General features: G+C 37.1%; 12 protein-coding genes and 1 non-coding gene across 15 annotated transcripts; 4 read left to right on the top strand and 9 right to left on the bottom strand.

Annotated features, from left to right (window-relative positions):
* Positions 1–23,440: 23,440 nt before the first annotated feature.
* LOC137708270 (ATPase 9, plasma membrane-type-like) lies at positions 23,441–28,172 on the top strand. The gene is made up of 14 exons (XM_068447311.1): positions 23,441–23,636; positions 24,200–24,319; positions 24,393–24,491; positions 24,572–24,709; positions 24,788–25,102; positions 25,206–25,532; positions 25,680–25,799; positions 25,919–26,146; positions 26,240–26,549; positions 26,642–27,156; positions 27,245–27,418; positions 27,522–27,704; positions 27,789–27,967; positions 28,076–28,172. The coding sequence occupies exons 1-14, from the start codon at positions 23,580–23,582 to the stop codon at positions 28,170–28,172; spliced, it is 2,862 nt and encodes a 953-aa protein (XP_068303412.1). The 5' UTR covers positions 23,441–23,579.
* Positions 28,173–28,898: 726 nt separating this feature from the next.
* Positions 28,899–30,715, bottom strand: LOC137749187 (ribonuclease 3-like protein 1). Its single transcript, XM_068489304.1, has 4 exons — positions 30,509–30,715; positions 30,190–30,419; positions 29,546–29,660; positions 28,899–29,313 (listed from the first exon to the last, which is right to left on the bottom strand). Coding segments are annotated over exons 1-4 (507 nt in total). The 5' UTR covers positions 30,511–30,715; the 3' UTR covers positions 28,899–29,153.
* Positions 30,716–48,021: 17,306 nt separating this feature from the next.
* Positions 48,022–52,329, bottom strand: LOC137708775 (probable receptor-like protein kinase At1g80640). Its single transcript, XM_068447925.1, has 10 exons — positions 51,806–52,329; positions 50,710–50,883; positions 50,352–50,602; positions 50,126–50,258; positions 49,956–50,019; positions 49,753–49,849; positions 49,574–49,676; positions 48,911–49,029; positions 48,742–48,831; positions 48,022–48,650 (listed from the first exon to the last, which is right to left on the bottom strand). Exons 1-10 carry the CDS (start codon positions 51,981–51,983, stop codon positions 48,507–48,509), a joined length of 1,353 nt encoding a protein of 450 aa, XP_068304026.1. The 5' UTR covers positions 51,984–52,329; the 3' UTR covers positions 48,022–48,506.
* Positions 52,330–61,430: 9,101 nt separating this feature from the next.
* Positions 61,431–62,720, top strand: LOC137708933 (vegetative cell wall protein gp1-like). Its single transcript, XM_068448091.1, has one exon. It carries the CDS (start codon positions 61,431–61,433, stop codon positions 62,718–62,720), a length of 1,290 nt encoding a protein of 429 aa, XP_068304192.1.
* Positions 62,721–63,120: 400 nt separating this feature from the next.
* On the bottom strand, positions 63,121–63,968 carry LOC137708934 (patatin-like protein 5). Its single transcript, XM_068448092.1, has 2 exons — positions 63,612–63,968; positions 63,121–63,141 (listed from the first exon to the last, which is right to left on the bottom strand). Exons 1-2 carry the CDS (start codon positions 63,966–63,968, stop codon positions 63,121–63,123), a joined length of 378 nt encoding a protein of 125 aa, XP_068304193.1.
* Positions 63,969–68,884: 4,916 nt separating this feature from the next.
* LOC137708935 (F-box/LRR-repeat protein 3) lies at positions 68,885–70,642 on the top strand. The gene has a single exon (XM_068448093.1). It carries the CDS (start codon positions 68,885–68,887, stop codon positions 70,640–70,642), a length of 1,758 nt encoding a protein of 585 aa, XP_068304194.1.
* Positions 70,643–70,956: 314 nt separating this feature from the next.
* Positions 70,957–75,826, bottom strand: LOC137707887 (uncharacterized). Of its 2 annotated transcripts, none has more exons than XM_068446822.1 (5): positions 74,777–75,826; positions 73,928–74,010; positions 73,470–73,581; positions 72,032–72,084; positions 70,957–71,312 (listed from the first exon to the last, which is right to left on the bottom strand). In XM_068446822.1, the coding sequence occupies exons 1-5, from the start codon at positions 75,747–75,749 to the stop codon at positions 71,133–71,135; spliced, it is 1,401 nt and encodes a 466-aa protein (XP_068302923.1). In that variant the 5' UTR covers positions 75,750–75,826; the 3' UTR covers positions 70,957–71,132. The 2 variants fall into 2 exon arrangements, with proteins under 2 accessions (XP_068302923.1, XP_068302922.1); XM_068446821.1 differs by having other exon boundaries at positions 73,928–74,013.
* Positions 75,827–77,269: 1,443 nt separating this feature from the next.
* On the top strand, positions 77,270–81,541 carry LOC137708753 (uncharacterized). Of its 2 annotated transcripts, none has more exons than XM_068447905.1 (5): positions 77,270–77,840; positions 79,533–79,583; positions 79,996–80,058; positions 80,148–80,216; positions 81,076–81,541. In XM_068447905.1, the coding sequence occupies exons 1-5, from the start codon at positions 77,472–77,474 to the stop codon at positions 81,355–81,357; spliced, it is 834 nt and encodes a 277-aa protein (XP_068304006.1). In that variant the 5' UTR covers positions 77,270–77,471; the 3' UTR covers positions 81,358–81,541. The 2 variants fall into 2 exon arrangements, with proteins under 2 accessions (XP_068304006.1, XP_068304007.1); XM_068447906.1 differs by having other exon boundaries at positions 80,148–80,251; positions 81,076–81,224.
* Positions 81,542–90,452: 8,911 nt separating this feature from the next.
* On the bottom strand, positions 90,453–93,833 carry LOC137708936 (beta-amyrin 28-monooxygenase-like). Its single transcript, XM_068448095.1, has 3 exons — positions 93,298–93,833; positions 92,387–92,805; positions 90,453–90,943 (listed from the first exon to the last, which is right to left on the bottom strand). Exons 1-3 carry the CDS (start codon positions 93,831–93,833, stop codon positions 90,453–90,455), a joined length of 1,446 nt encoding a protein of 481 aa, XP_068304196.1.
* Positions 93,834–98,760: 4,927 nt separating this feature from the next.
* Positions 98,761–102,555, bottom strand: LOC137707733 (uncharacterized). The gene is made up of 5 exons (XM_068446643.1): positions 102,410–102,555; positions 101,747–102,326; positions 100,699–100,854; positions 100,140–100,506; positions 98,761–99,090 (listed from the first exon to the last, which is right to left on the bottom strand). Exons 2-4 carry the CDS (start codon positions 102,299–102,301, stop codon positions 100,156–100,158), a joined length of 1,062 nt encoding a protein of 353 aa, XP_068302744.1. The 5' UTR covers positions 102,302–102,326; positions 102,410–102,555; the 3' UTR covers positions 98,761–99,090; positions 100,140–100,155.
* A 3,423-nt stretch (positions 102,556–105,978) lies between these two features.
* LOC137708937 (cytochrome P450 71D445-like) lies at positions 105,979–106,708 on the bottom strand. The gene is made up of 3 exons (XM_068448096.1): positions 106,511–106,708; positions 106,336–106,437; positions 105,979–106,254 (listed from the first exon to the last, which is right to left on the bottom strand). Exons 1-3 carry the CDS (start codon positions 106,706–106,708, stop codon positions 105,979–105,981), a joined length of 576 nt encoding a protein of 191 aa, XP_068304197.1.
* An 18,527-nt stretch (positions 106,709–125,235) lies between these two features.
* On the bottom strand, positions 125,236–126,054 carry LOC137707436 (ethylene-responsive transcription factor ERF084). The gene has a single exon (XM_068446301.1). It carries the CDS (start codon positions 126,052–126,054, stop codon positions 125,236–125,238), a length of 819 nt encoding a protein of 272 aa, XP_068302402.1.
* A 5,068-nt stretch (positions 126,055–131,122) lies between these two features.
* Positions 131,123–131,221, bottom strand: LOC137709590 (U6 spliceosomal RNA). Its single transcript, XR_011064882.1, has one exon. It is a non-coding gene; the product is annotated as a U6 spliceosomal RNA (small nuclear RNA).
* Between the last annotated feature and the right edge of the window lie 5,729 nt (positions 131,222–136,950).

The following is a 136,950-nucleotide window of genomic DNA, read 5'->3' on the forward strand; positions in this document are numbered from 1 at the left end:
ATCACCTCTAGAATGCGTATAGTCCCCCATTGCGGATATACCAAGCAAGACCATCCATGTACCACAACTACGTGGTACAATCTCATCATCACACATTAACATAATTATACGCATACCTGCTATTGATTCCAGATAGGAGCATATTTAGGCGACTTAGTTAGCTTGTTTTCTTACATTTATGTTGTTAGTTCATAGTTATTTTAGTATTTTAAGCTATTTTCGTGTGTTTGTAGGTCCATATGGCTAAAGTAGCAAGAAGGTGCATTTTGGAGCCTTTTGGAGCAAAATTGGACTTGGAATGGATAACATATGCTTGGAGCAAAAGGAATGGACGAAATTGAAGACCAAAAGATGTTAGGATTCCTAATCAAAGAATGATTCCTAATCAAAGAAGGATTCCTAGTCAAAGAAGGATTCCTACTTGAAGTAGGAAAGTTAAGCCAAGGTTTCCTATTTTGGTTTGACCTTTCCTAATCCTAAAAGCCTTAAGTTCCAGCAACATTGAAGGTCTCTTATGCATTTTAGGACACAAACTAAACCTTTTGCGTCATTCTAACCCTTGCCGTGGTTCACCTTACCCTTTCCTTTCCTTGCCGTGCAAGAGGATTGCTTATTCCCTATTTTGTGTCCCAAGATCACATTCCTTTTTAACCATAGTCAATGCCGCACCCTACATTCCTATTCTATTCTAAATCCTTGCCTAATTTCAGCCTTAAATCACATTCCCTTTCATATTCTTCCTTGCCGCAAGTTCCTTTCTTTTTCCCTTTGAATTATGACTTTAAGTCTCTTTTTCCTTGTGGATTTGGGGTCTAATTCTTTCCTAAACCATTTAATAAAAGTTAAGATCCTTTCCCTCAAATAAATAACCCTTTGCCACATTCATAGAAGACCCTATTTAGTCATATACACAATCCGCCATCCTTGATTCAAACACCACCCTTTGCCGCAGCCTTCATTCATTCTCCACCATTCTCATACTTTCATACCTTCAACCACACATCCATACACCATTCCTCTACTTTGTCGCACTCCCTTACCAACCCAAATCCACTCCTAACCTAGAAACACATCCAAAATCATCCCTAAAACCTTTGTGCCGCCGCATAGCAAGGAAGAAGAAGAGAAGAAGAAGCCTTGGACGTTTTTGCATTCAAGTTGGATTGTTGGAATGTTTTAAGGTGTAATCTATCTTTTGTTTTCAATGTTTAATTCAAGTTTTCTTTGTTTTGTTGTGAACATAAGAGGGTAAACCCGTTTTAGCTAGGGGAGGCTTTGAAACCATGATTATGTTTGTGATATGAATTGATTAATTCCAGTTGTGATTTCATAAATTGTGAATGCAATTTACTTAACCATTTGATTGAGAACTTATTCTTGTATGTTGATTAGGGAGGCCTACTTAGTTTGCAAGCTTGAATTTGGTGCTAGAATATAAGGGAGTTTCACATAATCGTTACAAACTTATATTCACAAGTAGTTAAGATTGTTTTCACAATCATGTTAAGTTAAATTCCTAGCATGAGTATCATGATGTCATAGTTACGAATGCTTTGTCAATACTTATGATTTTCATAGAACGTAATGATCTTTGATTGTATCTCTATTATGGTGTCATGTAGGGAACTTTTGAAGAATGCTTTGGGTTGTCGAATGATGTCATCCAATCCAATAACTAAAAGAGAATATGAGGGTTAATTAGTGATGTCACGGTTAATCTGGGGTGTTAAGGTTCATGGTTCATTGAAAAAGCAACTAGAAATCAATTTGTGTTCGAATGTATCATGTGTGGAAAAGAATCCTCTAGCTAGGTAATCATCCATAGTTTTTCCCAAATTCGTCCAAACTTTGCTTAAGTCTTTTAGTTACTTGTTTTTATCTTAAATTCGTAAAAAACCCAATCCCCTTTACTTTGTTGTGTCAAATCTGTCCTATTGTGTGTTTTAAAGTGTTTTGAGTCAAAACCAATTCTATGTTCGTCCAAATTAAGTCCTAGAGTCTAGTTTCGGTCTATTTGATTGTTTTGTGTTGTTTTGAGTCTTTTGAGTTTGTTTTGAGTCATATAAGTTCAGTTAAGAGTCTTTGAGTTTGTATAAGTGTTTTTAAGTATATTTTTGTATCTTTAAGTCAGTTTTCACTAGATTAGCAATCCCTCCTAATCTCTGGCTTAAAACGATCCATACTTACATCTTTACTACAATTGTCAATAAAAGGGTTTAATTTGAGTGCTATCATTTATCACATCAAATTTTTGGCGCCATTGCCGGGGATTAGTAACTTTGCTAATCCCCCATTGTTTCTTTTTCATATATTTTATTTTAGTTGCTGGCCTTGTTTTCTTTTCTTGTTAGTAGGTACTTGTTTATGACTCGTAACTCTCAACCTGTTCGTGCAAACATCTTGGACTTTGACGATGACTTTGAGCGCACTTTGAGATGGAAGAGGAAGGAAACAGAACTTAACCCACCAAGTTCTAGCTCGGAATTTGATTTTGAGGAGGAAGAACAACCCCCCGGCAAGGGAGGAAGAAGAAGTACAAGTCATGGCAGTGGACAATCGAACAATCAAGGAGCTTTCTGCCTCGGGAATGGACAATGCAGCACCATTATGCATCCAATACCCTAGGGCAGCTCAAGATAAGATTGATGAGTTTGAATTGAAGTCTAGTTTATTGCCCCCACATCCCAAAGTTCCATGGGCTATCCATGGAGGATCCAAATAAGCATTTAAAAGAGTTCGAGATGGTGTGTTCAAGCATGACTCCAATTAATGTTGATAGCAATATTTTGAAGATGAAAGCCTTTCCATTCTCTTTATTGGAAAAGGCTAAAGATTGGTTATACGAATTAGCACCTGGGACTGTCACTTCTTAGGAGAGCATAAAGATAGCGTTTCTAGAGAAATTCTTCCCTACTTCAAGAGTCATTCTCTCGAGGAAGAAAATTAGCGGAATCCAACAAAGCCAAAGAGAGTCTTTTCCAGCGTACTATGAACGTTTTAAAGCCCTTGTCGCATCATGTCCTTAACACCAAATGAAGGAGGAACTTCTACTTCAATATTTCTATGAATGCCTTCTTCCTCGATGCTTCAGCGGGAGGTGCAGTGGTGAACAAAACTCCTATGGCAGCCAAGACCCTAATTGTAAATCGCACTTTAAATGCACAACAATACGAAGAAATTGGGCAAAGAGACCCCTCACGGTAGCAAGTACATGAGGTAAGTTCCACATTCGACATTAAATCTCAATTAGCTAATCTTACTTCTATTGTGTCTCAGATGGCCGAAGGAATGAGGATACAAGGACCAAGTGTATGTGGCGTATGTTCTATCCAATGACACCCTTCTGAAAAGTGCCCTCAATTGATTGAGAATGGGGGATGGGAGAATGCAAATGCTATTAGATTTCCAAGCCAAAATCAGCCACGGAATGATCCATATTCCAACACATACAATCCAGGTTGGAGAGATCACCCAAATTTCAAATAGAGAGAGCCTCAACAACCTCAACAACAAGGAGGATTTAGGCAACAACCCTCGGGCTTCTATACCAAATTAAGCCCAAACACAACTTGCCCAAACCAATCCAGGTACGTCCTTGGATAATGATACACTTATTAAGTTACTTACCAATTGTCTCAGGGGCAAGAGAATCAAAACAAAGCAATGCAAAATCAAGACAAAAGGGTCAACCATTTAGAGAAACAAATTGGGCAGATAGCAGAGTTTGTAGGACAATTTTGAGACCAAGGCAAACTCCCTAGTTCAACCATTGTCAATCTAAAAGGAGGATTCGAATCTGCCAAAGCAATCACATTGAGAAGTGGAAAAGAAGTTGGCACTAATCCAAAACCATCCAAATCAAGCCCAAACGAAGATGAAAAGCTGCAATTGGAAGAAAAGGGACAAAGCCAAGCCACGGCAAGGGTAGAAGCACCATTGCCGTAGCCACTTAGGGACCCCAATTCATCCAATTCATCTAATTCGGCCAATATAGGTAAGTTGGGTTCAAATTCCATTAATTCTAACCTTATTCCACCTAATGTTCCTTTCCCTTATAGATTTATGCAAGCCAAGAAAGAAGAGAATGACAAAGACATACTTGAGACGTTTAGGAAGGTACAAGTCAACATTCCACTCTTGATGCCATCAAGCAAGTTCCCAAATATGCCAAATTCTTGAAGGAGCTTTGCACCACAAGGAAGAAGGTTTCGAATAAAGAGGTAGTAAGGGTAAGTGAAAACGTTTCTGCTGTTTTACAAAGAAAGTTACCTCCAAAATGCAAAGATCCAGGTAGCTTTACAATCCCTTGCATTATTGGCCAAACTAAGTTTGAACATGCTATGTTAGACTTAGAAGCTTCAATTAATGTCATGCCATATTCTATTTATGCATCCATGAACCTTGGAGAATTGAAAAATGATGGTGTGATTATTCAATTGGCCGATCGATCTAATGCCTATCCAAAGGGAGTTTTGGAAGATGTTTTAGTGCAGGTTAATAACTTGATCTTCCCGGCGGATTTCTATGTTCTTAAGATGGAAGAGACCACCCATTCCACATCCTTGCCACTCATTCTTGGGAGGCCATTCATGAAGACAGCCCGCACCAAGATCGATGTGTTTAAAGGGACTTTAACGATGGAATTTGATGGGGAAGTTATTGATTTTAATATTTCTGAAACCATGAGATTTCCTAATGATGATCATTCATGCTTCTCTATTGATATCTTTAATTCATTAGCGTAGGAACATCTTGAACAATTGCATGAAGATGCACTTGAAACGGTCATTACAAGTGGAATAGAATTAAAAAATCAAATGATAGCACCAATTGTACCCCATGGCACCAATCTAGAATTCCATGCCGTGCCCCTTTGTGATGATGTAATTGAAGTGGTGGCTGCCCTAGAGTCATTGCCACGGCTCAATTGTAAGTCCTTAATCCCCAATTCAATTCCAATTTCAACTAACAAGTTATTTCCTTCCATAGTATAGCCACCTACCATTGAGCTTAAACTGTTACCAAACCACTTGAAGTATGTTTTCTTGGGCGAACAAGAGACATTACATGTCATAGTGGCTTCCTCACTCACGGCACAAGAAGAGGACAAGTTGGTGAAGGTTCTAAAGGAGCACAAAACAGCCATTGGTTGGACTTTGGCCGATATCAAGGGAATAAGCCCTACTACATGCATGCACCGTATACTCATGGAGGAGGGGGCTAAACCATCTAGAGAAGCTCAACGCCGACTCAACCCTCCAATGATGGAAGTCATAAAGAAGGAGATTATCAAACTCCTTGATTGTGGCGTTATCTATCCCATCTCGGATAGTTGTTGGGTTTCACCGGTCCAAGTAGTTCCAACGAAGTCCGGAGTCACAGTGTTGAAGAATGAAGAGAATGGGCTTGTGCCTACACGCATCCAAACAGGTTGGAGAGTTTGCATTGATTATAGGAAGTTAAACACCACCACAAGGAAAGATCACTTCCCTTTGCCATTCATTGATCAAATGCTTGAAAGGTTAGCCAGTCATTCTTTTTATTGTTTTCTTGATGGTTATTCAGGATATAATCAAATTTTCATAGCTCCAGATGATCAAGAAAATACCACTTTTACTTGTCCATTTGGTAATTTTACTTATTGTCGTATGCCATTTAGGTTGTGCAATACACCAACCACCTTTCAAAGATGCATGGTAAGTATATTTTCTGATTATGTTGAGAAGATTATTGAGGTATTCATGGATGATTTTAGTGTGTATGGTGACTCATTTGATGATTGTTTGCATAATCTCACTTTAATCTTGAAAAGATGCATGGAAACTAACCTTGTTTTGAATTGGGAAAAATGTCATTTCATGGTAAAACAAGGCATAGTTTTGGGTCATATCATCTCTGAAAAAGGAATTGAAGTTGATAAATCAAAGATAGATCTTGTATGTTACTTACCCTCTCCTACTTCGGTGAGAGAGGTTCATTCTTTTCTTGGACATGCAGGATTCTATAGGCGATTTATCAAGGATTTTTCCAAGATTGCACAACCCATTTGCCGTCTCCTACAAAAGGAAGTGTCATTTGAGTTCAACGAGGAGTGTGAGAAGGCATTCAAGCACCTCAAGGAAAGGCTTACCACGACACTAATCATAGTCCCACCAGATTGGAGCATGCATGTTAAGCTAATGTGTGATGAATCCAATTATGCAATAGAAGCTATTTTAGGCCAAAGGAAGAACAAGCAACCACATGTCATCTATTATGCATCCTGGACCTTGAATGATGCTCAATTGAACTACTCTACCACTGAAAAAGAACTTCTTGCTATTGTGTTTGCTTTAGATAAGTTTCGTTCATATTTACTTGGCACTAAAGTTGTTGTATATTCTGACCATGCAGCTTTGAAGTACTTATTCACCAAAAAGGAGGCCAAACCAAGGCTACTTTGTTGGATGCTTCTCCTCCAAGAGTTTGATTTTGAAATTAGAGACAAGAAGGGGAGTGAAAACGTGATGGCTGACCATTTAAGTCATTTGGTGTGCAATGAGGAGTCTTTACCCATCCAAGAGACATTCCCTGATGAGCAATTGCTGTCCATTAAGGTAAGTGAACCTTGGTATGCCGATTTGGTGAATTATTTGGTGTCAAAACGAGTTCTAAACACCATAACCAAACACCAACGTGATAAACTCAAGAAAGAGGCACAGTTTTATGTGTGGGATGACCCATATTTGTGGAAATATTGTGCGGATCAAATTCTTCGTAGATGTGTGCATGATTGTGAGTTTAATTCAATTTTAACTTTTTGTCACACTTATGCATGTGGATAACACTTTGGCACACAACGCACAGCCCTTAAGGTGTTAGAATGTGGATTTTATTGGCTTACAATCTTTAAAGATGCTAGAACTTTCTGTTTAACTTGTGATCGTTGTCAAAGAATGGGTAATATAGGTCCAAGGGATCAAATGCCGCAAACCCCTATATTCAATGTTGAAATTTTTGATATTGGGGCATTGATTTCATGGGTCCTTTTCCTTCTTCATATGGTTTCACTTATATTTTACTTGCGGTTGATTATGTTTCCAAATGGGTGGAAGCAAAAGCCACCCGTACTAATGATTCTAGAGTGGTTGCAGATTTCCTCAAAACTAACATCTTTTCTAGATTTGGGATGCCTAGAGTGCTCATTAGTGATGGAGGGTTTCATTTTTGTAATCGCACCATTGAAGCGTTGCTCAAGAAATATCATGTCACACATAAGGTTTCAACACCTTATCATCCTCAAACCAATGGCTAAGCCAAGGTAATAGAGAAATCAAGCAAATTTTGGAGAAGATCGTTGGGCTAACAAGAAAGGATTGGAGTTTGCCTTTGGAGGATGCATTGTGGGCATATCGTATGGCCTACAAACACCCATTGAGATGTCCCCCTTTTGGCTTGTCTATGGCAAACCATGCCATCTTCACGTGGAGTTAGAACACAAGGCATATTGGGCTATCAAAACATTCAACATGAATATAGATACGGCTGGAATTCATAAGAAGCTTCAATTGAATGAACTTGAAGAGATTAGGCTTGAAGCTTATGAGAATGTATACATTTACAAGGAGAAGACCAATACTTTCCATGACAAGATGATTTGTAGCAAAACTTTCTCCATAGGGCAGAAAGTGTTACTTTTTAATTCTTGCCTTTGTTTGTTTCCCGGTAAGTTACGTTCTAAATGGATTGGCCCCTTTGTTATTACTAATGTTTTTCCATATGGTGCAGTTCAAATCCAAAGCTTAAGGAATGGCCAAGAATTCAAGGTGAATGGGCATCCTTTGAAGCCATATTATGAAAGTGTTGAAGGGCAGATTGTGGAGGATGTAACCCTCCTTGCCGTGGGTTCCAATTGAGCCTAAGAAGAAGTTTCATCCGGCTGCAAGACGTTAAAGCAAGTTCTTCTTGAGAGGCAACCCATGCATTCAAATAAAGAAGCCTTAGGCAGCCCAACAATTCATTCAAATAAATCAAATTTGCGTTCCTAAACTCTTCTCTTTTGTGCTTTTACTTTGCCATGCTAGTTATGTTTGTTCGTTTATGTTGTTTATTTGGTTGTGAGTCTTTGTTTGAAACATTGAGGACAATGTTTGATTTAAGTGTGTGTGTGTGTGGGGGGGGGGGGGGGGGGGGTAAACAAGCTGCTTTTTGCATGATTTTCGTGGGATTTTATCACCGATCACTTCTAATGTTGTTTCTCACTGTTTTTAAGTGTTTTTAGTGTGTTTTGAAGTGTTTTTATGTGTTTTAAAGAGAAAATACGAAAATTTGAACAAAAATATTGAAAACAGTTTTGAAAAACCCAAAAGAGTTGTTTTAGAATTGTTTTTGTGTGTTTGTTTGTGTCTTAGGGTACCTTCCAACACAATGATGAGGATTTGGTTTTTGATTGCATGACTATTAAAGAAAGTTACAAACATGGATGGAAGTTTGATTTACTCTTTGGTTTATGCTTGGTTATCGTTATAGTTTACAAATTCACATGTAATCACATGAAAAAAAAATTAGTTTTTGTAACATGCTTGAAGGAAGGAACTCAAACTAACGCTACATCCCTGAGAGACTTGAGCCTAAAACGTTCTTTGGAGAGCATAAATTTGTGATTTCTTGTTTTCTAAAGTCGTTGCATGATCTCATTATTCTTTGCTTGGTTGCTACTTAGAATGCGTTTTCATCATTATAGTTCCAAATACTAGAACTCATGCCCATTTCATTCAAAGCATGATATTGATTGCATAACATACAAAAAGATGAAGTTGTTAGTTAAACCAAAGCCAAAAAGCCTTATCCCTTTGCCTTTGTATTGTAGGTTTAACCCTTTTGAGCCTTATTTAGCCTATTTTCTTTGTTAACCACATTATCCTCACCTAGCCTAGATTAGGACTTTCCATACCCTTGTTCTTAAAGGATAGTGAAGCATGACTTAGAATGAATTCCTTTTGATCAACATATTGCAGAAAACAAGTATGGGGGAGTATAAAAGGGCACGGCAAAGAAAAAAAATGAGAAAAGTTGTAAAAAGAAAGAAAAAGAGTTGAGAAATAAGTGAGAATGAACTCACAAGTATTGGTTGTTGAAGAAAGGGTCCAAAAGTTTGAATTTGACCCTAGGTTTTGTGTAAATCTTCCCTTTGTGTTTAAAAGTTGATTTCTGCCATCAAAAGTGAATTTAAATGTCAATTCATTACTTTGCTTCCTATTGCTTTAAGAACCTTTATTTATCCTTTACCTTTCTTTGTTAGCCAACACCTTAGCCTCATTACAACCCTCAATTTCTATCTTGATGTTATGTGTTCAATATGTGGAGTTTGAAATTGGTATGAGCATATGGAATCCCTGGTTCTCATTCTAAGTAGTAGCATTCCATTCATGAGATCATATATATGTCATTGTCATAATTCCAGAAAATGCTTTCTTTGTTATAACATATGTGAGTGCTAGTCTACATGTTTACATCAATCTTCTCACATACACCTAGTGTAGGGAGTGTAGTCAGAAAATCTGTGTGAAAATAGAGAGTATTCTAGTGGGGAATTGAGGAAATTCTCTAAGGCATGTTACTACATTCAAAATGTTGTTTTAATTGATTAAATGTGAACTAGTAAGTGGTAACTATGGTTAAGTGTTTGCTCAAGTGTAAAGAGAGCTAAAAACCGTGAGAGTAGTGTTCTTTAATGTGTCATGTTCATTGGAAATCCCTGAGGTAAATGTTGGAAGGTCTAGAGTGTGTTTTGTTTTATTTCTTTTGTTTTGTTTTGCTAGAGGACTAGCAAAAGCTAAGTGTGGGGGAATTTGATAAGAGCATATTTAGGCGACTTAGTTAGCTTGTTTTCTTACATTTATGTTGTTAGTTCATAGTTATTTTAGTATTTTAAGCTATTTTCGTGTTTTGTAGGTCCATATAGCAAAAAGGTGCATTTTGGAGCCTTTTGGAGCAAAATTGGACTTGGAATGGATAGCATATGCTTGGAGCAAAAGGAATGGACGAAATTAAAGACCTAAAGATGTTAGGATTCCTAATCAAAGAAGGATTCCTAATCAAAGAAGGATTCCTACTTGAAGTAGGAAAGTTAAGCCAAGATTTCCTATTTTGGTTTGACCTTTCCTAATCCTAAAAGCCTTAGGTTCCAGCAACATTGAAGGTCTCTTATGCATTTTAGGACACAAACTAAACCTTCCTTGCATCATTCTAACCCTTGCCATGGCTCACCTTACCCTTTCCTTTCTTTGCCGTGCAAGGGGATTGCTTATTCCCTATTTTGTGTCCCAAGATCACATTTCTTTTTAACCATAGTCAATGCCACACCCTATATTCCTATTCTATTCTAAATCCTTGCCTAATTTCAGCCTTAAATCACATTCCCTTTCATATTCTTCCTTGCCGCAAGTTCCTTTCTTTTTCCCTTTGAATTCTGACTTTAAGTCTCATTTTCCTTGTGGATTTGGGGTTTAATTCTTTCCTAAACCATTTAATAAAAGTTAAGATCCTTTCCCTCAAATAAATAACCATTTGCCGCATTCATAGAGGACCCTATTCAGTCATATACACAATCAGCCATCCTTGATTCAAACACCACCCTTTGCCGCAGCCTTCATTCATTCTCCACCATTCCCATACTTTCATAACTTCAACCACACATCCATACACCATTCCTCTACTTTACCGCACTCCCTTACCAACCCAAATCCACTCCTAACCTAGAAACACATCCAAAATCATCCTTAAAACCTTTGTGCCATAGCATCGCAAGGAAGAAGAAGAGAAGAAGAAGCCTTAGACGTTTTTGCATTCAAGTTGGATTGTTGGAACGTTTTTAGGTGTAATCTATCTTTTGTTTTCAATGTTTAATTTAATTTTTCTTTGTTTTGTTGTGAACATGAGAGGCTAAACCCGTTTTAGTTAGGGGAGGCTTTGAAACCATGATTATGTTTGTGATATAAATTGATTAATTCCAGTTGTGATTTCATAAATTGTGAATGTAATTTACTTAACCGTTTGATTGAGAACTTAGTCTTGTATGTTGATTAGGGAGGCCTACTTAGTTTGCATGCTTGAATTTGGTGCTAGAATATAAGGGAGTTTCACATAATCGTTACAAACTTATATTCACAAGTAGTTAAGATTGTTTTCACAATCATGTTAAGTTAAATTCCTAGCATGAGTATCATGATGTCATAGTTACGAATGCTTTGTCAATACTTATGATTTTCATAGAACGTAATGATCTTTGATTGTATCTCTATTATGATATCATGTAGGGAACTTTTGAAGAATGCTTTGGGTTGTCGAATGATGTCATCCAATCCAATAACTAAAGAAGAATCTGAGGGTTAATTAGTGATGTCACAGTTAATCTGGGGTGTTGAGGTTCATGGTTCATTGAAAAAGCAACTGGAAATCAATTTCTGTTTGAATGTATCATGTGTGGAAAAGAATCCTCTAGCTAGCTAATCATCCATAGTTTTTCCCAAATTCGTCCAAACTTTGCTTAAGTCTTTTAGTTACTTGTTTTTATCTTAAATTCGTTAAAAACCCAATCCCCTTTACTTTGTTGTGTCAAATTTGTCCTATTGTGTGTTTTTAAGTGTTTTGAGTCAAAACCAATTCTATTTTCGTCCAAATTAAGTCCTAGAGTCTAGTTTGAGTCTATTTGATTGTTTTGTGTTGTTTTGAGTCTTTTGAGTTTGTTTTGAGTCATATAAGTTTAGTTAAGAATCTTTGAGTTTGTTTAAGTGTTTTTAAGTATATTTTTGTATCTTTGAGACAGTTTTCATTAGATTAGCAATCCCTCCTAATCCTTGGCTTAGAACGATCCCTACTTACATCTTTACTACAATTGTCAATAAGAGGGTTTAATTTGAGTGCTATTATTTATCACATCAATTCCACATATCAACCAGCATCTAACTATATGGAGCACAACACAAGGAATTCCCTTAATTACTAATTCTACTAAAAATCTAATAAAGTACCCAACTCATCTACTGACTTCCATCTTCATCTCATGCTAGGTAGTAATGCCAAGTTCACATAGGTATTCAGTTGGCAAGCATACCCAAATAATTATCAAACAATATTTAGATCCCATAATTGTCATAACATTCATTAGAATTATCATTCACATTATTAAAAATTTAATCACACACACGCGCGCACACACACACACACACACACACACATATATATATACACATCACAACATCAATACACAAGCCAAATCATAGTTAATTAGCATAGGTCTATGGCTAAATATATAAAATTCACATTTCAATAGAAATCATAATTATAATACCAATTCATATTCGCAAATGATACCAATATAAGAAATTAAGATAATAACCATATCACCTATGTTAAAGTTTGGTGACGTTCCAACGGTCGAATCGTCGATTCACACTTTTACCAATTAACATATCGTAGAGAATTTTGGTTCCAACCATCTACTTATATCATACAATTACCAAAAATGAGCTCAAGGCATCTAATTTAGCCTAAGAATGACATCGACGGCCCCCTGGCCACGCGCCGCCGTGGGTGGCGTCGGCCGCCCCAACTCGCCGGAAAAATCTAACTATTTCCAAAAATTACCAAAATTTACAGGAATGAAGATCTCAATGAGTAGAGTAAACTTTATACCTACGACCAAGGCCAATTTGGCCGGAAAACACCCCAAACTGGCCACAAACCGCCGAAACCCTAAGGTGGGTGTGCTTCAAATTTGGCTTCCAATCGACTCCGACGCCTCCAACACCGCTTGGGATTTGTTCCTGGGGTTGAGGGGACTCTTTTGGTGGTGGTCATGGACGGTGAAACTTGCCGGAGCCACCAGGAAAAGGGATAAAGCCGCTGGAACACCTGTGGGTTTGTGGCTTCGAACTGGAAAAATGGGAAAGAAATTGGGAAATCTAACACTACAAATATGTATGGCTCATCAAGGGCTTTCCATGGACACCAAGATAACCCAAAACGGAGTTCGGATGAAGGAGATATGACCGGGTCAAAAGGACCCAACTCGGGTCTCTCTCCTTCCCCCTCCTTGCCCTTCTCTGATTGGGCTGTTTTCCCTTCCTTAAAAATTTGACTGGTTCCCTTTTTATTAAACTAACTTAACCTTTAACCCACACGCGGGAATTAAATAGTTCCCACAGTCTATAGTTCACAATTTCAAACATCCGTAACTATATCGTTATAATTCGGACTTGCAAACGACTTTCGCCTATGCGTTCGCGGGTTCGAGATCTATTCGAAAACGTTACTTGTGACTTCAAAAGGTCCACGAGGAAATAATAATTTTCCAAAGTTCACTCTTCGTAACTAGTTTAATTGAAGTCTAGTTTCAAATAAATTAGTACACTTTCTCGAAAAATAATATAAAATCTTAATAATACAAATACGTAGATTGTAACAGTGTAATCTGGGAACGGGATTTCAGAGCCCTTTCGTGCCCTCCTGTTTGTGTGATCACGGTTAAGCCACGTTAACATTTTATATTACTATTCATTTTTGTCTTATTATCTCTATAAAAAAATATAAAATGTTGACGTGGCTTAACCGTGACCATACAAAACAAGAGGGCACGGGAGTGCACCAGAAGTGGGAGGGCAGACAATCCTTGTCTGAAGATGGATGGGTATAAGTGGTAGGGAGTAGGGCCCACTGTGTTTTGTAAGCTTTTATTTTTATTTTTATTTTTTAAGTTATTTAAATATTAAAAAAAAAAATTTCTTTGTGGCCTACTAATACTTAATTTGCTTTAGCCCGTCACCTCCTCAAACCCAAATTTAAGGGTACATTTGTTGTACTGGATTATCTTGGAGTGGACTAGTTTCAAGATTTAAGCTGGACTGGTTTAGTATAGACAAAGCTGAATTGGCTTCAAATAAACTAAGCTGAACTAACTTAGTAAAACATTTGTTACAGTTGGACTAAAAAAAAGGATAATGAAAACAATACAAAATAGACCATATTTAAGCAATCACAATAAATCATTTCTTAGAATCCACACATTACCAAGATTTACATACCCAATTAAAATCAAACCAAACAATTTCTCAAAATTCACACATCCCAATAAATTTCCCACAAATCCAAAAGAAAAAAAAATTGGGGTAAAAAAAAAAGAGAAGAGAATTAAATTTCCTCTATCTGGGTATTAAGTTGCAGCCGCGATCTTGAACGAAGCAAATCAAACCTCCCATCTTCTCCCTAGTAGCCCATACCACACCCTTTTGTAAACCTTATGTGGTTATATAATTAAAACACAAACCAGGAGTTAGCTGACTTGATCGTAAAGCGATAGGCATTGAATACGAAGTGGAATGATGTAAGATGCGGCAACACCAAAGTCTTCTATAAAGCACCTAGCCGAATACAACTACTTTATGGGAAGCGTTTGTTGTGTATCTAGTGTTTGCAGGGACCTTAGTATTTATATTGGCTAAGGTATTAAGTTTCTGTCCATAAAGGAATCCCAAATCCCACTTTTTTAGCCTATCAGTTAGGTATCATAATCACATAAAATCAAGGACTCCATCAATTTTACTTGTATTCCAAGACACCTAATATAAGATCGATATCTTTAGGAAATCAAATCACAATATCTACCTTAATCTCCAATATTACATTCCTATTATATGTTGTAGACTATTTAAGGTTGATTTACATCGGAATAAATCCAACATTCTCCCACTGGTCTACACATATAATATATATGTTTATACTTGAAATTGGAAATTAATGTCACTTTAATGGCCATGTAGTTGTGATAACATCCTATCCTTGATACAAATTTCTATCAAATAAGTCTTTGAACATGGAACTAACAAGGTTGTAAGGTTGACACAACCCAAAACCTTCATAATTACACATGCTAAAATCCTCATTCACATGAAACACCGTCAAATTATGATTGCAGAGATGAACTTTAATTACCTTAATGCGTCTCAACTTTTATCATCTCAGGTCCTCTTTAATGCAAACTTCTACTGCAGTTGCAAACAAAACTTCATAAAACATAATTAATTCAACACCTACGAGAAAGATGAATTAACATGTTTTTGACACTGGTTCATATACCATATCAATTACTTTCGTGAGAAAATTTTCAACACTTATGAGCAAGATGAAAAAACCCTCACAACTAATACAACATATAAATTATGTCATGCCATTTTAAGTCGAACCAAAAGAATTAATCCACACTTACGAGTAAGAAGATTAACCATTCCTTTATGATTTAAAATGTAATTTGCTTAACTAGATATCAGATATATCGTCATCTGATAATTGACCAACACATAAACATGTGACTGAATGAATCCAACCAGAGATTAAATTGAATACATGGATTCAAAAAACCATATATACCTTATAGGTCATCTGCAAATGTAAGCATTACTAACATGAAACTCAAGCTCCCACTGATATGCAACATTGTCACTTAATTTGCAAATCCATATTAAATCATACCTTTTGAAATATGCTTGTGGGAACACCCTTACTTAGTCAATGAATGCATATCACTACAAAATTGTCTTTCTTTAACCTTTCCTTAACACCTTAAATAGCATAATCTCAATGAAAGGTAAAACTAAGACATTCACCGCTGTTTATACAAAATCATGCATCCCACAACCATCTTATTTGCATTAATAATTCCATATTTGTGCTAAGTCCCCATGACCCTCAAAATTCTTTCTAAAGATTAACAAATAATCAATCAAGGCATCCAAATGATTGAAAGTAAAAATATACACATACACCCAATACTCATTTTGCAACTTAAACATATTATTGTCATTCGAGTCATAGCATAATTCTAATTTCATCAACCAAAACACATATTCATGGAAGATGGAATAACACTTAGATTTATGCAAGTCCACTTAATGCTCAAAAGTTTAGAACAACTCCCACTAAACTTTTAGAGTTTATACACTTATTGCAAATAAGTTAATGAGTGTGAAGCCCAATTTTTTTTCACTAATTATCCCACTTGGGCAAACACTCATTCATATATTCTTTCAAGGATGTACCTAAACAAAATTGCTTCATATTTTAGACATAATTAAATAGACATCACAACCAACATAAAGTTATCAAACGTAATTTCAGCAATGAGTTACATTTACTTTAGAATTTATCACAATTAATTTATAAGCTTAATTGCTACCAAAATTTTACAGATCAAAATAGACATACTAATCTTCATAAAATAAAAATATAGAGCCGTTTTAGATCAAAATAATTGTCTAAAGTGACGTCTCACAAGACAAAAACAATCTGCCAGCAAAACTGTTTGTACGAGCATGGGTTACTAGTAAATTCACCATACTTAGACTACATGGCAAAAATTTACGAAAATTTTCAAACACATATTAGACATATATATGTTGAACATATCAAAAAGTCAGGTCATTTGATGACCATTAGACGTGTCATTCACCTGATTTAAATCAAGACATGCAATCTGCCAGAAACAATTATGTGCATCTATCATGAATTTATACACCCATAACAAATTCAATTTCATATCATTTCAATTTCGATGTCCAAAGGAAACTCTAGTAGTCAAATTTCATCCTCTAAACCGACATCATAGTTCAAATGAACATAAAGGAATCCCAAATCCCACTTTTTTAGCCTATCAGTTAGGTATCATAATCACAGAAAATCAAGAACTCCATCAATCTTACTTGTATTACAAGACTCCTAATATAAGATTGATATCTTTAGGAAATCAAATCACAATATCTACATTAATCTCCAATATCACATTCCTATTATATGTTGTAGACCATTTAAGGTTGATTTATATCGGAATAAATCCAACACCTTTCCCCTTCTCCACCTACCTCCATTCAATTGTAGACCTCAGTCACCCAAATTCGTCTCTCCGTCGACTCCACTATCGTCTCCTTCTGCAACCTCTCTTCTTTAATACCCACCCCCATCCCCTCATCCAATCGACGTGAATGGCCATGCCGCTGGCGGTGGAGAGCTTCATGTGGCAGAAGCACGGAGTCAAGAACTTGTAGATCTTATCGACGATCATCGTCGTCGCCGTTGGTGGGGTTGTTTGGCGAGGTCGGTCGAGTAAACCAAGATATATGGGCGACTGGACAAGGACGCGAGGATGAAGAAGACGCAAACGGTCTTAGCAGTCGACTTCTCATTGGGGGTTCTTGCTAAGAACTCCTAACGAAGGACTTAGTCGAAGCGTATCCAGCCTAATCCCATTAACTCTATTCCTATTAGTAACAAACGCGGTATTTGACTAGTAGCTACTCCAGGGTTGCATCTGACAATTTCGGACTAAACTATTTTGAGAGACTAAATTAAACTGATTTAATAAAGTATTTAGTGTAGTATCGAACTAAAAACTAGAATAATAAAAATAATAATATTTAGTTCTATCTTTTACATGTTTTTTCTTGTTCTTTTTTCTTTTATTTTTCTAGAACACTCCTTCGCTGTCCAAGTCCTGAATGCTCTTCATTTTTTTTCTCCTTCACATCCAACTCCCTCTCTGTCTCTCTTTACTTTCTCCCTCATCACCAAATTCCAATTTTTTTGGCCACTTTCTCCATCATCACTAAATTCAGTTCTTCATTCAATCTTAGAAAAAGCTTCTGGATTTGTCATGTGGGGTTTTTTTTTTTTTTGGATTTTTCACAAGCTTCTGAATTTCATTTGGGTTTTGGCAGATCCGATATTGGGGTTTTTGTCTTCTGGGTTTTGGCAGGTGTTTGATGACAATGTCACAATGGATAAAGGCGATGGGCGAGCGGAGATCAAGATTGGGAGTCAAGGAAACCGAGAATCTGAGTAGAGGAGAAGCGCTGCCTTTGACAGCGAGCTCGGCATAAACTTGAGATGTGCGCAGGGAAAGTGGATTTAAGGTCTTGTGATTTTGGGTTCAGAGCGAGGAAAGAAGAAGAGAGTAGGACAGAGTGAAAGAGAGAGTGGAGATAGGCAGTTCTCAGCTAGTCCCATGGTTTTTGGGGACTGCCACTAATATTCTTTAGGTCCCGTTTGATAAATAGTTGTCGGATAGTACTGATTAATTTAATTGATCGTTTGGTGTAATATCGGACCAGTGATCGTATTATTTAATTTGTGTTTGGTATAATACGGATATATCATTGTATTAAAATAAAAATAAAAATAATGTTATTATATCTAAAAAAAACCCAAATATTTCTCAAATATTATCTTCAAAATATAGACATCGCCACCGCTTACCAGAAACGTAAAATTAGATATTGAATAAAAAGCAGCAACCATGGAGGTTCGACCCAATCTGATAGCCGACAACTTGTTGGCCATGCAGAAGCAGCCTCAGCGCCACCCTCAACTACTCAGAAAATTTCGAACAAAACCTAATTTCAAATGAACATTGCCCAGACGAAATATTTCCTAATCTTCAAACCCTTTCATCGATTCCCAGTCAACATTCTAAAACCCATTTGAAAAATACCCAAATCACAAAAAGCTAACCTAAATCCCACTTAAGTTCAAATACCCAGATGATCAAATCTCCCAAATATCACTAACTAATGACTCGAATGTTGTGAGACGAGAGAGAAGCAATGGTCCATGCAACTGGTCTTTCTGTCTTTGTGGGCGTCTCCAATTATTAGACAAAGAGCAAGGATGAAGAGAGAATAGAGCCGGCGAGAGAAGAAAACAAGGAGAATGGTGAGGAAATGAGAGAGAGATACAAATTTGCACGAGAGAGAGCAAAAGGAACCCGACTAATAATTCGGGCCTTTTGGACGGTTTTATTACGTGGGTGTATGGCGTAAAAAACAAGCGGATTGTATTAATTAATCTAGTACAATTTAATACAGGATGGTGCCAAACGACTGAGTTGTATTATTAGTCCTCTCCGGTCACTTATACGACCTGTCAAACGAGGTCTTAGTGATGCATTTAGTCTAGACGAGTTCAGGCTAGTCTTACTAACATTAGTCCCGCATGATAACAAATAGGGTCCAGTCTAATCCAGTGACACTTAATGATGGCAAACAACCCCTTAAAGGTTTAACAATAGTTTCCAAGGGCAAGCTCCATGAAAGTCCAATCTCTTAACACTTTGTGTAAAACTCAGAAAATGACCAAGAAAGCTCGAAGAAGATGAAGCTTGAAGAAAACACTAAAAATACCTTAGTGTTTTTCATTAAATGTTTCTCAACAAATATAACAACATAACAGAAAACACAATAAGGGAAAACTATTTATACTTTTCAATTACATTGACTTAGAGAGTAAGCTACTATTGTATGGGTGGCACTATTGACATGTGCCATGGCACGTCACCTACATACTTATCCAATAGCCTCCCTCGATCTTAAGTGGGATATCCTAGTTTAAGATTGAAGCACTGTCAAGGAAATTCATGTCCATGTAGTCCCTTGGTTGATACATCTGCTACTTGATCCTTGGCGTATAAGTACTGAACTGATAAGTCTTCTTTTTGAACCCTCCATGAACAAAATGAAAATCAATTTCTAAGTGTTTGATCCGAGAGTGTTGAACAAGATTCAAACTCAATGCAATTGCATATTGATTATCACAATAATGCATTAGAGGAGAATGCAAATACTCATGTAAATCTTTAAGAATTAACCTGATCCAAGCAACTGCAATGGTATGAACTAACGCTCTATATTCAGCCTCTGTAGAGCTTTTAGAAACTGAGGATTGTTTCTTTGATTTCCAAGATATAAGGAGTATCCCCTAAATATACCACATAACCAGTAATTGACCTCCTGGTATTCAAATCTGCAACCCAATTAGCGTCACTATATGCATTCAAGTTTGGTTCTTTTTAATGCCTTGCCTATTAAGGACTTTAATTGTTTCTCGAAACTACCATAAACCACTAAGATGAGGTTGGATATAAACTGGCTATACTCACACACACCGCTTTAGTCATTCACACCAAAAGTAAAGACAATAAGTAACAACAATAGTAAGTACAAAACTGAAACTGATATTAATAGATTGAGTATCACAAGATAAGTAAAGTACATAAATGAGCTCAAAATAATCGATAAAACTCTTACATGATTGAATTCATGGATGTTGGATTGGGTTAAAGATGCTTCCTTATAAAGAGTTTCAATGAAAGAGACAATACTTAATGGTTGGTAACTCGATGCTATGTACGCAAAGAGATGGTAGCAGCGCAAATTGTTATTTGTCTAAGAGTCTATAGGAAATGATTCCTAGAGTTCTAAAGTCTCGGTTTCAAGTGGTCTTTTGGCAAGGAAAAATGAATGAAACAAGTAAAGGTAGAGAACTTTGGTTTTGTTGAATGATTTGAGTATCCTTTATTCAGAGCCTTTAATTTGTATTTGTCGACCTTTTACTTCCTCCTTCAATGCTTCTCATGTCTTCATTTGAAGCCGGCATAGAATTACTTGTCAGAAAGTAATGCATCAACAGTAAACTAATCCAAAATATGTGGGCGGTGAATCTAGATAAAGCCTAACTAAGATGGTGATTTTGCTTAAATCTATGATCATAAAATTTCCCTCCAAAAATACCTAAGTGCTTTTCATTCAATGCTTCCAGCAGTCTAGATGGAAAACTGGGACTTTGCATCTTTGACAAATAAAAAGTAGGGTAAAGTACAAAAAACTACCTCAACTATTGGTGTCACAACACTTTCATACCTCATCTTTTAAAATTGACAATGTCATACCTCATCTTACGAATTTGTGCCAATGTCAGACATCTATCAGTTTTTCTGTTAATTTCTCTGTTAAATGCTGACGTGGCCTGACACGTGTCCCACTCACTAATCCAACTGGATTAAAAAATAATTAAATATTCAAAAATTAAAAAATATATATATTAAATCTCTCTCTCCTCTCTCTCCCTTCCTTTCTTGCCTCTCTCTTCTCTGCATCCCAGAAAACCCAAAACCCGTTCCCACCCGACCTCCCTGGACCCCTTCCCACCCGTCCTCCACCACCCTTTCTTTCCCCTCTCTCTCACCTCTCCCTCTCCTCTCCACCGTAGTCTCCTTCCTCCTCACTTCTCTCTCTCGCCGTGCCCAAAACTGCCCAAACCCACTTGGGTTTTTTCATCCGCCAAACTCTTGCCCATTGACCCGTCCCCCCAAACTCTTGCCCATTGACCCGTGTCCCCCCCCCCCCCACTACCCCACAGACTCGGATTTCGTCGCAAATTAGACCAGTTCCCAGTCCGAGTTCAGGTCGACGCCATCGTTTTGGGCGTCCAGGTGCATATCGAGGGTGGCAGAGTGAGGGAGGCTGAGTAGTCGAGGAAGATGATGTCGTGGAACGGCGTCATTACGATCTCCAGATCGAGGGTGGCTGAGTAGTAGAGTAATATTGGGTTCTTCGTTTTGAGGTTTTCGAATTGCAGCAACAATTGCTGCAATGGGAAGGTGGGTTTTGTTCCTCTGGGGTTTGGGTCTTCTGGGATGCAGAGAAGAGAGAGAGGCGAGAAAGGGGCGAGAGAGAGAGGGTGGTGGAGGACAGGTGGGAAAGGGTCATGGGTTGCAAAGAAGAGAGAGATGCGAGAAAGAGGGAGAGAGAGAGGAAAGAGTGAGAAAGATTTTATATATATATATATATATATTTTTTAATTTTTGAATGTTTAATTATTAAAAATATTTTTTATTATTTTTTAATCCAATTGGATTAGTGAGTAGGACACGTGTCGAGCCACGTCAGCATTTAATAAAGAAATTAACAGAAAAACTGACAGAGGTTTGACATTGGCACAAATTCGTAAGATGAGATATGATATTGTCAATTTTAAAAGATGAGATATGAAAGTGTCGTGACACCAATAGTTAAGGTAGTTTTTTATACTTTACCCTAAAAAGTAATATGGGCTATGTATTGTTTATTTAAAATAAATTGAAGGCTTAAACTCTACATTCCTTTGTGAATCATCTTATCATGTCAAAACCACACATTTGTAACCGTTCTAAAAAGTGAAGTTTGACCAGCAAAAAACCTGTACTTCCGAATCTTTCAAAAGAGGGAGATTTAACAAAACATTCCTGATATTGTTCACTTTTAACGAAAAATACATTTCTCTGGTACTATTCACTATACCTTTAAAAACGGTTTTTCATTAAAAAGGAATTTTTTTTAGACTTTTCGTTAGTTTTTCTTTCAAAAGATAAAAGACCACTTAAAACAACTCTAAAAATTGTTCATCCATATTGTAACAATCCTTAATTGGTACCTCCAAACACAACTCGAGAAAGCAGTTTATACATTCATCAACTTCAAGGGACTTATAACCACATTTTACACGAATTAGGAGTCTTTAATGGTTGACTTAAGAAAATATTAGAGGGTAATGCTTTGCAAACTAAAAGATATGGAAGTTGGTAATTGAATTATTATTTAAACATTGATTAACGTGGTTATTTCTTATTAGTGACACATCATTTAGTTTGCAAAATTTATTCTACAAATTTTGTCTCTCTAATATTATCCAAACACTAAATTGCAGTAATCGTCTCGTCATTGCCCATTTAGTCACATTTTGTTCTTGTAGTTTCGTTGTGGTAGCGGTAGCGTCATCGATCTTTTCTTGACCCTTTCCATTGAGATAAAATTTGTTTCAAATTGTGTTCTTAATTAGATGAGAAGACGTGCACAAAAATGAAAGAAAACGTTAATTTAGTTGTTGAATTAAACTAAAATCTAGGTAAACTAAAATCTAGGTAAACTACGACAACTATTAGTACAATTTGGCCTAAGAAAATTACCAGTTTATCTCCTTCTAACAAAGCCGCGTAATTAGATAACAAAAATTCTACATTTACTACATTTGTATCACCCATTTAAATAGAGAAGAGACCTATATATGTTGGTGAACCTACCTCTACCAAAGAGATGATACAAATATAATAAAAAAAATGTTATGAATGTAACATTACTCTTAGAAAATTATTAGGCAATTCAAGTGGTGTCGTGTAACGCTGGAACTAGATAAGAGAAAAAAGAAAGAAGGAAGGGATTAGTTATGACGTAAATCATATGATAATAATCTATAAAACTGCCACTGAGTGCGAAGACGTAGAAGGCGATTGGGCCATGCAGTTAAGACAATAATGAAGAAGCGCAGTAAGCGTAAGGAAGCTGGTTGTAAGTTTTAACTGGCCTTTTGACCGGGGCTAAACTCTAGAAACAAGGCCGAAACTCCCGCTTCTTCATCCAATTTTTCATTTTCCATAAAAACCTATGCCCTTTTCCATTATAAAAAGAAACTACCAGTCCTAGTCCTCTACAAAGACGATTATTCCTCCATCAGAGACATCAACCTAGTGTGTGAATGTACCCCATATTGATTGAGGACTTGGCCCACTGAGATAAAAGAAACTGGGTTCTAACTTGCTGGGCATTGAGAGTTTGTAAAAGTGCCAACCCTAGAGACGGATATATAAATATATGTGTGTGTGTTTGTTTTCTGTATGAGTGGATGAGTGTCTAGACCACCTTTGTTCTGGGTTTGGTTTTTGTTGAAATAAAACAAAAGAGAAAATGGCGGCAGCCAAAGGCATTAGCTTGGAGGAAATCAAGAAGGAAAATGTCGACCTGGTAAGTTTTTCTTGATCGTGTTTTTGCGGTACATTTTGTACGTGTTCATGTTGTCACCATGCAGATTCTGATTCTTTACTTATATAGCAACACTTTAATTTGGGTTTTTTTTTCTCTCTATCGTTTTCTTAGTTTCGATCTTTGTTTTTTGTTTTCAGATTTAATCCTAAATGTTTGTCTTAATCCATTCTATGTCATTTCTCAGAATTCATTTTGCGTGAAGGGATAATTTAGTTGATAAATTGAGACAGCTCTTAGGTTCAAATCTATTATTTTTTTTTTTAATGCATGCATGCATGAGTGCAAGTTTTTATTTGCACCTTGGGTTTCATGGCAGATCCAGTTGATGAATCGTTGGATGATTGTTTTTTGTAATCCTGGAATAATAACTATAAATATTGAGGATTAAAATTCTATTCTGATGAGGTGTTTTTGGCGTAATATCCCTCGGACTTTGTTTGATGGCTGAGAAAATTTTGAAAATTGAAGAGAAGACGACTATGTCAAGTAATTGAGTTGTTAAGGAATATCAGTCATTAACTTTGCCTTCCTTTGCATTGCAGGAGCGCATTCCAATTCAGGAAGTGTTCGAACAACTGAATTGCACAAAAGAGGGCTTGTCAAGCGAAGAAGGACAGAAAAGGATTCAGATCTTCGGGCCAAACAAGCTCGAAGAAAAGAAGGTAATTCTCGAGTATATTTCTGTCCCTAATATTGGTTTTCAAAGGAAAAATCTTGTGATATATCTTTTAACAGGAAAACAAGGTGCTCAAGTTCTTGGGTTTTATGTGGAATCCCCTATCATGGGTGATGGAGGCTGCTGCAATCATGGCCATTGCCTTGGCAAATGGAGGGGTAACATTTCTCTCTCTCTCTCTCTCTCTCTCTCTCTCTCTCTCTCTCTCATATTCTCATGATTTTAATGAACAATGCAGGGGAGACCACCGGACTGGCAGGACTTTGTGGGAATTACTGCTCTCTTGATCATCAACTCCACCATAAGCTTTATCGAAGAAAACAATGCAGGAAATGCTGCAGCGGCATTGATGGCGGGTCTTGCACCGAAAACAAAGGTGAACATTAGTAATGGTTACATCAAATTTATAAAAACAATGAAAATGGGATATTTATATATGCTTGTTCGATTGTAGGTTCTGAGAGATGGAAAATGGAACGAGCTAGAGGCTGAAATCTTGGTACCAGGAGATGTGGTCAGTATTAAGTTGGGAGATATCGTCCCAGCAGATGCTCGTCTCTTGGACGGAGATCCTCTAAAGATCGATCAGGCTGCCCTCACTGGTGAATCTCTGCCCGTGACAAGGTACCCTGGTGACGAAGTTTTCTCTGGCTCCACCGTCAAGCAAGGTGAGATTGAGGCAGTTGTAATTGCCACCGGTGTTCATACCTTCTTTGGGAAGGCTGCTCACCTTGTTGACAGCACCAACCAAGTAGGCCACTTCCAAAAGGTACTAGACATCTGTCCGAAGCTGCAAGTATTAATACGAGCAGTTAGTACTTTTCAGTATTTTTCCATGTTTCGTTTCCTGATATATACTGCGCATTGATCAGGTTTTGACTGCCATTGGAAACTTCTGCATATGCTCCATTGGCGTGGGAATTGTTATTGAGGTAATAGTCATGTATCCAATTCAGCACCGGGCATACAGAGATGGGATTGACAATCTCCTGGTGCTTCTCATTGGAGGCATTCCAATTGCTATGCCAACGGTGTTGTCAGTTACCATGGCAATTGGTTCCCACCGCCTTTCGACCCAAGGTGCCATCACCAAGAGAATGACAGCCATTGAGGAGATGGCCGGAATGGATGTCCTCTGCAGTGATAAGACTGGGACACTTACTCTCAACAAGCTTACAGTTGACAAGACCATGGTTGAGGTGAGTATGACCGTTCAATTGATTTACTATTCATGAAATTTGTTTTATGATGCAAAGAAAAGAGAATAAGAGGAAAAAAAAATCAAGAACCTAGAACATGATTTCATTGCTTAACGAATAATTAATGAAATTTGTTTTGATTTTCAGGTGTTTGTAAAGGATGTGGACAAGGACGGTCTAATTCTGCTCGGAGCCAGGGCATCCAGGGTTGAGAATCAGGATGCTATTGACACGTGCATCGTTGGAATGCTGGGAGACCCCAAGGAGGTGTGTCCCAATCAAATTTCTTTATGTACTTGCATTTGGAGCATAACTATTTCTCCGGGTTTTGACAGCGAACAATTAATTTGACCGTCTTAATGTACCGACTACTGTTTGTGTTGCAGGCCAGGCAAGGAATAACCGAAGTCCATTTCTTGCCCTTTAATCCAGTGGAAAAGCGTACCGCCATAACATACATCGACCCTGAAGGAAATTGGCATCGGGTTAGCAAAGGTGCACCGGAGCAGATCATTGAGCTTTGCAACCTAAAGGGTGATGTTGAGAAGAAAGCACATGCTATCATTGGCAAGTTTGCAGATCGCGGCCTTCGCTCCCTTGCTGTTGCTAGACAGGTGAGTTTTAGGCCTTATTCCTAATAATTATAATTTGATGATGATGCTTTCGTATAACTGAAGTTGATGTCTTCATAAATCGTTTTTATTTAGACCGTGCCGGAAAAAAACAAAGAGAGTGCTGGAACACCATGGGAGTTTGTGGGTCTCTTGCCTCTCTTTGATCCTCCAAGGCATGACAGTGCAGAGACCATTCGCCGAGCCCTTAATCTCGGTGTCAATGTCAAGATGATCACTGGTGATCAGCTTGCCATTGGCAAGGAGACTGGCCGCAGACTTGGAATGGGCACCAACATGTATCCTTCTTCTTCCCTCCTTGGTGACACCAAGGACGAGTCGATTGCTGGCCTCCCTATTGATGAGCTTATTGAAAAGGCTGATGGCTTTGCCGGTGTCTTCCCAGGTAACTGAACTAAATCCTTCATGCAAGTAAGTTAAAGTTCTGAAAATTCCAGGGTTTTGTAAAGTAGAACTAAGTAATGAGGTACCATGCAGAACATAAGTACGAAATTGTCAAGAGGCTGCAAGACAAGAAGCATATTTGTGGGATGACTGGAGATGGTGTGAATGATGCCCCAGCTCTAAAGAGGGCAGACATAGGAATTGCAGTGGATGATGCAACTGATGCAGCTCGCAGCGCATCAGACATTGTCCTGACAGAGCCAGGGTTGTCTGTGATCATCAGTGCTGTGTTGACGAGCAGAGCCATCTTCCAGAGAATGAAGAATTACACAATCTACGCTGTTTCCATAACAATCCGTGTCGTGCTAGGTTTTCTGCTCCTTGCTCTCATCTGGAAGTTTGATTTCTCTCCTTTCATGGTTTTGGTTATCGCCATACTCAACGATGGAACAATCATGACTATTTCCAAGGATAGGGTGAAGCCATCTCCTCTTCCAGACTCATGGAAGCTAAAGGAGATCTTCGCGACCGGGGTAGTCCTGGGCACCTACATGGCTGTCATGACTGTTGTTTTCTTCTGGGCTGCTCATGGCTCTGACTTTTTCACAGTAAGAAAAATTCCTAAAATCCAACTAAATCAAAAGCTTTTTGTGGATCAATCTTATTGCAAATATACTTACATTAAAAAATTTGCAGGAACGATTTGGGGTAAGATCGATCAGGGGAAATTTTCCTGAGCTTACAGGAGCTATCTACCTTCAAGTGAGTATTATTAGTCAGGCACTCATCTTTGTTACTCGATCCCGAAGCTGGTCTTACGTTGAACGCCCCGGTTTACTTCTCTTGGGAGCCTTTTTCATAGCACAGCTGGTAAGTTTTAAGACAAGTTTGCGGTTGAGCATCATATCTAAGATTTTTCGTATTTCAAGAACAACAAACCACTAATTTCCTCTTGCTGTTATATTTCATCAAGATTGCTACCATCATTGCTGTTTATGCAAACTGGGGCTTTGCAAGAATCCGTGGCATTGGATGGGGATGGGCAGGGGTTATCTGGCTCTACAGCATTGTCACTTACATACCTTTGGACATTCTTAAGTTCATCATTCGATACATATTGAGCGGCAAGGCCTGGGATAATGTACTTGAGAATAAGGTATGTTTGATCAAATCCGATGCTTAAAACAGTATGTTTTCATCCTCGTATCCTAAATGTTTGATTCTTCATATTGGTATCCAGACTGCTTTCACAACTAAGAAGGATTACGGAAAGGGAGACAGGGAGGCCCAATGGGCTACCGCTCAACGAACCCTCCACGGTCTGCAGCCTCCCGAGACAGCTGAGCTCTTCCATGACAAGAACTACAGAGAGTTGTCTGAAATCGCCGAACAGGCCAAGAAGCGAGCTGAAGTTGCTAGGTAATTATACAACTGGAAGTTGGAATTGCCCCTCTTTTTGTAACACTAACCGGAACATGTCAATGGATCCTATGCTCCTAACCATTCTTGTGGTTGTTTGGTTTCCAGGTTGAGGGAGCTTAACACACTCAAGGGGCACGTCGAGTCGGTGGTGAAGCTCAAAGGACTGGACATTGACACCATTCAACAGCACTACACCGTTTGAGTGAGTGGCAAGAATTTTTGGGCAAAGCGAGTCTTGAGAGGGCAGAAGACAACTAGCGCATTGATAGGACAATTTAGTGTTCATCCTTGAAAAACCAGCAGAAAAACAAGAAAAAAAATGTTGTTTGTCATTTGACTTTGTAGGAGGATGAAGGGGTTGGGAATAATCCGAGGGAGTTGTCTCAGACAACCTAAGGTTGGAATAAATTATATCAGGAGGTTGAACCTTGTATTCTCTATGGATTAAATAATTCGTTCATTTCAATGATAATTCGCTATTTTTCGCTTCTACCATTTCAATTTCAACTTCTATATTTGTACTCAGAATACAAGTAGAGAATTATAGCAACTCGAGGTCTCGAGCCCCTTTGAGCACCGCTCGAACCACTCTCAAGGACAAAAGCTTGTGCCCCCCTTGAGTGGTTAAAATTCTAAAGGTCGAAAAACAGAGCTAGAATTCTTTAGCATGTTTTGAATTTGGCTACGATTGAGTCTCGCAGCCAAATCGCTTCCCTCTAGGTTTCTGCTAAAGTACTCTAACTGAGCTTCTAGTTGTAGAAACATCTTTCTTCAAGTTGCATTAAACACAACTCCGAATCTTCAAGAAAACTTACATACGCATAACTATTTTACACGGTCTTATGAAATGTGTGTAAATAATTCATGTGTGCAGGTCATTGATGTTGTAGGAGTATTGTGGGGGCAAATGATAGATGGGGAAAACGAGACTTTGAAATGCTATAATTTCAGGTTTATGAAAACATGAAAATTCCTTTGATCAATCAGTTCTACAAGATCTGAACTAGTTCAATAGCAAGTTATTCTAAGACTACGACATCTCTGTGGTTAACTGGACCATTACCGAAAGCTAGTCTGCTACATGTGAATCCGTTGTCTCTAAAGTCTAAACTGTGTGCCAAGGGAAGAAGCCAAGAATAAAAACCTGTATCTGACCTAAACTGATGTTCCACAATCATTAATTTCACCGACCCTTCGAGTGATAACCAACGTTCTTCAAGTACCATAACGCTCCTTCAGCTGCATGCTCTGCTGCTGCCTTCTTTTTTGAATGTGGAGAGCTAAAGCATTCCAAAAGGGTTTTTGATTCGTCGTCCATCTCAACAATAACCTTGAAGGTGAACCTGTTTAGAACAATGGATCAGTTAAACACCTTATACCCCTCTTGGATAACGCAAGTAAAACTGCATTGTGGATGATCAGTGAAGATTGCAACGGGCCATTGTATAAAAGAAGTAAGAAAACTAGGAGTAAGATATTACATCGACTTATAGAATGTGGAATGTAGAACCCGTTTAGAAAACATTTCTTGACGAGGCAACTATGACTTGGGTTTGTAGAATGTGGTCAACTTACATTCTCATGTGGACAGGTCCTTCCTCTTTCCAGCACTCGAACGTAGGGTTCTTCCATTTTCTTGCAACGCATATCTGGAACAACTGGGATTTTGCTGATAGCTTCTTACCAGTGCCTACGAAATTGATTAATTGGAGTAAGTCTAAAGATTTCATTAATAACAACTGATTCTGCTGATATTCTTCTGGAAAGCAAATTTGAGCAGCACAAAAGTTTGACCATTGGAATACAATTACACCTTACTAGAAACAAAATTGGATTTCTCTATACAATTTAAACCTGTAATTCATAGAAGCAGCAATGTCGATGGATGCTCGTTGTCGAATAAAGAGAGTGCATTTGCTAACTATAAAGTGATTACATAATTTAGTTTCAAAGCTTTTGGATAAGTTACTTTTTATCTCTTGTTAAACAAAAGGTTATGTTAAAGATGCAGAAAATTGAGTTCCAAAGTTACTGCAACTCTGCTAAAGCAGTAAGCCGCTTTTGCAACAAATTTAGTCTAATTTCCACGGAACTTTAAAATCCCTCATCCAAACGCACTACAAATCTTTTTATTAGAAGAAAAATGCAGGGAAATCCTGCAATAAATATCAAATAAAACAGAGAGCAATGGATTTTTTAAACATTGGAAATATTTGTACCTTCATTTGTTGGATCACTGGCCCCAATCTCTCCGGTAGAGGAAACTTCACTGCGTTCTTGTGTAGAACCAAAAGAAATATTTTTACCCTTCAAATTCTCATCATGTGATTGAGAAGTGTTGCTAGGATCTGATTTCTTAGCCGTCCCGCCATCTTCAACTCCTCCAAAGGAGCTTGCACTTGCACCTTTGAGTACAGTCATGGCACTGGCTTTTTCTCGATACCTGGACCTGAGAACCAACAAATTAACGAAAACCCACTAATTAGAAAGAATATATAAAATATGTGAAAAGTGGGTTTTTGGGATTAGAGGGTTTACATGGGAGATAAAATGATGAGGAATTTTTCTGGGTTTTCACCAAATTCTTCAACCAGGTGGGAGATAAGAACATTCTTAACAGAAGACAGTTTCTTTTATATATTTGATTCTTTGGGAACCCATGTGTAAGAAATTAACTGGATCTTCCCTTCAAAGAGCTATCAATAAAATTTGAGAGATAAACATCGGCGTGAATAAGTAAAAAATGCGTAAAAGTTAATTTTTTAAATTTTTTGGAACAGCGCAACGGACCATACATTGGAACTAGACAAGAATTATGAGTAAAATGAAAGAATTATGAGTAAAATGAAATCTTAAATTTATATCTCTTCTATTGGAGTAGAACTCCCATCTACATCTTTCAAAAATGTAAAATGGGATGTAAAATGATTTTTGCATCTCTCCATTACCGAAAAAGTAATAGAGATGCTCTAATCACATCTAGATGAACAAAAAAGTAAACTCACTCATGGTATGAAAAGTACACTTACTCATAGGGATGGCAACATGGCACTGCGAGGTAGGGCATGTCGTCTCCATCTCCCACCTCCATTAGTCATTTTTTGACCCATAACCATTTTTAAAAGGGGAATTCTCCATCCCACTTCTTCCGCAAAAGGTACCTCCAAATCCACACCCACGAACCCGCCTATCATAATATTCATCATTCTATGTCTAAAAACTTATTGAACAAAAAAGAAAATATGAAAAAAATTGCAAGCCCAATATATAGAACTCAAAATCATAATGTTCACCGGAAAAAGCAAAACATAAGCAAAAACTTAAAAAAAAGCCTGAGTAAGATTGATCTAAGATCAGGATATCATCAGTTAAATATTTGTACTGAGGATGTTCCGAAGACTGCATTTAGAACACGATATGGTCATTATGAATATCTTATCATGCTTTTCGATTTGACAAATGCCCCTGTAGTTTTCATGGATCTAATGAATAGGGTTTCGAAACTTATTTAGATAGATTTGTGATAGTCTTGTTCATGGCAAAATGTGGATCTGGCCCTTCACACAACTCCCCAAGGGTGGATGGCACTTTGTGTCTGTATGTTTGGCAATCGAGCTCTTGCTACTCGGTGTGCTGCAAGAAGAGTACAAAGTTAGCTTTGAAATGTGCCCCTGTAGGGCCAAAGTGCTTAAGCGTGCCACTGCTATCTCAGTATAGCAGATGTAGAATAGGTGTGTTTTAAGTTGATTACTTGAGCCACAAGTTACTCAAACTTCTTGTTATCAAAAGATTGTTACAAACGGGTTAAGTCTACATTAAGTTCTTTTTTTTGCCTTGTAAATAAGGACTTTTTAGTTCATGATCTTGTATGTTTGAATGTAGGGAGTCCAGATCCCTTTAAGTCATTTGTCTGATTCCAAGTTGCTCTTAATGAAAACAAATCTATTAAGTTAAAAGATCCAGATGCAAATGGGACTTTTAAAATAGAGAACAAGTGACAATGTCTTGAATACATGCTGAAGAGTGCATTAAGTAATAGATCTATTAATTTAGAGGATAAACAAAGAGACTCGGGCAAGATTTCACTTTGTCTAGCAAGGTTAAACCTCTTGTAGCTACTTCTCTTTGAGTTTACAGGGGTTGTATGCTAAAGAATGATGGATGGTAAACGGGTTTACACGAGGGAATCGATACTACAACTCTAAAAGAGGTAGCAAAGCTTTTACACTAGACGAAAGATAGCTTTTCTAAGGACACTATTGCTAAAAGGACTGAATATGGGTTGATTTCAGCTTTTCTGGATGCAAATCTGGCTTGATAGCAGAGTTTGTATGTTTGTTTGTTTGATTAGTTAACTGTCCTTGTCTCAGATACTTGCCTCCTCTTTTATAGGCAATTTGGCCTGATTGCCTTTAGCTCTCTGATTGCCTTTAGCTCTACTCTTGCCCCAAAACTCTTAAAGGGTAGTGAGTCATCAGCTTTTTACATGTAGTGCCACTAGAAAGTGTTTTTTGGCTGATAGTAGGTTGGTCTTCATCACTTGTCACTTCAGTTATAGACACGTAGCTCATGTCTTGGCTGAAAAGGCTTCAATTTGCTTTAGATTTCGTGACTGGACTTCGGGCAAGTCTTCATTTAATTTGGCATCTTTGGGCCTTCCTTCATTCAAGCCCAATATTCAAATATTAACCCAAACAAGTCTTTATTGAGGACATACTAGTGTACTTTAAAAATGAATAGAAGCATGTTCGACAGAGACTTGTGCTAGAAAAGGCTAAGAAGAATGAGACTCTATGCTAAGTTCCGTAAATGCCAGTTCTGGCTGGATGACATTGGTTTTTTAGGTTATACATTTTGGCTGAAGGAATCTTTGTCGACCCGCAGAAGGTTTCTTCAATTGTTAACTGGGAACAACCCAATAATGTAACTGAAGCTAGAAGTTTCTTGGGATTGGCTGAATATTATCAAAGATTTGTAAGAGATTTTTGTTCTATTGTTGCCTCTACTTACTAAGTTGACCCGAAAGAAAGTAAGAATGATGAGTGTAAGTATAATTTTCAAGAACTGAAGTATTGTCTTACTCATGCTTTAGTATTCGCTCTTCCAGATGAAAGCGAGGAACTTGAAATGTAATGGATGCTTCACACCAAGGTTTGGGTAGTGTTCTTATGTAGCATGGCTAGTCAATAACGTGTTGTTTCTCAACAGTTGAAACATCATGACCAGAACTATCATACCTATGACTTGGAGTTGACTGCAATAGTATTTGCGTTTACGTTATAAAGACATTAATTTTATGTTGAAATTTGTCATATTTTCATAGACCATAAGAGTTTGAAGTATCTATTTGATTAAAAGGATCTTAATTTAAGGCAACAAAATGGATGGAGTTAATTAGCGATTGTAATTGTACAATCATTTACCATCCTGGTCGTGCTAACGTGGTGGTTGATGCACTTAGTTGAAAATCCTATGGTCAACCTTCTTCTTTTATGGAAGTCTATAATTCTAATCTTGTGGAACTCACGAAGACGGGAGTTCAGCTTGAAATAGAGAATGGTGCAGCTTTATTGGCTCATTTCGAAGTTCAACTTGTGCTCGTTGATCGCATTTGTTCGGCTCAAGGAAATGATCAGCTATGTTTGAGATTAATTGAAACAGTGACTAATGGGACATGACATGATCTTAGGGTCAGAATAGATGATACACTAGTCTCCGGGAATGGACTTTTTCCCCTAAGATGAAGAATTGAAGAAAGAAATCTTAGATGAAGCTCACATTTCAGTGTATGATATGCATCCTAGTTCTACCAAGATATATCACACTATTAAGCCTTTCTACTACTGGTGGGGTATGAAAAAGAATCTTGCTGAGTATGTGAGAAAATACTTAGTTTATCAGCAAGTGAAAGTTGAGAGAAAGAAGCCTTCGAGATTGTCTCAATCCCTTCCATTCTTGCATGGAAGTGGGAGGAGATTACAATGGATTTTTAGTATAAACCCCCTAAAACAATAGATAGTCATGAAGGCACATGGGTCGCTGTTGAACATCTCACGAAGTGAGCACATTTTCCTACTGTTCATGACATATATTCTATTGCTGGATTGGCTAAACTCTTTGTCGACCAAATTGTTCGTTTGTATGGAGTGCCTATGACAATTATTTCTGTTTGGGATGCCCGATTTACATCCACGTTTTGGAAAACTTTTCAACAAGCCATGGGTACAAATTTATTATACAACACTCATTTTCATCCTTGGACTAATAGACAATTCGAGAGAACTATTTAAACATTAAAGGATATGTTAAGGGCTACTATGATGCATATTAATGATAGTTGGGATTGTCATCTACCTTTGATGGAATTTGCCTATAACAACAGTTTCTATACTAGTTTTGGTATGTCACCATTAGAGGCATTGTATGGTAAAGCTTGTAGAACTCTATTTTGTTGGAATGAAGTTGGAGAACGGGCTACTTTGGGTCTGGAAGTAGTGGATGATGCCACTAAAAAGATGGAAGTGACTAGGATAAATCTAAAGGTAGCTCAAGATAGACACAAAAATTATTGCGAATGGTCATGCAAGAAACAGAGAATAAAATGTTAGGGATTGTGTATTCCCGAAATGATCACCCTAGAAAAGAGTGATGAGGTTTGAGAAGTGAGGAAAACATAGTCCTTGATACATCAGTCCTTATTACATCACTAAAAGAGTTGGAAATTGCCCATATCATTCGGAATTGCCCCCAGAGTTATGACGTGTGCATAATGTGTTTCATGTAACGATGTTTAAAGGGTATGTGTCAGATGAATCGCATGTGCTAGGATTATCACCAATGGAGTTGCAAAAGGATTTGAGTTATGAAGAGAAACAAGTTGCTATATTGGATCGAAGAGAGAATGCTCTTCGGAACACGGTGATACCCGTTGTGAAGGTTGTGTGGAGGAACCATAAGATTGAAGAAGCTACATGAAAGACAGAGGAAAGTATAAGAACTCAGTATCCATATATTTTTTCTAGTTTGTTGTAGAAATTTCGAGAAGTAAATTTTCTTAACAAAATAGATTGGTACAACTTGTACCTTAAAATAAGGCATTTTATTCTCGAGAAATGTGATATGATCAAAATACCCCTGGTTAGGTATCTTGAATAATTATGGGGCTCTGAGTTAAATTCCAATTTCTCATATTTTCTATTTTATTAGTTATGTTTTCTTACTCAGGAGTGCGTGGGCAAAAGTGAAATCAAATTGGGAGTCATGAGAAACAAGTTAATTAAATTAATGGAGGGGCAATTTGATAATTTTATTGGGTATATTTTAAGTGGGTTTAAACCCCCACTCCAGCTCCTTGTTCCTCTTCATTTTTTCTAAAACTCTCTCTAACTCTCAAATTCCCTCATTAACTCTCTCTCTCTTACACCAAACACCACCACCTCGAATTGCCAATCTTTATGTCCAAGCTTTATCTTGAAACCACCATGGCTAAACTCACTGTGACCTGAGGATTAGGAAAGTAGTCTTGCATGGAAGGTTGGAGGCTGGAGGTACTGAACTTGAAGAACCCGTGAGCTCCAAGTTGTCTCGTTGAGCTTCGGCTTAATTCTCATTTAATTATTATTGGTGTAGAGTTTGGATATCAATGGGGTTGTCATTGTCTTTTGCTGAAAAATGACTCTTTCAGTGTTATTTCTGCTCTCCAATCAACTGGTTTTGATCCTCTTTAGCATTTTCTTATATTTGTCTGGACCACATTCAGAAAATGACTTTCTAGGCAGCTCACATATATTGCGAAGGAAATGTTGTTGCAGACAATTTTGCAAATATGAGCTCGTCTTCTCCAACTTTTGTATGGCATGATTAACCTCAGGCGGCGACTCCTGCTGCTTTGTTTTCAGACTACGCTGGCTTGCATGGCTTCCACCTCTCAAATTGATGTACATCTCGACATACAAGTTTGTCTCTCATTTTGTTTTCTTTTTTCTAACCTCGTGGTGTTGTTCGACTTGTTTTGACTTTAGAGGGGTTAGGTTCATGTCACCCCTTTTTTCTTTGTATCTTTCTTGTTCTCATTTTAGAGGGGTAAGATTTTTTAACTCCCTGCCGCCCCCCCCTGTTAAGTCACATTTTGCATACATTTATATCTTCCTTATTTGGCATCTTTGTGATTGTTTTGGATTAAACTAGTTGCGTTTTACATTGTTTTGTGTTAGTGTGCAGCCAAGGGTGTAATTCGACCACATTAGATGGTTCTAAATAGGAAGTGGTGCATTGGAGTCACTTTGAGTGAAGCTAAACAAGGCAAAAAGATTGAATTCAGATTGGGAGGTTCTAACACCAAAACATGCATTCACATGCATGTTCAAACACTTTGCCGAGCTCCCTTTGCATTTCCAACTCAATCAGTCCATTCCGTGCACTCCCATGTGATTGCAAGTCAGATTATGCACTTCTAAAACATCAAAACATGCATTCACATGCATGTCCACAACCTGACCCGTGCACTTCCATTCCCATATCCAAATTATTCTAACCAAGTTTCAGATTGTCCACCCCCTTTGTGGCAGACTTTGCACATGTTTCTTGGATTAAATATCCACAAACTTGCAGACCTTGTCCTGCTTCTTGATGCACTTCCATCACCGAAACACATCACCTTTGCATTTCCATCCCCTTTCTTGCCCATGCCGTGAGCTTTCTGCCATTCCCAGAATTTTATAACCAATTTCTGGTTATTCACTTCTCTTTGCAGACATTGCACATGCATCTTGATTAAATAAACCACACCTTTGCAGATTATGTCCATGCTTTGCAGGTATCATGCCAGAAATCCATCATTCCAACTGAAATATGCTCTGCCATCTGAGTTAAACAAATGGTAGATCCAATCTGATTGTCTCTCCATCATTAGACTCATTCAGAAATGCACCAAGACTTAGGGATTTTCGGACTCAGATCAGGGGGGATCACACACAGCCTATTACACTCCATTTTCTGTCCATAACACTCACTAATCTCTCTCTCGGATCCATTCCATTACATACACCATTTTGCTCCATTTTCTGCCCACCATTCACTCTCATTCTCCCTCTCCATTCCATTTTCATTCGACACTCTCTCCCTTTCACAAAAACTGTCCATTTCTCTCCATTTATGCACCACTCACAGAAACCATTCGACATAAGTTTCTCCACCCTCATTTACAAACACATTTGTGAGCACCAACACCGAAGGCACTCTTCAAGGAATTCAACATCAGTTTTGCTTCAAGGGTCCCTTCTACTTAATTCTATGTTCATTCATGTTGTGTATCTTTATGTTAAACATTCTGTAAACATGAATTGTAACTAATCTTTCTCTAGGGATTCGATGTAACCTTGCAAAGTTTGCCATGTAATTAAGTTAGAATGCTCATTTTGTCCATCTATTTCTTGTTTCATTTTCTGTTTTAATGGTGACTTAATGTATTGATTTTAATGTTTGATCATCATTTGAATTAATCACTAAGTTGTGTAGCCAAGATTAAAGCACACATCATGCATAATCTTGGTAGATATGTGAATGAATGAAGGGAGTGTTTAGCACACATCCTGCCGAGTTACTCCCTTTGGTTTTATGAAAGTTTCTTGTACATTACATAATCTTGATTATGAACCAAAGTTGCACATCACAATTAGGTTCATGATTAGAGACATTTGATCAAATCCACACATCATATGGTTGATCATATCCAAGTGAAACAAACTCAAGAAATAGGTAGATGAATGAGTATAAACTAACTTGACAAACATGGATTTAATTGAGCAATGGTGAAATCGAATCCCTAGTTTCATTTCCATTGATACTATCTCGTTATATTGGTTGTTGATTCATTTAGTTGTGTTTACTTCTTTTATTTATGCTTTTAAGTAACAACAACAAATCTGCTCAATTTGATTAGTTTGATTCATTTCTTAGATTTCTTGCAAACAAGTAGTTACATAGGTCCAATTAGTCCCTGTGGATTCGACACCCTTACTTATGCCATTATACTAAATATATTCTAGCATTAAGAAGGAAATATACATCAACAAAAATGGCGCCGTTGCCGGGGACTGATTTCAGTCCCTTGTAATTGCTTGTTTGCTATTTTGCTATTTTGATTAGTGTCAAGGTTCATAACTTGTCAAATTGATAACTGGAAGTTGATTTAAGTTGCATACATTTCAGGTGTGGAAAAGAATCCCTTAGCCATTCCATTATCCATTGGTTTACATCAACTTGCTTTACAATCTGGTTTTGTTATAATCTGACCATTTAATTGCATTTTGTCCAAATACAATTTCCCCCATATTTTGTTAGGTTTTAGGCTTAGAATCTGTCTTATCTTGTGTTTTGAAGCATTTTGAGTCAAGCTCAAACCTAATTTTCGTCCAAAATTGAGTTTAGTGTCAAAACTGCCCAATTTGTGTTTTTAGGCAGTTTTGAGCGTTTTTAGCTTGTTTTGAGTCTTGTGAATCTGTTTTGAGTCCTTTGAGTCTTTGTTTTGTCCAAATTAGTTAGAAAGTGTTTTGATTTGTGTTTATAAGTGTTTTGATTCAAGTTTCCATCCAATTTCGTCCAAATTAGTGTAGGTGCTCAAAACTGCCCAGAAAGTGGTTTTTAGGCAATTTTGAGTCTTCTAGTTGCTGTTTTGGGTTTTTGGATTGTTTAAGTGTTCTAAGAGTTTAGTTCCACATCCCTTGAGTCTTTTCAAACGTTTTTAAGTTTATTTTTGTTCTTTTCATTGTTGTTGCTTCTTGATTTTCATTCACACTTGTGTTACTTTGTTTCAGGTAGTATATGTCAAATAAACTTGTTGAGTTAGGCCAAAGAATTGAAAGATTAAAGGGCCACACTTTGGACAACTTTGTGCCATCAAATCCATCCTTTAACCGTGAGGAAGAGGAAGGGAATTCACCTAGTTCAACAAGTAAAGAATCTGAGCAATTTAATTGGGAAAGAGAAGAAGAGATGGCGGGCAACGAAGATGAACTTCGAGCTTTGGAGAACTTTGCTAATCCCTTGGATTGTTTTAATTTCGTTTGTTTGTATTTTTACAGATTCTTAATTTTGTTTTGTTTCTTGTTTTAGGTACTAGTTCATGACTCGGAGTTCTCATCCGATTCGTGAACATATCCTGGAGTGATTGGGTTCTTCGTCCGGCTGCAAGACGTAAAAGAAAGCGCTACTTGGGAGGCAACCCAATGCACTGAATAAACAAAGCATGTTCAAAAAAAAAAAAAATTTTAAAAAAAATAAAAAAAAATTCATTTATTAAAGAAAGATACTAAACATGGAGAAAGGTGGAGCTTCACAAAGGTTGTTTGCGTGAAGCCCCACTACGAGGCGCAGAAGCGGGAGGCATAGAAGCGGGAGGCATAGAAGCGGGAGGCATCGGAGCGGAAGCCATCGGAGCTAGAGCATTCCAGGCCTCAATACTTGGCCAAGCGCTGGATGACCCAGGAAAAAGGTGCCTCTGGAGATAAGACGCAAGCCTTTGACGGTCACTGTGAATTCGACCCTCAGATTCTTGCAGCTCATCAAGCTTCCTCTTCATCCCCGACGAATAGTTATTTGCAAGCACATGCAAACTTCTATTCTCGTACTTAAGCTGCTGGATCTCTTGCTTAAGTCTTTCCACCTCTGCCATCAATGATTCCACCTGACGGGACCGAGCAAGCAGGCGTTGGCCCATGTTGGACACAGAGCTCGCACACTGAACACTAAGTGCGAGGGACTCTTGAACGGCCAACTCATCGGACCGTCCTGACAGCACCCTACTATCTTTTGGAGTGAGGAGGTTCTTAGCTACTATTGTAGCTGTTATGGCGTCCTGCATCACAGAGTCTTCACCTGTAAGAAGACCGTTAGAAGATAAAAAAGAAGGGCGCCATACATTACCTTGACGGGGCGCAACCGGATCGCTGCTGAGACTCAAATCTAAGCTAAGGTTCGATGAGTTTGCCATTTTTCAAAAGTGTTCAAAGAGAAGGGATGGAGTTAAATTTCAAAGGCCCGGAGTCGATTTTCAAGAATGGGAAAACTTCAGAGTGTGTTTGTTGTGGTGATCGATAGCTCAATAAAAAGCCAAGGTGACGCGTCCACCAATTCAAAAAGCCGGAATTTCCGGCGTAATTTAGGCAACGCTTTCTCGGCTTTTCAGAAGACGCGTTCAACTTTGTCAAAAGATTTCTTCTTTTCAGACAACACGTGGAGGCCATCACCGCAACTACACATCTTTAGCCGACAAGCGCAAAGTCCGGCGACGCTTTCTCTGCTTTTCAGAAAACGCGTGCAGCTTTGTCAAAAGGAGCCGCATCCGCACTACTACGTGTCGTTCAGAAAGAAAAAGGGCGTCGTTCAGAAATCGAAGGGGCGCCTGCTCAGAAATCGAAGAGACGTCTTCAAAGATCGAGGAGGCGCCACTATTTCAAAAAGCCGGATTTGCGGGATCAAAACGTTTGTCGACAAGGGTAAAAGAAGAGTACCACCACTTGATTTTATCTCTATATATGTCGACCTTCGTCTTTTATGGCAAGGAAAACCTGAAGAAAATGCCCAACTCTCCCTCACCTCTGAGGGCGCACTCCCAGCAAAGCCTTTCGAAATACTCAATTCTTTCTTCTTCCCCAACGATGATACCAGATGCCTGGAGTACATATGACCCAGGAGGAAACAGCACAACAAATACATGTGCTGAATCATTCACCGCTTCTTCAAAAGCAAAGGTATCTCATATCATAAAGGTCAAAAGCAAAAGTATCTCATATCATGCTCTTTCCCTATCTTTTTCTTTGTCCTTGTTCTTACTCGCATGGCAAAGTAAAAGAAGCAATCAGCCGGCACTTGGAGTCAATCTTCCGATCTGGAGCCAACTGCCTGGAATCTATTCCTGATTGCTTACCTAGCGTTGCTCTCGAGTAGTCATCTTCAACGGTTGATACACTTCCGGAGAAGGGACCACTTCTGCAAAGGGGAGCGAGTAAGGCAAGTGAAAATGATGCATTGAAGCATGTGGAGACAAACATAGGCTGAGTTATCCTCCAACCCTTTTCAATACGAATTGGAAAGATTGAACAAAGAAACAGACCAAAGGGGTAAGCTCAGACCTTCGGGGAAGACCAAATGAATCCTGCTGCCCAGTTCAAGATTATGTAGCACAAAGGAAAATCAATGATGGGCGGAAACCAGTTCAAGAGAAAGCCTGTGGAATCACCAAGATCAATGCCTCTATGCAATCACCAAGGAGAAGAGGGAATTTACACTCCATAACCAGATTTGCGTCCCTAAACTCTTCTCTTTGTTAATTACATTTTGCCATGTTTAGTATGTTTAAGTGCTTTTTGTGTGTTTACTTATGTTTTGTGTGAATCTATGCTTAAAACATTGAGGACAATGTTTGATTTAAGTGCGGGGGGGTAACTAAGATTTTAATGCAAATATTTTAATGCAAATATTTTAATGCAAATTCGTGGGATTTTATCACTCATAACTTCAAATGTTGTTCCTTGCTGTTTTAAGGTGTTTTTAAGTTGTTTAGAGTGTTTTAGTATGTTTTGTTTTTTATAACTCCGAAAATCACATAAAAATTTGAAAAACTTGTTTTAAAAAGCCTAAAAAGAGTGTTTTGAGTCGTTTTTGTGTGTTTGTGTTTGTTTGAGGTGTTAGTTTTGGTTAAGAGTGTTTTTGCATGCTAATATGAATGTATATGAGGACTATGTTTGAAAACAAACGATTGGGTTGCTATGGAAAAGAGTTGCATCTTATTGTCATTTATAAAGTTATAACTCTTGAAAGTATGATCATGGAGGTACCATACTCAAATTCTGGAAGAAGAATAGTGGAGACTACCCTAGTGAGTTATTTTGAGCCTAATTGCTTCTTTGAGAGGGTTTAAATTGTTTCTACTCCTATCGTTTTCTTTCATTTTCACTTTAAATGATCTCATTACTTCTATTTCGTTTGGATGCTAAGAATCATTCTTCTTTGCAGATACCATGTGTTTAGTATCATTCGTGAAATGAACTCAATGAGATGATGTTAGGCTATGCATGTTTAACTACTAAAAGGCTTAAATCCTACCCATTTGTGTGCTCCATTCACCCTCGTTGCAGCCAAACACTTTAGCCTAATTCTTTCATCACCTACACCATAATCTACCATTCTAGCCCATACCAAGCCATACCTTATAGTTTGGGGAATACCAATGTGATGAAGGCTAAAGGTAAATTGAGCTTAGAACAAGATTGTGGCATGTACCGAGGGCACCTATGTTGAAGATGCTTCTAAAAAAAAAAGGGTTATAAAAAAAAAAAAAAAAAAAAAAAAAGAGAGAAGAGAAGTAAAATGGATACAAGTTCCAAATCTCCTCATTATAAGACATAGGGCCTGGTTGCCAAAAACAAAGAAGAAAGAAATCAAATGCAAGTCAAGAGCATGATCCTCAAGAACACTTTGGTATGCCCCAAGCTCTAGTACTTCATATCACTTCTTTCGTAACCTATAACCTAAGCCTTACATTACAATCTTGAGAAAGACCTAGCTGATCATTGAGGATGTATTCATGGGTGATGGTAAGTGTGTGTATTTCTATATTCTTAGCATTTGATTCATTTCATGAGATCTACTCAGAAATTGTGCTTTCATTTCGAAATTCATATGTGAGACTTTTGATTCCCTTTACATAATTTCGCTCATATATGCTTGTGGTGAGACTAAGGGTCTGAGTAAGAACTTGAGTGGATTCTGTGAGGAGTAGAGTTGAGGCGAATTCTATCTTAAGCATTTGGGTATGGTGACCTTGAAGTTGTAAGACATGGAGAAATACCTTTATACGTTACAATTGATACGATTCTTTGAAGTGGCAAACTTTTGAGTTGAATGAATGACAAAATCTTCATTGGTTCTTATTAGTTTGTTTAAAGCATGTTTTAACCAAGTTATTTGCAGATTTGGTAAATGTTTGTGGGTGTCATCACTGTAAACCCTCAGGAGACACAACTCCTCCAACTAGGGACACCTAGGGGTTCAAAGGCTTGTTGCACATGCTCAGTGCAATCGTTTGGCCAGCGAAAGTGGTTTAGTTAGATGTTTGTATTTTGTGTGTTTTAGTTTTAAGTTTGCTCGAGGACTAGCAAAAACCAGGTTTGGGGGTATTTGTTAAGTCACATTTTGCATACATTTATATCTTCCTTATTTGGCATCTTTGTGATTGTTTTGGATTAAACTAGTTGCGTTTTACATTGTTTTGTGTTAGTGTGCAGCCAAGGGTGTAATTCGACCACATTAGATGGTTCTAAACAGGAAGTGGTGCATTGGAGTCACTTTGAGTGAAGCTAAACAAGGCAAAAAGATTGAATTCAGATTGGGAGGTTCTAACACCAAAACATGCATTCACATGCATGTTCAAACACTTTGCCGAGCTCCCTTTGCATTTCCAACTCAATCAGTCCATTCCGTGCACTCCCATGTGATTGCAAGTCAGATTATGCACTTCTAAAACATCAAAACATGCATTCACATGCATGTCCACAACCTGACCCGTGCACTTCCATTCCCATATCCAAATTATTCTAACCAAGTTTCAGATTGTCCACCCCCTTTGTGGCAGACTTTGCACATGTTTCTTGGATTAAATATCCACAAACTTGCAGACCTTGTCCTGCTCCTTGATGCACTTCCACCACCGAAACACATCACCTTTGCATTTCCATCCCCTTTCTTGCCCATGCCGTGAGCTTTCTGCCATTCCCAGAATTTTATAACCAATTTCTGGTTATTCACTTCTCTTTGCAGACATTGCACATGCATCTTGATTAAATAAACCACACCTTTGCAGATTATGTCCATGCTTTGCAGGTATCATGCCAGAAATCCATCATTCCAACTGAAATATGCTCTGCCATCTGAGTTAAACAAATGGTAGATCCAATCTGATTGTCTCTCCATCATTAGACTCATTCAGAAATGCACCAAGACTTAGGGATTTTCGGACTCAGATCAGGGGGGATCACACACAGCCTATTACACTCCATTTTCTGTCCATAACACTCACTAATCTCTCTCTCGGATCCATTCCATTACATACACCATTTTGCTCCATTTTCTGCCCACCATTCACTCTCATTCTCCCTCTCCATTCCATTTTCATTCGACACTCTCTCCCTTTCACAAAAACTGTCCATTTCTCTCCATTTATGCACCACTCACAGAAACCATTCGACATAAGTTTCTCCACCCTCATTTACAAACACATTTGTGAGCACCAACACCGAAGGCACTCTTCAAGGAATTCAACATCAGTTTTGCTTCAAGGGTCCCTTCTACTTAATTCTATGTTCATTCATGTTGTGTATCTTTATGTTAAACATTCTGTAAACATGAATTGTAACTAATCTTTCTCTAGGGATTCGATGTAACCTTGCAAAGTTTGCCATGTAATTAAGTTAGAATGCTCATTTTGTCCATCTATTTCTTGTTTCATTTTCTGTTTTAATGGTGACTTAATGTATTGATTTTAATGTTTGATCATCATTTGAATTAATCACTAAGTTGTGTAGCCAAGATTAAAGCACACATCATGCATAATCTTGGTAGATATGTGAATGAATGAAGGGAGTGTTTAGCACACATCCTGCCGAGTTACTCCCTTTGGTTTTATGAAAGTTTCTTGTACATTACATAATCTTGATTATGAACCAAAGTTGCACATCACAATTAGGTTCATGATTAGAGACATTTGATCAAATCCACACATCATATGGTTGATCATATCCAAGTGAAACAAACTCAAGAAATAGGTAGATGAATGAGTATAAACTAACTTGACAAACATGGATTTAATTGAGCAATGGTGAAATCGAATCCCTAGTTTCATTTCCATTGATACTATCTCGTTATATTGGTTGTTGATTCATTTAGTTGTGTTTACTTCTTTTATTTATGCTTTTAAGTAACAACAACAAATCTGCTCAATTTGATTAGTTTGATTCATTTCTTAGATTTCTTGCAAACAAGTAGTTACATAGGTCCAATTAGTCCCTGTGGATTCGACACCCTTACTTATGCCATTATACTAAATATATTCTAGCATTAAGAAGGAAATATACATCAACACCCCCCCCCCCCCCAAAAAAAACCCCACTTTTTTTTTTTTTTTCATTTAAACTTTCTCTCTCTCTATTTTTTAGGAGGGGTAAGATTTATGTCTCCCCTGACTAAGTGTAACTTCTTTTTTCATTATCAATAAAATCCCCTCACATCGTGGATCTTTTCTTTAAAAATAAAAATAGATAAAGACATAACCACTATTACCATCAATTAGACAATCTTGTGTTCACACTCATGCACGCTTATTTGTTCACTCACTTGTGATTAACATATTTTAACAATAATCGAAACTAATTTTCTTTTCATAATTAAATATCATCTCTGCAAAAGGTCAATCAATTTTGAGATGTTTTAGTCATATCAAACGTAATGGTTTTGGCAAAAAGGTAACATCCTCATAAACAATAGTACATTTATTTAATACATACAACTGAATAAACGATCTTCAACTTGATATATTTTTCGATAGATAATCTTTAAATGATGACAATGAGAATGAAAGAAAACGTATAATGTTTATACAATGAACTTACGTTAACCATGAATGTGGGTGTACAAGTAGATACCCCCATATGGTGGACACAAGTATTACCATGCTATTTCAACTTGAGACTTCTAAGAAATTAAATTACTACTACCAATAACTAATAGAAATTTCATAGTGTGCAATGAGTAGGAACAAGAAAGTACCCTTCTACTCTACATAGTACACATCCAGATCAAGTTCAAGATTATTTAATTACCAATTAAAGTTTGTGCTAAATTAATAGGATTTGATGAAGTTTTTGTTTGCTTATTAAGCCAAGTAAGAACAAGATGTAAATAGCCACATCCAGCAATTTCAAAGGTATATACACAACTAAATCAAAATCTATTCTCAATGGTATTCAATTAGGTGATTCTCTTAACCCAACTGAAGAAAGAGCGTGGATCCCAACAAACAAAAGGGTGTTAATTAATTAATTATTTCATTCTTCATGGATGCTCTCTAGACTTGGCTGCCAATGATCTAGGGATGACAATCTTTTAGGTGTTGAATCTTTGCCCCAGTGCTTTGTAGAATTCCTGTTCCTCTTCCTTGTAAGCGTCTTTGTCTCAATCTCAGAAGATGAAATGCTGCTGCTTGATGATTCTGTTTCCTCTTTCGAATCGTGATCGCCGCCATTTTCTTTAATCTTTGCCCCCTTAAAAAAGCAAGCAAAGCAATTATCTTCAGAAAAACATCCTCCCTCCTTCACATTGTTTTCCTCATGGTTACAAACACAAGCATACGAAAACTTGGAAGATTTTTTATTCCTTGCGTAAAACCAATTACAATAATTAGAAAGCATGTCATCACGTTTCTCATCTTCTTTGCTTGGTGGGGGTGTCACATTTCTTTGAGTGTCATGAATTGAAGTGGGTGAATACTTTATGGAGAGCCTTTGAAGCTTCCGAATCGTGCTTACGGGCACGACGTAGTACTTTTGCCCTAGACTTAGCATGGTATCCGGCTCCACAATCGCCCATGGCTGCTGGAAAATGTGAGGGTGCGCAACGCAACATTGCGGATTCCTTAGCATGATCTCCACTGCGAGAAGAGGACTATCGTGCAGCTCCACATGCCCTCCGGGGTGAACAATTTTGACAAGCATGTTCTTGGTGCTTTTAGTGCAGAGCCATGTCGACATCGACATTGTTTTCCTTGTAATTGTGAGGAATATTAGACTGATTAGGGTTGGAAATTCAGCAGGGCGACTTTATTTAAGTAGTGATATTCTTCTCTAGTGTGAAATCAAAGTGAATCGAGGAAATCCATGAGATGTTGGAGTGTGACATTTTACAATGTATCAGTAATCAATTATATAAATCTTTGATAACATCGTTGACCTTTTGTTGCATGTAGGTTTTAAATCATTGAGTTTGGCTGGTATTAAAACATGTTTTTATTTGCTGGAAAATAAAAACATTTTTGAATCATTGGGACCTTTTCATGTCTTAAGTTTTATATTTTATGAGATTTTGTCATCCTATCTCGTTAATTAGGCGGATATTTCTATAAAATGTGTACTTTATAGTTGATATGCTTTTGTTTGTTACTTAAAATTTTAAATGCCTAAGACATAATGTTTTGGTTAGCTTTAAACTTATTGATGTTTGCAAAGAAAGTGAGTGATACATATTTTATTTCTATTTCTGGGAGATTAGTGCTCATTCTAATTGTGGTAATCAACAATTTAGTACTACAGTCTAGTGGTATTTCTCTATACTTGTAAGTGAGATGATTTAGATTTGATTTTCGCCAAAGGCGAATTTGAACTACATTATTGCTAGTCATTGTGAGGATTAGCCAACTCCCCCACCCCCTTAGTATAGTTAATATTTTTTGTGAAAAAAAAAAAAATTGTGGTAATCAGCATCAATGGTTGTACTTGTACACCTCAGGTCCTCAAGGAACTTTGGAAAGAACTTAATTAATTAAAGTGATCGGAGGAAAATTTTTGTTGGTAGCATTTGTAGTTTTGCTCATTTGGCGTATGGCATGAGGCAAATTGTCTGCTTAGGTTTACCAATTTGTTTTCATTTGGCACAAGATACCATTGACTTGTAGTTGTTTCTTTTTCTTTTTCTTTTTAGTTTAAGATAGGAACACCTGTGAGGTTAGGTTAGATAACCACTATATTTTGAATTAATAACATATCATGTCATGTCATGTCCTGTCTAAAATACATTTTGACACAATAAACATAGGATGGGTTACAAGGCCAGTTTAATAGAATATAACTCATCTCATCCTGCCTACTAGACAGGGCCATGGTTTCTCGATTACACATTTATCAGACTTGTTGTTTAAGCATATAACAATTAATGAGATAGTTGTAAACAATAACATTTGTCCTTTGATTAAATAAATAAGTTTAATACATAAAATATCGGTAAAATATCATTTTATGATTGAGTTTTATGACACACTTCCAGCACCTATACTATAAGGAATTCGTCTAACCCATTCGAATGCCTTTCGTCCCTATAGTGAAGTTCATACGATGGTGTGTGAACTCCTTTAGTGTCTCATTGGAGATGCTCTTTGCATCACTTGAGCTCACAGGTAAACATGCCAAGGAATCATCCAAGGAAAAAACTGTCCTGAGTAATCCAACGGCAAAAGCTTCTCTGATTGCTATGAAACGTCTACTTTCAATGTGTTTCAATTTACATACAACTGCAACAAAAATAAGCTGGTATATTTCTTAGCAACGCCTCCCGGATCTGAATCCTTTGAGGAAAATGATACACAAAAACAATGACAAGTACATAAGGAAATCTATCCGCGGATTCAGACCATCCTCCAGAGTTATAAGAAACGTAACCATCTCTGGCACTGGATTATGTATAAAACTTCTACCAGTTTATGGGAAGACTCAGCTCACGCCGAAGGTACATTCCCTGTAATTCTAAGCGACCCTCCGAGATGAATAGGCACAAGAGGGATTAGCGAGTGCAGCACATCCGTTATCAATGGTCTGTAACTTGGTTCAGGTTGTACACATAGTACCGCTACAGCGGCAACCTGTTCATGGCACAAGAAACCCAACTTAGCAATTCAAACAGGATCATACAAGTAAAAAAAGTATCAATATTAGTCGATTTCACCAAGGAACCTGGTACAGGTGTTTTAAATCCATAGTATCTTTGATCACATGATCCACAATGTTTGGAAGCCTTGATCTGTCAGTGAGCTGGGGCATGGCCTGCATGTCAATAAATCAACAGATACATGAAGTTTCCAACAACTAATGTAGGACCATCGTAGGGCTTGAGAATAAATACCCATGTGACTATAGATTGACGTTCAGCTCCAGTGTTACTTTCCACCGACTTTCTTCCCATCAAGAGCTCCAAAAGGACAACGCCAAAAGCATAGACATCACTCTTATCAGTTAATTGACCTAAAAAACAAAGAAAATTACATATTATCCTCAGAATTACTTAACGCTCATCAGTGAAAAAATCAGGGCGTAGGCAATACTCTTAAGACAATTCACTATTACTACACTTGCAGAACAATGAAATTGAATAAAGGCCAATTTCTTGGATGCAAGCATTCGGCTAAATAACTGGTTTATTTGTATTATTTTTCACCATGAAAGTTGTTTGCCTTGAAATTGAAAGAGGCGTAATGCAAAACTACATGGTGGCCAGAAAAAAGAAGATTACCAGGATCACTTCAAGGGCCACTGGGGATGATCTATTTAGGGTGATGGTGCTTGTCCGAAACATAAGAGCTAATAATGTCTCTGAAGACTAAGTTAGTGGGAATGGATGATTAGTTATCACAGCTTTTTAAGGCAGCCACACTGACATTAACTAATTTCTTGACAGGAGATACGATATGAAAAATGCTCTAGAATTTTAAGCAGTTTTGCTGGTTAGAGTTTCATCTCAAAATGGACATCGCCAGCATATTCGAACTTAGATTGTATATCCACATACCATCCAAAATGTACTCTGGTGGTACATAACCTAGAGCCCCAGACAGCTTTATGTTGTCCTCATCCTTCACCCCAGAAGTTACAGCAAGACCAAAATCTGAAAGCTAAACCAAGGCAAAACTCATCAGACAACTAATCTCTTATGGTATTCAATAATATGGCCTCGTATATGGATCTAACCTTAGCATTAAAATTTGAATCCAGAAGAATGTTAGATGATTTAAGGTCTCTGTGCACCACAGGGGGATTACAATGCTCATGAAGATATTCCAATCCCCTAAAAGAGCATTAATGGTAGTGGAAAAAGCTAATTAACAAACAAATGTACATATCTACATAAGAAATAAATAAAGAAAGAGGGTGACAATAAGTAATGAGTTTACCTGGCTACATCTACAGCAATTTTCAATCGTAGATGCCATGTCAAAGAGGAACCATGACTAGGTCCTGCAAGATTAGTCAAAATGAGTATAAAATAAATGGTATGTCGTGATGAGCATTTGCAAATGTCTTTTGTTGTCTGCAAAACTAGAGACTGATAGAAAATTTGTACCGCACAATTGAGTATCTAAGGACCCATTCTGCACCATGTCATAAACAAGGAACCTTGCTTCGCCATGAACGCAGTAACCCAAAAGTCTGATGATGTTTTGATGCTGGATTTTGCTCAACCAGTTCACCTCATTCTGCACAACAAATACTCATAAAAAAAAGGTAAACCCATAGCAAGAAAATCATATTCAGAAAAGCAAATTCAAACCATTTTAAGATGGAAATACCTCAAATTCTCTTTCGGAGTCCTGCCTTGCGCTATTTACTTTCTTAACAGCTGCAATAAATTTCTCATCAAAACTAGCTCTGTAGAGAAGTCCAGAACCCCTTTCAATCAAGACATTACTTTGACTGAAATTGTTTGTTGCAGCTTCCAGCAATGGATAATTGAATATCGCAACTGAACCCTTCCTACTCCCGACCCTCAAGGAATTAAATTCAACCATGATTGGATTTGATGGAACCCCTTTTGCAGCGTCTTCAATTGGATATTAAAAGGATGGGGTGGGGGAAGGGAAAAGAAGAACGTTAGAGTATGAGCAATTGAACTTATAGAGAATGCAATGTTAAATGTAAAGAGGATACCCATTGTCGTTTCCTTTTTCCCAATATAGTGTTTCAGGGTTTTCTGTCTACAGATCCAAAAACATGACAGGAACAGCAAGCTTCCCCCAAGGAGTGTGGAAGCAACAATGAGTGCTATAAGAATTCTCTTATTCAACTCAGAATGGTGAACCACTCTAACCTCAGGCAATCCTGCTTTAACAGAAAAAAAGATCCAAATTTTACCTCATTAGGAATCAAGTGACCAATTAACGAGGATATGAACAAGTGTACACATGAAGTCCATAAAAGCCAAATCATAGAATTCGGAACACCAACACATTTTCGTAAGATATAAAGATGATCTATAACTAAATCTTATACTTTGTTATGTTTGGTTGCTGAGAAATCTGTCAAAACATGGAGGACGGAAAGAGAACAAAATTTCATACTTTTCGTATCTATATGTCCTCCTACACTTTTCCAATTTTCTCATAAAAAGTAAAGAAACAAAGTCACAACTGAGAAGAACCTTTTGCTTTTTTATGGTTTCAGTTTCAGAATACTAATAATGTAAAGGTTCGCAATTTGAATTTCCTTTTTCCTTTCCCACATTTCTAAGCAACCAAAAGAGGTTGCAAGATCAATTTCAAATTTATTACCTTTAAGCTTTTAACCAGACCTACATGAGAACCATTTTCCAAAAGTGAAAGTGGACAATGGGGTACCCCAAGAGCTTTCTTATGAACAATAATTGGAGATTGAATTATTCAACTCTTTTCCTTTCCACTGTATTTTCTCAGCAGCCAAGGCATTCCAAGAACACAACAGCTTAAAAGAAACGGGAAAGTAAATAGTATAAATGATGAACTAATTTAACTGAGACTCTACTCGTTTAGTCGGATTTTTAGTGATTTGGTTCAGAATTTATAAATCAAACAAAGTCATTAACCCATTTAATAAGCAGAACTTAAATTAAAGATAATGTGAAACTAACATAAAACAGAAAAAGAAACTAAACTTTCCACCAAGTTCTAATCCCACTTTCCCTTCCCGTAGTTCAGATTAGATTAGTATCGCTCGAATAAAATAGAACATAAAACAGAAAAGAAACAAAAATGGGGAATGTAGAAATTACCTGGAGATTGAGCTTCCATTCTCACAGAAAACTGCGTGATGGGTTGTTCCTGAAGAAGCATAATGCGGCCAGAAATGGTGGAACTTGCTGCCTCTAAGACTCTTCCTGCCTCAATTATGGTTACCAACAAAGGGGTAGCTAAAACCCACATGGGTATTAAGAGAAGAGCAAGTTCCATGTCCAAATTTTGACAGAGAAAGTGAAGGGGTGTTTGGACACTGAGAGAATCCTCTCTCTACAGACGTACGTTTGTTTTGAATGCTTTCGTTGGAGAGGTGAAGGGGACAAAGACTGTATTGCAGGGAAACAAAGAAAGCACTTTTTTAACGTGATTTGTCTGTCTGTTATCGACTAACTAGGCAAAGCCAAATGGGGCATGAAATCGTGTGGCAGTCATCAGTCAGAAGGTTGAAAGTTGAGACTTGAAAAACGTTATGGATGGGATGATGTCGAAACTTGAAAGTGGGAGGGAGAAGGTTGTCTTTCCTCGTGAGCAGTCTCCTCCTCGGGAGATTATCCGTGGCCAAAAATATCATGGGCCATGTTAGTCATTATCTTCTACCCATAAAGTAAAAGAATAAATTTTCATTTATAATATCTATTAAAAAAATAAAGAATTTTAACGAAACATTTTTGATATTATTCATTTTTAATATTAAAGATATTTTTACTCTAAAAAGTCACTCATGATGCTATTCATTACAACACCTCTTTATCTTTTTTGTTAAAACTCTAAGTTTTCAAACCCTTTTTATTAGTTTTTTTCTTAAAAACTAATTCGTTTTTCTACGTCGTCATTTTGACTTATCTTGATTTTGACTCATTTTATCACTACATTTCATGCTAATTCATTTCGTTCTTTTTTAACTCTGGCAATAGAATGAGAATGAAAAATGAAAAATCATTTAGATACCTAATTATTATAGTTGATTTATGTGTGATTTAGTGGTATGTGATTTAGTTTGGAATGAAAACGTGAAAATAGCTTGAAAACTTTAAGTTTTAACGATAAGAACAAAATAAAGAGTAAATTGAATAGTACCAGGATTGATTTTTTAGTGTAAAAATATGATTTTTCGTTAAAATGAACAGTACCGGAAATTTTTCGGTAAAGCTTCCTAGTTTAAATTCTTTACTCTTATGTATTACACTAAAAAATGGTTGTTTATTATTTCTAGATCTGGTACGTGGACACGTTGTGTGTGGTGTGTGGATACGGTGGGTGTGGTGCGTGGACTCGTCAGTTCTGGCCTTGGGCGGGTGGTTTCAGCTTCAACTTTAATACATCATCAAATTAAGCCCCTACCTGTTTTGATACCAAGTTGAAAATCAGAACATGTTAACTGAAATAAAATCACTATATTAATTGAAAACAAATAAACAAAAAAAATGTCAAGACATCTCTGAACTAGATGACTACATTTTATCCGAGTTATTATTCTACAAAGTTACCCATCACATGCTATTTATAAAGAAAACTAAAACAAACATTAATCTTAATGGACTATGAATTAGAAGAGTGTGTAAAAAGTAAAAATGAATGTGTAGATAGTACACCTCTATACTATGTGGGCCATTAGCTAGTTTATTATGGAAAATACTAGGATATCACATATTGTAATCCACATCTAAACTATATAACTAGTAGAGGTGACATCCACTACTATGTTGTGGGCCCTACTTTAATTAGAGAGATAGTTTAAGGTCTTGTATAGAAATGTTTTTAAAATGGATGAAGTGCTTTATGTGAAAATGTTTTAGAAACCAATTATTGGTAAATATGCAAGTGAATTCTGAAAAAGTATTTGAAGTGATTCCTGCAAGAAACACAATTTTCAGGTGCTTTTGGAACATAAAAGTATTTTCTTTAAAAGTGGTTTCAGTAATTTCAAAAATACTTTCAAATGAGCCCTAAATATAATGAGGTCTCCCTTTTATTGAACACAACATTGTTAGATAAAATGCTTAGACATGTATCCACATGTTAGAGGTGGCAATTTTTTAGCATAAATAAACCAGTCGCATAGATTTCAAACCATGAAGTATATTTATTTGTTTCTGTTTGGGCCTGAAATGCAAAGTTAGGATGAAAAATGATATTTTGGGTTGGAAGGCCTTAACTTTTAACCCAAGGTTGATTTCTCAGTTGGGTCCCAGCCCAGAAGAGCATTGATTTGACTGAGTTCTGATAGAAGTGGGTGATAGGATTTTTAGTACCTGCACAAATAGGGTTAAAATCACTGAAAATACTTGTAAGAATATAAGGTAATTGTAGTGTAAATGTTCATGCAAGGTCGTTGTGTTGGACTAATTTCTAATTAAACTAACTCTTAATTAATTATTAAAACAAATTTTATCAAAGATTTGAGATTTATGAATTTAAATAGATTAAATTAACAATAAAAGAAATCTGAAAGTTTGGAAATAATAATAGCAAAGAAGAAAAACGTTTTTTAAAATTAACAATTGAGAGAAATCTAAGGTTTAGCCATCACCATCACAATCCTATGCAATTCTATCAATTACTTATGAATTTCCACATACATGCTTTGAAGGTTAGGTTTTCCTAATGCATATTTTCCTTGTGATGTTCAAGCGAAAATGTATATCCAACATGCAATTTGTCTGTGATATTCAGATCAAATATAAACATGCAAGACTCATTAAGTTTCGTGAAAACCCTTTGAAAAACCATGCAACCCTTAAGAGCGTAATGTTCGCCTTAAATGAACTTACAATTACTAATCACAAGAAGCCCTCCTCAATTTCAGGGTGATGTTCCAACAGAAATTCCATCAAATTACTTGTCTAAATATCCTAATTAGACCCAGCAGTTTTTTACATGACACGAAAACGATACGAAAATAACACGTTTCGGGTCAACACAATAACTAATAGGGTCATTATCGGGTGACCCTTTAAGAACCCACGGGTATACATGAGGGTAACCCGTTAAGAAAAACTTATTTTGATAATTTTAAAGTTTAATTACTAAAAGATTTATTATAAAATACAATAGCCATATTAATATATACAATGTATTCTATATTAAATATATAGTTTTGTATTATTATTCTATATAAGTTATTAAAAAAAAAAGTTTTAGTCATTATTTATTTTTATTATGAGAGTTCATTACTATCATTACTAGGATAAATTTTACTTAACATGTTGTCCAAAATTAAAATAAACTAGTATAATATTTGTATAGACAAGAACTAAGAAGGCATACATACAAGTATGAAAAAATATGAAAGAATATATAAAGGAGTGTGATATCCACACACCCCATATTACTTCTCACACACCCTTCTAATTTTTAGCCGTCGGAACGGATGAATTGAAGAAGATCAACGGACATAAATTAATAAGGGGTGTGTGAGAAGTAATTTGGGGTGTGTGGATAGCACATCCCTATATAAATACTCGTGATTCATCGTTATTCCTCCACGAGTAGATAATGGTTATACTTACATTATTGTTTAGATTTTTAAAATCCTCCAAACCCTCATGAATAATGTTTTTTATTTAAGGGAAAAATTAATAATAATTATTGTAAAAGTGTAAAAAATGTAAAAAAAATATACATCACTCATAGTGACAAGCTTTATAACTTTCATGAATGGGTCAACTTCGAAATCCAACACTATAATCCATAAACCTTAAATTTATATTTAACCGTCGATTGTCATTTACGCTTTATTCATCTTATTGAATTTCATTTTTTTTTTTTTTTGAAAACATGATCATCTACCGAATGGAAGAAAATGAACGGTTCAGATCTTTGATATCACGTTTCGATATTTACAGTTAACTGAAATATGAGTCGATGTCATATAGTTTGTAGAAACTTTATAAATATCAAGCAATATTTTCACTAACCATAAAACTCTGAATATAATATCAACGATCCAAACCGTTCATCTTCCTGCATCCTCTAATAGATAATGTTTTCAAAAAGGAAAATATGAAAAAACAAAATTTGATGGGAACAATGAAGCGTAAATATAAACAACAATCAATGGTTAAATTTTGATCTATGATTTATATGATTATTGTGGCGAATTTCAAAGTTAAGCTCTTCATGAAAGTTGTAAAGCTTGTCATTACGAGCGTTTATATATATATTTTCTATATTTTTTGACACTTCTACATTAATTAAAAAACTATTAAAGACTTTACTTAAATAACAGCCGTAAGATAAATGAGAGTAAATCTGTATCGTTGGATTCTATTTCACTTATATTATTAGAACTTTTTTGGACGAAAAAAAAAAACCTTTCTCTATTCCAATATTTTCCAATTTTACCATTTGATCAATTTAGGTAAGCAAAAATATAATTAAAAAGAAAAATGCATTTTTATGTTTTGGATGTGACAATATGATATGTATATGCTTATTTAGTATTATATTTTTCATTCGATTATTTATTGGTTTAAAATATATTTTTCTTAACGGATAACGGGTCGGGTCATTTTACCTGTTAATATTACTGGGTCGATTTCGGGTTGGGACATTTTACCTGTTTATTTTAACGGGTGTTACACGACACGACCCGTTAAGATATCAGGTATGACATGAACACAGAAAACACGACACAAATGCCAGGTCTAATCCTAATGGTGATCAATCATTAAAATATATAGATAGTTTTAATCGCGGTGATTAATAATTCAAACCAAGCATGCATCCATTCACAAGAAAATTAATAAAATTACATATTCATGCTAAGGCTCATGGCCTAACCCTAGCAAATGAATTAGTTACGCATACTCATAATAAAAATAAAAATAAATATCACTAAAATGAATAAGAATGAAAACACCTTGAAGTAAAAAATCTTCAAGAATCCTAGCAATTCTCTCTGTCTCCAAGTTTCATAAAAGAAAGTGAAAGGAAAAACTGTGAACTACAAGGCTTTATATCCTACGCCTAAAAACCAACGCACACACCCTAGAAAATAGTCTTTTGTTCCAACTAGAAACCAAATAATAAATAAAATATTTTAGAAAATAAAATCCTAATTGAGCTAGGAGAATCTGCAAGGAAACTGTCCATCCACGTTTTAATCTGAAATATCCTCCAAATCTGGCTCATGATTGCTTGTTTTGAAGATCAGGACGTTCTGAACATATCTCCAGAAGGCCACAAACTCATCCGAGGTTATCTTGGGCTCCAAAAATGCAATTAAAGCCTAGAAACGTCACTTTCCAACACCGTGCAATGCTCCTTTATTTTATTGCCAGAAAATAACTACTTGGTGGAAAAATCTGATATCATGACACGATCAAGCCGAGTGACTCGCAAGCATCCTCCAATTGGAATTACTCCAAAATTCATCCATTTGATTATGTTTTGATCCAGAGGAATTTGAAAGTCCTATATTGGAAATACAATTCAAAGTATCAAAATTTTTCCAAATTAAGAGCTAAAATATACTAAGATTAGGGTTAAATATATAATATAAAATATACTCATCAGTGGGACTGCTAAGGGATCAGATTTAGGCGTGGCTCAGTCGAGTCCTAGTTGAATTATGGTTGTTAAGGATCAAAATGGGTTTTGGTAAAATTCGAATTATTCCAGGAATCGAAACCTATAGCTGATCAAATAAGAATTAATTAAGTATATAAGGAGACTAGGTTCAGAATTTTAGTTCAAGTTAAAGAGGCCAAGACTAGATAGAGATTGTGTTTCAGCTAAAAAGAGGGATAAAGAGAGAAATTCAAAGGATATCTAGGTGTGTGCCAAGTAGGTATAGTCCTACCAAGAAGACTCTACCTCCGCAAACCTTGTTACCATGAAACCCACCACTATAAATAGAAGTGGTTTTGCAACATAAGAGGCCCCTTTCAACTCAACAAACAACTCAAAACGCTTAATGCAAAAAACCTCTCCAGTAAAAAGAGGTGTTCTATGATTGGTTACGTCCATGTGCACTTCATAGTATGACATCCAGGTAGTTGTGTGAAATCCCGTTTCTGGATTTCACTGTTATAATCAACGTATTTGTATTATTGAGATTTTATATTATTTTTCGAGAATTTATATTAGTTTATTTGAAATTAGATTTCAATTAAACTAATTACGAAGAGTGAAGTTTGGAAAATTATTATTTACTCGTTGACCTTTTGAGGTCACAAGTAATGTTTTCAAATAGGACTCGAACCCACGCGCGTAGACAAAAGCCGTTGGCGATTCCGAATTCTAACGGTATAGTTACGGACGTTTGAAGTTGTGAAACTATAGATTGTGGGAATTATTTTAATTTCCACTTAGGGGTAAAAAGGCCCAAACACTTTTTGGGATGAAAGGACCGGCCATTATAAGTGGAAATGGGCAAAAATTATATGGGGGGATTTGTTTCCATTCGGCTAACTGGGCACCACAACACCACATCTTCAGCCGGTCCAAACTCAGCCATCTTCCATCATATTTTTAGGTAATCTTCAACCATCCCACACCTGCCACATCTTCCATCACCTTCCATCTTCCATCTCCACCAAAAATCAAGGGTTTTAAGGCTTAATTCGGGTAGAACTCCACAAGAGAAACCAGGGGTTCTCGACGACGAATTGTTGTTTCGGAGAGTATCATCATTCACCATCATCCTTAATCAACTTCCCTTGGATCCAGGAACTTGACCCAACAGATTGTAGGGGCGTTGGAACACCGAGGAAGTCGAATTGAAGAACACCCACCTTAGGGTTTCCGGCGGTTCGTGACCAGTTTGAGGTGTTTTCCGGCCAAATTGGCCTTGGCTGCAGGTATAAAGTTTACTCTACTTGTTGAGATCTTCATTCTTATAAAATTTGAGAATTTTTTGAAGAAGTCGAATTTTTCGATATGTAACATTCGATCTATGAAATGATGTTGGTTGAATATATTTTCGATAGGGTCTGCCACTTGAATATTCTAACAATTGAATTGACACCAAATTTTAGTATGCTATTGTAGATATGGTTTACGGACCTTAGGGAATTACTAGTGAAAATCTAGTGGGCCTATATTGGTTAGATAATGACATGAATATATGATTATTATCTTAAAATTTTATATTAGTATCATTTGTGAATATGAATTGGTCTTATAATTATGATTTCTATTGAAATGTGAATTTTATATATTTAGCCATAGGCCTATGCTAATTAACTATGATTTGGCTTGTGTATTGTTGATGTTTGTGATACATATGTGTTTAATTAACTTTTTAATAATGTGAATGATAATTATAATGAATGTTATGACAATTATGGGATCTAAATATTGTTTGATAATTATTTGGATATGCTTGCCAACTAAATACCTATTTGAACTTGGCACTATTACCTAGCAAAAGATGGAGATGGAAGTCAGGAGATGAGTTAGGTACCTTATTAGATTTTTAGTAGAAATAGTAATTAAGAGAATTCCTTGTTTTGTGCTCCATCTGACTAGATGCTGGTTGATATGTGGAATCGATAGCATGTATGCGTATAATTATGTTTAATGTGTGATGATGAGATTGCACCACGTAGTTGTGGTACGTGGATGGTCCTGCTTGGTATATCCGTGATGGGGGGACCATATGTATTCAGAGGTGATCATGCTTGGTATATCTGCGATAGGTGATCACTGCCTACATGATGAGTTTATGCCTATAGTCCTGCTTGGTATATCCGCGATGGGGGACCATACGCATTCTAGAGGTGATGATAATTAGTTGTACATGGTACATATTTGGTTTGGTTTGGTTTGGTTCCGTTGAGTGGTTCAGAACCCGAGGTTGTTGAATTTCGTGGAGTGGCCTAAAATCCCATTGTTTGGAGAAGTAGGCTTGGCCTAACTGTGGCACTCTAGCCTTAGTTATATATATATATATATATTTGTGTCAATGGTTTCGAGAGTCTTGTGAATTGAGTTAGAAAAGATGTTGGACGTCTAAGTGACTCCTTAGGGATTTTCTATGATTCGATTATGATTTCATAAGGTATGAATTTAGAAGATATGGGAATGATTGTTATTACTTTGATCAAATTAATTAATTAATGCGGCTAGAGGATGGTTTTGTGTTTAATCAGTTCTTAAATATGATGTGTGTTGTGAATTGCGATATCATGATGAGACATAATGATTTATATGTTGGATGGGAGAGAAATCATGTTTTCATGGGGATTGGTTATGTAGCATGAGTCTAGGAATTACATGTTGTCAGGTTATATTGAATGATTAAGGAATACTATGCTTTTTTGCTTGAACTTAGTGGAATAAACGTCTGATTTTGTGATAGTGAACTATGAATGGCTTGATCCCTATTGAGGGTACGTTGGCAGTCTAACGAGGAGGTTAGATGCAGCCATAAGGTAAACGAAAAATTTCTTTGCAATTTGAGTCTCGAATTGTGATTTGCCATATTCCTGAGATGGGGTATGTGAGATATACGAGTAATTGGGTGACGTCACATATCGATCCTGAATGTATGTTGGGATCGGGGCGTGACAAGCTGAACCACATTCACCATAAAGACACTCATCTCTCTTGAGTATTTTTTCTCATACAGCCTGATACCGATTCGACGCACTTATATACTCACAAATATAGTTAAAGTCGTCGAAACTGGTGCAAAAGATCTTGAACTTCGCAGTGAATTAAGCAACCTTGCTTTCATGTTCTAGGACTCTAGGGTGAGAGGCGTTCTTTCCTCAGCTGCAATTGGTCAGGTGCAAAGTCAGCAATGTATTAACACCACCACCACATCTATTCTACACATCCAACTGAGCTCGATTGCGAGTTGACGTGCCTACATTCACAATAAAAACATAGTTAACTCAGTAATTGCTCAACTTGTGTGCGACATAAGTTTTCTCATTTTTAGGGTCTAACAATTTCTTACAGTCTGCATCAACTAAATCAACTAAAAAAGAAGATTAAACTGATTGGGATCTTTCCCCAACTGTTTTTCAGTACAAGCTTGAGAATTTTATTATATATCAATCTAACAAAATTAAGGAAGCAAATGTGTATTCAATAGCATGCACATAGGGATGCAGCATGCAGGACACCCCCACCATATTTTCATTTCATTTCATTTCTTGGTTGTGTTGTAAACATTGGCACTTCAAACTAGGCAACCCACTCCAGCCTTAGCCAGAGGGAGATGTAGAGAGACTGATGTTCACTGTATCGATTTTTTGACGTGATTGTCACACGTTATTATGTATGTATTTTTCTTACAACGCTTAAATATATTTTGTAACAATATATTTGAAGTGTATGATGTATTAACAATGTCGTCTATATATATTGTAACACAACAATTAATAACAACACATGATAGTGTAAAAGTTGCTCCAAAATATCAAATCCATATCGGTAGATTCTTATCTGATTCATATTAACTCGGTAACAGCAGCACATAAATGCAGACTGGTGTGGATTTAAAGCATCGCACAAGTTTAGCAGTTGACTTCTATACACCACCTCATACTAAACCAATTAGAAACATGTTTGACAAATATTTTTATCTAACAAAAGTCAAATTTAGAAACGAAATTAGTGATAAGATTAAACTCAACCTTTTGTTCTCCGTATATAAGTTTGAATCCTCTCAAAGTACGAAAGAAAAAAGAAAAACATGCACCAGAAATGAAAGGAAACATACTAGTCATTGCGAGTATTTTAGCACTGCTTCTGATCACAAAAACAATAACAGATGCTCAGCAAGTTCCTACACACAAGGAAGTAGAGGAAGAAAAGAGATCAAGAGGCACTAGAAGCAGTCCCAGAAGAAGCAGCAGAAGCAGAAGCAGAAGCGGAAGCAGAAGTGGAAGCGGAAGCGGAAGCAGAAGTAGAGGTAGAGGTAGCAGTGGAGGAGGAAGAACAAGATCAAACTGTGATCCCTTATTCCAATACCTATTTGGAAGCTGTGGCCAATGGCCTTTCCCTACCAACCCTTCCCCAAACAACCCTTTTGCCCCAACACCTCGACCACCGCGAATTCCGCCTTCTCCTCCTACTCTCCCCTTCCCACCTTCACTCCCATCTCCACCACCAGTAGTACTATCTCCACCCCCACTAGTGTTATCTCCACCACCAGCGGCACCCCCACCCGTAGCCACTGCTCCACCACCATCATCACCGCCACCTTCCGCACCACCGCCATCATTGCCACCGCCTCCTCCGTCCCCGCCACCACCCTCTCCACCTCCTCCACCACCCTTAGTTCCCTCACCCCCTCCACCATCTCCAAGTCCACCACCACCACCAGAATTCCTCCCCCCACCAATCCCTTTTGTATTTCCCTCCCCACCACCAGATCAATCGATACAACCACCGACCCTTCCGTGGCTAACACCTCCACCGTTGGTACCAACAACACCAGCGCAACCAGTTTTTAGTTTTCCTCCACCGTTAGTACCAACAACACCAGACCAACCAGTTTTTAGTTTTCCTCCACCTACACCAGACATACTACCACCAGGTGATGACACTAGTACTACTCCATCACCCCCACTTGTTCCTATATTTACATCACCGCCGCTGCTGGGTGATCCGCCTCCATTTTCGTTTGCACCACCTATTATATCAACCCCAACCGCACCAGACCCTGGTGTGATTGATCAGCCACCGTTTCTTCCGATTCCACAATCACCAGAAGTCTTTCTGCCACCCCCAATTCCTGAAGTGCCCTTAACTCCACAGGAACCATTCCCATTTGGGTCCACACCACCAGCACCAGAACTCCCTTTTCTGCCTCCTGTTGATAAGCTTCCACCGGCGTTTGATTCACCTCCAATTCCTGAAATGCCCTTAACTCCACAGGAACCATTCCCATTTGGGTCCACACCACCAGCACCAGAACTTCCTTTTCTGCCTCCTGTTGATCAGCTTCCACCAATGTTTGATCCACCTCCAATTCCTGAAGTACTGCCTTAAAACTAATATTTTTTTTCGAAGATGGCTGCGGCTAGTTGAATAATAATTTTTACAAAAATGTACGAGTGCTTTCTTTTCATATATTTACTGTGTCCTTGAGTAATCAGATATTATTTATCTAAGAACTGTTTTCTCACGAACAAGACTAAGGAAATTATTTGCGTTTGAAGAAAAAAAATTTCCTTCATGCTATTGAATCTTTATATTGATGAAAGTTGAGCTTCCACCATAAAACTAATTAGCAATATGGGGAGTAGCCCAAGATCATATAAGCATATAGCAAACCTTGTTCCTTACCGATGTAGGACAACTCTCAACACACCCCCGCACGTGTGGCGGATTTTCAAACCTACACGTGAACAACAATTGGGTGACATGAAGCGTGTGTGGCCGTTCAGCTTCACACGTGGATAACCTTGCTCTGATACCATGATAAAATTTAAGGTTCCACCATAAAACCAATTGGCAATATAAGAAGTAGCCTAATATCATATAAGCACATAGCAAACCTCCTTCCACGCGGGACAACTCTCAACATATACATATAGGGAGCTGTGATTCTGCACTCAAGAAAATAAAACTATCATGCACTTCTCTAACTAAAACAAAAAATGAATGAATGCACAATAACTTTTGTTTTGACTTTTTTGCAATTAATTCAACCAATTTTTTTGCAGATAAGATCATAAGAACTTGCATTGATCTGTGTTCACGTTCATATCGATGCTCTGTGGCAGGGGCGAAGCTGATGAAGGGCTGGGGGCACGTGCCCTCTCTCATTTTTTTTGGTCAAAAAAATTAAAAATATACAAGTTTTAAGTAATTGTAAAAAAAACTACACCAAATAATCTCTTCTTCATTCAATGGAAGTCTAAGAGTGTATATATGTACCGGATTGTTGGTTGCAAGTTCACCATCGACGAGGTTAAATGCTCTCGGGATGCCATTTGATGGTTTGTGCTCGAAATAGTAAAGAGGGACATAGTATGGTGCTGCGGATGTGCCAATACAGACATATGCTAGCAGAACATCCTTCGATTCATCACGTTTAACCTGTGAGGTGGAGAAGATGACTGATTGGAGAAACTTGACATCATAAGAGGGGATGATAACGTTGGTTAGAGTTTCACGACGTGTTTTCCTGATGATCTTGTTGATTCTGTCATTCAGAGCAGAACCATTGTATTTGGGGCATAACACTTCTTTGTCGACCAATGCCACGAATTTTACCGCCTTTTCTACCTCCATTGCTATCCATACCGCTCATTCCTTCAGTTTTTCAAGCCATCCGGATATGCGGAAGAACCTAATTCATCAGTTCAATTTGTAAGGCAAATATATAGAAAGAACTGTTATCAACATTTTAAAATAGTCTCGTCTTTTGGTACATACACTAGAGTGGGTTTTGCTTGGTTCGGGAGGGAATATGTGTGAACTCCCATCAAAATAAAACTTTATGATTTCATGTGCTTCAAAATAAATCTTTGAGTCAATAACAAAAGGATTTAGTTGAAGCCCCTAAATGAATTCTCAAAAAGTGGCGGTAGAGTCCTTGTAATGGAATATATAAAACTATACATGTTGGTATAAAATGTTACATGCAGGCAACAACATCCAAGTTCATAATTTAATGTTGTCCCGTTATCCATATTTTATAAATATATTAAATCCACATATATTTCACGACATGGACAACATGAGAGGTTAAAACAATAAAATTAAAAGTCAAGCAACTTATCTAAGAGGAGATCATGCAGATGCAGATGGTATACAATTTTTCAATGCTTTCCAACTATAAATTATAGTTGTCCTACTTCCAATTGAATATAAGTTAACGACACAACCCTTAGTTGATCAAAATCAACTATTTTGAATTGAAACTTACAAGAGATCATGGTTGAAATGGGTGGGAGATAGAGAGAATGAGACAACAATATGTGATATAGGTGAAATGGAAAGAGGCATCAATTCATGATTTTCAACAAAATGGGCATTCTGTCAGTTAAAATTTCAAAAATAATATATTAATTTTCCATTTTAATCGGGTCTATATTTATAAACCAAAATACCACGAGTAATGTTAAGGAGACCAAATTTTTTAAACCAAATTTGCAAACTAAATGATGCGGTTGTAAATGATTGGATTATTAATTAAGTGTCGATTAACATGCTTGTTTCTTATTGGTGACACATCATTTGGTTTAAAAAATTTGGTCTCCCTAACATTACTCAAATACCACATAAGGGACAATAGAAAGTAGGAAACAAAGTGAACCCAATAAGAAAAAGATAAATTAGAGTGCAAATCTGAAAAAAATAAAAATAAAAAAAATAAAAAAATAGAAAAAAGAGAGAAAAGAGAAAAGTGGAAATTGCCGTTATGATTCAAAGAGACGAGAATGAAGAAAAGGTGGTGTGTTGGGGACTTTTAGGTTAAGATGGACTTAGGCTTTGAAAGCATCCTCTTGTCTCCCTCAGTTCAGTTTTGTACCAAATCCTGGAATATCTCAAAAGGATTAGCACGTCTTAGGAAATATCTCAGTTGAATTAATGACTCAAAGATAGCATCGTTAAGCAAATAATGACTTGCTTAAGTGAGGCATGATGTGGAAGCTAGAAGTTTATCAGTTTAGCATGAGAGAGAGAGTTGGCATGGTTGCATGGTGTTCTTGTTTGAATAATCTCGGCTTCCTAGAGTGGTAACAAGGTTTATGATGGCTAGTATGCTTAGAGGAAGGTATGGAAAACACTAAGGTTGCAGGGGTGATGCTTTCTGGGATTTGTGGCTGTTTGCACTAAGGGAGAGATTTTCCTAGCTTGGTGCAATACAATCCACCTAACTTTCTAAGCTTTTCTCTCTAGGTTGAGTTCTTGGATTTCCCTTAATGGTTCTAACCTCCCTTTTGTAGGATAATGACCCCTTTCTAGGATTCCTAAGGAATCTCTAATAATGGCTTGGTCTTCTTCTTCTTTCTCCTGGTCTCATTGTGGCTTTTCTTCTTTGTATAAGACAAATATATATTGTTGGTCTCGTAAAGCTTGCGTTGGACTTTCTTCCGAGGCGTTGCTTTTCTGGGTCAACTTCCACATGTGTTATTTCTGGTAACGTGTCTCTTGGCTTTCAAGCATTGATCTTCAGCGTGAGCTAGGAAATGAAGGTCAACTTCTCTATTAATTAAAATGTCTGCTTTGCTAGGCTTTCAAGTGAAATTAGGACTAGGATTTGGTCCCTTCTTAACTAGATTGGTTGGCTTGCTAAGGAAAGAAAGAAACTAGGCTGGTCTTCTCTCAAACTTGCCCATGTGGACTACAAAGGTTATTGGCTTAGATCTTTGGGCTCCTAAGCAACCCAAAGTCTTCTATAATCTTGACTCCACGTAGGCCTATTGAACTTCCGTAACGATCCACACCAAAATTCATTTGGCAATCCCTGAGCACGTGACTTGGGCTTATTTTAGCATGAATAGTGATTTAAAGTGATGAGGTTTGGCGTGATGTAGATGCATGGATTTTCGTAGGCATAGTGTGATTTCTATCTGGTTTAATAACTGTAGCGTGGCATGATTATAAGTAATCATTTTTCTCGATTCTATTCCTTTGCATGTGTTTAGGCTTGGTTTGGGGTCTTTTATACGATTGGGTCTTGAGATTTGGTTGGGCTTGCATGTGACATTTTGGGGTGTCAACAAAGTGCAAAGCTTACCATTACCGTCTTCGACCAACAAGAATGAGTTTGGAGAGTGTTTCAGAACGTTCAAGAGTGCAATGCCCTTAACTGCTTTCTCGTTCTACAAAGTGAGTGTGGTTGAACGAGAGAGACAAAGCGATAGACTGAAGCAGAGTGACTGAATGAGTTTAGTTGGTAATTCATTTTTCTTTTTTATTTCACGCCAAACGACCCTTAGAAAAATATTGGGCTTAAAAAAACTTGGGCTGTCTGCGAGAAAATATTTTCTCACTAAACCCTTATTCAACCTCATTAAAATATTTCTCACTGTATGTATGAATAAAACATCGCCGTATTTGAGACATTTGGGAAATACAGCAAGAGTGCCATAGTGGGACTCATTTTTCTTGCTAAAAATTTTATTCAGCGAGAAACGTAATAATTTCCTAGCTAATATTTTGGCAAGAAGGAAAAATAATTCCCACTAAACCTAGAGGGAGATGAAAAAAAATTCCACACTAGCATGGAGATCAAAATGAGCTCACTTTTGCTAGAACTCGAAATTTTTCTCACCGAAAGAAACTCTATAGAGAGAAAGATAAGTTTCTTGCTAAAATGTTTCTAGGTAAATGACCGATTTGTTGTAGTGGGTAGAGACCTTAACATACGGTCTCTCATTGGAAATACGCTAAGCAAGGTGGTGTTGGGTCGAGAAAGGGCTCGAAACTCGAGAACATAAACCTTAAAGACGAGACTTAGGCCTGGTTTGGTACTGAGATGATTCTGAAAAAAGCTGGTATAAAAAAAAGCTAGGAGCTGTTTTTGTGTTTGGTAAACATTCAGCTTCAGCTTTTTTTCACAATTTTGGATGAAAAAAAGCCAAAAACAAGAAGCTGCAAAACCCAGCTTTGAAAAACTAGCTTTTTTCACATTTGTTTTACATAAAAGTTTACCAAACACTATAATATTATTTTTTTTTTTCAAAAGCACTTTTACAAAAAAGTTTACCAAACACTCTGCTGCTTATTCTCACATCACAGCAGAAGCAGCTTTTTTTCAAAGCACAGCAATACCAAACCAGCCCTTAGCATTCTAGTGTAAGGACTTCTGACCAGAGAGAGTTGAAACCTTAACTTAAACGAGGACTTTTCAACATAGGACTTGATATCTAAAATTAAAAATATAAATCTCATAGCTACTGTTTAGATTAGATTAGAGTATCGTTCAAATAAAAAAAGGGTCAACTATATTTCAATAATTTTCAAAATTTTGTGCCTCTGGCATATTTTCTTTAGGTTGAATCCTGTTATGTAGATACTTCAATTGTAAACATATTTGGGGTTTTAGGTCAATCACATAGGTATTTTTAAGGAGTGAAATATCACACCCCTTGCTATTCAAGATACTCTAAATCAATTTAGTACTACGATCTATTGCATTGGTGAAGACATACTCGATGAGCACGAAAACTAGATATGCTGAAAGAGTAACGATATTGTATCACATCATCTCGATGAGAGATATGGTCAGTAAACGTACTAGAAATTGTGTGTTGCTTTTTCTTTTATGGTTTGTGTTGCCTTCCATGAATACATGCTGTGTTGGTATAGAATTTTTTTTTTTAATTTTTTTTTATACGAAGGTATATTATTCTAAGGGATGAGGAATAAATTGGTAACGAACTCGACATTCATGAGATTCGATACTAAGACGTCTTACTTACTAGTGAAGAAGAACAATTGGTTTCCTTCTTCTTCCCTTCTCCATTCCTCTGCAACTCTGAGATTACATTCTCAGTGATTTCATGCTTTAAATTCAATTGGAAATCGAGCTCATTAGCTTTGAAAACAGTAACAAAATCGATTACAACTCTCAAGAATCTACGTTGGATTCTTTCTCTCAATTCTGTTACAAAGAGAGCATAATAGCGTGTGAAAATAGCCGTTACTAGGCATCACACCTCAGCAACATATGGACGACATCGTTGTGGTAAAGGTCGTAATGTCAGAGGAATCATTACTCCAGGTCATAGAGAGGAAGGTCATAAGCGTCTATACCGTAAAATTGATTTTTGATGAGAGCGGTACCAAATCGAGGTAAAATCTAAATACTAGATATGACTTCAAAATAACAAGGGTTAAGTTCGGCCAATGAAACGATGGGTACATGCTTCATCGTCGAGAGAAAAACAGTTCGGATCACCAGCTAAGGCCCTTAAATGACCGCTCAATGATAAAGGAGGTAAGAGTGCAGAGACTGCGAGGAGGTTTGCCTAGAAGCCAGTCACCAAAATTTTCAAAATTTGAAACCAAAATTTCTACTTTAGAGAGTGTGACCATATTTGAAATATCATATACATGATATCATAAGGTCTTTTTATTTATTTATTTATTTAAGTGAACTCCTTCTTAAAGCTAAAGCCCGCAACACCCACCCATCCACATCCACATCCACTTCCATCGCTTCAGCTTCTTCCAAACCTTGGAGAAGAACAGCAATGGCAGAGAAATCTGCAGATTTGCCAGAAGAATGCTGGGAATTGATACTCAAACAGCTACTGCTAGACCTAGACCCAGACCACCCCTCTCCCTTCAATTCACTATCTCTCGTCAGCAAGCAGTTCCTCTCCTTCACCAATCACCTTCTATCCACTCTCAAACTCAAACGCTCCGATCCAGCACTCCAATCCCTCCTCCCTCGTCTTCTCCGACGGTTCCCTCGTCTCAAACACATCGACCTCGCCAAATTCCATGGCGACATGAACCCAATTCTGCATCAAATTGCGCTATCTGGGTTGAACCTAGAATCCCTCAACGTTTCCGATCAGGCGACTTTACCCGCGGTTGGTTTAAGATCATTGGGTTCGAAATTGGAGAATTTGAGGAGTCTGAACTGCTCCAAAATCCGATGTTTTGGGGATTCTGATCTGAATTTGATTGCAGATTCTTTTCCACGCCTTGAAGAGCTTGACATCGGCTGGCCTGATGATGAATATGGTTTCTCCCCAATTGGGGTTTCAGATTCCACCCCTCTCTCGAGGCCGATATCCGATTCGGGCATCTTATCGCTGTCGGAGAAGCTCAAGAGCCTGAGAAAGATCCACCTCTCTGGTAATAGCTTCATCACTGATAAATCGCTTGTGTTCTTGTCCACCAACTGTTTGTGTTTATGCCAAATTGTGTTGAACTTTTGTCACTTCATAACACTGAATGGCATATCTAAGCTCCTCTGTGACTGTCGCCAATTGAATTATATTTCGGCTAGTAGAACTGGGAACCTATCCTTTGACGTACCACCTCAAGTACCATTCATAAGCTCGAAAGCTTTGTTGGCTATTGATCTTTCGGGTTGGATGATTTCGGATGAATTTCTGGATGCGGTTGCAGAAGCACATTTGCCTTTAAAGCAGCTCATTCTTTCTGGATGTACAAACTACAGTTTTGCTGGAATTCGGGTTTTGTTGAGTGAGTACCAGTCCCTTGAGTACTTAGATCTTGAGTCGGCACATTTTCTCAGAGACAAGGACATGGCCGAGCTATCCCTGTTCCTCCATAGTATCAGATATATTAACCTTAATTATTGCAGTAAGGTGACCGATATCACCTTCTATATCCTCATAGCAAGCTGTCTGGTTTTGAATACAATGGAAATGGCAGGAACAGGTATTGGGGACGGAGACATTGAGACGGATTGTAAGGCAAACAATCAAATGAAATCGCTGAACTTGGCTCAAAATAGCTCAATAGACGATGCCTTTTTGACAAGTTTCGCATCCATTTTCCCCAATTTGGAAGTGCTTAATTTGAGCGGCTGTAAGGGAGTATCAGAAGAAGGCATTGTAGAAGTACTAAAGAGATGCTCTGAGATTAGGGAATTGAAGATAGATGGTAGAGTTAGGAAGAATCTTTGTTTACTCATTGAGTTTCAACTTCCGAAGTTGACGGCATTGAAATGGATGCGTTCGGGAATCGATGATGAGGCACTGGCTATGATTGGGAAAAGATGTCCCAGCCTACAGAAATTGAACTTGTTGGGCAGCGGGAGTTTGACATCAGAAGGGGTGAAGGGAGTGGTGAAGAACTGCAAAGGGCTGAGGGAGATAAATTTGAGGTCTTGTAATAATGTCAGTGCTGATATTGTTTCGTGGATGGTTTTCTCTTCGTCGCTGAAGAAAATAGTTCCGCCTCCTGGTTATGTTCATACCGAAAGCCAAAGGAACTTTTTCTTGCTTCATGGGTGCCTTGTTTGTGAGTGAGGCAAACGAACCACACATGATTTATGGTACCTCTGCAAAGAAGGGTGAAAAGATTGTATTTGTGCCTTTTAAGAGTAAAGATGTGTGAAAGGATTGTATTTGTGCAAGTTTAGAGTATGCTTTACGGACGGTTTTCGCTTCGGAACTATAATATTCAACCAATTTGCATCCAAACCAATCGAGAATGAATTCAGATCTTTCAATATGCTTAATATAGCGAAACTTGATAAATTTATCCCCTAATTTGTAATCCAATTACAAAAATTCCATCCTGTCGGCGAAAAGAGAAACGACCAGAAATCGAATGCAGAGTGAAGTCCGAAACTTGAAGAGAAATAGCAAACAAAAACGAAACGTAGAGATAGAAAATATAACTGAAACTAGCACGGGCCTTCAATTTCGCTTTTCTTCACTGCAAAACTGGAAGAAGTAATGGTTGACCGGGCACGAACCAAAATGCTGAAGAAATGGAGAAACAGTGCCGACTGGTCTAATTCTTGTTATTTTCCTTGTACCGGAGACCAAGTTTGGAAAGAAACTCTGGCTTGTCCCGGAGACCAAGTTTAGAGAGCACAAGGCAGTAAGAATCCCAGTCAGTTCTTCGAAGATACTTCAATAACCTCTTCCTCTGCTGCACCATCGCTTGAAGACCCTTCAGAGAATGCTTGTCCTACATTAAACAAATATGCAAAGATTTTACATCGAGTAATAAAACAACTTGGCACACATTCGGTATCCTAAAATCCAACACCAGCATATGGTTTTTTACTTTTTTGGTCACAAGGAAAACCCTGACGACTCATTCCTGTATTGGGTACAAGGCAGTAATGCATATCTCACAACCCATATCTATTGACAGTAGTTTTTGCTCCAGTGAGGTTTAAAGGGAGTACTTAAGGCTAACAATAACTATGATAACAGCTATAAGAGTAATGGGAGGGTGGCAAGTATGTACCAAACATGTATGTTGGTGTCTGAGCGTTAGATATGTATTTAAAAATGTCTGGTACACACCTCTGTATTTACAAGAGTGCGGAATTTGGTAAACAGAATCACGAGAAACTTATGAGTGTAAACCCAAACACACCAGCACCTAGATAGTTGCACACTAGTGTCAACATCTGTTTTCAAGGTCAACTTTCAGAGTAAAAGCTAGGAATAGATACATTGCGTTGATCCACCCAACATGCCGACCATTAACTTTATCTCTAATTACTTTGGACTATTAAAACTTCACAAATTATCTCAAACCCAAGTCAAAGTTGTAGCATGTAAATTGTGCACTAGAAACAGAAAAGAGTCAAATTGCCTCAAATATTAGCATGACGATAAATTTATGAAATATAAACGTGAAAGCATAAAACAGAAGATTATTGGTTCCATAGTGACCTTTTTATGTAAAACTGAAGATAGATGCTTGATCTTTGTTGTCAATTGTGCCACTGCAGAGCAACCAAGAAAACAAAACGTTAGTTAACCTTCAAATCAAGTGTCAGAAGGGGTAAACGTGCTATGTATGTACTAATTTCAGCACAGTTAAACCCTTTATTTTTCCCCAGCAAAAGGGGTGTGGGGTTGAAGATTTTTTCTCTTCAAATCAGTTCTTGGTCATCAACCATTTTAACAGCTAAAATAATAAATCCCGGTTTCAACTTGTTCCTTTTCTCCCCTTCTTTGATAAGCAAGACAACTTTTTTTCACATAAAAGTGTCTACTGTTTCTGTCTCTTCGTATACACACGGGAGCTGTCCGCCAAAGGAAACCTTTCACTGAGCCAGACATAATTAACTGAACCACATAGAAGTAGAGGAAAGTAGATGACAACTCTGAAGCTGAGTATAGCAGAAAGTGGTGAATTGATTCCTAGCATTTTTTCAGCTACAAAGTATTTACCCAAAATGACATCTTGAAATTTTCAAAGGTGAGGACTCTACCCCACACCAAAGACCAAGCAAAGAACCACTCTGGCAGTATTCAAGCTCAACAAACGGCCCTTGACAAAGAGTATGCATGACAACCAATGTTATATTTGTAGAATATACGAACTTAAAACACCCTTATTGAACACCACAGACCATCTAAGTACATCTCCAAAACTCTTGAACCTTCGCTACATAAAATATTTCTTCCTATTTGTCTGTTTAATTACTTTAGTTAGCTCCATTGATGATGGAAAGGTGCCTCGAATTTTTTCTTGTTCTGATGTTTATTTACCAAAAGCAAAAGTCAAGGGGGCTATCACCCGGTTAAAATAATAAGAGGACACAACCCTGCGATGCAAACCAGTGTCAACATCTTTGTGCATGGTAACCTTTCTCACCTTTGTCTTCTCTACGAATAGTATAATGTGATAGCAAAGAATAAATATTATTTTTTTGGTATCCCCCGCACGTAGGCGAGACTAATCCCTCGTGCCGGGTCGGACCCCATTCGCGGGGGATGGTGGAGGAAGCTCTCCCAATGCTGGCTTCTCCATTCACAAGGCTCGAACTCAAGACCTTGCTTAAGGGGAACAAGCTCCTTACCACTTGAACCACCAAGCATTGGTAAAGAATAAATACTATAACAACAACAACAGAGCCTTATATAGAAAGAAAACTTTCAAAAGATAACAAAAATGTTATGGATGAAAGGAGATTGAAAGATTGTTTGCAAGTAAATTGAAAAACCCAAAAGAAAAAAGGAATTAAATTTCTGGACAATTCAAAAATTAGCTTGAATGTATGTGCCAACGATAAAGATAGAACACTTGGCATGATGGACAAGAAACTCAGAAAAATTATTCTGCAAATAAAAGGTGTAATGAACCCAAAACTAAAATCGATACCTTGAACTCGAGCAGAACCACAATCTGACTCTGACATTTTAAACTCATCTCTAACTTTGGCAAGCTCAAGTTTCAGTTTTTCTGCAGAAGACATGTTATCTGGATGGAAATACTGCATAAACATTTTATTAATATATTAGGCACCAAACTATTGATCAAAATTAACAAAATTTGCAATGTAGAATTATTTCGTGTGAGAATCACGACAATTCAAGCATCTATTAAGCGAAAACCAAAATTTTTCTGAGCTTTCAAACAGATAGCATACAACATGAACCAAATAAGACCTCAAGTGATAACAGATAGTCGTGCATACTATGTGTTGTTATGAAGGCTGATTAATATTGAGGACAACATCATAGCACATGGTGGAGTAAGGACAATTGAGTATTTGAATTACGTGAATCTTGTGCAAATTCTTAACTTACGTGTAAAGTTAACAGAAAAGCTATACTTGCCTTTTCGACCAAATTTTCCTTCGGAGGTTGCAGCATAAAGTTAGGAGTTCGACCTATATGTGACAAGACATCAATTCTCTGGACTGCTGCAACAACAGAATCAATCAGTAAATTGCAAGATACGCATCAAATAAAATCAATCGAGCAACACAATTTGAAACTTTTGTTGTGGCTTTAGCTGTAAATTAAAAATTTAAAACATACAAACCAACAAACTGAAATTTGTTAATTCACTTTTCTACTTTACATTGTGATAATCCAGCACTTCGATTTGGAAAGAAAACATAAGACAGAACTTGAGCCAATTCCTGTACCTAGTCCTCGTTTTCAAATTTTAATCAAACTAGGAAGGAAAGCGAATTAGTTTCAGTTGGGGAAGATCACTATATTTGAAACACATTTAACTTACTCCAAACATGGAAAAATTTCACATGTAGTATGAAAGCAAACTTAAACCTATGAATTCTGTAAACAAACTAAAAAATAGTACGCAAACAACACAATACTATAAAATTCAAGTTTATCCCAAATTGTCAGAAACAGAGTACCAGACTAGACTCTACCTTGTCATTAAGCCTGGAGCCATTCCAGTCATAACAAACTTTGGAACTAAATCCAAATATAATTTAAAAGGTTCTTATTCAATAATTAGCGATACGGAATTGTGGCTCCTATGTAGCAAGAAGCACAAAAGTTTTTCCAGAAAATGGCTTGTTGAGCAGGAATCTGTTCAATTTCATCCCATTCCATCAGTACAACATCTCAGCAAACAGACTGCTTAATTCAAGAAGTGAACTTTTCAAATAACACAAGACAATAAAGAAATCCAGCACAAAACTGCTCACTTACTCGATGATTTCTTCGCCTTTTCCTGGTCCGACATCTGCAACTTCACCAAGCTTTCCCTTAAATCACGGAATGTAAGGTTGCCAATGGCGGCCTGAGTCTCCTTCTCTTCCATCTCCCTCAACTTCATCAGCCTCTCATTTAACTCCTCCAATGAAAACCAGTTTTGCCCCTTCTCGTCCGGCCTCAACTTCCTCAACTTCTCCCCCAACTCTGCATAACTGTACATCTTCACGAAATTCGTCTTCATTTCATTCGAGCCATTTTCTGCATTTTTCTCCTCTCTTAACTCCTTACCAAAAATCGACGACGGCAAAGGAGTGCCAGTCCCACCGATCACATTCGGCTGGTTCGGCTCCAGGCGCAAACTCTCTGTATACCGCGACAATGACAAAGGGTCCTTTCTATCATTTTGCACACTGGGATTCTTTATCTTCCTCAAACTCTCTCGAATCGTATCGAAAGAGAGCTTCCGGTCACTATTGGCATTGCCGCCCTCGGCCTTGCCAAGCACATTTCTCTTGTAGAGCTCTTGAAAAGAGATTTGCTGTGGGAAACCTGGAGCCGTAGAAGAATGTTGCGAAGCTGCAGGGCCTGATTCGGTGGGGTCCGGCACGGAGGTTCGGCGCCGGTACTCGGAGAGGTTTTTGCGGATTTCTTCCAAGGAAGCAACTTTGGAGGTCCTGGAGGGAGAAGGGTTTGGATATGAAGGGTTTTGAGGAGTGGGTCTTCTCTGTTCCGGCGGCGGCGGCGGTTGTTGCTGCTGTTGATGTTGCCTGAGGCTGGCTTTGACGTCGCTGAAATAGGAAGACAGAGAGGAAGAGTGAGATTGGGGATTTGCGTCGGTGGGTTCCTTCGGGTCAGATGGGTCCTTTGGGTCAGATGGGTTGGAGGAGGAGGAGGATTTGGTGCAGAACAGGTGGGTGAGAGATCGGTTCGTGAGGTTTCGGTGCCTGGATCTCAGTTGGAGAGCCATTGTTAGCCGAAATGGATGATGGCCTAGGTTTTGGAATTTGAGGAAGACGAAGATGGAGACGAAGAAAACTACTGGGTTTAGAAGGGTACTTGGGTTTTAGGGACCGGTTTTTTGTCGAGGTCGGACCGGGTTTGGCTATGTGGCAGTTTTGAGACTTCCAAAACCTTGTGTCATTAACTCAAATTTGGAGGACCAATTACAATCATTTACTTAATACGTTGATTATCTAACGGTGATATATGATATTTTATCTATTTGGCTGCAAATCTGATCGTTAAATAGTAAATGTATAAAGTAAATACAAGTATCTTAGTCCAATATCAACTTTTAATGCATCAAATGTTGATTATGTAACGGTGATTTTCAGACTGATTGGATCAAAAACAACGTTTACTCTCATTTTAAAAACAACGTTTTCAACTTCAAAATTTTTAAGAATATTTGAAATCTAAATAATCTTGAATGGTATCTCGGATATCATTCGAAAGGATGCGTAGAGTTTCGATGGTCATGCCTGCTCGGGTGTTTGCAACACTACCTCTTTCACTGTCTGTCTTTTTTTATAGTGTTTTTTGTGGTATATCCATGGACTTCTTTCAATTTCTGGCCGAGATTAGCGGCGTTCGTGGCTAGATGATGGGATTTTCCTTCATTTAATATCTGCGGTGCTGCTTGGTAGGATTTTTGGCGTTTGCTGGGGAAATCGAAGCGGTTTGATTGGGAAATACTATTGCAATGGTGGTAGAAGGGTTTTAGAATTTTCTTTTGTTATGTATCTAGCTTTGGGCCCTTGGTTGGGCTTTTTATGTTAGCTTGGGTGGCCCCTGTTTGTTTTGTTTACAGGTGTATTTGGGCCTTTGGTTTGTAAATTAATTTTGGAATAAAATTTTGTCCCTTTTACGGAAAGGATTTACTTTAAAAAAAAATAAAAAAAAACTCAACAATTAAAATATAAAAGTATCTACTCAGTATTACAGTATGGTGTTATTCTTTTCTACTTAAAAATGAAAGATTTTATGTTCGAATTTGATGGATAACAAGTTCGATACCAAATTAGATTGTTTGATATGTGACTTAGTCAAACTCTCTTTCCAATATCTATGTACTCAAAAAACATAAAAAATATATATATATAAAGAGTGCCAACATCCGAAGCGAAACGTGCCGCATCACTAACTGACAGACGTCACTATCTTCTACATCTGCCCCATTTCTTCGTCCTCACTCACCTCCAGTCCCAAGCGCGTCTACCCACACCACAGCCCTCAACCAATCTACAACTACAAACCCTATCAAATGAGCTAGTATGTACCATTAGCAAATACGAAGAAAAAAAAAAAAAAACAAAAAAGAGGGCCACGCGAGGTTGGTCCAGCACTGCCATTTGTTCCCATTGCCATGGCCCACCATAAAATTGAGAAAAAGATCGACAGATAAAAAAAAATAAAAATAAAAATGGGAAAAGTCCACACAAAGAGGAAGAAGCGGAAGAGTTGTGACTTGTGAGTTTGTTGTTGATGAGAAACACAAGAAAAGAAAGTCGACAAAGCTTTCAATTATATTTATATTCTTTCCTTCTTTTCTTCTTTCTGTACAAAGACAAACCCACATAAATTTAAAAAGATTCTTTCTCCCCTTTTCTCTCTCGCCACCCTCTTCTTCTTCGTCCTCTCCCTCTTTTCAAAAACCCAGGAGAAGCAAAAAACCGTCAGTGAATACACTATGACTTCCCCCGATGACAGTGACGGCGGCTGGGTCAAGCTCGCCATGAACGACGAGGCGGCGGTCGTCGACCTTCTTCTCCGCCTCAAGCACTCCGCGCCGCCTCCGCCGTCGAAGCGCAGTTCTATTCACGGCTTTCCGACTTTGCGGTGGTGCGTAAGGCAGCGCCGCTCCAGGAACGTGCCACGTCGCCACCATGCCGACGACGTCGATGCTGAGGACAGAAAGAGCAAGAAGGGTGAGTCGAGCGGCGCCGGGGCCAGCCCCACCACGCCACTTTCCTGGAGCGGTGCCACTTCGGCTGGCGGCGTCGACGGCTCCGAAGAGTCCAGCAAGCTGCTTAAGCCGACCGATGCCGCGAGATCTAAGGTCTGTATATGTCTCTGTCACCGTCACTCATTAGGGTCGGCCCGGGGTTTGGTTCGGTGGCTTTTTTTCTACTTTTTTATCTTAATTTTTGGATTATCTAATTGACGAAACTACCCCTTAGAACCTAGGGTATTTACACGGGAGTGGAACCCGTCCGTCTCTTTCTATTTCCGCAGTCTGTTTGTGGAGGGGGCTTCCAACCGGTCGTTGTCCTTTTGACTATTATGCCCCTACGTTGCATTTGCTTGTGGATGCATCTTTGCCGCCGGGGCAAATTCGGTCAGCACACCGTACCGGTTTCTCTGCTCGCCGGTTGGGCGCTGTCGTTTTACCATTGTCAACGTCTTCCGTTATTTTCTAGGGTTTTAGGGTTTTTCAGAGGACGCGATGACACTTTGACTATTCTTTTCCGCTCCTGTCACGCTTGTTCCGCTGGAAACCCCAAAATACCCTTCTATCAGTGGCATTTTCGTCATTGGACAAAGTCTCAGCCAACCCATAAACTGTCCAACCCTCGTCTGTCGGAGTGACGAAATGACGTAATTCTGTCCGTGAAAGTCAAACCGTACTTGAAACTTGGAGGGCAATTGGGGAATATAGAAACATGGCGACCTGCTTTATCGGTGGCGTGTCTTAGTGGCAAAATAGGCCTGCGTGTTGTGTGGTTTGGTGTGCTGCTGGTAGTGGTTGTGCGGTGAGGGGGAAATCATTGGATGCGGTCGGGCGCAGTTTGGCGTTTCCTGCAGACGCATGGTAACGACCAAATCGAATCAGCGCCCTGCGACGTCGTTTATTCCATATGGAGCATTAAAACAAGATAGAAATAGGGAATGATATTTAGACATACTGTTTTACTTTTCATATTCTTCTAATTTTCGGTTGTTGAAGAAGATGAATTGAAAAAAATTAACGTATAAAAATTAATGTAAAAAATAAATTGGGCTGTGTGAAGGCTCCACACATCCCTAGAAGTATTGTTATCAATGGGTACACAGTTCCTTTTATGAAGACGAGGTCAAGCTTGGATCCAATGGAAACTCAGTCAAATGGGAAAACTTTGTGATCGGACTGTCTGTCACGAGATCGTAAGTGACAGCCTGGCATGTTAGCCTTTTTATGCTTTGGTGGGTCCCAAAGGAAGATATAAAAAAGTGGCTCTTTGGGTTATAAGCTGAATTTGTTGTTGCTTGGTGCCCTTTAGGGTTTTCTCTGTGTTTTTTTTTTTTTTTTTTTTTTTTTTTTTAAGGTTGAATGATTGCATTAGGCACATTTTTGGTCGAAACCCGAGACGCGAATTGCTCCAAGAAATTAACTAAAAAGAGTATGGGAAGTTTGCATAATGTGTGGGTTGCTCATTTGAAGTTGTCACCGTATGTACATAAGTGAAATGCACATTGATATTGTTACGAGAAAATCGTTGGAAAACCCTTTAAAAGTGTTTTTTGGGTCTCGGAGCGGTGGGAATTAGAATACGTGGATTTATTGTTACATGGACTTTGCAGTGGTTTCGATCACTCCGTTTGTCATGTGTACCTGGTTATATATTTTTTTTCACTTGTAAGCTGTTTGCGGTCTTTTCTATATCTGCCGAGCCGGCTAGCTCTGATATGTTTTTTTTTTTTACTGTTCAACTTGCTGAGTAGTGTTTTGTTTGACTAATTTATTGGGTTGTGTTATGTTCGGTGTGTGCAGGTTGCTGTTAGAAATGAATCAACCATCTTCAAGAGGCCAAGAAAGAAGAAGGTAAATATACCGTTTATGTATTTGCACTAGTACGATATTCGTGGAAAGTTTATGACCTATTTGGCTTGAACGAAAGAAATTCCAATTAAGTTTATGTATTTTGGCTAATTGAAGTCTTAGCTCAAAGGCTCAAACCACAAAAAGTTCCAACTCTTAATGGTAATAAGTATCCGAAAGTCATGAGTAAGATATCTTTGCTGAGCAGATCATACTAAAAGCTCTGAACGACGGGGGTTAAACTTGGGATCTCTTTCATTTGCAGCGTAAATATCCTCGGAATAACTTACTCACTGGTTGCATTTCAGTAGTTTCTCCTCCCCTGTTCTTTCTTTGGTTTGTTTGTGGTGGTGTGCTGAATATTGTTGGATTCATATGTCATAGCGTGGTGATAAAATATTGTGGCTGCATGCAGACTTTAGCTGAATTAAAAGAGGAGGAGAGTCTGCTGTTGAAGGAAAGAAGAAATTTGGAAAATGTACGTCTTAAAGATACTATACTATATGTCCCAATATGTCTTCGTGGAGATACCTGGATATTGATTTCTTTAATTTATTCTCTGAGCAGGAATTGGCAACTCTACGCCTCGTTGTTGAGAAGCAGAGGGCCACAAATGAAAGCTTGAAAAAAGTGAAGGTGAATGCGCTGTTACTACTCTCTGTAGGCTCTAAGTATGTATGCATTTATAATATACATAAAACTTACAGTCTGAAAAGTCGTAACGGAGTGACTATTGTGCAGAAATATATGCGGCTGTTGTGCAATAGTCTTACCTCATAGGATTACAATAAATTTCACTAATAGGATTTTTTATGCGTAATTTGCCAGTTTCTCTCCTTACTATGTACTGTTTGACATGATTCTTTAGCCTTTAGTCAGTTCAGAGGAGTGGTTGACGCCTGCATTTCGCGGTCTCTTTTGTGTTGTTAAGATGCAGATGTTGAAAGTTGTAGACTTTTCGTTTCATCCTCTTAGAGTTGCTATCCTGGTAAAACATTTCCCATCCCATTGCACTTAAGTAGGAAGTCCACCGCTGTCAGAATATGTACATGGACATTATGTGTATATTATGCATCAGTGACCAGCTTGCTCCATGAATCATGATGCAGTGCTTCATCTTTTCTTGAGGGTTGACTTTTTTTTATGCATGGATAATGCAAAATATGGTCTTCTGGGTTTGTAGTTTCCTCCAATAAGGATGCTTCTTCCATTGAACTACTTGTTTCGTAGCTTATAGAATAAAATAGAAAAAGAAAACTTAACTGTTCACACTCTGTTTGAAAATTTTTGTATTAAAAAATTATCAACATGAAAGTTTGAATAAACTACTTACTTTTGAGGAGTACATAACTTATGTCGATGATAGCTTAGTGTAGATTTGCTTTTTTAATCATTTGCGAGACGCCAAAAAACCAAGTATGCAATCATTTACATTTTCAGGATTATCAGCATGTATAACATGTTTTGTAATATTGGTTTTATGTTTTGGTTACAGCTTGAGTTGCAGTCGCCGCAGACAAAAATGAAAGCCATATTGTCTGGTGAAGCCATTTGGCACCAACATGAGCAAATAAATGCGGTTGGTGACACTACTCCAATAATGAAAACAAGTGTTCATTGCAATAACGTTGGCACTTCACAAAGCTCCTGTCCCTCAAATGTTTCTTCCAAGGTGCAACAAGAGGTTGGGAGCCGAGACACTGCCTTTTCGCTACCTGATCTAAATCTTCCATTTGGAGAGGACCCTGGCTCCGAGGTTTTATATGGAACGAGCTGAGAAGATTCAGATTTGTACTATTATTCAGTTTTCTAATCACGCAGCGCCAAGATCTGCAACAGCGTTTAGCTTAATAAGATAGAACTCATCCATCCTACGTTCCTAACGGTATTTTAGGTTGACAAACTGAAAGTGCAAGTATAAAAGCCAGTCTCCTCCGCCGCCTTATGAAGTGAACGCGGCAGATATTATTTTGTTTCTTTATAGATGAAAGGACTGAGGGTAGTGTAGAGATCCTAACCCTTAACACATTTTCACTTTTCCAGGTTTCTATGTTTTGTCTGAAGTTCTTTGGGAACCCTCATCCCTGTCCCTTGTTTTTTCGTTTATTATAATTTTTTTTTTTTTTGGAAATAGACTCTAATGTAATCGGACTCCATAATGTTTTAATTCTCTGTTATTGTCACTCTTGCATTTTATTTTATTTTTCATCGTCTTTTCGGGTCAGACTCCTTGGATAATGGAGTTTTGGACAATGAAGTTTGGATGTGTAGGCAGAACTGCTGCTACCAGACCCTACTAATATTGGTCTGGGAAGAACTCAAATTATGGAGATGCCGATTTGCAGGTACCGATTCCAGCCACTTGATGTTGCCATGACGCCATTTCCGTCTTTTGCAGTGAGGAACTGCCGTTGAGTTTCAGAGCTATTTGCAATCGGGAACCTAAAAGACTAACGGCTGCTGGATCAGTTCCTCAAGGGATTATTTCCTAATTATTTTTGTAGTCGTTTTTATCTGTGGCCTTCAATCATACTTTTGCATAAAAGGCGATAAAATGGGATTGGTAAGAAACCTCTTTGGTTACTTCCTTGAGCTGAGAAATGAAGTCCAGGCTTTGGAGTTCCCAGTATCCCCTATCAAATCTAGATGCCTAGAAAAATTGTCGAACAAGCAAATCAAAACATTCCAAAACCATATGTACTACCTCAACACAGAGAAATACAAGTGAAGATTTTCAACGTACCTAGTCTGGGAGAGAGTGGACTCAAACCATTTCCAGCTCCAAACTTAACGAGTACCGTTATGTTTAAAGTGTTTAAATTAGGGAGTCTTGGAAAGAGTGATCATTGTCGAGACTAGGTTGTCATAAAAATAGTCCTGAATACTCACACTCAAAGACCAAACATTGCGTGATGGTGGTGATGCGTGGTAAGAGATCACTTGCAAGGACTCTAAAGAGTTAATTCGAAAGAGATTGAAGGAGATTCACATTCAGCTTTGAGGATCCATATTGGTACGTTACTGCAGTTCTAATGTGTAACTTTCCTTGAATAAACGGTTAAGAAATCACTTGCAAGGGCTCTAAAGAGTTAATTTGAAGGAGATTCATAATTGACATAGATTCACATTCTTCTTTGAGGATCCATATTGCTACGTTGTAGCGATGCAACTCGATACATAAACTGCACACCAAACGTGTAAGTACGAAAACTTCATTTCGTACCCAGTAAGCGACTGTAACACTATAAATAGGGTGGATGGTGATGGGCCTCAGGCGGACAAACATAATTGGCATACAAGATTGTATAGCCCTAGGCAAAAACCAAAAGCTTGGTGTGTTCACCAAGGTCTGGGTGATCAATTGATTAAGCTATATGACAGTTCTGTGAGATTTTTTATTGGGGTGAACATAGGGAATATGATGTTCAATTTCAAACACAAAAGACATGCAATACTTATTGAACAATCTTCGATGTGAAAATTTTGGCATTATCTAGTCATCGCCCTATTCCGTAGGAAAACTGAACAACTGCCAAGCCTACTTGTCGTTGAAAGTCGCCTTGGTCTCATTAGGTCATGAGGGGTTGAAAAAGCAAAGTGTGAGTGGATCGTAATTATTTATCTAGTCAAAACATTTCGAAAGTACTAACCCCACGCTCTGGAAATCTCATATAGTCAAAACATTTCAAATTAAGTGTATGTATAAACCAATCAACTCCATCTGCATGTGTTCTAATATCTTAATGGATAAAATGTTAGGTTTGCACCCTTGCGTCCCGGATTCGAAACTTTTCCCTCTCACAAATTATTGTAATAGTTTCAAACCCTCCACTCTCTTTAATAATAATAAATTACAAAAAAGAAAAAGAAAAAAAATTCAACTCCATCTGTATGCCGAGAAACCAACCTGAAATCATTCTGAAACATTGGACAATAAACCTCGACTTGCGAGATTAACTTGAGTTTTATTACAATTCAGTCTACGAACTTGAAATAATTAATTTCAATGAACTTTAGAAATGTTAAAAAAACAAACAGGTAACAAATTAATCTACAACAACAATCCCACTAAGACACGACCTGCCGGATGGGGATTCATTCTGGGTACAGTGGTAGACCTTGTGTGGTAGTCTGTGTTAGACCAAGTCATCCAGCTCATGTTTAAACTCTAAAGTGCCTGCCATCATTACAACTATAGTGGACATGTGATTGCTGACTCATGGACAGCAGGGAGGGCAGTAACCTGGACAGAAGGAATACTGCACTGGCTGCAATATTCCTTGATAGCATGGGCAGCAAGCACGCCTGTTTTTAGTTTATTGTGTGTGTGTGTGTGTAAGATGTATATAAAACATCTAACTGTCCTTTTTGTAGTAGATATATAAGATCCTTCCTGTAAGGCCGAACATGTATGAGTGAATGATTTATTGAGATCAGAAATTATAACATGGTATACTGAGCCTTTCTGTCTAACGACAAAAGATCCTTGTTTTTTTTTTCTCTTCCGCATCACTGTTTCCATGGCTGAAACTAATAATGTCAACCCTATTTTTCCCCCTCCTGCAACTTCATCCGTCAATCCCTTCTCCTCTTCCATGACTACCATAGTGAATATTAAGCTTGATCGTGCCAACTATCCTCTATGGTTGGCGCAGATTTTGCCAATACTGAAGAGTCGTGACCTGATGGGTTACGTCGACGGCTCTCTGGACTGTCCTCCGAAACACTTGGCTGGAAATACTGCTGTCAATCCGGAGTATGTTACATGGGTGCAACGCGATCAAATGGTTCTGAGTTGGATCAATGGCTCGCTGACTGCTTCCGTTCTAGCAACTGTTGCCAGCAAACGCACATCTCGTGCGTCATGGGAGGCTCTTGAGCAGCGTTACGCATCCACTTCTCAGAATCGCATTCTCTTTCTGCGCAATGAATTGCTCCTGACCAAAAAAGGCGATCTCTCAGTAGCTGATTACTTGGATCGTGTCAATGCTATTTCCGATAATCTTGCCCTCGCCGGACAACCAGTAAGTGATAATGAACTGGTTCAAATTATTCTTAATAACCTTGGACCTGCATTCGAGATGACTGTCAATGCAGCTCAGGCACGTGATACTCCGATCACGTATCCAACCCTTGAAGCCCTCCTTTTGACCACGGAGAGGCGCATGATGGAACAAACTGTACCTATGGTGGAAGCTACTCCAGTCAATGCTTTTGTAGCTGCAAGAGGACGTGGTGGACGTTCTCGTGGAAATGGACGTGGTGGTTTTCCGTCCAATCGAGGTGGTGCTTCGCCTATCAACCAGCGAGGTTTCTTTCCTCGCAACACTAATCAGCGTAATCCTGCCATTAATGGGGAACGCTTCAATACAAGTGGAGAGCGAATCACTTGTCAAATTTGTGGTAAGCCTGGCCATCCTGCTTTAGATTGTTATCAGCGCATGAATGGTGCTTATGAAGGACGTATTCCAACCAAACGTCTTACTGCTATGGCCTCTTCACCCATTACTTTGAATCGACAACAAAATGGCACCTGGTTACTGGACACAGGAGCTAATGCCCATGTCACTCCTGATATTCAAAATCTGGTAAATCCAAAGGAGTACAATGGTAATGAGAATATCGGTGGTGTAGGTAATGATACTGGCATTTCCATTAAACATTATGGTTCAAATAAAATCAGTACTAAGGCTTGCTCATTTGAACTAAACAATATCCTTCATTGTCCATCCGCCTCCACTAGCCTTATTTCTGCCCATAAATTCACTCTTGATAACCATTGCTACCTACTAATATTTCCTCATTTTTTCCTTGTCAAGGACCTCAAGACCCAGAAGACGCTTTTCCAAGGGAGATGTGAGAATGGGTTATACCCATTTCCAGGTGGCGGTGGTTTACCCCAGTATCCTATGTCAACATTCTTAGGTGTTAGAGTCTCAGCCAAAAAATGGCATTCTCGTCTTGGTCATCCTGCGTCTTCAATTATTAAGCTTTTAATTTCAAATAATCAAGTACCAAGTCATGGTACTGCCGATGTACTGTTTTGTGATTCTTGTCCTTTGGGCAAGAGTACCAAACTTCCTTTTAGCAAGTCCGAGTCTGTGTCTCACTCTCCTTTGGAACTTTTGCATTCCGATGTGTGGTGTTCACCAGTTATATCAATTGAAGGTTTTCGTTATTATGTTTTGTTTGTCGATGATTTTTCTCGCTATTCTTGGATTTTTCCCATGAAACACAAATCTGAAGTATTTGGCATTTTTGTCACATTTAAGGCGCATGTTGAAAAAATGTTTAACACATTCATTAAAACCCTTCAATGTGATGAAGGTGGTGAGTATAAGAGTCAAGCCTTTAAACAGTTTCTTGCGACTCAAGGTATTTCCCAACGGTTTTCATGCCCTAAACATCCTGAGCAAAATGGAATGGCGGAACGAAAACATCGCCACATAGTCGAAACTAGTGTTGTCATGCTTTCTCATGCCCACATCCCTGACAAATATTGGTTTGATGCCTGTTTGACAGCCACATATCTAATTAATAGGTTACCAATTAAGGTTTTGTCAAACAAATCTCCATATGAAAAGCTATTTCATCGAAAACCGATTTATGTATCCTTTAAAGTCTTTGGGTGTAAATGTTTTCCTTGGTTGACACCCTATGCCAAACACAAACTTCAACCCAAGTCTAAGTCTTGTGTTTTCTTAGGATATTCGTTGAATCACCAAGGATACAAGTGTTTGGATTTATCCACGAGACGAGTGTATTTGTCTCGCCATGTATTATTCGATGAGGATTCCTTTCCCTTCCAGGAACTTACATCTCTCAAGGAAAACGTCTGCACAAAAGGTATCTCTCCACCCTCTGAGCTTCTCTTTCATTTTTCAGATCCTCTCCCTGGTACACCAACTAACCACAGTCTAGCCCCACCCAATGTCCAACCCGCCACTACAACTAGGTTCCCAGATACTCCACCACTAAATGAACCACCTGCTCCTACTCCCAATCTTGCCCCCATTACCAGTTCTCGTGAACCTCTCCCAAACCAAGATGAGCAAGAAATAGTTGCTGCTGTCCCTGTGAACCCAACTCTGTTACAACCCTGTGATCCCATGCTGATTCCTGACCCCCCTCTCATCCATCCTATGACCACTCGGTCTAAAGCTGGGATACAAAAGCCAAACCCGAAATATGCTTTGTATGTTAATACTGACACTCTGGTGGCAGAACCAACATGTTTTAGTCAGGCCATAAAGCATAAAGAATGGAGGAATACAATGGCTCAAGAATTCAGTGCCTTGCAGCGATGTGGTACGTGGACTCTTGTGCCTTACCATCGTGCCATGAACTTATTGCCAAACAAGTGGGTTTTCAAGATTAAACGACGTGCAGATGGCTCGATTAAGCGCCATAAGGCTAGGCTTGTGGCTAATGGCTTTCATCAACAATCCGGGATCGACTATACGGAGACCTTTAGTCCAGTTGTCAAGCATAGTACCATTAGACTTGTGTTGAGTCTGGCAGTTTCACGGAGGTGGCACGTTCGACAATTGGACGTTCAGAATGCATTTTTGCATGGGTATTTGAATGAGGATGTGTACATGAAGCAACCACCAGGTTTTGTTGATAACCAGTATCCTAACTATGTTTGTAAACTACAACGTAGTTTATATGGTTTAAAACAGGCGCCTAGGGCCTGGTTTCAACGATTTTCTGAGTTTCTCCTTCAGTTAGGGTTCCAAGAATCCATGTGTGACTACTCCTTGTTTGTTTTTAATCAAAGAGGAGTTTATTTGATTTTGCTTATTTATGTGGATGACATATTGCTCACAGGAAACAACACTACTCAAATGGCATGGTTGATCACGAAGCTTAGCACCTTGTTTTCCATGAAAGACTTGGGTCCCCTTAGTTATTTCTTGGGCGTTGAAGCCACTTACGTTGGTCACAACCTGCATTTGACTCAATCCAAGTATGCTCTGGACTTGCTTGAGCGAACGAAGTTTAAAGATGCCAAGCCAATTTCCACTCCAGTTTCTACAGGCCAAAAATTGAGTGCTTATGTTGGTGAACCCTACAAACATCCTGAGCAATATCGTAGTGTCGTTGGTGCGTTGCAATATTTAACCATCACGAGACCGGATCTCTCATATGCTGTTAACCAGGTGTGCCAATTTATGCACTCCCCCAAGGACACTCATTGGATGGCAGTGAAACGTATCCTGCGATATTTAAAGGCCACGTATGATCATGGTCTTGTCTATAAACCTGGAGATATGCAACTGCATGCTTTTTCTGATGCCGACTATGCGGGCAATCCTGATACCCGTCACTCTACAGGAGGTTTTTGTATTTATTTGGGGTCCAATCTGGTGTCTTGGAGCTCAAAGAAACAGAAGACTGTCTCTCGGTCAAGTACAGAAGCTGAATATAGGCAACTAGCCTACACGGCTGCTGAGCTATCTTGGTTCAGGTCACTATTCAAAGACCTTCATCTGCATCTTCTTCTTCCCCACATATGGTGCGATAATGTCTCTTCCATAGCCTTAGCTTCCAATCCAGTATTTCATTCACGGACAAAACACTTAGAGGTCGATTATCACTATGTCCGTGAGAAGGTGGTTCGAAAGCAGCTTCTGATACATTTTATTTGTTCTCAAGATCAACTCGCTGATCTGTTTACAAAGGGCTTGTCCTCCTCGCGTTTCAAGCTTTTGGTGTCCAAGCTTCCAGTTGTTTCTCGGCCTGTCAGCTTGCGGGGGGCTGTTAGACCAAGTCATCCAGCTCATGTTTAAACTCTAAAGTGCCTGCCATCATTACAACTATAGTGGACATGTGATTGCTGACTCATGGACAGCAGGGAGGGCAGTAACCTGGACAGAAGGAATACTGCACTGGCTGCAATATTCCTTGATAGCATGGGCAGCAAGCACGCCTGTTTTTAGTTTATTGTGTGTGTGTGTGTGTAAGATGTATATAAAACATCTAACTGTCCTTTTTGTAGTAGATATATAAGATCCTTCCTGTAAGGCCGAACATGTATGAGTGAATGATTTATTGAGATCAGAAATTATAACAGTCTGCACGTGGTTTAACTAGGAAACCATCTGGATAGCCGAAGGTTGAGCTGATGATGCCTTTCTTCAACATTCCCTTCTGCTGTTTAACCACCTGGGTATGATGATCATTGGCTTCTAATGCTTGTGGCTGTGCTACAAAACGATGGAGCAAGAGCTTTTCAGCTGTCAACCTTTCCCGAGGTCTCGGGGTAAAGCAACTCTTCGGGAAATCTCTAGCCTCGTTTCAGATCTCAGCAGGGCTATTGGGAGTTAATTCAAAAGAAGCCATGTCTAAGAACTCGACCAGTTCACATGGGAGCTTGCCGGTTAGCATTTGAAGTACAATACAACCCAGTGACCATATATCAATTCAAGTCTCTTCCTGAGCATTATCAGTCCAAGCATATGCGTCTGCATACATGGGATTGCCTTTCCATCCACTCCTTCTCTTAGCCAGTCCTAAATCTGCAACCTTGGCTACCAAGTTAGCAGTACTAAGATTAGACGCGGTCGTACTAGGCATAAGAAGAATGCTTTCCATGATTCTTTTCTCCCTTTTCTAATTGTTCTTGAGCCTTTCGTTTCATGATTCTTCTTCACAACTTCTTATTTCTTTGTTTAACAGTCTGGATTTGTCACGTGAATGACAAGTTAATGACAAGTTACTAGGTAAAAGGTATAATACTTTCGAAACAGTTTCTTCTCAAGTGTGTTTAATTTGACTCTGGAAACTATATCCATGCAGCTAAGCAAAGACTAATGACTTGAATTTAGGGAAAATTATCTCAACTTCCACAACTACTTGGATATGAAGCTACGTGCAGATACAATGGCGTTTAAGTCGCATCTTTCTTGGATATTCCTCCAAGTTCTGCGGTCACCTCCACAAAGCTTCCAGTTTCCACTAGTATGTTCTCATACTTTGATTTGGTTTTCACAATCTTCCACTAGACGATACATCAACCGCCTATTACAATTTACAATCTCCGCTCCTTTTTACCATTCTACCCATTTTTGTAAGTTATTTTATAAATAGAAAATATCCTACTTTTTCTACAAAACAGAAGGAAAAAAAAAGGGGAGAGGAGATCCATATCCTATGCACACAAAATTTTAATTTTTTTAATTGCCCAGCCGCAACAAACCCCCACACCCTTGTTCACCAGCACCCTTGCCCAGCGCGTGTCCTCCCTCACCACCGCCCTCCAGCATCTTCCACAACAACCAGAAACCAAGATCAATGGAAAGCTGGTGAACAATCCCGTTGTGATTTTAGTTATTAAAATGTCAAAAACTAAACTCCCCACATTTTTTTTTTCAAAAAATAGAAACAACTGGTGAAAGCTAAACCTTAAAAAAAATGACATCACCACTGCCCATAGGCCACAAACCCACCTTCAATTTCAAATTGTTGAAAGAAAAGAGGCAAAGATGGAGAGGAAGGATTGGTTGGGGCCGGGTTCGGTTAGTTAGTTTTTTATTTTTAATTTTATATCAATTAACTTGATTATTTCTTATATAAAAAATTATTATTTTTTCTAACAAACGATATTATCTACACTAAGAAAAATTGAATCTAAGACCTTTCACTTATAAATGAAAAAATTATACAAAGGATATTTAGAATCATGCAAATTTTTATTCCGATTCAAGTGAATTATAAACAATTTATTTTCAATCAGTACCATTTCTACTCCAATTTAAAAAAACTGTAATTTTAATGGAAATCTGGATTTAAAATCTCCTTTATTCAATTCATCTTCAATCCAATTCCACCTATTTTTAAACAAGCCATCAAGACTAAGTCGATACTTCTTTAATTTTGGGTGTGAGGATAAAGGCGGATCGGAAGTCCTTCAGCAGGCACGGGCAATGGATTAACAACAATCGTCTCGTCTGCTAGAACTTTCTCAAATTTGAACCTTTTCACCAAGTTGTGCATGAACACTAGTATTGCCAATCTTGCGTACTCTTTCCCGGGGCACATCCGTACGCCTCCACCGAATGGAACATATGTGTATGGTGCTGGTCCGCTTCCTTCAAATCTTGACGGGTCGAATTTCTCCGGCTCGGGGAAATAAGCCTCGTTCTTGTGCGTTGAGGTTGCACTCCAATATAACTTCCACCCTTTTGGAATGTAAAAACCATGAAACATGAAGTCGGTCAAGGGTTCCCTCCAGCCTCCTTGAACAGGCGAAGACATTCTCAGCACTTCGGAAGCTACATTCCATGAGTATTTCATCTTCTTAAGGTCATCCCAGTTCAGTAACTTCCCTGGACTTTTTGAATTTGCAATCTCCATTTGTTCTGTTAAGTATAAGACAATTTTGCGCCTGTTAGTCCACCACACTCGACTAATATGTGCGTATGTGTTGCCAACTAAAAATTTTTCTATAAATATTCTTATTTGCTTACTTGGAAATTCATATGTACCTCTGTCTTTTCCTGGGAAAAGGCAATCTCTAAAAGATGTGAATGTCACACCTCACATTATATTATATAAAATAAGTGGACAACAGCATCATTAGTATATTATAGACTTAGAATAATAATAATAATAATAATAATAAATTTATATCTTAAATCATTTTGTAACACCAAGACTTTCCTAGAGATCGGGAGTACAAGGAAACAACATTAGGCTTAATAATATTACTAAATTTCTTCAATTAAACTTGACATGGATACATTTTAAAATCAAAGAAAAAAGAATGTACCCATATAAGTTTAAAAATGGATTAGAAAAAAATTGAATAGATTTAATATAAAAAATAAAATGGTACATTTTACATATAACAAATTGGTATATTTAAGAATGAGTACATTTTAAGATTAAAAAATTTTACATGATTGGGTACATATAATTAGCATGGGTACATTTAGCAAAAAAGAAAAAGGTACAAATAAAAAAAATATATGGGTACAAATACAAATAAACTTTAAAAAATATGGGCACAAAAAGAAATTAATATATGGGTACAAATAAAAACTGAAAATAAAATTGGTACAAATTAAAAAAGAATTACAAATTAAAACTAAAAATATATGATTAAAAATTTAGTCATAAATATAAATATACTAATTGTAACATTTTTAACATTAAATGAATATATTTAGAAATAAACAAATATTTTATTATTGAAATAATTAATGATGTTATTAATACCCAAGGACCTTAATCAAAAATTGAAAAGGAATAGGATTTTAATCAATGGAATAGCAAAATGAAGGATGAGAACCTATTTTCTCCTTTTAATATATATATATATGTGTGTGTGTGTGTGTGTGTGTGTGTGTGTGTGTGTGTGAAATAATTTACCTACATTAATATGTAAAATATAATTTTAGTGACTTAATTAAGCATGTCAATATATTAGACATGTTTTATTTTATTATATATTAGGCGATGAATTTATAACAAATGTTTTTTAAGTAAAATTGTTAATTCTCCTTTATAATTCGCATGGCATTAATTGTGTACATCAAACATTCAAATAGGGGTAATTTAGGCATCCAGAAAATTTTAAATGTGTTAAGTCAAACATAATTAATGAATTTGCTGATGTGGAATCTAGTAAATGAGTTTTGTTCGAGTAAAAACCTTATGTCAGGTTTTATGTGGAAAAAATTAAGTTTTAAGGACTAAAGTTATATTTTCAGATAAAAATATGATTCATGTGACTGAAATGGATAGTATTTGACAAATATGTTGACAGTTTTTTTGGTCAGAATATGTTGACAGTTGGTTACCGTTGTAGACTGCATCATAGACATGGGGAAGCTCGGCAAGATACTTGACAATGAAAGCGCAGGTAGCGCTCGTCGTTTCATGGCCAGCAATCAACAACCCATTAATCCAATCAGCAATTTCCAATTCCGTCGCGCACGTTCCATTCTCATCGCACGTCAACAGCATGTGTGACAATATGTCTTGTGTTGGGGAGGCCTTGCCCTCTGCCAAATCAATCTTCCTCTGCTTAATTATCTTATGCAGCTCGTCCCTGATGAATTTGGAGGACTTTATGGCAGTATGAAATGGGGTCCCTGGGAAGTCAATCGGCATCGATATGATTCCGGCGTTCAACAGATGGATTGAATGACCGATTTCTTCCATTTCCTTTGGGTTCTCAAGGCTCAGAAACAAGCGTACAGCAAGACCAAAGGTGTAGCTGTATTCATGTACGTAACACACATTATACATCAAATAAAAACCAAATATTCGTACGTCCAAGCTTTATATGGGGTTTTTGAAATTTCCTTCTTTAAAAAATTGAAAATGAATTAGAACATGGTGTTCTAATTCAAATTCATATTATATATTGTTTTAATATTTAATGAGTGCTTTTTACTTAAGTATTGATTAGTTCTTATTGGTGACACATCACGTAATTTACAGATGTGGTCTAAAAAGTTAGTCTACCTAGCATTATTCATAATTTTTAGCTTCATTATTCATATCCCATCCAAAATATATGGAATTGATCTATAAACGTACATATATGTTATCAAACTATAAATCTTGCGATGTTGATCCATTATCGTCATATTTTAATGTGAATCTAAATAGTAATTTTTTGTTGAGATTGAGATTCACAAAAGTCTACCAGAAAGAAAATATATAAATTAATAAATTTCTTGATGTACACAATAGTTGGACTTACTCGTTAGTGAGGGGGAAGGCTTGAACTTGGTTTTTATTTTCCCAAGCATCAGCAAAGTGTGTACGGGCACTAGTGTCCATGATGCCGATGTATCGTTGCAAAACCTCAGGCCTCATGAACTTCGGAATCAACTTTCTAAACTTCTTTTTAGAAGTTTCAGTGGAAGAAGGGAAGATCTTTTTGATAGAGCTGGGATACCAAACAGCGACAAGCTTGTTCTCGTTGGAGAACAAGAATTTGTTGCAAGCCGCACCGCAGAAGATGGCAGCTTGCTGCCCAAAGAGGGAGGTCTTGAAGACTTGGGAGGAAAATTTGGTTATTCGGTCGAAGAAGAACTTTTCAGGTTGGCCTTTCCATCCAGAAGCCAAGAACTTAAAGCTCTCTCCGATCACGGGGTAGCCTACATTTCCTGGCGGGAGGTTTTCGCTAGTGAATTGGGATCTGTGCCTATATAAGAGGACAACTAGAGAGAGGGAGATGAAGGAAACTGCGGTAGCCCAGAACAATGGGTTGAGAAAGAAATACTGCTCCTCCATTTTGCTTTTTGTTGTTTAAGCAGAACCCCAGTTTGTTAATCTGAATGTTTCAGTTTGTAACTCATGATATTTTATAGGCGGTTTACGTGAGAATGACAGATCATATTAGGCAGTCTTTGATGGTGCAGTCGTGCAGGCCATCATATTTGGCAGTCTGTGATGGTGCAGTCGTGCAGGCCAGTCTACGTAGTAGTAGTTTTGAAGGTTCTTGTTGGTAAGAGCTCAAGAAAGACTCCGGAGAGTCGATCGGGGTCTGAAAAGATTAGAGCCTACGTATGAAAAAAAAAAATATTACTGAACATCTTTATCAACCTATAACAAAGGTACAAAATATTGAATATTGGTATCTACTTGTAGCACTTCTTTACCTATGACGAAGATATGTAACATCATTATTATCTACCTATGAAAAAGATTCGAGTCATTTGACACAACTATCTACGTATGAAAAATATTTATCATCCTTATCTACCACTAACAAAGATACAAAAATTGAACATCGTTGTCTACTTTTAATAGTTATTTCCTTATTAGGCTCTTGTTCTGTAAAAAAATCATCAAAGTTGGAGTTAAAATAATCGTTAAATCCTGATTTTTCGTTGATAACCGTCGAAAAGTTTTGTCTCATTACTTGATCTCTAAATGTTTGTTTTTTTATGATTTTTGGCATATGCGATCTTGAAGCATATACAAACAAGTTTGACGGTTGGATCGTTGAAATTAGTTTCGTAGAATGCGTATCCCATCAAAACGATAGATTCACTAACACTTAAGAGTTTATTTATACTTTTATTAAGTATAACATAAGATTTTGTGGTATCCACTAGTGTAAATTTTAAATTGAAGATCGAATTCATTCATTGTATTCATATGGGGTCAATGAGTGTAGCTGTAAAAAAATCATCAAAATTGGAGTTAAAATAACCGTTAAATCATGATTTTTCGATTATAACTGTCGAAAAGTTTTATCTCGTTACTTGATCTATGAATGTTTATTTTTTGCAATTTTTGGCGTATGCGATCTCGAAGTATATACAAACATGTTTGACGGTTGGATCGTTGAAACTAGTTTTGTAGAATGTGCATCCCATCAAAACAATAGATTCACTAACACTTGAGAGTTTATTCATATTTTCATTAAGTATAACATACGATTTTGTGGTATCCACTAATGTAGATATTTTAAATTGAAGATCGAGTTCATCCATTGTATTCATATAGGGTCAAGGAGTGTAGCTGTAAAAAATCATCAAAATCGGAGTTAAAATAACCGTTAAATCGTGAAATAACCGTTAAATCATGATTTTTCGTTGATAACCGTCGAAAAGTTTTATCCCATTACTTGATCTTTGAATGTTTATTTTTTGCGATTTTTTGCTGATACGATCTCGAAGAATGTACAAACAAGTTTGATGGTTGGATCATTGAAATTAGTTTCGTAGAATTCATATCCCATCAAGTTCAATGGTGTGTGTATATATATATTTATTAAGTAGATTTAAATTGTTTTATTTTGTACATATAACACTCAAGAAATTGAATGGTATGTATATTTTAGCCGATCTAATTGTCACATCCCGACTTGGGCTCTATCACATCCTAGGCTCGACTTCGTCGTAGCATGATATTGTCCACTTTGCCCTGACCACACCCTCACGATTTTGTTTCTGGGAACTCACACGAGAACTTCCCAGTGGGTTATCCATCCTGGGATTGCTCTTGAGCGAACTCATTTAACTTCGGAGTTCCGATGAACTCTGAAGCCAGTGAGCTCTTAAAAGGCCTCGTGCTTTATGGTGGTGGGTATGTACATATAAAGCATAGATGATCCACTTCCCGGAGCGATGTGGGATCTAACACAATAGTCACCGATTCTTAATATTTAATTTAATATATATATATATATATTATAGTTTTTAGGGGTATAAAATTGTTAAATTAATATATAATAGCATTTGCCTACATACTTTGTGTGTATAAACGCATTTTTTTAGAAAATGAGAAGGAGAGAGAGAGAGAGAACATGGGGGAGTAGGAGGTTTTTGTTTTTTGTTTTTTTTTTTTTTTCACTTATAAATATTAGAGATATTTTAACATCATCGGTAGGTGAGGCTTCAATAAAAAACAATAAAATTTAGACCCGAGAAATTATATTATTGCCCATCATTTTTTTTGTGTGATAAAAGACTAATTTGTCTTTTCACCCTCTTTTAGTTGACAAAGAAAGTTTCATTAATTAGTAGAGATAATTATTATAGTATTTTTTTAGGGTTATAAAATTATAAAATTAATATTTTGCTTATCGTGTATTGTATTACTCACATATATATCCAAACCAATCCGTTATTTTAACAGGTGCTTATTGAGTAATACAATAACAACCCGATTCGTTATCGTGTCGATCCAAATATCTGTTAATTTTATGTCGTGTCGGGTTGGATTATCGGTTAGTGTTAGATATTGCCAGGCCTACATACAACTAAGGAAAGACTAATAACTTGTATTTAGGGAAAATTATCTCAACTTCCACTACTACTTGGATTTATATGAAGCTACGCGCAATGGCAATACTGAGTTAGGTTTTAAAGTCGCAACTTTCTTGGAAATTCTTCAAAGTCCAGCGGCCACCTCCACAAAGCTTCCAATTTCCACTAGTAGTTTGAGTTAATTACACTAGCACCCTTTAAGGTTTATTGAGTTTTCACAAAATTCTCTCACGTTTGAGACATTACACTAACACCCCCTCATGTTTTAATTCACTTTCACATAACCCCTTCATCAAAATTCTACTAATAAATGGACAACTTTACCCTTATAATTAATTACTTAAACAATAAAGAAAATCTTTATAATTATCCAGAAAAGGAAAATATTAAAAAGTAAATTAAACATTAAAAAAATGAGGGAATTAATGATGCCCAATGGACTATGGCTAGTGATCTCAAAGAATGTTCGAGTCTAAGTGCTTTTGAACAAGGAAAGCAAATCCATGCCCGTACCATCAAGTCTGGGTTCAGTCTTATAGCACCAATTGGAAGTGCTCTTTCAACCATGTATGCAAAGTGTGGGAAATTGGAAGACAACAGTCTAGTGTGTAGTAGGATGCCAACGAGGGATACCGTAACTTGGAATGCATGTTATCAGGGTTTTCACAAAATGGGAGGGGCATCGAAGTTGAACTTTATGATAATTGTAAGTTATTCAGCAAGTTTATGCATCGACGTTCCATTATTCTTCAGGAATTCTCGTTTTACTCTTTTTTCTAGAAATTAATTTGAGGAAGAAAAGCAACCATCTCCTCCTTTTTTTAGTTTGAAAGAATAGAATTGGACCAATATACAAGAAATTTCATTACAAGTTGCAACTACAGTTGATTCCTCTTGCGCCTCTTGACTTGTTTTGGCATATCAAAGTAATTTTTCATTTCATTAAAATTTTGTCGCTGTTAATTATTTCCTTATGGCTGCAAGCAGAATGCTTATGAAGTCGAATCCCGTTGTTCATAAGCATTCTCAGGGAAAAAGAAGATGAAGATGGTGATATTTTGTTAATGTTTAATTTATTTTTCTATAAAATTATAAAGATTATTTTATTGTTTAAGTATTAGTTATGAGGGTAAAGTTGTTAATTTATTAGCAGAATTTTGATTGAAGGGATTATGTGAAAGTGAATTAAACCTTAAAAGGGTATTAGTGTAATCTCCCAAATGTAAGAGAATTTTACGAAAACTCAATAAACCTCAGAGATTGTTAGCGTAATTAACCCCTAGTAGTTCTCATAATTTGATTTGGTTTCCACATCTTCCACTATACGATACATCAACTGCATATTACAATTTACAAAAGGCACTATTATTTCCACTCCTTGCTTACCATTCTGCCGATTTTTGTAAGCGATTTAATAATAACAGAAGAAAATTCTGTTTACAATTCCTATCTTTGGGCTCCCCCTATAGAAGATCTAAAATTAAAAAATGAAAAGAAAACAAGGGAAAGGAGGTTGGTGCCGTAACATCCCCCTCCCTCCCCCACCTATCTCTCTCTCTCCCTCACCCCATCTCATCAGCCGTCAAGGCTATCTGTATCCTATGCACACAGTGCAGCCCACACGCCCATCAAGCCACTATTCAACCCAACTACCTCATGCCCTTTCTATCCTCAATCTCTTTTAATATGCCTCTAGATTATATTAGGGTAACCACAAATGAAGATTAGGGTAACCGCATAATTCTATGAAATCCAACACCTAAAAAATTCTATTAAAATCCTCTGAAATCTAAATTCACTACGCCCTCTAAAGTATACGTATATATTTTTCCCTTAATCTTAACTTATTAGTCAATTGTGAGTTACGTGAAATTTTGAGTTTTTGGGTTATTGAAACATATGTAGCTTAGGTGGATTAAATTTTTGCATCATTAGCCTAGGAAATCGAGGTGTGAATTTTTTGAAATTTCATAACCATTGATACGAAGTTAATTATGTTGGTCGATTTGGTATAATAAAATATTATACGATGAAGCAGAGACTTATAGTTTGAAATTATAATTTTGCAGATGTTGCGTTTGACATCTGCACCTGTTTTCCCTACTAACCAGCCATCCAACAGTCTTGCGGCATCGACAGTTGAAAGAGGTGGGTCGCAAACAGCTAGTAAGCAAATTTTATGAATTTTACGTTTGTTGGTTGGATGCGGACAACATATGAATATAACCATTTGCAGGTTATGGGAAATGTTATATTTTTAGGGGAGGTTATACCGATTATTTGGCAAAATTTTACATTGGTTTTGTATCATGTTTGTTTTGTTTTGGTTGAGCCTTGCAACAGATCAAGTCTGCTAGGATCACACGTGTGTACACGCATGAAATATGATCCCCTGCACCGCGCAGCTTCTACACCCAAGTCACTTTAAAATGCAGAAAATATAGAAAATATTGTAACAAGAATTCTTTGCAAACTAAAATATTCAGAAGAATCGGCCATTTTTAGTGTACAACCATATCCGTAATGAGAGCACAAGCTCAACAGACAGTAGGAATACATATAAAAGGGTAGCAGCCATATCGGTTTTCGATTTCCCTCGGAACTCAATGATTCAAAGTTTAATGACAAACATGGTGCTTCATGGACATTGGAAAAGCATACGATTATGATTACCGCAGAACAAGCTCTTTTCTAATATCATGCCAGACACTGCAAATCTTATAAGATTGTTGAAGGTTGCACCAAGAAGAAATGAAATGCCTCAGCTTTACCTGATAAATTCAATCAAAGACAATACATTAATTTACAGAGGCAATTGCAAAACGTGAACCTGTCAATTGCAAAACGTGAAAACATAGTAAGCGAAACAAGTGCACACATGATTTAATGCTATCTTATAGTTCCTACAATATTTACCGTCATGTCTGACTCCAAATATTCCGATGAGAAGAGGAAAACCTGATGTCTAACTAACACACGTATCATCTTCTAAGTAAGTTTTTGGCCAGGAAAACCTGATGACTTCAGTTCTCATATGTCTCCTTTCCCAACATATGAGAACTGAAGTCAATATCCTTCGTGTGCGCAAGGGAAAATAATAACTACAATCTTCTACTATAACCATTTCTGTTGCTTGATCAGAAAAAATTAGGCCTGTGCCAAACTGCTGGCAAACAAGGTGTGACAGATTCAAGTCACTCAGGTTGTTGAGATCTGGCTTTCCAACTGTTTAATAAACTAAACCAACCTGCTTTTAATTTGAAGCTTGATGCAAGAGCAGCAGGGCAGAAGCAAAACATATACATAAATACACTCACACACATCATCGTACTGTTCATCAAAACTTTTCAAGCAATTATATGTGATTGTTCTGACTTGTTCTGTCTATCAATGTCATGTTTATTAGGACTTTTCTTTTGGGGTAGTAAACACCACGACACTTTTTTCATAAAAAGAAAAAGACAAATTAAAGGAATGGAAAATATAAGTACTCCTTAATCTAGGCTTAAACCAAAGCAATATATGTGTATATGTAAAATGAGTTCAGCCCACTGATGTTCTGTAGTGAGATCAGCCAACTAGCATTAAACGAAACCAGACCTCAAAATAAAAAATTGTGTAGATGCATCGATAACTAAATGCACAATGAAGAGCATGCATCCTGATGCATAGCATGGTGTAAATGCAACACGACTTGCTTAACATGCAAGGGCAACAAAACCAAGTCACCTTCCTAAGAAAAATTATGATAATTCTAATCATGAATCAGACTAGAAATTCATCATTTATGTTAATTATTGAAGCACCAGAAGCACCATACCTAAGAATTATAAGATTCAGGTACTCTCATTCTTCAACCCATTTACTTTTTCTGACTCTTCTTTTATTCTCCAGACGGCTTCAACGTCATCAGTACGAAACCGTTGGGTAAAAGTTGATTCCTCCAGCGGGGTTGATGTGCCATTGGCAAAAGCAAGAAGACCAGTATAAGCAATCATGGCCCCATTGTCAATACAATACCTATCATCAGTTGCAAACAACCTTCCACCCCGTTCGGTGCACATGGTCCTCATCATCTCTTGCAACCGTTCATTGCAACCCACACCACCAACAATAAGAACATCTTTCTTGTCACAATGCGCCATTGCACGTTCTGTTATCTCCACAAGCATTGCAAACACATTTTCCTGAAGCAATAAGATAAATAAGATAAGTTAATCATGTAGGTAGACCATTGGTATAGTTGTCAAAGTCGTTATTCTTCGTCTTTTGCTTGCAGAGCTATTAAATTGAAAAACTCAGTCGCTCGGTTTTTTCTTGACAAGCTCCATCGATTCAAACCTATATTCTCATGAAAATAGCATTGATTCCAATTTTACCTGAAGCGAGTAGCACAGGTCTGCAGGTGTGCACTCGTCATTCTTGAGCTTTTCCACAGCAGTAGCTTCAATATAGCTCAAAATTCCACTAAAAGACACATCCATTCCTTTGACAACATAAGGAAGATCTATAAACTGTTCTCCTTTCTTTGCAAGCTGCAAGGGGGAGGGATCACACAAGTCATGATATAAGCACTTCCAAAAAGGAATTCAATTCAAGCACTGAGCATGAGTGTATGGTTAAAGTAGGCATAATAATAGTAATATGGATGACACTAACGATGATAAAAATTCTGTGCAATCTAAGGCAAGATGAACAATCCAATATGATAAAATACATGCAAGGCACGGGAAGTTGACGGCAAAAACTGATAACCCCAATATTGAGCAATCGATCTCCACAAGCATTTAAAACTTGTGAAGAAACTGTCAAAGTATACATGTATTAAGAAAGATAATCTACTACTCAACTATGAGGGGTTCATAGATTTCAAATGCACCACATATAAGCCGCAAGTCGGCCACCCACAATGTAATACATAGAAATATCATAACGGCATTCTCAACTTCAGAAAGAAGAATCCGAGTAATTGACAACCAACATTCACATCTTACAATCTCGACGAACCATCAAAATCAGGCTTCTTCAATGATACTAAATCTAGGATTAGGTACCATATGAAAATATCAAACAAGAACTGCAAACTCAACCTATTCTCTAATACCACGGGCTGCTTAGGCAACAAGAAACAAGGAAGCCATTTCACCTCCTGTCTACATTAATGCCACCATCTCCCATACAATACAAATTTTTCTCCATTGTGCTCTCTTTGTGGTAACAATCATTTTAATGAGTTTAAATGTTACAATGGAATCAAATAAGTTTCATGTTCAATTTATCTTTTTGATAAATGCTTTGTTCGTTATCATTAAAAAATCAGCCTGACCTCAAACTTTGGCCAGGTCAAGCTCCAACCAATTAACAACAACTATGCAAAGTTTCAACCTCCACTGGTAAAACGGAATGAAAATACCGCATTCAAGTTACCTGCTCAATGTTATATCCCGGGGCTGGATCATTGGAGAGTGTTAATACCCTGGCGAACCGATCCAAGCAGTTTCCAACAGCGATATCAATGGTCTCGCCAAAGATTCGATACCTCCCTTCACTATATGCAATTACCTGTGTGTTCCCACCACTAACATACAACACAACAGGATCATCTGCACCGGTCACAACCCTTCCCATCTCAATATGTGCAATACAGTGATTAACTGCAACAATGGGCTTCTTCCACAGCTGTGAAAGAACCCTCACAACAATGGCAGCAACTTGTAGTGGTGCTCCCATGCCAGGACCCTTGGTGTAACAGAGGCAATCAATTTCCTTAGGCGTTATTTGGGCAGTTTCCAAAGCAGATTTGACCAGCGGGAGGATGTGTTGAAAGTGATGTTGTGCAGTTTCCCGGGGAAGGAACCCTTGACCGGGAGGAGTAATGTATGTGTGGCGTGGGTTCGACAAAATTGTGCCATCTAAAGTGACGACCCCGACACCAATCTTGTTGGCCGAACCCTCGAACCCTAGAGCTATCATTCTCTTCATTTTTGCCGACGAATTCAGGCACGCCCTGTAAAGCAAAACCAAATTCAAACAAAGTCGAACAGATTCGCCTCAACTATTTTTTAAGCAACGACATCTAAATTTTCATACCAAAGAGTGGATGAAGTGGCGGTGGTTGGCCGCTGAGGAAGACCTGAAGTCGCGACGGCTGGCGGTGGATGGTGGTGGTCTCTGAACTGGTTTGGTCGGGGTTCGAGTATTAGACAATCGAGGAGGGGAGACTCAAGCGAACTGACCTGAGTCTTCTCTCTTAATACTTGGAATCAAACCAACGGTTGAGATTTAATTTCAACCAATCCAATTCCAATGGCTATAATTATTTAAAAAATATTTATATTTGATTCGGTTCAGTATTACCAAACATACTGTGCTGTGATCCCAAATCTCGTACCAAAAGTTTTGGGAGTTTTTTCAGTTTCAGTTACTAAATGGTTCGGGGTTCACGCTTTTGATTTTTTTGGGTCGGGTTTGGATTTTTAGGTTTTTTTTAGGGAAATATCTTAAAATTGGATAATTTTATAATATTGAAACAAAAATAGGATAAATTGGTCATGCACAGCCATACACATTATGTACAAAATTGAAATTACTAAAATACCCACATATAAATGGGTTATTTGCTCCCATTTTCTGATTTCTCTCGCTACTTTCTCTCTCCCTCCTTCTCTCTTCTTTCACTTTCTCCCTCATGCACTCTCTCTCCCCTTCTCACTGTGCACACACGATGCACTGTCATCCCGACCAACACCATCCAGATCGAAGCTGCCACCAATTTCATCTCGTCCTCACGAGTCTAAAACACCTAGCCTTGTCACAAATCACATCCCCAATCGTTGGGATCGAAACTCAAGCAGGCCACGAGTTTTTCGGCCATTTTCCAACAACACAAACAACCGAGACTTGAGACCACCACGACTGGACTCACATCAAGGGTGGGAACAAGGCCCAATCATTAAATGTTGGTGTGTTTGTTGGATGAATTTTTAAGGATTTGCCCATTGTATGTACAGGACATACACATGATATGCACACATATTTGGGCCAACCCAAAAACCCAGATGAATTAATACTTAGAAGTTAAATTATGGCTTGTGTTTCATATTGGGGCCTATGGGTTGTGGAATAAATTTCAAGTTTTGACGTGCTACAAAACTGGGATGTAACAATTTCTGGTTCAATTGTCCAATTGCAGAAATTTGTGAAAATTTTTCTGTAATGTGCATGTGGTATGCATATGGTGTGCATGGCTAACTTCATAATAATATTCCAATTCCAAAAACCTAGAGCTCACATCACTCTTTTCGAAATCAGAAAAATGACGTCATCACCTACGACATCACCACCATTTACACTATATGCACATCATATGTATGTTACATGCATATGATATGCATAGAACTGGAGATCGAGCAACGAGTTGCTTTTCGCATTAATAAGAAACTTTAACGACAACCTATTGGTATAATGAATACAATTAAAACATAATTGTTACGTATATAAGGTTACAGTGGCAGTTTGAAAAGTCTTGTTACGTATATCAATCACCGCTTAACCATGCACGTGAAAAACATGATACTCGTTGTCGTTATTTCATGGACATGCATGATCCTTAAGATCCTTTAAGCTTTTTCTTCATTTTTTTTTTTTTGCTGAGGCCAACTAGGTTGTGGTCATACTCGCTAAATTTCAGGGCACAACATACATGCATCATAACTAGTGAACATTCCCGCTTCTCATATTAAGATGTAGCCATGCACACGATATCCACACCACATGCACTTTACAGAAAAAATTTCATAAATTTTTGCAATTGGACACTTGAACCAGAAATTGTTCCATCCCAGTTTTGTAGCACGTCAAAACTTGAAATCTATTCCACAACCCATAGGCCCCAACATGAAACACAAACCCTAATTTATCTTCTTAGTATTAATTCATCTGGGTTTTTGGGTTGGCTCACATTTGTGAGCATATCATGTGCATGCCGTGTACATGCAGTGGGCAAATCCTGAAATATTCATCGAACAAAACACCAACATTTAATGACTGGGCTTTGTTCCCACCCTTGATGTCAGTCCAGTGGTGGTGGTCTCGAGCTTCGGTTGTTCGTGTTGTCGGAAAATGGTCGAAAAACTCGCGGCCTGCTTGAGTTTCGATCCCAACGATCAGGGATGAGATTTGTGACAAGGTTAGGTGTTTTGGACTCGTGAGGCCGAGATGAAATTGGTGGCAGCTTCGATTTGGACGGTGTTGGTCGGGATGACAGTGCATTGTGTGTGCACAGTGAGAAGGGGAGAGAGAGTGCATGAGGGAGAAAGTGAGAGAGGAGAGAGAGAGAGGGAGAGAGAGTAGAGAGAGAAACAAGAAAATAAGAGCAAATAACCCATTTATATACAAGGGAAATTAAGTCATTTCAACGTGTAGAAAAATCCTATTTCTATCCGATTTTTATACATGACGTGTGCATATTTGAAATGTCCTATTTCTGTTATAAGATTAAGAAAGTGTCCTCCTTCTGGGTGCCTTTTTTTTTATCAGCCCTACCATAGGAGTTAGGGTAAGCCACAAACAATGAGTCATTAAACATTTGGCATCAGACATGTTAATTATGAGAATCAAACTAATGGCGTGTTTATGTAAAGAGAATCGAATGAGAGGAATGGGGATTGCAGTTCTAGCAACAAGTTGTAGACCATGGCACCCTTGTCAGTGGTTGTGATCTCTTCATCAAAGTGTTGGATATATGAATAATTACCATGAAATTGTTCCCTGGTACTCACAATATCCATTTATTTCACAATTACGGGTTATAATTTGTTAATAGGATCTTGTAATTGAATCTGTAGATCCCTTATCCATTAGCAGAGCCAAGTACAAGGCTCTCCTAGGCTATATAGCATACGGAGAGTTTTGGTTCTTTAAGCTTAAAATATTAATATTTTGGATTATTTTATGATTTTTAATTGTTATATTCTACTTAGCAAATGAAAATTTTGAATCTTAAGACTCCCTTTAAGAAAAACAAGAGCTAATAAATGTTAAATAAACTCATAACTTTAACAAATATTATAATTTATTAGTAATACATTAAAACTTCCATACGACAAATGGTTCCTTATTTTATTCACTTCAAAGCTTTGAAGGTTATAAGCTTAGAAAACATAGTAAATTTCTTACTTCAAATGATTACTTTCAGGTTTACAATTATATAACTTTATGTAGGCAACAAAAGATTAAAATTTTGATTTCATAGTAAATCATTTTAGCTTAGCCCACCCATCGAATAATTCTTGGCTACACCATTACCCTTATCTCATTTTTCCCTTTTCACTAACAAACTGAACTTGTATCAAGTACCTCCTTCCTCACTATTTTCAGTATGATGTATGGCATGTTTCATAAAATGACGATTTTTTTTTTTTGCGCCTTTCATTATTTAGTGGAGATTTAACGTGTTGAACTAGTCGTCACATATATTCTCATTCTATAATTTGTACATACTATTCATATGCAAGAACTAGCCCCGTCTGTCTATTTTTAACTGACACGATTTGCATAGCTGGCATTATATCGATCAATATGTTGTTGGACAAAAAGAGAGGGAATATCACCTACTACCAATCAAGTGGAATGGGTGTTTTGAGAAAGTGCAAGTTCAATTATCGCAACACCAATGATATGCCAGGACACATTCTGCTACCAGACCCAAATGGAATATACTCAAAATCAAACCCCTTAAAGTCGATGGAAGAACCAAGGAACCTTTCTGGCTCAAAAGATTCAGCATCCACCCTCCAACTCTCAGGATCTCTTCCTAATGCCCATTCATTGATAATTACTTTCGATTTAATCGGTAATTCATAGCCGCTAATCTGGCACCTGTCCCTTGATTCTCTTGCGATTAAGGGGCTTGGAGTCCGCAATTGCCGTGTTTCCTTCACAACCGATTTCAAGTATTCAAGCTTTGGAACTTGTGTTTCTTCAATTTTTTTAGTGCCTTGGAGGACTTGTCTTACCTCAGCTTGGGCCCTCTCCATAACTCCTGGGTTTCTAAGCAACTCCGACATTACCCATTCTAATGTAGTAGCTGAAGTTTCACTCCCCCCACCAATGATGTCCTGCATGATTGCATTGCCAACAAAAAATATGCTTTGCTCATTAATGCACATATCAGTGCACAAGCCTACTTACCAAAATGACATCTTTCATCTGGTTGGTTGTCAAATTGAACTCCAGTTTATTGGACTCCTGATGATTGAGAAGCATGTCAACAAAATCATCCTCCTCCTTCTTGTCATTACCCATAGTGAACTCTTTGGATCTTTGCACCTTATGATCATTGATGATACTGTCAAGAATCTTTCCAATCTTGCTCTGCATCTTTCTCATTGTAGGTACGGTTCTCGTTGTAGGTCCGGTCATATGGTGCAAGTTTCCTATGATAGGAAGCTTCCATGGCCCCGGGGGTGACTTTCTGGCTTTGGATCTCTTCCAAAAAATAACCAGGATACAAAGGAAGACATAAGTGAAAAGCGGAAAACACGAGGTTTGGAGGAGGATTAGGGACATGATTAGATACCAAGGGAAGCCAACATCTTAAATACTTGTTGAATGTGGTTGATTCTGGGTTCGTGATCACCTTAAATACTTGTTGGGGAACAATAAAATAACTGCACGTGACAGTTCATCTCTATAATATATTGTTGGCGTAAGCCAACATCTTAGTTGCCATAGTTGGATTAGGATTATACTTATGTTTCCTACTTTGGTTGCAACTTACTCTAATGTTCCTTGTATCACAAGAAAAGGTTGTGCATATATATACAAAAAATTTGTGCGTATATATATAATGGAAAAGAATAAGAAAGAAAGATTGAAATGTAAAGTTAATTTTTACTTGGTATCAAAGCAGGTTTTGGCCTATCTCTTTCTTCCTTAATCCTTTAACCTAGCTGCCGATTTCTATAAACCTCAAAAAAAAGAGAAAAAAATTCCAGTAGCATCTCGAAGCAAGAGACACCGCTCACCCCTATCTTCCGAAAGAAGGAAAAAAAAAAGAAAAAAAAAAAAAAGAGGAGGAATCTCAACCTTAGCGTCTCAAAGCAAGAGACACTGCCTAAAAGAAGAAGAAAAAACACAAAACCTAGAAATCTGAAACACCTTCCATGGCTGACAACCAAGCCGTGATTCCCATCTTGGGTTCCGCTGCGCTGACTTCCAGCGAGCACTGCCAGACTTCATTCCAGCGAATTGGTTTGGCTGATCCTAAAGTTCAAACCCAAGTGAGGCAGCAAACAAGATGTGCTGACACAAGTGCTGGGTTAGTCTCTGACGTCAGCAGTAAAGGGAATGTGGGCCTCTAGAGCCCACCAGCAAACAACCATCAGGTTGGTGAGAATGCAATTAATACGGACGCAGACAGTTTGGGCCATCAACTTTCATTATTAAATTTCATTACTTCCCACGAACAAACCCACGATCCAAGTAACACGGCACAGCCTTAATTGCATCCGTTAATCTTGATACAATTTGGATCATTGACTTGGGCGCGAATAGAGATGTTGCCATTGCAAATAGAGGTGTTTCCCCAGTCACAGAGGTGGGTTCAGTAGCACTCTCTCCTACTCTCTCCTTACACAATTGCTTACTTGTTCCCACATTCCCTAGCCATTTATTAATGTGAATGTTTATGTGATTCGGATTAGGAACTTGAGTGAATAAATCGTTTTCGAATTTGTAAACAAATAATTTCTTACAAATTCATAAAACTTTCCACCATAGTGAATTCCGATCTGCATCATAAATGCATGAACATATTAAAGGGTAAAATTGCAGGTACTATTTGTTAGCAATAAAGGGCAAGGTTAGCTCCAACTTGGAAATTTCGTGGATATATCCAATTCTTAATTTATCATGAGCAATTGTAGAATGCAAAGAAAGACGAGACTTTGTTTCATCTTCATCCATTTTCTTTATAACATGTTTAATGAAGAAATTTTAGAGAGACCAATACAAACATAACACGATCTTGAATGGCAAAGAAACTGCTCAAAGATAATTTAGCAAAATTTTACAATTTGCAACCCCATCCATATGTGAAATCCAAGCATCTTTGTGACTTCTAATTTGTTTGTTTGTTCCGACAGTGATTAAACTATACATGTTAATTAACTTAATTTTTAGGTAATCACAAATTAGAAACTTCATTAATTACATTACAAGCTAATACTGATGCTGCATCATTGATGCTTTCAGCCTACTGATGCTGCATCAGTGATGATGCACCTACTGATGCTGCACTCAGATTTTCAGTGCATGACAAAGTTGATGCTGCACTTTAAGAATTGCAATTAGGATATGAAGCTCCACTTTGTTTTACCATTTAATCATACGCTTGGAATTGAATCCTGCTTATGTTGATGCTCCATTCATTCATGTGTTGTTTTTTCACATGTGAAGGTATGGATGAATATGAGACTCAATTCTTTGTTCTTTTGAACGTTTGGATTATAATGGCACAAGTCTTTACTATGAATGCACAATTGTTGAGGTATAGACAACAACAAAGGAGACAACGGGAAAGAACTAGTTTAGAGCAGAGGACATTTGTTAGACTTCATGTTAGGAGAGAGGAAATAAATCGTATCATGCGATTGAGTGATACTAACTGTTTGTGGGAGCTACGAATGGATAGGAATGCATTTGCAGTTTTATGTGATTTACTACAAATTCATGGTGGGTTGGTAGATGATGGTCATGTTACAATAGAGGAGCAAGTAGCAACTTTTGTTAACATATTAGCCCACCATAATAAAAACAGGTCAATGCAAGTTAGATTCATTAGGTCTGGTGAAACTATTAGTCGGTATATCCACAGAGTATTGTGTGCGTTGCTCAATTTGCAAGACGTGTTGTTTGCAAAACCAACCCCTATCCCAGAGGATTGCACGAAATCGAGATGGAAATGCTTTAAGGTAAGCATCATAGTAAAATCATTAATAACAAAATTATTTGTAATTGGTAATCAATATAAGTTTTTCTTTTGTCTAGGGTTGCTTAGGAGCGCTAGATGGAACATACATAGAGGTCACTGTGCCTGAGGTCGATAGACCAAGATATAGAACAAGGAAGGGTCATATAGCAACTAATGTGTTAGGTGTATGCACACATGACCTCATATTCGTATATGTGTTATCCGGTTGGGAAGGATCAGCTACTGATTCGAGAGTTCTTAGTGACGCTATTACTAGAGCTAATGGCCTTAAGGTCCCAACCGGTAAGATAGACAAGTACCTAGTATTCTTCCTTACCTTTGTTGGCCAACAACTAAAATTTATTATCAACTAATATAGGTACATACTATTTGGTTGATTCCGGATATACGAATGGTGAGAGTTTTCTAACATCGTATAGAGGCACTAGATACCATTTGCAAGAGTGGGAAGACAATTCATGTGCACCTAGGAATCATGAAGAATATTTTAATATGAAACACTGACGTGCTAGGAATGTCATTGAGAGATGTTTTGGCCTCCTCAAAAGACGTTGGGCTATCTTACGAAGTCCTTCCTACCATCCAATCAAGATTCAGGGACGAATGATCAACGCATGTAGTTTACTTCATAATTTTATCAGAATGTATATGGCGATTGATCCTGAGGAAAATGCAAGGCTTGCATTTGATGAATTGCCTATAGGGGAAGATTTACCAAAACTATTAGCCTACATTAAAACCGTTGAGTCAAGCCAAACATGGACTCAATGGAGGGATGATCTTGCAAGAGAAATATATGATGAGTGGAGAGGAAGGAGGGCTTGAAAATTGGTTGATATGGTAGTTGTTGTCATTGTCTTTTATTGTTTGATGACATTTTACTGAGATGATTGCTGTAATTGTTTTTTATTGTTTGAAGACTATTGAGATGTTTGTTTTTTATTGCTCAAATTATCAGCAAGAAGAAAATACTAACAATAAAGTAAAAGACAGAGAATAAACATTTAGCAAAATAACTTGCAGTAAACTGATTGCAATGGCCTTTTCATTTCTTCATATTGTAGAATCAAGCATATGTATATAAAAGACCAAAAAACGCTGGTTACAATAGCCTTTTCATTTCTTCGTTTTAGTCCCTTCTTACTTGCCGTAAGTTGTCTTACTAGCTAATACTGATGTTGCATCACTGATGCTTTCAGCCTACTGATGCTACATCAGTGATACCACACCTACTGACGCTGCATATGAAAACCAAAGAGTTGCAATACTGCCCAAAACAACAGTGAAAAAAAAAACATATATATTGTTCACTGGATTTGCTTTTTAATTGATCATATATATTGTTCACTGGATTACCTTTTCCACTAGGAAGTAATTTAGCTTTGTAAAAAGCTGTAGGCATATATTAACTTAATTGCATCATGTTTGCTCCACTAACAATATGTTTCTTTGTTTTACATATGTAATATTATGGTTTCTTTGATAGATTATATGGCCACCTCACGTAATTGGAATGATCATGATGAGGAAATACTGCTTACCATCATCGAGGAGATGGTAGTTAATGGTGTTAGGTGTGAGACCGGCAGTTTTAAGGCTGGTACATTTGTAATGGTAGCCACCAAGATGAGGGAGATGATTCCAGGCATTAATATAAAGCCAAAGCATATACAAAACAAGCTGAAGCGTCTAAAAGAAAAGTATTCCTCTGCATATGACATGATAAATACCTTTGGATTTGGTTACGATGACGAAAAAAAATGTGTTGTTGTGGATAATGACAATGTACTTCAGCTGTAAGTGAAGGTACATTTTGTTTCTTATTCTTTTTCAATTAGTTTCTTTAAAAGTCATAACTTTGATTTCTTTGGGTTCTTATTGTAGAAACATCCTAATGCATCTTACAAACAAAATAAGCCATTTCCGTTGTATCCACGCTTATGTACGGTGTTTGGGAGAGACCGAGCCACGGGTAGTATGGCTGAATCAGCAGCAGATGCAATCGAAAGCATGGGATTGGAAAATAAGGATGGTGATGAAACATTCGAGATGCCTCCGACTTCACCTACCCCATCTCCTTCTATTAGTGCATCAAGTGCATCTCAACCTATTAGGAAGAGGAAGAGGAATAAGAATGATGCTGATGCAAATATTGTAACTGTTATCCGTGAAGGTTGGGATAAAGCAATTATTGAAATGAAGAATTTAGGTGCAAGTTTTACTTTGAGAGAAGCGAAAGCCAAGTTACCTTCTCAGCTTCAAGCCATGGGTCTCATATATGATTAGGTGCTGAGAATTTCAATGAAATTAGTGAAAGATACTGATATGATGAGTATTTGGTGTACCCTAGATGACTCTCACAAGGCAGATTTCATTAAAATGTATATGGATGGCATCTGAGCATTAGGGGGTTTAGTATGATATGAACTACATCAACTTCTGGGGTTTAGTAAGACATTATCTTTTCTTTTTTTTTCCTGAAGTTAGGACGAATGTTTAATTTGGGATTTCATGTTTAAGTTCTGGATATTTCATGTTTATTGCTTTAGCAAGATAATATCATTAAACTTATATATTTTTCATCCTTGCATGACAACCAATGCCATAGACATCCAATTGTCTCACAGCTCAACTTATAACATACATATTGTTTGACATAATTTGCATTTCAATGTGATGACGAAGAGATGAAAGTAGATTGTGTCAAAGATTCCAACATAGCCATTGCATCAACGGTTGTTCTACCACGCCAACCTCTTCTTATGTAATTCATCACATATACATATTGTGGCTACACTGCCATGTGCCAAGTGCCAAGCCAATGGCATGCTCTCACCCTATTATTTTTTTAAATCACATAAAATTAATTGATGTATTATCCCACTAAATTAATTATATGAGCAACAAAGTACAAATACATGTCTCTTGTTTTCCGTTATACACGGTACGAAATATGAACACATCCAAGTATAGTGTACAAAATATATCATAGATAAGCAGCATCAAGAAGAAGAAGAAGAAAAAAAATTAATGTTCCGTCCCGTCCCAAACATTGTACCAAACAACAGATGGAATAGGGGTAAGTTAGTCATTTTAACGTTTTGGTTCCGTTCCGTCCTGCGCTTACCAAACACAAAACGAAAGAACTCTCTCATTCTGTCCTGCGTATACCAAACATCACATGGAACCACTATTCCGTCCCATCCCGTTCCGTCCCGTTTGCGTACCAAACGGCTCCCTACAGAACATGTTAGTCCAAGTGGGCTGACTGACTAAATGGGAGAAAGTGGGTTAACTGACCAAACTGGCCCAAGTGGGCTAACTGACCACCAAAACAACGTAGAAGGCAGCACATGTGATGATGTACGTGCTGGAGAAAGTGGGCCACGAGATATCCCAAGTGGGCGAAATGAATGTGTTGGTGCCAACCCAATTGGGCATAATCAGGAGAGAATTAATGGTGGCCTGAGTAGGCCCAAGTTGGTAATTAGTGATGCAGGCTCAAGTGATAGGTGTCCAGTAATAAATGGATAGCTTCATAACAACTCCAGTGAAGCAGAAGCAGAACACGTGGACAACCCCTCTCATACTCCTCAAGTGCACGACCATGATTAACTAGATATCCCTGAGGTATGTACTTATTCAAATATTATTACACCATCTTATGTGTCACCTCCTTGACAAAATCGAGGAAAATCATCAGACATGTATTCTCGAGAAGGGAAGGTGCGATACTCCATTTCGAACTATGTCTCAACTCATCAACTTCTGCAAAAATATTGTATTTTTGTTCAACAAATGGAAACTATCAAAATACCTATCAGAGTGGAAGAAACATTGAAATATCTGAAATGGACAGAGGCAATGCAAGTTGAGATGAAAGCATTACAAAAGAATAATACATGGAATGTGGTTCCACTTCCCAAGGGAAAGAAATCAGTGGGTTTCAAGTGGGTGTAGGCAGATGAAACAATTGATAGGTACATGCAAGGTTAGTCGTTAAAGGGTTTATTAAGACTTGTGGGGTTGATTATCAAGGAAACGTTTGCTCCATTGCAAAAATGAATACCATTAGAGTTTTATTATCTCTTACTACTAATCTTGACTGGCCCTTGAGACAATTTGATGTAAAAAATGCATTTCTGCATGAAGATTTAGAGAAAAAGGTGTACATAGATTTTCCACTAGGATATGGCACTGTTAACTCAGCTGAAAGTGTGTGGACTTCGGAAGGTGTTGTATAGTCGTAAACAGTCACCCAGAGCATGGTTCGGACGGTTCACCCAAGCAATGAAGAAGTACTGGTATCGACAAGATAACTCATATCATACTTTGTTCATCAAACGTAATGGTGACAAAGTAACCTTACTCATTATATATGTGGATGATATGATTGTCACATGTGATGTTACAATGGAAATTGAACGACAGCAGGGATACTTGTTTTCTAAGTTTGACATGAAAAATCAAGGGGACTTAATACTTCCTAGGGATTGAACTTGCAAAGTCTCGAGAAGGAATATACTTGTCACAACAAAAGTATGTGTTGGATCTTCTATCTAAAACTGGTATCATTGTCTTGCGATCTATCAGGATCAAGACTCGACAAATAAGGAGAGGTATCAAAGGTTAGTAGGATGGTTGATTTACCTATCACTCACAAGGCCAAATATTACTTACCGGTGAGTGTAGGGAGTTAGTTTTTGCATGCACCAAATGAGGATCATATGGCGGCTGTAATGCGAATTTTGAGTTACTTGAAATGAGCTCCGAGAAAGAACTAATGTACAAGAAGCATGGACATATAGAGGTGAAAGGTTACACTGATGCGGATACTGCTTATAGGTGCAACATGAAAAGACTAAACATGTTGAGGTGGATAGACACTTCATAAAAGAAAATCTAGATGTTATGATGGTTAACATTCCGTTTGTGAAGACAAATGAGCAGCTAGCAGATGTTTTGACACATATAGTCTTGGCAATGAGGTTTCATGACTCACTTGGCAAGTTGGGCCTAGGAGATATCGATGCACCAACTTAATGGGGAGTGTTGGCGTAAGTTAACATCTTAGTTGGATTAGGATTATATTTATGTTTCCTAGTTTGGTTGTAACTTTCTTTAATGTTCCTTGTATCATAAGGAAAAATTGTATATATATTGCCTCTTAACGGGAGAAGAGTAAGAAAGAAAGATTGAAACCTAAAGCTAATTTTGACTTATATATCTTATGTGTGAATTGGAGTGCCAAGTGCATCGATATTTTTACATTAGGGAGAAGAGGAGTTTGGCTAAACCACATAATGGCCAACCTTATTTGGTATCGAATTCGCTATCTACGAAATTCGAACCTAAGACCTCTCACTTCTAAGCAAAGAGAAATACATATAATGAGCCTTTTTCCAATGGAAGCATTTTTGCTCACCATCCTAAACTATAGGGTATGCTCACTACCCTCTCTAAAGGGTATGCTCACTACCCTCTCTAAAGATTGACACGTGTCCCATAAGAGAACCATGGTTGACATTTACAATTAATAATTACTTATCAATTAATCAGAGAGAGATCCTTCCAAATCTGGAAGCCATTGAAGCTCCATTGCCTTTGCCTCTGCCCCACCTTCGCCGCGCCCCTTCTTATCCTCCACTGTCACATTTGTCTGTATCCAAACAAATCCTTCCAAATTAGAACAAATCCATCTGATAGTTATAAGAATTACTTCAATATCTTATTGACATGAAAACTGTAAAACTGGGTTGCAAGCTCCATGAATATTTATTGAGGCATTTCAAGTTTTCAATTAATATTCTTATTTACTTAATTAAATGGGTTAAAAAATGTCGAGAATTCATCCTAAAACATACATAATTTTACCGAAATACTATTATACGACAATATTTTCTCTGTTAAGTTTTCAACCATGAAGCGTGGCTTGTGATTTTGGGAAAGGACGAGGGACGACTTGATTCTTTAATTTTTTACTATTAAATGTTTTTCTCTCTCCTGATTAATGGACAAGTAATTATTAATTGTTAATGGTTAACCATGGTTCTCTTGTCTATTATATGCCTTAACCGAATTCTTTCTTCCTCTATTGTAAAAATAGCGATGTACTAACAAAAAAAATCATGGTTCTCTTATGAGACACGTGTCAATCTTGAGAGAGGATGGTGAGCATACCCTAAAATTTAGGGTGGTGAGCAAAAATGCTCCATTTTCTGATCGGGATGGTCATCGCTTGATTTCTTAAGTTACATCGATTAGTGATTCTTTAACATATTTTTAGGTCCTTAATATTAGCATCAGCAAGAAGCATTAAATTAAAGATTATTTAATATGTGATTAGCAAGTATTAACTTCTAAATATTAGCAACAACAACGATAACCAAGCTTTATTCCACTAAGTAGGATTGACTGCATGAATCCTAAAACGTCATTGCGCTCGATTTTGGGACATGTCTTCCGTTATCTCCGAATACTCCATATCTTTTCTTAAAGTCTCTTTTCATGTCGTCATAGGTCTTCCTTTACCCATTTTTCCCTGAGTCTCTGTCTCTAGTCACATCTTCTAACTGAAGTATCTGTAGGTCTTTGGTTCACTTGTCCAAACCACTTTAACCAATTTTTTCTCATCTTATCTTCAATTGCGATCACTCCTACAAATTGTACAAAAAAAAGATATATGATATTTTGAATTCCTATTTCTAATTTACACAATCACAAGTTTTAGGCAGACCAACGTCGAACAAGAAACCTTGACTTGCTACAGAAACTTGAGTCATTTTGTAACAACTCTGTTTACAAACTTGAAATAATTAATTTCAAGGTACTTTACAAATGAAAAAAAATGAAAAACTAGTAACAGATCTACCACCATTTGAAGATTATGCATTACACTAACATAAAAAATATCTCCAAGAGTTGCTACATATTTTTTTGCTTCTCTAGAGAAAAAGTCACTTGACTCACTTCTGTATCTAACTGGTACGAGAAACCTGGGAACAATGGTAGACCTCGCATGGTAGTTGTTAGGTTGACATATGTGTTGTTAGAAGGGTTGGATATATGACATGTGTCATATTGTAATTGGTTGTTGTATAGAGTTAGTTAGAATTGTTGGTTCTGGTATAGGCTATATATACCACATTGAAGTGTAATTATCCTAATCTAATGAGAAAAGAATATTCAGCCTTTCTCTCTCTTGTTTGTTAACTTTCACACTCTACAATTACTTTCTGCGAACCTTCATCGTTGACATGGTATCATCGCCGAGCATGGCCACCGCCATCGGTTGACGATCTGGTTGCTTCTGCTCCTTTTTCATCCTTCTCTTTTGTTGCTGATTATTCTGATTTGTCGGTCCATGCTACTTTATCGGTCCGTGCTGCTTTGTCAGTGGTTTTCGATTGAAGTCAGTGGTTTTTCGATTGAAGTCGGTGGTGTTCGATCAAAGTCGATGCTCAAATCCTAAGATTTGGGGATTTTGGGTGTACAGTTGCAAGTGTGCTCATGTGTTCGTTGTTGTCGATTGCAAGGTGTTCCTTCCTCTATCTTGCATCTGTTCTTGTGATTATCTACTTTCTGATTTGATTTGGTGATGGTGCTTTGTTGATTTTTCAAATCTGTAGTTCAACAATTTCTTGTTCAAGATTCACTGTTATTCTGTTTTTCTTGTTTTGTGGTGTCGCTTTGTGTGTTTCAATTTCGAGTTTTCTTCATCGTGAAGTAATCTTGTGGTGCACAATGGTGAACCTTAATCAGTTGGCTCTTACTCAATATCCAATTTCTTCATTGATTCTAAGTGTGAGTAACAGTGTGACAGTGAAATTAAACGACTCTAGCTATGTTAACTAGAATTTCCAAATGAACCTTCTTTTGGAAGGAAATGGTATTATTGGCTTTGTTGATGGATCAATTTCTTGTCCTAAACAATTTGAGGACAATAAATTTGTGGATGATACTGTTGAAACTACTGAAGTCATTTCTGATGTGTACAAGATATGGAAGATTCATGATAAGGCTTTAATGACTCTTATTGTTGCCACTTTATCCACTTCTGCACTATCTTGCATTATTGGTTGCCAGAGTTCTAAGAAAATGTGGGATAATCATCGTGAACGGTTTGCTAGTGTAACTCGTACTAGCATTGTGCAGATGAAAATTGATTTACAGAATATTAAAAAAGGGCATGAGTCCATTGATCAATATCTTCAACGGATCAATGATTCTCGAGATCAATTGGCAACTGTTGGGGTTACTATTTCTGATGAGGATATTGCTATTGTGGCTTTACAGGGTTTACCTTCTGAACATAATACTATCAAAGCTGTGATTCGTGGCATGGAAAGTTTGGTGTCCTTGAAAGAACTCTGATCTCAATTAAAAGCTGAAAAATCTACACTAGATGAAGTCCACAAGAAAATTCCTTTAATGTCTGCTATGTATGCTTGGGTGCTCTGACTAACTATGATCTAGGTTAGTCTTTTGGACATGCTGGGATGTAAGATGGGGCTTCTTTGGGTTATTCTCAGCTATCTATGCCTTGTTTTTCATTGTTGTCAATGCTTAGCTATCAACATCTAGTGCCTGTTCAGATGCTTATGCCTGGTTATCCACCTTGTGCATTTCCTTCACAATATGCCTCTGGGTCTTTTAACAACTTCAGAGGTAATAATTTCAAGTCTAAAGGCAAGGATAAACGATTTTACTCCGGTTCTCAGTCTTCACCAGTCATAGTATGGAGCAAATACCTCTCAGAACTTCTCACATGTTCAATCTCATCCTGGTTCAGCATATAATTTGTTTCAAATTTGTCAAATTTGTGACAGGAAAGGTCATGCCCTCACCTGTTTCAGAATAAGTGTTAAATCTGTCACAGGAAAGGCCATACTGCAACTACTTGTTTTGACAAAAATGTTTCTCATTCACAGTTTCCTATGGCTAGTGTTCTTCCTCCCAACATATTTATGTTAATCCATTTACACAGTTTCATTCTTCTGTTGGAATCACACCTGGCTATTATCCTTTTGGCTCACAATTTCAGCAACCTCTCCAGTATCAATTTCCTCAGTCTCATCTTGTTGTTATGCAAGCCAGGGCCAACTTGTCTCCAAGTGCACCTCACCAAGATTTTTTGTTGGTTGATTAAGGTGCAACCAACCATATAACTTCCGATATTGCTAATCTCCAAGCTGCAGTTCCTTATCCTTCAACTGAGACAATCACTGGTGTGAGTGGTGAAGATTTAAGTATTGCTCATATTGGCAACACTGTCTTTCTCACCAAATCACATACTTTTCAGCTTAATTTTGTGTTACATGTTCCTAAACTTTCTCAAGATTTGCTATCTATGTATCAATTGTATAAAGATAACACATGACGATGTATTGTTGATGAGTTCTCTATCTGTATACAGGACAAGGTCACAGAAAAAGTGTTATATCAAGGACTGAGTAACAATGTAGTCTACCCAATTCCAGTTCTAAAGTCTTCCAGATTGCAAGTGACTACTCCAGCTGCTTTTTTGGGTCAAAATGTGTCATCTAAACTTTGGCATTGTAGACTAGGGCATCACTCTAATGCTATTACTACTGCAACACTTAGGAATTCATCCATTTCTATTCCTTGTAATAAAGATTCAACCACATGTATCTCTTGCTTGCAAGACAAGTTTTCCAAATCTGTTTTTGCTTTTGAAGTGATACATTCTAATGTATGGGGTCTTGCTCCAATTGTATCTTTAGAAGGGTTTAGGTATTATGTGTCCTTTGTGGATAAATGTACAAGATATACATGAGTTTTTCCTATTTTCAATAAAGCTCCAGTTCTATCTGTTTTTGCTCAGTTTGTTGCCTATGTTCAAACTCAGTTTCATGCTACTATTAAAACACTTCAAAGTGATAGTGGGGGTGAATATGTGGCTTTAGCTCTCAAAGCATTTCTTAGGGATAAGGGTATTGTTCATCAAATGTCTTGTCCTTATATCCCAGAACAAAACAGGTTGGATTAGAGTAAAGATAGGCATATGTTGGAAAATGCTATTACTTTACTGTAAAAAGGATCCATGCCTTCTTATTTCTGGTTTGATGCTTATGCCATTGCTGCCTATCTAATCAATAGAATGCCTACACCTATTCTTCACGTGAAATCTCATTTTGAACTTCTGTTTAAGTCTCTACCCAAACTGGATCACTTGAGAGTCTTTGGGTGTGCTTGCTATCCTTCCATGAGATCTTATAAGAGCACTAAGTTAGATCCCAAAACTATAGAATGTATATTTTTGGGGTATACTTCATAGTCCAAGGGTTATATTTTTTTTCTTTCAGCACTCATAAACTTCTTATGTCTAGACATATTCTATTTGATGAGCACAACTTTCCTAGTGCGAAATTATTACCTTCTTCTTCTAGCCGTGCATCATCTCCTACTCCTAATGCTGTTGTACATCCTAATACTTTTGAACATCCTTTGGTTATACCTATACCTTTACTTCAAGTGTCACCATTATTGGGTTCCGAAACTTCAACACCTATTGTTACTCAATCCAGTTCTGCATAAACATATAACACTGGTGACTTTGTCTCTCCTCAAGCATCTCTTACTCCCAGATCAACTACACATGTGTCTTATTTTGGATCTAATGCACAGTCTTTCAGTCATGCAGAACAACATCCTGACATTTCTACATCTCAAGTTGATACACTACAATATGTACCAGTGTACACACTTTCTATTAAAAAATTAATAAAATATTATTAAAAACTTTTTTTTTAATATTTTTAAATATTAAAATAATAAATAAAAGTTAAAAAATAAAAAATAAAACCTTAGTTGTCCCTTCCCTCTCCCTCTCTCTCTCTCTCCCCATCTTCATCTACTTAATCTTTAACACAAAAAAAATAAAAATAAAAAAAAATAAAAAAATAAAAATTTTGAAAACCTAACCCCACCCGCCCTTGCCCCCCCCCCCCCCCGCCCCCAGGAGAAGGAGGAAGAACCGAAGAAGAAGAAGAAGAAGAAGAAGAAGGAGGAAGAAGAGGAGGAGGAAAAAAAAAATTTGAAAACCCAACCCCCCACCCACCCCCCCTCCCCCAAGGAGAAGGAGGAAGAACTGAAGAATAAGGAGGAAAAAAAAAGGAAACTGCAACCCCAAAAAAAAAATTGGAAACCGCACCAATTTCAATTTTTTTTGTTCTTCTCCTTCTTCCTCCTTCTGCTTCTTCTTCTTCCTTCTTTTGGGTTTTTTTTTTTTTTTACTTTTATTTATTATTTTAATATTTAAAAAATATTAATTTTTTTTTTAGTTTTTAATAATTTTTTAATAGAAAGTGGTCCCCATCTTTTGCCACGTCAGCACTTAACAGAAAAACTAACAGAAAAATTGACGGAGGTATGACATTGTCAATTTTAAAAGATGAGATATGAAACTGTCGTGACCCCAATAGTTGAGGTAATTTTTTGTACTTTACCCAATTTTAAAATGACGAAATAGAGATTTTAGGGTCTACTTAGCCTACGTGACGTGCAGGCCGAGTAATTAATAAGTTAACTACGTCATTCGGTCAAATGCGGGGTGTGCAACCTCGTTGGCCGAACTTGGCCAGGGAGTAAATGAATGTTAACGTGGCGTTGGGCGCACAGCTGACTTTTGCGTGTTAATCGGCTAATTCTACAGCTCCATCGCTGTTTATCCAAACTGAAGATGTTGCCAGTTGTCTCCACAGTGTTGTTTATCCAAATTGAATATATGTTGGCGGTAAAAAAGAAAATAAAAATCTCAAGGTGTTTGAGAGGTTTGTGCAAGGCAATTGTGTGTTGAATTGGATAGGCTTGAATGATGCATTCCCCCCTCTATTTATAGCAATGATTTCCTTAGTGGTCGAAATGGAACTTCACTAAAGAAGCTATTGAGTTGGCTTCTTGAAAGAGATGATGGAAGTAGAATAAAGTGATAGGCGGAGTCAGATATTCGACTGGAAGCCTCATACCGATATGAGATTTATACTCTAATATTCAATTTCGTGTATGGGGCATGCACTTGTTCCACTTTCACGTTGGTCAAGCTACTATAGCGGAATGTAACCTCAAGAATCCACTCTTTTTTTTAATGAAATGCTTTTTTTCTCAATTTACCGTCCTTTTATTCTTTAACCCAGTCCAGATAGATCTCAACCAATCCTGATCCCTTGTAGGATTCTGAACCCAGCTCTCTAATCGTTCAAATTTAACCCTTGGTTCTTGGCATCTTTTCTGATTCAAAGCATTCTTAGTTTTCGAGAATACTTATTGTACTGGGATTTGATCACCTAACCCCTATCCAGATAAAACCATCTTCTGATAGGATTCGGCTGAACTCCACTAGGCTCGGCCCATGACAGAATATTCCCAGTATCCTTTATTGGGCCAAAAATAACTCTAGGCTCAGCCCAAATCGTTATTTTAGGCCCAAACAAGATGATAAAAATTTGGGTAAAGTACAAAAAACTACCTCAACTATTGGTGTCACAACATTTTCATACCTCATCTTATGAATTTGTGCCAATGTCAGACCTCCGTCAGTTTTTCTATTACTTTTTCTGTTAAATGCTGAAGTGGCCAGAGACGGGACCCATTTTTTATTAAAATAATAATTAAATATTAAAAAAAAAAAAAAAAAACCCATCAACCCGTGTCCCCCTCCCCAAAAACCCAGATCCCTTTATCTGAGTTCTTTCCCACCCAACCTTTTCTCTCCTCTATCTCTCTCTCTCTCTCTCTCTCTTCTCTCTCCCTACAACCTGCATCCCTAAAATCCCAAAACCAAGAAATCCTTCCCACCCATCCCCCCCTAACCTTCATCTTCGATCCCACCGATGACAACCTTACCTCTGTCGTTGACTCCAGCGATGACAGCCATGACCCCCAATCGCCCCCAATCCCTAACTCTAGCCACAACTCCACAACAACATTCCCTTCTCATCCTCGCCCCTGGAGTTTGCCCCTCCAGCGATTTGTGAGAGAAAAACAAAACAATAACAACAGCAACAACAACAATCCCAATAGAAAAACTCTCTGTTTTTCCTAGAAAATCAGAGTAGGCGCGAGAAAGAGAGAGAGAGAGTTATGATCTGAGAGTGGCTCTCTTTGGTCTGAGTTTCCGATAAATGATGTATATAGGCGGGTTGGATAAGGAGGAAAAAGTTGAGGTGAAGTCCATGGCGATGGATTCTGAGAGGGCGAAGCCTCTGCACAATTTCAACTTGTCGTGGTATTTGAAGTGGGGGAACCAGAAGCACCTATGGTGCCTGAATGAGAGCTTCGACGCCAGCGAGAGTGGCGGGGAAAGTTTGGGGTTAATCGGCGATCGTCGGCTCAGAAGATTGAGAGCTCGTTGGCGATGATGACTCAGGTGGGAATGGTTTCTGGGTTTTGGGATTTTAGGGATGCAGGTTGAAAGGAGAGAGAAGAGAGAGAAAGAGAGAGGAAATAGAGGGTTGGGTGAGGGAGAACTTAGAGAAGGGGATCTGGGTTTTTGGCAAGGGGGGACACGGGTTGATGGGTTTTTTTTTGGTTTATTGTTTTTTTTTTTTTAATATTTAATTATTTTTTAATAAAAATGGGTCCCGTTTCTGGCCATGTCAGCATTTAATAGAAAAAGTAATAGAAAAACTAACGAAGGTCTGACATTGGCACGAATTCGTAAGATGAGGTATAACATTGTCAATTTTAAAAGATGAGGTATGAAAGTGTCGTGACATTAATAGTTGAGGTAGTTTTTTTTACTTTATCCTAAAAATTTTGTAAATTTTTTTTAGTGAACCTAAAATATCAACCGAATTTAAATACCAAATTTAATATGTATATAGAGTCATTAATACATATATGAAAGATGTAGCTAAGCATTAAGTGGATTGTCATGTAACATTGGCGGTTTGCATGAGAGTATATCTTAGTAATGTCGGATAAGGATCGGAAGATTAAAAATTCTAACTAAATTTGCAATCCAATTAATAATGTGTTACCAGTATGAATAAGCACATTAATCAATACTTAAAGAATAATCTAATTATTTTCCAAAAAAAAAAAAGAATAATCTAATTATTATCAATCATGTCATTTAGTTTGTAAATTTAATTTTAAAAATAATCTCTCTAATATTATCCTTAATGTCGCTATCTGTTGTTGCAATACTTTGTGTAAATAACAAGGTGGCGTGTCCGCATCATATTAAAATGGAAATCTGCTATATGTTTTTTTTCTCCCTCAGATGAGATCAGTACAAAAGTAAATTATGAGAAATGAATCATCTCCAGATCTTTCTTCTAATCCATTAATTCCGGAAATCAGGATCATTGAAATTTGATTAAACGACTAAAGTTATTATAATTTTTAAATATCTCCTGTTTATAATTAGTGGATCAAATTTCAATGATCCGGATTCTCAAACTTGATGAATTAGGATGACGGAATCCGGTGATAATCCCTTTCTTTCCTAAATTATGGACCATGAGTTTAACTCTGCCATTCCCTGTTGAAGCCAGAAAAAACCTCCCATGGTTTACGTTTACTGTTTCTTTCACTCCTCTATAGTTACACTGCACCCGCCATTCATGGGCGTCTTCTTGAAATTAACCACAGATCTTATGACTTTCCTTTTTTATTTTTCAAAATCTTGGAAACAATATTAGTTAAGCTAGATATTTAAACGGATTTATATATTTTGACAAAAAGAAACAGAATCAGAGTATTATTTAAAGAAAATGAAGACGCGACATGTCGAAGCATCATACACAAGTTCCATTTGTTATACTCGGATGCATGGTGCGGGGAACTGTTACTCGAAATCCATTTTTAACTTTATGGATTCCCAAATCGAATATAATATTAGAAATAATGTCAGTTTCATAAAAACAGTTGATAATATAATAACAAAAAAATATTTTATACTATATTCTACAGCTAGGTTTTAGCTAGATTTTATATTATGTTCACTTTGTAATGCCTTTTTTCTGATCCTGAGATCTCAGTGCAGTCTGCAATCAAAGACATGAGTGCAGTGAAAATAGGTCTCATAGAAGTCGTCATACTTGCACTATTCAATGGTTTACAACGAGCCAGAGACCATGAAGAACTCAAGTCTCTCTCTCTCTCTGCGCTATCTGCACACATCATCATCATCCGTTCTTTAAATGCTGCAGAAAAATCAGGAAAAATGTACCTCCATCAAAGTTACTGTCAGTATTCACCACCAGTCCGTATAGAAAGATACATCTGCCAAATCAAAAACCCACAGTTGACAGTTACTTAAATATATGGGTAATTGAAACCGGATCCGTACATAAAAAACTGAGTTTAAAAATTAAATAATTCGAATTATTGAAATTTGATCTAATAACTAGTATTATTATAATTTTAAAAAAATTCTTTGTTTATAGCGTTAAACTAAATTTTAAAAATCCAAATCATTTGATCTTTTAACCGTAGATGTTTTGGTTGCGGAGGGGATCCGGTTCCGGATCAACCCTTGCACAGGAATTTTCTCAAGGAGAGTGAAGCCTCTGAGAATAAAATGAAACACTAAAACCCAGGCCAAGAACACAAATATATATGCATATTGAAATCTATACATAAATATAGAGAGAGCGAAGGAAATTAAAACTATATCAATTTCTAAATAATCGATCTTACTAACAATAGAATATATAGATATAAATAATAGATATTTCTAAAAGCTTTGGGATGGCTACAAATTATCCACCAAATTCCTTGGCTTCTTAATTACATTTACATGCATTACAAACAATAGCTGCTGATCCAACCCATCCATGCATGACTAAAGTCAGAACCCAAAAGGCAAAACAGAAAAAGAAAAATGGAAAATAAACCAAATTGGAAATACTAACTATATATATATATATATATATATTGGAGTTAATAAGAACACTTAATTTCCATTAAAACTCACTCCAACTCCAATCTTCAAATCCAGCTCCACATTCCGAATTTTAACTTGACTACTTCTAAGATCAGTGGGAGCCTCACTAAACAAATGAGCTACGCTGGTCACCACTGAGCATTTTCTGTTGCTTTTCGAACCCTTGGGAGGCCTCTTAGCACTTCTCGCTCTCTTGGCATCCGAAGAAGAAGGTGGTGAACAATGCAACGAGAGGGGAAACACAGACGGGATTTCAAAGTTGGTCCTGGCCTTTGCCCCTCTCAGCCTCCTCGCCGCCGCGTCGTACGCACGTGCCGCCTCTTCTGCCGTGTCGAAAGTCCCCAGCCAGTGACGGCACCGCCCGATACGGTCCCTTATCTCCGCCGACCACCTTCCCCATGGCCTCTTCCTCACTCCCCGATAGTTCTTTTGCACCGGAACGTTACTCTTCTTATTATCAGCATGTTTTATCGAAGTTTCGGCGGCACCAAGACGCTCCGAAACGTAGCCGAAATCTGGGATTAGAGAGCTTTCACCATTATTTGAGGTACTGCTATTTTTTTTACCAAAGAGGACATGTTGCCCTACAACAGCAGCGATTCCATCAAGAACCGGAGGCGTTTCGGGTTGGGATTCCGGTCCTTTATCATTAACACCAACAAGCGGAACTTCGGGCGAAAAATTGGTATGACTGGGTTGGTTGAAGATCTTCAGCTGGGTTGGGATTGAAATGGTGGAATCCGAGAAGTGGGCCTTCCTCAAGTAAGACTCATAAAGTGAGTTCGTCTCGGTTAGAAACCGAAACGTTTCTGGTTGTGCATGAAACATTACGGGGTTACTGTATAACGGAACGGTGGCCCGGGTTTGGTTGTTCATATTGCTCTGAATGGCCAGTGATGAATCCAGAATCTGCAGCTTAAGAATTTATATATCCCACATAATATAAAAATATTAATTAAACCATTTTTTACATTCATTTTTTAAGAAGATTTTATTAAGATATTCCTGTCATGTTCGATAAGACCGTAATCCCTCATATTTACGTCATTACCTATATCTTGGCAGGAGGGATATGCCCTTGAGAATGTCACAAGTACCCCTATCATCTACACTGAGATTGGCATTAGGCTTGCTTGTTATGCATGGTCAAGGAGAGACAACTATTCTTCCCCTTTTTTTAAGGAGAAATTAAGTTTACATTCCTTTTTTTTCTATTAAAATTTTATTTCTTTGTAATTTTTTATTAAGATTCTTAGGTTTTAATGAATATTATTATTTTAATAAATAACATATTACATTAAAATTTTAAAATATTCATTTAGTGTTAGAAAAATTATATATGATATATTTATATTTTATGGTTAAACTTTGTATCATATATTTATATTTTTAGTTTATACCCACTTTTAATTTGCAACCTTTTTTTTTTTAATTTGTACTATTTTATTTTTAGTTTTAATTTGTACCCATTTATTAATTTCTTTTTGTGCCCATATTTTTTTAAATTTCATTTGTACTCATAACTTTTTTATTTGTACCCTAATTTATTTGTAATGTACTCATTTTTCTTTATTAATATACCACTTTGTTATATGTAAAATGTACCAATTTTTTTTGTAAAATTTTATATGTAAAATGTACCAATTTTTTAACGCTATGGATACATTCTTTTGCCATTTATTATTTCATATTGTTACGTAGTTTTTATCCATTTGTTCAATCAAAATGTTTGAATTTTTTTTATTGTAGCCGTTTCTAATAGTATTATAATGAGGGATTTTAAGTTCATAGGATTATAAATCTCATAAAACATCAAACAATTAATGTCAAAACTATATAAATATAAATACTAATAGTAATATAATGAGGTGTACAAAGTCAAGGAACTTGGATTAAACTTTGAATATCATTAAGGTTTTAATCAAAGAGTGTTAGGGATTAAGAACTTCATCCAAATTATCCCTTTTTTTTTACCTCTTTTTTCATCTTCTCATGAATACTTAAGATTTCAAAGAGAAAAGAAGTAGATTAAAATGAGAATATAAGTGAGACAGTTATTGGGCACTCCTACATGCATGTCCACTAACTCAAAACCAACTTAGAGGTAAGTTTATCCTCTATCCTACCTCCAAACGCCTAGGCACTAAAATTTTTATACTCGTATACTCAAATACCTAATTAGGTTGAATTAAAATTTAAACTCAACTAAAAGAGCATGAGACACGAGTAATGTTTTGATGCAATAATCAAGTTTATTTTATTTTATTTTATTTTATTTACATTAAGCTACTTAGTTTAACTTTTCATCTCAAATTACATTCTATTTTAACGTTGAATCTTTTATTTGTAACAATTCAAACTCATGCACTTATTTTCTAAAACCACCTCCACTCTCCCTTTTCTCCATGATTCACGAGTCCACATTAAGTTATATTTTATTATTAAAAATAATATTTTTAAAAATATGTTTACAAATAATCTGTGTTTAGAAAAATATTTATAGAAAATAAGATATAAATGGGGGTTTATTTAATTTTAAACAACACATAGTAGTGAATGTATGAGTGCTGTATCATACTTTTTCTCAATAGACTAAAAAGATAAAATATCAAATGAACTAAAATATTGCCCTACATGGTTTGAGATGACAAAAATATACACGATTCTTTAAAATATTATTTTTAAAGAATCAAAATATTGTCCAAAATTATGTTTAGTTCTCCATGAGTGAAGTTCAAGTTAGTGATAAACAACTCGGAGGTTTAAACATTTGATATTGAAAGTTTAATATTAATAATTCCATTACTTGCATAATTTTTAATATATTCGGAATATAAAATAGTATACCAAATATCTTTTTATAAGTTGTGAGAGCATATGTTAAAAAATTTAAAATAAAAATTTCTCTATTTACATACTAATGCGTAATCTACTACCCGTATTCTAAACATCCTAAAAAAAAAAGATATAGCCGACAAAAGAAAAGAGAATGGTAAATCGTGGACACAAAGTGATTTGATGGGTTTTAAGGGTTCATGATCTCGAGAAACTGGTAGAGGTCTCCTAGCCGTTCGATTTGGTATTGGAGGGAGAGATTGGGTCACAGTGTGGTCAAGAAAGGATTGTTCGACTGATTAAGTCTAATCTGTGATATTATTTGGATTGCTTGCCCTTAAACGAAGACAATCTCCCGTGTTACGCAGGCCCACAGAAATGACGCTGAAGAAGCACCTGAAGAACTGGTATGTAAGAGAAAGATACTCTGATCAGTAATGCTAGGGTTACCTCTGGTATTAGACAATTAATGAACTCTGATCATGTCAGTATGGTTCGTTGGCAACCATTTAAACCCTTTTCTTACAGTTGTGCAATACGGATTTGGATTCCAAATCCTCTTTTATCGTTACGTTATATCTGTTAATCGTACATCGTATGGTCAAAAATTATTTTAAATTTTTTATTTAAAATTAAACACAAACAAAACCTAATGCAAGCCGACCGCACGATATACGATGAACGAATAAAATGTGAGTATCCAAAAAGATCCTCATCTGTGCTATACCATTTTTTTTTATATAAGAATGTTTTTCATATTTTTAAAAGAATATTTATAGTGGAAGCATAATTTTTTTATGGTATGAGAATAGATTATTCATGTGTAGAAATCCAAAGTTACACTAGTTCCACATCACTAAATTTGTGTTGTCAGGTAAAATCGATTCATTTTTTTATCCATTTTTTGAACTTGTATGGGTACTTTAATTTTCATTGCTATGAAAATGTATCCATGTCGTTAAGCCAAATATTTATTGTTATTATTTTTTAATTGTAGTTGTGAAGAATGTAACCATGTTTTGTGTTTGAAGAATCTACCAAACATTTTATGAACAATAATTTTTCGGTTAATTTTGAAGAATGTAACCATGTTTTGTGTTTGAAAAATCTACCAAACGTTTTATAGTACAAGAATTTTCGGTTAATTTTGATGAATGTACCCATATTTATGTGTGTGTGTGTGTACGGTGTAGATCTGTGGCATCATTTTTTTTCCACAACTTTTGACACATGTTTTTTGGGGACTTGTCTATCTTTTATGTGTTCTCTCAAATATCATATTTACCAAAAATCATCTAAATCCGACCGTTAGATTAAGAGTTTAAGGTTTCTTTGTAGAATCGTATCCATCTATATTTCTTCATTATAAATGAATATGTCTCAATGGTTTTGGATTTGTCTAATTTTTTGCATGGATGATCTATGAATGATGTTTTAACAAATAGACGGTTCAGATTGTTGAAATACATTATAAAGTGAGCCCCACAAACTTGTGTCAAAATTAAGGTAAAAAAATAGTGTCTCGAATCTACCCTCCCCCATGTATATAATATGTTACCCACACACACACACACACACACATATATATGTACATACTATCTATGGAAAAACATTATTTTCTATAGAATTTGAATTTTCTTTCACGGAATGGGTTGTAATTTATCTTTGAGGTATTCATCAATTTTCCCCTTGAACTTGTGACCATTAGCCAATTTCCCCCCTCAATTTTAATTTTGGCCAATTTCTCCCCTCAACTCTCATAATTAGTCAATTCCCCCCTCAACTTTAATTTAGCCAATTTACTGTTAATTTTTTAATTTGATCATAATTAAACAAGTGTGTGTAAGAAACTAAATAAGATGTATGTTAATCATGTTCCTATATCTTTATCCTATTACAAATAGATTAAAATTTAGAATTTTACAATTTATCATAGATAGTATTATTAGTCATAATAAATCAGTATGGAGTAATTTTATTTGATTTTTGACCATACAAAATTGATAACGAAAAGGATTGATGTGTAAATTTTTGTAAGTGAATACAATTTTCTTTATAAAAGTGAAAGCTAAGTTCAAGTAAATTGCAGAGAATCGAGCTTTAGTAAAAAAAATGGCTAGTCTATTTATAATTTTCGACTCCTTATTAAGAATAACCCATTTTATTAAAATAGGTCTAATCCATGAGTTTAGGATTATTATTTCTTTTTGTTATTATTTCTTCTTCTACATGCTTTAAACCCGATTCATAACTTTTTCTTATAATCAACCCATATCACATACTAACTGTATTATGTTTTTGTACATTTTACCCTATATTATTCAGGTGAGTTTATGTTAATTTTAGTACTTTGTTGGAAGTTATTAGAAAGATTGAAAATTAAGAAAAGAATAGATGGAAAATTTAAAAAAAAAAAATTAACAATAGGGTGTAAATTGACTAATTTTGAGAGTTGAGGGGGGAAATTGGCCAATGGTCACAAGTTCAGGGGAGAAATTGATGAATACCTCTTTATCTTTTAATATACAAATGAGGACATAGGTCCTCTCTGGATCCATATATCTTAATCTACTAAATTCATATATTCGGACCATTGAAATTTGATCCAACGACTACAAACAAGAGTCTATTTTAAAAGTTATCATAACTTTAGCCATTAGATCAAATTTCTATGATCTGAATACATGAATTTGGTGGATTAGGATACATGGATCCGGAGAGGATCCATGTCTTACAAATGAAAACGAAGTCAATATTCTGTCTGACAAACTTGAGCCAATTATTATTTTTATTTTTATTAGAAGGAAGCCAATTAATTAATACAAAACCAAGCACATTGCATTAAAAAAAAGGAAAACTAATGAAAAAGACTTGAAAACCTTAAGTTTTAACGATAATGACAAAATAAATGGTAAAGTGAATAGTACCATATTTGACTTTTTAGTGTAAAAATATGGTTTTTCATTAAATTGAATAGTATCGTGAATTTTTCGTTAAAACTCTCTTAAAAAAACACAACTGGAGCCAAATAACATATAAGAAGTCATTGTTTTTTTGTTTTAAAAATTTGAACCATTTCTTGATTTATGCGCGTCTTTATTACGCAAGGATCATGTTAATCATCTCCGTATCATTCGAATTTTATCGAAGTCTCTAAAGGAATCATAACAAGTCATATTCGCATCACAATACTTTTATTCTTCTCAACTTGTTCTTGAGAAATCTTAAACACATTACTATATATCCATTTCCTTTTCTTTTGTATAAATAGGAAATTTATAGAGAGATCGCATTCAAACTATCTACTTGATTGGTTAATTTATTTTTATTAGAGAAATAATTTGAATGTGGTCTATAAAATATCATCTTCCATAAATATCTTTTCCATTTATTAGGACTCTTCCCATAAAGATTCGGCTGCATCACCATTCAAATCCTCGAGAGATTTTTCAGTGTGATAGTCACACGAGGTGGTACACTATGTGTTCCTATATAAATGGTTGGTTATGTGTGTTGAAAGGTTAATAGCTTAAAAATTAAAAATTTCAACCACTTGTATAAAAACACATGATGTACTATCCGTATTCCCGTCATAACTAAAAATTTCTCCAAACCCTCGTTCAATTACCTAGAGCTGCGAGCCTGTCTAAAGTAAAGATATACATGCATGGGACTACACTATAATAGCAGTGAAATTACACTATAATTTCTCCAGTTGGGACAGGAGGAGAAACAAGAGAACTACTTTGATTTCTAATGCTAATTCTAATTATGTTTTTTAGTTGAAGCCTTCCACATAAGGATCAAACTAAGATTATATCCCAATCCCATCCATTCCCACCACCTTATCAAACGTGTGCACAATGAGCACGTAAAGATCACGTGAGACACCACACAAAATGATCTTCGGAATTCTGAAATTCTACAAAGCAATGTTGCTAAGTTTCTTATTATGGTCTTACCCCCTTGCAATAAACTAATAAACTTCAGAACCCATGTTGAAAACCATTGACACAAAAAATTGATCGGTGGTCCATAAGATGGACTATACCCTAATGAATTAACTATTTGAAAATTACACTTTGAAGTTTGAAGTCAATCTTCTCTTTCTCGTTGGCCTTCTCTCTCTGACACACACTCAGGCATACAGACGAAAGTGTGACTATATAAATATGCAATTGTTGGCTTGTTTTGGGCAATACCCAATGTTTTGATATTTGAAGAAACATTTGGTGGGAACAAAAGAGAATGTCTGTCTATATATATGACCCTAACCCTAAGCACACTCTATGTCTCTGTGAGTGTATGGAAGGAAGAGAAAGATTGTTTTCCGATGAGGAAGAGGGGGGGTGAAGCACGCGAGGGTTCTAGTGTTTTACGCACTTTGGACTGAGAGACTTTTCTCTTGCCATGAGAGAGAGAAGTAGAACATTTTTTATTTTCACTTGGGTCTCGAAAAAGAGAGAGAGAAAGTCAGTGAGAAAATCCCAAGAAGAAACAAGACAAAGAAAGTGTGCTATCATGATATCTTTATGATTTTGTACTATGGATTATTTTGTGTAAACTTGTGTGCAAAGTTTGATGGCTTCTGGGAAATGTGAAATTGCCCTATAGTTTCTTTTTTGGGTCAATTTGTAGAGGCACCTCTTCATATTCCTTTTTCTTGCATAGCTTTGTTTCTTTTTTCGTGAAAGTAGCAATGAGAAGACAAAGATGAATAGCTGATCGATCTGGTTTTTGGAAAATTAAGGTTGATGTTGCGTGGTGGTCTATATATCGTTTGTTTCCGCATAAAGCAAATTTTGCACGTATTAGTGGGGTGGCTGCGAGTACAAATTTTTGTCATTGATAGAATTAACAGATATTGCAACATAATCTACGAGTTGTTTCTAAGTTGTCCTTGAATAGAAATATAGATTCTCGGCTAAAATTCTAAGGGTAAATGTTCACTAAATTATCTTAATTATGATCATAAGGAAAGAAAAATTGAAAATGTGCAAAACGGGCTGAAGTGGGGCAATTCCCATCCCTGATAGAAATAAAGGGGATGCTATATTTACCCATCTCTCATATCTTCTTACCCACTTTATATTTATTTATGAAGAAATTTTCACAACTAAATGTCAAAAAATATGACAGGTTGGCAGATATAATAATTAATATTTTAAAATAAGGAAAGTGACTTTTACCCGTCCTTTTAGCATCTAACACACCCCACTCTATTAATAGCTATCAGATTGAATAAATCAAACGAAATTAACAACCAAAATTAAATAGAAGTGTGTAAAAATAACTTGCTTAAAATAGAGTCCTTGGACCATCTCCAAAAGAGATATCAAATCTTAAATAGAATGTCATGTAATCAAATTTGAAAGTGGGAGTAAATTCCAACCGATATGTCAATCCTATGTGGATTGACATATGAGAAAATGTGATGTCAAATCATTTTTAATTATTTTATTGGTTTGGTCACATTAATGCACTGATTATAGATCTTGAAAATTTATTTTAATTGATATTTTTTTTTTAAATGAGACCTACAAATATCATTTATAATAAAAAAACATATCGGTTGGAAAAAGAGAAAATCTGACATTATCACGTCAACCATCATATTAACATTTGACATTTATCTTTTGACATCTCCATTGGAGATGCTCTTACAACATTAAAGACCCAAAACTTCCCCTAACATCTAATAGGCAATACAAGTTTCAATAGCGAAAAATCTATATCAAACCTTTAGTTTTGTACTCTCTACAACCAACTTCAAATCTTTGTATCCCCTCCACAGTTTAGATGAATCTAGCAAAAATACCCGCGCTCTGCTGCGGTTTTTGTAACTGCAACCACAATTTAACACATCCATCTCCTAAACAATTTAGAAACTAATCAAAATTGCTGAGCCCACATGATAGAATAAGTCTTTCAATTTGCATCTATATGTACTTTTTGCAAGAAACACTTAAATGTTGACCACTTTCACTCTACCAATTTTTTTTCGACGTAAAGTTAGTTTGACTGACAAAATTTTGTTTGTTGGGCAAATGATAGTTTCTGGAAGTGAATTGAAAATTTCATTCCTCTAATACATGCAATAATTACGGAAATAATTCCAAATTAATTTCCTTTAATAACAGATAGGAAATAACAATCACATGGTGTTTCACTTTTTATGTGTTCTGCCGCCGGGGCCGTATGTCGTGAGGTTTATGGTCGTTTCTTGGCATCAAAGGTTATTGGTGTTTCAAGTGACCAGAAAAAAAAAAACGTACGCCAAATAATTAAGAGCAATGATCGATCAAAGTCTATCAATAGTTACTGATAAGCAGTAGGCTAACAACCCACATGTAAACATTATTAGTTTGATTTGTTATGTTTTTGGGTTTCTTTCTTCCCCTTTTTTTAAAGGTAAAATTGTATGGGGCTTTTTGAAGAAGCACAAGAAGATAATCGTTGATCGATATATTATTTTTCCAAAAACCTGGAGGCTGTTTTCGTTCATCCTCCTTGCATGTGAAGAGTTGCAGGCCGTAATTCGTAAGAGTAAATTGTAGCAATGGTCCCTAACTTTAATCAAATTGGAGCAATGGTCTCTCAACTAAAAATCCATTACCATTGGTCCCTCAATTTATCAAAATGTGTAGCTATAGTCATTTTCATCAATTTCATCAAAATTTTGTCAAAATAAGTTATGTTGGAATGACCATTTATACAATTAGGGTTCTCTCAACTCATCAAAGTGTGTAATTATGGTCATTTTCGTCAACTACGTTAAAATTTTTGTCAAAACGAGTTATGTTGGAACGACCATTGCCACAATTGGGTTAAAGTTAAGGGACAATTTCTCCAGTTGAATTAAAGTTGAGGGACCAATGGTAATGAATTTTTAGTTGAGGGACCATAACTGCACGTTTTGATGAGTTGAGAGACCAATGGTAATGAATTTTTAGTTGAGGGATCATTGCTCCAATTAAGTTAAAGTTAAGGGACCATAACTATAATTTACTCTAATTCGTAATAACGAAGAAACTTAACATCGTTAAAAGTGAGGGTGTGGTGAGAATGTTGGGTAGGGAATCTTCGACTATGTAAATAAAGAAAAATTATCAAGTTCAATTGGAAATGACCATAAAAAATCTTGGACATTCTTAAAGTGGAGAAAAAATTTGTCCGGGACTCTTGACTACATTATTCGTAAATTGCCTTTCACGAAAAGCTAAGAATTAGTTCCACCTTGACAGTTGATCCTCGGTTAACCATACCAAAACTTCTCTCCGTGTGTTGACTCTATCGAGCAGTAGAGCTGGTACAGATCGAGATCCAGAACCAAAAATAGGGTACTGAATCCCAAACCGATTTCTTTCGGGATGAAATTATGAAAACCGATTACGAACCGAAATTTCAGTGTCTTGAACTTCGGGGCTAGAAATGTCCTTCAAATCCTTCAGATGTTTGCATCGGTTGCAGGTCAACAGGTAAATTTTCATAAATCTTTTATTTATTTTTCGAATAATACTATCAACCAGGATAGGAACAATATTGTGAAAAACACTATTGGGAAGTACTTAGGGATCTATAATATAGTTTTTTGGAAGGATCCGGTTAACAAGATAGAATTAATTAAACGGGTGAAGCAAAAACTTGTCGGTTGGAAAGGGCAAACCCTTTCCAAGGTCGGGAGACTAACTCTTATTAATTCTAATCTCACCGGGATGCTGAATCATGTAATGTCTGCTTTAAGTGCCCCAATAGGGTAACAACTAAAATTGATAAAGAATGCAGAGATATCTTTTGGGGGAGAAATACTAAACTCAGACCAATGGCCTGGAAGAAGGTTTGTTCTCCAAAGAATTAGGGTGGTTTAGGAATCAAATGGATTGATCATTTTAACAATGGTTGTTTAGCCAAATTAGGTTGGAAATTTTTAACCAACAAAGAAAATTTGTGGGCTAAAATAGTTAAAAGTAAATACTTAAATAAGTCTGATTTTTTTAAATTTGAAAATTAAATAAAACTACTCACTTGCTTGGAAAGGTATTCTTTCTAATAGAAACATCATCCATGAGGGAATGAGATGGATTGTGGGTAATGGTGAATACATACTCTTCTGGACCCACAAAGGGTTTTTCCTTACCCCCTTTTTCATTTAATTCTCGTGAATGATAGAAATAATATTGATTGGAATCTTAAGGTAAGCAACTTTATAGTTCATAATCATGGGAACTTTATAGTTCATAATAGTTGGGATAGCATTAAATTAGCTATTATAGTTGATAATGACATCATTAGAAAAATTTGTCGCATACCCCTCCCTCTACAGAAGTCGAATGACAAGTTAATTTGGGGTTTAACCAACAATGGGAACTTTTCTATTAAGTCTGCTACCTGGCTACAAAATCAGAACAATCACTCTAGTAATCACCTTACATTGTTAAAGAAAATGTGGAAGCTAACTATTCCTCCTAAGGTTAAAATGTTTGTTTGGCTTATGATTCAGGAATGATTACAAACCAGAAAACGCTTAAGTCGTTTTGTTAAAAATATTGATAAGTTATGTGTAATACAGCCGAAGAAGATTAATGTCATCTCTTTTGTAATTGTGTTTTTGCTACTAAAGTTTGGAGCTCAACTTTTGGTAGTTTTAATAATGGTAACATAAGTACTAATGATAATTTTTTGATTGGATGGAATCCTTAAGTTCTAATGACAAAGACGGCCTTTCTGATCTTAGTAAAGTAATTTTGAACTACTGGCAAATCTGGATGGAAAGAAATAACTTGGTGTTTAGAAGTGTGCCCTTGATCTTGGCATGTTGTGTTTCTATCGCCGGTAGTGTTGGTTCGGCTTTTCTCAAGGCTAATGGGAAGTGTGACCCTAAGGAGGCTT

The sequence above is a fragment of the Pyrus communis genome, chromosome 11 (assembly GCF_963583255.1).
Source record: "Pyrus communis chromosome 11, drPyrComm1.1, whole genome shotgun sequence".
Taxonomy (NCBI): Eukaryota; Viridiplantae; Streptophyta; class Magnoliopsida; order Rosales; family Rosaceae; genus Pyrus; species Pyrus communis.

Coding starts and splice junctions, on each gene's coding strand:
- LOC137708270 (XM_068447311.1), top strand. CDS start 23,580: ATGGCGGCAGCCAAAGGCATTAGCTTGGAGGAAATCAAGAAGGAAAAT. Junction 23,637..24,199: donor AGAAGGAAAATGTCGACCTG/GTAAGTTTTTCT, acceptor TTTGCATTGCAG/GAGCGCATTCCAATTCAGGA. Junction 25,103..25,205: donor AAGTAGGCCACTTCCAAAAG/GTACTAGACATC, acceptor CGCATTGATCAG/GTTTTGACTGCCATTGGAAA.
- LOC137749187 (XM_068489304.1), bottom strand. Junction 29,661..30,189: donor CAGTGATCCAACAAATGAAG/GTACAAATATTT, acceptor TCAATTTCGTAG/GCACTGGTAAGAAGCTATCA. Junction 29,314..29,545: donor GGACCTGTCCACATGAGAAT/GTAAGTTGACCA, acceptor TGTTCTAAACAG/GTTCACCTTCAAGGTTATTG.
- LOC137708775 (XM_068447925.1), bottom strand. CDS start 51,983: ATGGAACTTGCTCTTCTCTTAATACCCATGTGGGTTTTAGCTACCCCT. Junction 50,020..50,125: donor CTTAGATACTCAATTGTGCG/GTACAAATTTTC, acceptor CTAATCTTGCAG/GACCTAGTCATGGTTCCTCT. Junction 48,832..48,910: donor GTCAATCTATAGTCACATGG/GTATTTATTCTC, acceptor ATTGACATGCAG/GCCATGCCCCAGCTCACTGA.
- LOC137708933 (XM_068448091.1), top strand. CDS start 61,431: ATGAAAGGAAACATACTAGTCATTGCGAGTATTTTAGCACTGCTTCTG.
- LOC137708934 (XM_068448092.1), bottom strand. CDS start 63,968: ATGGAGGTAGAAAAGGCGGTAAAATTCGTGGCATTGGTCGACAAAGAA. Junction 63,142..63,611: donor AACTTGCAACCAACAATCCG/GTACATATATAC, acceptor TCATGGTATCAG/AGCAAGGTTATCCACGTGTG.
- LOC137708935 (XM_068448093.1), top strand. CDS start 68,885: ATGGCAGAGAAATCTGCAGATTTGCCAGAAGAATGCTGGGAATTGATA.
- LOC137707887 (XM_068446821.1), bottom strand. CDS start 75,749: ATGGCTCTCCAACTGAGATCCAGGCACCGAAACCTCACGAACCGATCT. Junction 72,085..73,469: donor TGGTTCTGCTCGAGTTCAAG/GTATCGATTTTA, acceptor GTTGCTCTGCAG/TGGCACAATTGACAACAAAG. Junction 71,313..72,031: donor CTTCAGTTTTACATAAAAAG/GTCACTATGGAA, acceptor TGTTTAATGTAG/GACAAGCATTCTCTGAAGGG.
- LOC137708753 (XM_068447905.1), top strand. CDS start 77,472: ATGACTTCCCCCGATGACAGTGACGGCGGCTGGGTCAAGCTCGCCATG. Junction 79,584..79,995: donor AGAGGCCAAGAAAGAAGAAG/GTAAATATACCG, acceptor GGCTGCATGCAG/ACTTTAGCTGAATTAAAAGA. Junction 80,217..81,075: donor AAAGCTTGAAAAAAGTGAAG/GTGAATGCGCTG, acceptor TTTTGGTTACAG/CTTGAGTTGCAGTCGCCGCA.
- LOC137708936 (XM_068448095.1), bottom strand. CDS start 93,833: ATGGAGGAGCAGTATTTCTTTCTCAACCCATTGTTCTGGGCTACCGCA. Junction 92,806..93,297: donor GCCTTCCCCCTCACTAACGA/GTAAGTCCAACT, acceptor ACATGAATACAG/CTACACCTTTGGTCTTGCTG. Junction 90,944..92,386: donor CTATGATGCAGTCTACAACG/GTAACCAACTGT, acceptor TATACTTAACAG/AACAAATGGAGATTGCAAAT.
- LOC137707733 (XM_068446643.1), bottom strand. CDS start 102,301: ATGAAGAGAATGATAGCTCTAGGGTTCGAGGGTTCGGCCAACAAGATT. Junction 100,855..101,746: donor CGGGATATAACATTGAGCAG/GTAACTTGAATG, acceptor TCCCCCTTGCAG/CTTGCAAAGAAAGGAGAACA. Junction 100,507..100,698: donor ACCTGTGCTACTCGCTTCAG/GTAAAATTGGAA, acceptor TTATTGCTTCAG/GAAAATGTGTTTGCAATGCT.
- LOC137708937 (XM_068448096.1), bottom strand. CDS start 106,708: ATGAGAAAGATGCAGAGCAAGATTGGAAAGATTCTTGACAGTATCATC. Junction 106,438..106,510: donor AGATGAAAGATGTCATTTTG/GTAAGTAGGCTT, acceptor GCAATCATGCAG/GACATCATTGGTGGGGGGAG. Junction 106,255..106,335: donor TGGAGAGGGCCCAAGCTGAG/GTAAGACAAGTC, acceptor TCGGTTGTGAAG/GAAACACGGCAATTGCGGAC.
- LOC137707436 (XM_068446301.1), bottom strand. CDS start 126,054: ATGTTTCATGCACAACCAGAAACGTTTCGGTTTCTAACCGAGACGAAC.